Source organism: Loxodonta africana, chromosome 12 (assembly GCF_030014295.1).
Source record: "Loxodonta africana isolate mLoxAfr1 chromosome 12, mLoxAfr1.hap2, whole genome shotgun sequence".
Classification (NCBI taxonomy): Eukaryota; Metazoa; Chordata; class Mammalia; order Proboscidea; family Elephantidae; genus Loxodonta; species Loxodonta africana.
This window is the reverse complement of record NC_087353.1, coordinates 86060862-86201035: the sequence shown is the minus strand read 5'-3', so window position 1 is coordinate 86201035 and position 140174 is coordinate 86060862. Positions and strand designations below refer to the sequence as shown.

General features: G+C 47.4%; 6 protein-coding genes, 1 long non-coding RNA gene and 1 other non-coding gene across 19 annotated transcripts; 3 read left to right on the top strand and 5 right to left on the bottom strand.

Moving 5' to 3' along the window:
- The first annotated feature begins 31556 nt into the window (after positions 1-31556).
- Positions 31557-40674, top strand: ZNF629 (zinc finger protein 629). 2 transcript variants are annotated; one of them, XM_003418860.4, is made up of 3 exons: positions 31557-31753; positions 34567-34674; positions 34829-40674. In XM_003418860.4, exons 2-3 carry the CDS (start codon positions 34602-34604, stop codon positions 37360-37362), a joined length of 2607 nt encoding a protein of 868 aa, XP_003418908.1. In that variant the 5' UTR covers positions 31557-31753; positions 34567-34601; the 3' UTR covers positions 37363-40674. The 2 variants fall into 2 exon arrangements, with proteins under 2 accessions (XP_003418908.1, XP_064150911.1); XM_064294841.1 differs by lacking the exon at positions 31557-31753 and adding an exon at positions 34141-34450.
- A 3020-nt stretch (positions 40675-43694) lies between these two features.
- RNF40 (ring finger protein 40) lies at positions 43695-55904 on the bottom strand. 3 transcript variants are annotated; one of them, XM_064294839.1, is made up of 21 exons: positions 55801-55904; positions 55513-55717; positions 54954-55121; positions 54680-54821; positions 53786-53992; positions 53105-53226; positions 52836-52982; positions 52669-52743; positions 51855-51974; positions 51579-51758; positions 51252-51387; positions 50080-50201; positions 49565-49992; positions 49356-49473; positions 49067-49216; positions 48669-48881; positions 48464-48589; positions 47289-47429; positions 47093-47194; positions 46505-46634; positions 44844-44935 (listed from the first exon to the last, which is right to left on the bottom strand). In XM_064294839.1, the coding sequence occupies exons 2-20, from the start codon at positions 55642-55644 to the stop codon at positions 46542-46544; spliced, it is 2922 nt and encodes a 973-aa protein (XP_064150909.1). In that variant the 5' UTR covers positions 55645-55717; positions 55801-55904; the 3' UTR covers positions 44844-44935; positions 46505-46541. The 3 variants fall into 3 exon arrangements, with proteins under 3 accessions (XP_003418906.1, XP_064150908.1, XP_064150909.1); XM_003418858.4 differs by lacking the exon at positions 46505-46634 and having other exon boundaries at positions 43695-44935; positions 55801-55903; XM_064294838.1 differs by lacking the exon at positions 46505-46634 and having other exon boundaries at positions 43695-44935; positions 55839-55855.
- Positions 55905-56036: 132 nt separating this feature from the next.
- PHKG2 (phosphorylase kinase catalytic subunit gamma 2) lies at positions 56037-71353 on the bottom strand. Of its 2 annotated transcripts, XM_064294893.1 has the most exons (10): positions 71222-71353; positions 70780-70892; positions 65209-65384; positions 64877-64931; positions 63379-63444; positions 63130-63293; positions 61166-61256; positions 60906-61059; positions 60708-60833; positions 56037-60610 (listed from the first exon to the last, which is right to left on the bottom strand). In XM_064294893.1, the coding sequence occupies exons 2-10, from the start codon at positions 70872-70874 to the stop codon at positions 60317-60319; spliced, it is 1221 nt and encodes a 406-aa protein (XP_064150963.1). In that variant the 5' UTR covers positions 70875-70892; positions 71222-71353; the 3' UTR covers positions 56037-60316. The 2 variants fall into 2 exon arrangements, with proteins under 2 accessions (XP_064150963.1, XP_064150964.1); XM_064294894.1 differs by lacking the exons at positions 64877-64931; positions 65209-65384.
- CFAP119 (cilia and flagella associated protein 119) lies at positions 56414-59995 on the top strand. 4 transcript variants are annotated; one of them, XM_010598528.3, is made up of 9 exons: positions 56414-56617; positions 56885-56916; positions 57480-57545; positions 57703-57872; positions 58437-58507; positions 58730-58846; positions 58934-58994; positions 59068-59157; positions 59769-59995. In XM_010598528.3, exons 1-9 carry the CDS (start codon positions 56414-56416, stop codon positions 59945-59947), a joined length of 990 nt encoding a protein of 329 aa, XP_010596830.2. In that variant the 3' UTR covers positions 59948-59995. The 4 variants fall into 4 exon arrangements, with proteins under 4 accessions (XP_010596830.2, XP_023414724.2, XP_023414725.2 ...); XM_023558956.2 differs by having other exon boundaries at positions 56762-56916; XM_023558957.2 differs by lacking the exon at positions 58730-58846 and having other exon boundaries at positions 56762-56916; positions 58847-58994.
- Positions 71354-71452: 99 nt separating the features above from the next.
- TMEM265 (transmembrane protein 265) lies at positions 71453-79606 on the bottom strand. Of its 2 annotated transcripts, XM_010598525.3 has the most exons (3): positions 79079-79606; positions 77797-77967; positions 71453-76393 (listed from the first exon to the last, which is right to left on the bottom strand). In XM_010598525.3, the coding sequence occupies exons 2-3, from the start codon at positions 77962-77964 to the stop codon at positions 76232-76234; spliced, it is 330 nt and encodes a 109-aa protein (XP_010596827.1). In that variant the 5' UTR covers positions 77965-77967; positions 79079-79606; the 3' UTR covers positions 71453-76231. The 2 variants fall into 2 exon arrangements, with proteins under 2 accessions (XP_010596827.1, XP_010596828.1); XM_010598526.3 differs by having other exon boundaries at positions 77797-79606.
- Positions 79607-79705: 99 nt separating this feature from the next.
- On the bottom strand, positions 79706-111339 carry SRCAP (Snf2 related CREBBP activator protein). Of its 4 annotated transcripts, none has more exons than XM_010598524.3 (33): positions 111254-111339; positions 109437-109519; positions 108214-108473; positions 106016-106267; positions 103951-104136; positions 103583-103723; positions 102602-102833; positions 102212-102486; positions 101516-101609; positions 101286-101375; positions 100507-100698; positions 100089-100417; positions 99810-99987; positions 99415-99551; positions 99020-99189; positions 98687-98879; positions 96615-96751; positions 96338-96524; positions 95794-95963; positions 95180-95445; positions 94690-94977; positions 93998-94162; positions 93057-93323; positions 91249-92708; positions 87602-87867; positions 87260-87462; positions 85363-85532; positions 85023-85219; positions 84813-84927; positions 84285-84404; positions 83070-83264; positions 82835-82918; positions 79706-82727 (listed from the first exon to the last, which is right to left on the bottom strand). In XM_010598524.3, exons 3-33 carry the CDS (start codon positions 108265-108267, stop codon positions 80064-80066), a joined length of 9477 nt encoding a protein of 3158 aa, XP_010596826.2. In that variant the 5' UTR covers positions 108268-108473; positions 109437-109519; positions 111254-111339; the 3' UTR covers positions 79706-80063. The 4 variants fall into 4 exon arrangements, with proteins under 4 accessions (XP_010596826.2, XP_064150899.1, XP_064150901.1 ...); XM_064294829.1 differs by having other exon boundaries at positions 111028-111274; XM_064294831.1 differs by having other exon boundaries at positions 91249-92177; positions 111028-111273.
- LOC111753063 (small nucleolar RNA SNORA30/SNORA37 family) lies at positions 101692-101824 on the bottom strand. The gene has a single exon (XR_002787920.1). It is a non-coding gene; the product is annotated as a small nucleolar RNA SNORA30/SNORA37 family (small nucleolar RNA).
- LOC135232904 (uncharacterized) lies at positions 111336-117401 on the top strand. Its single transcript, XR_010323529.1, has 2 exons — positions 111336-112301; positions 115891-117401. It is a non-coding gene; the product is annotated as an uncharacterized LOC135232904 (long non-coding RNA).
- Positions 117402-140174: the final 22773 nt, after the last annotated feature.

Here is a 140174-nt window from a genome sequence, read left to right as displayed (position 1 = left end):
AGTATTGCCTGTGAGTTCTGTGTGGCCACTGCAACAAATTATTGAACCCAGCAATGAAGTAGAGAGTGCCATGTGTGGGAGGGACGCTGGTGTCAAAATTGGTAAAAAGGGGTGGTATGTCTGACCTCCATCTCATAGGAATCAACCTTGGGCTGTTGATACTGATAATGATTCTCCCCTTTGCAAAGTTATACAAAGAGGTCTGACAGCCCTGCCACACCATTCCTATAGTTGGTGTCAGGAGTGGGATTCATTGCAATGGCTCCAGACTGATAGAAGCATGGAACTTTGTAAGAGAAAGAATGAAGGGGTGTGGGAAGTGGAACTTTAGATTCTTAGATGGTTACTTTGGTTATTACCTGTAATGGCTGAAAGGAAAGTAAGAGAGTTAGGCTGCAGCTGAGGGGAGAAAAGTGGTATCTGGAGTGGTTTGGGGCAAATCCAGGCTGCCTAACAAGGTGATTGATAGGGCACCAGGGTCTTCTGCTTCCTCCCAGCCAGAGGCCAAAGGCCAAATGCATTTAGTGTGGAGAAAAGAAGATGAAACTGGGATATTTTAGAAAGGGTTGAGTTTATTTGAATGTACTACGGATATCAAATATTCTTACCTAGTGTTGTAAAACAGACCTTTACGTGTGACAGAAATAAATACTGGGTAGTATAGCTTACAGAGAATGTATAACTCCACCTTCAGCCAATACTTGACTTAATATGATAAAAGGGGAACTAGGATTTGCCTGAAAGAAACACAGGCTGTTGGTTTGAATGCAGTAGCCCCGTGTATAGTATGATCCCCATCCAGGAAATCTGCATTTGAAAAGACGTGCAGACCTACCCAGAACTGCTGGGAGAGCAGGAAATTTGCGTTTGAAGGAAGGATCTGCAGGGGGGGAAAAATGACTGTTTTTCTTTTTTAATTTTAAGAAAGCTGTTTGGTGTTGGATGCACTGAAGAAGGAAATGTCAGTGCCCATCAGAAGAGTCCCTTTCAGGACTGGAAATTAAAGGGAGCCGGTGAGTAGACAGCCTGCTATGCTCGCTGTAGTAACCACCTGGGTCCACTTGAGGTGTGTGGACTTCCAAGCCTACAGCTGGTACCTACTGACCTAGCCCAAAGGGGCTAGGGAAGAGCTGACCAGAACCTGACTGAATGAGGAGAAGGATGTTTCACACTGTGAGCTGGCATAGATTGCTGCAATTTGATGGCTTACTCTGGACTGAACATTGCTTATGGATGCAGATGCTCAAAGTTCCAACTGGAACAGAAGATTCTTCAGATCAAGGCACATGCTTGTCTCTTCAGAGTACTAGTTTGATAAGGATGAGCAATTTAAACATTGACTATCTAAGATGGGTGAGATAAAGGCATGAAGTGGCTGGCTTACACACTTTCATGGGTGTGTATACACTCAAAATGAGGGGAACAAGGGAGGATCTCCACTGAATAAATTCTCTTTTCCTGATGGGTGAGGAAGAGAGGGTGGGGGAAAGATGCTGATAGGATTATATGATTCATCCGTGAGTGTTGATTGTTAACAGGGTTAATTGTGATTGTAAAAACTGTAATTGTAGAAGCTGTAAATGTAAAAGAGTGGACTAAGGGGGAGGAACTGAGGGATTGGAGTACAGTGGCTGAACCTGAAGTCCCTTAAAGGTTTCACTATGCTGATACCTTGTGAGGTATCACAGAGCAAGGGAATAATCCTCTCCGGGTTAAATTTTATCAGAGGCCAGAAAGAGTGAAGTTGAGATGACTTTTGGAGAAGCTGACCAGATCAGATGGATACCAGCAGCAGGCCTGAATGGCTGGTACCTGAGTAACTTCACTCTGAGGACTCTTTGCCCTACTGAAGGACTAATTGACAATAACCTCCTAAACCCAGTAGACAGAAAGAGGGAGCTGTAACACTTGAGATGGCAAGAGATGGTGAGAAGCAGCGGCAGAGAAATGGCAGCAGCAGAGGCAGCCGAACCAGGAGACCGGCAGGAGACAGCAAGGTGCGCTCCCGGCCCACGGAGCTAGAGAGATGAGCACCTTCAGGCTGAGGCTTGCTGGTCGAGTGGGGTACACCTGGGCGTTTGTCAGTGGAGGCAGAGAGCTTTGTAACACTTACTCAGGCAGGGCAGAGGTGAGGCTGAGGGGTGAGAGGCCGAGGGCCAGAAAGAGGCCTGTCAGCAGGCGTGGCTGAGAAGAGGCTGTCCTGATGGAAGAACTGTACCTTGAGTCATTTCTGATGCTGAACTGTAACCTGTTACTTCCCTAATACACCCATAATCACGAGTGTTGTCTGTGAGTTCTGTGTGGCCATTGCAACGAATCAGCAAACCCAGCAGTGGAGAGTGCCAAGTGTGGGAGGGGTGGCTGGTGTCACAACTGGTGAAAAGGTTAGAGGGTGGAGGTATGTCTGAATTAGCCTTGGGTTGTTGATATGGATAATAATTCTTCGCCCTTGTGAAGTCAGAGGTCAGGTGCCTCTGCCACGCCATTCTTACAGACTCCCCATTTCAGAGTAAAAGCCAATCATACATATCCTGTACGATTTGCACACACTATCGTCTCTATGGAAACCCTGGTGGCCTAGTGGTTAAGTGCTACGGCTGCTAACCAAACGATCAGCAGTTCGAATCTGCCAGGCACTCCTTGGAAACTCTATGGGGGCAGTTCTACTCTGTCCTACAGGGTCGCTATGAGTCGGAATCGACTAGAAGGCACTGGGTTTGGCTTTTTTGGTATCATTTCTATAGCCTTGGTGGTAAAGTGGTTAAGCGCTAGGCTCCTAACCTAAAGGTTGGTTGTTCAAACCCACCAGCCCCTCCACAGGAGAAAGACGTGGCAGTCTGCTTCTGTAAAGATCACAGCTTTGTAAACCCTATGGGGCAGTTCTACTCTATCCTATAGGGTTGCTATGAGTTCGGAGCAATTCGACGGCAATGGGTTTGGGTTTTTTACTTTTTTACCAGTCTCTATATAGCCTCCTTTCCTACCACACTCCCCTCACTCACTGTGCTCCAGCCACACCCTTCTCCCTTCTGTTCCTCAGTAACACTAGTCAACATTCCACTTTATGGCCTTTGCTTTACCTGTTCCTCCTGCCTAGAATGCTCTTCTCCCAGATATCTGATTGGCTAGCCATCTTGCCTCCTTCAGCTCATTGTTCACATCTCACTTTCTCAAAGATGTCTACCTCGGCCACCTATTTAATGACGGAACCTGCTGTCAAGAACCTAAATGTGCAGAGAAACACCAAAAATTAAAGTAACAATATATTTATTGCGAGTGGATATGATTCAAATGAGGCAGCATCAACTGAGTATGGGGAAGGAGCTCTGAGAAGGTGGCTGTAACAACGAGTCATATAAGTCATTGTTATGTTAATTTATCAGACGATAACAGCAAAGCAGGAGCAGGGTTTCAGGGTCTGTCAGTTACAGGAACAAAATCACCATACATCCTACAACACTGCCTCTAGTCAGACCCTAGAGATCGTGCTTCCTAATTTTCCAAAAGAACCCAAAAGGTCTCCACTAAGCTGCTTACTAAGCTATTGTTTGGCCTGAAGGTGACTCCAGGGAACCAGTTCCTTCAAGGTTCAAAAGGACACCTAAGGGCGGGATCGCCTGGGTGAGTCACCCCAATTCCATGAACCCAGAAATTTGAATTCCAGGAGAATCAAAACACTTTTGTCACTGCTCCCCCTTACCTATTTTTTTTTCTTCCATAGTCTTTTACCACTCTCTAAATCACATAATTTACTGTCACTCCTTGTTAGAATATAAGCTCGAAGAAGGCAGGGATCTTTGTTTTGTTCCCTGAGTCCAATCACTTAGAACAGGCTCTTAATAAATGTTAAATGAATAAATGCCTGTAATCCTCACAAGACTGTAATAATATTAACACTACGACTGCCAGATGTAACTAACAATACTGAGGGGTGGGCCCCGGGGCCCTGCCTTCTGTTCTTGGACTTCCGCTACCCTCGCCCACACCTCAAAGAGCAGCTACGCCAATCCTTTCTCTGCCGTTCCTGGAAAGCGTGGGACCCCAAGTCCTCCACTGCACCCAACCAGAGCTAGGCCTCCCTCTCCCTGACCGTCAGGGTCACTTCAGTGAACGTTCTTGGCTCATTCAACCAACCAATGAAAACCTCCGTCCTTTTTGTCCCTTAAAGGACCCTCGCTTTCCGATTGGCTATACCAAGAGGGGCGGGCCATAGCTAATTTGCCTGGTAGGCGGTTAAACTAGGGCGGTTGCCTAGGTCACAGCACAGCTTTGGCTAGAGAACAGGAGGGGTGGGGAGCGGACGTCCCGCCCCTATCTACGGCGAGGCCTGGGATTGGCTCACCGCTCTTCGACCACGCTCCCAGCCCGGGATTCGAGCCGGGTCCGAAGCTGTAGGCTGGAAGGGCAAGGTTGAGACAGGTCCTAGAAGGACGGCTTGCACTTCCCGGCCGCGGCTCCCTCCGCGGGAAAGGACTCTAATGACCGCGACCCTTGAGCCCCTGTCCCGAGTAAGCGCCCCGGCCCAGCGCAGGGAGAGGTGCCTCTGTCTCCTAGGAACCCCTGCGACCTCAGTTTCCCCAGCCTCAGGGTTACTCGGGCTGCAGTGCGAGCCCGGAGTTCTGGGTCCACCATATTTCGAGAGAGCGCGGACCAGGGCCGGCCCCTAGTCTAAGCCTCAGTGTCCCTGCTGTTAAAGAAAATTGGACTCACCAGATGATCTCCAAAAGGCTCTCTCGTCTGACAGGCTCTAGTTCTTAGCGGGCTTCTCTGGGCCTTGCTTTCCTCAAGTGTCAATGAATAGGCATCGGGAAGCCCAGAACTGGCCCTAGTTCTGGCATTCACTTGTGGGGCTTTGGGCAAGTCCTGTTTCTGGGCTTGTTTCATTTTATAGTGAAAGGATTGGACTACATGTCCTCTATGGTCCAGTCTAGTTCTTCCTAGATATGAAATAGCCTTGATAACACATGCAGGCGTTCTTTGCAAATGTGTGATATTTTATACAAATTCGCATTGCTATGTTTTCAGCCTCCTTCACTTTCCTTACCCATAATTCTGGGAAGAAGGGAAGAGGCTAGTATGGCACGTAAAAATAAAATAGGGAGTGTGACGGATTCTTGACTCACGGCCTGCAACTCCGAAGACAATGCTGGAGAGTGGGATTATCCTCTAGAGTTCAAAACCAAAAACAAAAAAAGCCCTAAGCCTTGGAGTCAATTCCGACACATCGTGACCCTATGGGATAGAGCAGAAGGGCCCCACAGAGTTTCCAAGGCTGTAATCTTTATGGAAGCAGACTGCCACATCCTTCTCCCTGGGAGCAGTTGGTGGGCTTGAACCTCCAGCCTCTTGGTTAGCAGCTGAGAGCTTAACCACCTTACCACCAGGCCTCCCTCTTTAGTTCAACCCCTTATTTTACAGAAGAAAAAACTTGGAGAGCTAAATCACCGTGCTAATTCTAGGAAGGGACCAGGTTTCTGACTTTACTCCATGATCAGCCCCTTTACACACAATATTGGCAAATAGAAGGCATGAATATGGAAAAAACAAGGAAAGGGGTAGTCTGCAGAAATAAAGGTAGATCATTTGCAGTGCTTCCCCTTTTCATTTACTTAGGATTTCTGTCCTGCCTACATTTGGGGTGACTTACGAAGCAAAATTGGAGCAATAAAAAATAAAGCAGAAGTGAGTTAATCTCCCTCTTCTGCTTTTCCTTTCTGGTACCCACGATCCCCTGCCGAGAACTTCTCAACTTCTAACGTTCCAAACCCAACTTTCTAATCTTCAGTGATCATTCACAGGCCTCCTCCTACTCTCCCCAAAAAAGAAATTAAAGAAAAAACCCAACTAAAGTCCCAAACCGCATGCACCATTTACATGAAATGTCCAGAATAGGCAAATAGAAAGTAAATTAGTGGTTGCCTAAGACTAGGGAGAGGGAGGTTGAGAGAAAACAAGAAGTGGCTGCGAATGAGTATGGGGTTTCTGTTTGGGGTGATGAAAACATTCTAAAATAGGTTGTGGTTGATGTCTGCACAATTCTGAATATACTTATACTTAAAACGGGTGAATTGTGTAGTATGTGAATTATACCTCAGAAAGCTGTTACCAAAAAAAGAGATGTCAGAACGCAAACACACAGACAACAACAAAAGACATATGCCTTTGTTTCTTGCCTAGGTTCTATGTGTTGACATCCTTTCACCCTTGGTAGATCTGGGGTGCAGTTCTGGGCCATCTGTTAATGAAGGTGTTGTATGTCACCCCCAGGGTGGCCCAACGCCTGCTCAGACCACCACTTTACAACTCTGCCTGGTTCCATACAACTGAAGGAAGCCAGCTAGTTTTCTTGCTGACCTGCTTCAGCTGCCACCTCATTCTTGGCTACCCAGGATAGACCTGGGATGGAAAGGCAAGAATAGACATGGCAGGATAGAGGTGAGTCTTATGGGAGACTGGAGAAGTGAGAAACTTCTTGGGCAAAACTGGAAAGAAAAAAGAAGGGGGGGAATGTTAGAAAAAGAATCAACCTCAATCTTTTGCTTTATTCCTCCTGGACTACCTGAAGAAAGACAAACAGTGGTTGAATAGTTTTCCTCTAAGTCATCTTCTTTCTCGCATTCTTGGCAGGAGCATGATTTTAATACCGCAATCTAAGAATGGCATAGTGATGTCATCTAATTTCAGGAGGGGAAGAGAGAATCAACAGCCCAAGACTAGTTCCTATGTGGTGGAGGTCAAACATACCTCCACCCTCCAACCTTTTAACCAGTTCTGGCACCAGCCATCCCCCACACAGCACACTCTGCTTCTCTGCTGGGTTTGATAATTCATTGCAATGGCCACACAGAACTCACAGACCATACTCAGTTATAGGCTTTATTAGGGAAGTTAACAGGTTACAACTTGGGGTCAGATCAGGAAGTATATGGGCAGTCTCCCTCCTTCAGTGCAGGACAGCTCTCTCAGCTCTTCTCAGCCATGCAGGGCTCCCCTCTTTGCCCTCAGTCCTGCTGGGGCCTAACCTCTGCCCTGCTCAGTTAAGTGTTACAAAGCTCTTTAGGTCCTCCGATAAGTGCCCAGAGCACCCCACTCCACGTGGGAGCCTTCGGCCGGAAGATGCTCTGCTCAGTTCTCTCTCTGCATGAGTCAGCAAGTCTAGCTCCGCAGACAAGTGCCTGGAGGCACCCCACTCCAAGAGGAAGCCTCCTGCCTGAAGGTGCTCAGCTTTTTTGCTTTGTGCACCGGCACACCCACTGTAGCCACCTCTTGCTGGTCTTCCAGTTCTGCTGCTACTGTTTCTCTGCCTCTCTTACTGCCCCTTTTTGCCATCTCATGCCTTCTCCAGTGTTACAGCTCTCTCTGACTCCTGGGTCTAGGAGGTTCTTAGCTCAGGGACCCTGGGTCCAAAGGACAAACTCCACTCCTAGCTCTTCTTTCTTGGTGGTAATGAGGTCCAATCTCTGCTGTGGGGTTAGCTCTCTTTTTATGCCTAGCAGGAGGGCAAAACTGACCAATCCCCTCATTAGCGTTCTATAGAACTTATTTGCATGGTCCTACCCCAACAGGGATGCCAAGCACCTTATTTGCAAGCTGTCCAATCCCCTTGGAGGGCCACAAGCACCTTATCCGCATGTTGTTGTTATGTGCCTTTGAGTAGATTCCGACTCATAGCGACCCTATAGGATAGAGTAGAACTGCCCCATAGGGTTTCCAAGGAACAGCTGGTGGATTTGAACTGCCAATCTTTTGGTTAGCAGCTGAGCTCTTAACCACTATACCACTAGGCCTCCCTTATTTGCATAGTCCCACCCAATCATTATGTGGGAGTCACAAAGACTAGGGCTAGAGGGGCCATATAAGTAATTCACTGCACTGCACCTATTCACAGTTGGTTGTTGAACTTCTACTTCCTGTGTTTTTGACTCAAAATTTTATCTTCTCAGAGAATTCTTCCCTAGCTGTCCTCTCCAAAACTTTGACATCTTGTTGGATACCAACATTTCCTATCCCCTCTCCTGCTTTATTGCTTCTCATTAGCATTTATTGCTACCTAACATGCTACATGAAAGCCCTGGTGGCGTAGTGGCTAAGTGCTATGGCTGTTAACCAAAGGGTCAGCAGTTCAAATTCACCGGGTGCTCCTTGGAAACTCTATGGGGCAGTTCTACTCTGTCCTGTAGGGTCGTTATGAGTTGGAATCAACTCGATGGCAATGGGTTTGTTTGTTGTTGTTGTTGTTTTAACATGCTACATGGAGCCATGGTGGCGTAGTGGTCAAGAGTTTGGCTGCTAACCAAAAGGTTGGCAGTTCGAATTAACCAGCTGCTCCGGAAACCCTGTGGAGCAGTTCTACTGTACTATTGGGTCGCTATGAGTCAGGAGCAACTTGATGGCAATGAGTTTTTGTTTTTTGGCTTAACATGCTATATATTTTACTTATTTTGTTTACTATCTCTCTTCCTTAGTAGAATTTATGCTTCTTAAGGGCAGGAATTTTTATTTGTTGTTTTTCATTTTTATGCTTTGTTCACAACCATATCTACGTGCCTAGAAGGGCCCAGAGTAAGCACTTGATAAATATTTATTGAATGAATGAATGTACCATGTGCTGGGCACTTTAGTAGTAAAGAGATGAAGTCTTAAGAGTATTTTGTAAACCTGACAGATTCATGGCTAAGAGGCAAGGGAAAAGGGCCTTTTTTTTTTTCCCCCTCATGTGGACCCATCTAAAAGAATGTTGGGGCCTAAGGAGCAAGGGGTCTTCAAGCAGTGAGGGCGACAGACCCATAACTCAGAAGTTGAGTTTCTTTGATTGTAGAGACCATGGCCACGTCCCATACAGGGACAGGGAAGAGAGGATGATTGCTAGATGACTTTCTGTTGGACTACCAGACTGACCTCTGATCTGCGATTTACCCCTCTGAATCAGTTTAACTTTTACAAAATTATGTAACATTTTTAAGCTTCAACTCCCTCTTCTGTAAAACAGGATGATAATACCTTCATATTTGGAAGGGTTCAATACAATATGAAAGCATCTGGTACATCGTAGATGTTCAGTAATTGTTGCTTTCCCTCTTTGCCCTTTCTTTGGAAAACTGTTTCTCCCTCTTGTGACTTCCTCCCATGAACCCAGGCTTGTTACTCAGATTTCAAGGTTACATTGTCTGTCAGTTTGATAGAAAAACAGGACGTTTTCTTTGGGACTTTTTAAGGGTTTATTGGCTCTGGTGGTATATATTTTAATTCCCTAGATAGGAAGTTAAAGAAAGATGCTACAGAGTTGGGGGCTGGCATTTGCCTTAGGTTTACTGTTTGGCACATAACCCAGAACCTGAAAAAACTGACAGCTGAGTCTCACGGCCCACTGATCACACCTCTTCAGCCTCAGATGTTTCCAAGGAACACAGTGGCCATGAGTAGGGTCCCTGCAACCATCCCGCATGGATTTGCAATCCTGGCTCTCCCTGTTACTCTGCGGCCCTGGGTGAGTTACTTGGGCACAGGCACCTCAGCCTTCTTCTCTGCAAAGTGGAGATAAAGTACTGGGGATGGAGGCTAGGAGGCCACAGGTATGAAGTACTTAGTGCTGGGTTCAGAGAGCACCTCAGTGCACGTAACCATTGTTATTCTAGAGCTTGGAATTCAGAATCAGAATCGGGTTGGGTCTCCGCTCACAAGGCAGAGCAGACACAGCTAGATCCTAGATGTAGCTTCTGCTGAATCCTGAGCAGAGGATCCCAGTCAAGGGGTCGGTGAAGTGCCCCCAGCTTTCAGCACTGAGTAAGGCCTCTGTTCTCTGGGACTGCCTCTCCATTCCCCTGCACTAAGGCTTGGGGGATGCTGCTTCCAGCCATGGGACTGGACGGACACTCCATTTCTATTCAGTATCTGGGAAGCCTTCTTAGGCATATATTTCCTCAGACATTACCCAGTGTCTGTTATGTGCCAGGCACTGTGCTAGTTGCTAGAACAGTGCCCAAAAACCTTGTAACCTAACTAGGGAGGAAAGGCATGTGTGTGACTGCCATTTACTCAGTTGAATTATTTATTGATCACCTGCCATGTGCAAAACATTGTGCAAGACAGTGCTTTTAGGCACAGCCCTAGAAATCCAGAGAGGGAGAGATAGTGGTGGGTTGGTCATCCCAACCTAACTCAGTGCCTGGCCTCCAGAACAATGAGATGGATAGATGGTTGGTTGGATGGATGGCTGATGGTGGAAGGCTTCACAGAGCAGAACTGGCTGCATAATATTTACTTAGTGTAAAAGATAGGGCAAAGATTTGGTGCTGAGGTTCATTTGAAAGGCTGTGAGATAATCAATTTAGCTGTATGCGAGGGTACCTGTAGGGCATGAGTGGAAAACTCACATTGCTATGGGGTCCAGGAAAGAAAAGTAAATAAGATGGCTGGTGCTTAGTTTTTCTCATTTGCCTTTACACACACATCCCTTTGCTCTTCCATCTGTGCATTTTTTATCAGGTCATAAAAAAAAAAAAAGGTCATAGGTACCAAAAACCTGTTTCTCTAGATGTTTAGTGAAACACATCTTACCACTCAAGCACATCAGCTGCTCCTCAGGCTGAGAGACAGGGATGTACTTGGGAGTGGTGGGGACTATGGTGAACTGGGGGGGCACAAACCATCTAAAGAGCGCAGCTACTCCCCAGGTCAAACCAATTGTCACATACAAGAACATACGTCGAGGGTTCCCAGCTCTAGCGATTATTTCAAAAGAAACTGGAAATCTGGTTTTTTTCTTTTTTAATGAAATCTCTGTTTTTAAATAAATATCCACTCGAGTTTAAAAAAAAAAAAAAAAACTGCCAGCCAAATGTATTGCCAGTCACCCAACGAGTTTTGTCCTGAGCTTACAGGCAGCAAGTAACCACTAAAAGCATATTCCGAACAGCAGATGGCTTGATGCAAGGGTTTGGGGACTCTTGTGCTAGATTGGCATATGAAATAAGGTGGGGGGCAGATTACTGCAATAACACAGGTTTGCGACAATGAGGCTGAAAGATGGCAGCAGTGGGACTGGAAAGGACGGGTGGATGACAGAGATGAAGACAAAAAGGCTTGTAGGGACAAGATAAGGCAAAGGGAGAGAAGGGTCAGCAAAAAAGATAACTGAGGTTCCACCTTGACTGCAAATGAACCATTTCTCTTACCAGAAAGAGAAGAGGCAGCCAAAAACAAAAGCCAGTTTGGTTTTAAGCTTGCTAAGTTTAGATAATTGGCCTAGTGAACTACAACAAACGGCCAAGAGCGGAAGAGTCTTAACACCTTGGCCCAGTCCTGGCTCCGCTCCTTGCCAGCTGAGTGACCTTAGACAAGTCGGTTTAAAACGGACTTCATAAACAAGTCGCCTCTGAATGAGGGATGATACCACCTGTTCACCGGGCGGTCGTGGGGATGAACGAGGAAGGGGCGCACCGGAGGAGGCGAGGGTGGAGGAATGAATGAGTGATTTCTTACCCGGGCTCTCGGATGCCTCGAGGTCTGTCTCGGGAGGAACCGGCAGAGGGCGCTCTAACTGGGACTAGGCTGCCGCTCCCGGCAGGAAAACACAAAGCCACATGGGGCCACCCTACGGCCTCGGGGGCTCCCCAGAGACCAACAAACCGCCCACTAGGGCAGGAGAAGACAACAAATTACCTGTCGTCCAAAGTTCTCAGAGACACCCCCTTCTCCTCGCACTGCCCTCAGCGCGCCCCTTAATCTGCGCGGGCCCTGGCCCCTCCGGGGTCTGATCTGCCTGCCCTCTCCAGCTCATATTGCTTCCTTTCCGTAACTCAGGGGACAGGGGTGCCTTTCGAGGGCACCCCTTCCCCTCCGTTCGTCCCCTGCACAGTACTCCTTGAAGGGAGGGCCCCAGGCCACAAGCCTGAGACCTGTGAGCGGAACGGAGAACGCTAGTCGGAATCCCGAGTCCCAGACACAGGCAGGAAGTGCATTTTTCCTCCCGCCCACCAAGAACGGCCTCTCTAGGAGCCAAGGGTTCTGGCGTCTCAGTGGGAATAACCCCTTCGGTTCCAGCATATTAATTAAGTCTAGTGGAGTGGTTCGCCTTCCTGAGAATCAGGGCAGAGTTGCCTTCCGTGTTTATTCTGGGAAACTTTCTAGTGCCAATATCAAGAGCGGCAGAGCCTCATTGCCTGGATTTATGTTATGGCTCTGCCACTTGCTTGCTGTGCAACCTCGTGCAAGTTATTTAACCTCTCTGAACTTCTGGGCTTTTTTGTTTTGTTTTCTTTTTCTTTTCTATTGAGGTGCAATTCACATAACATAAAATTAACCATTAAGCATTTTAAAGTGAACAATTCAATGGCACTGATGCGTTCACAATGTTGTACAACCATCACCCCTGTCTGGTTCCAAGACATTGACATCATGCTCCAAAAGGAAACCTGTACCGGTAGCCTCTGTTTTCTTATCTGTCAATCATATTTACCTCCAGGGTTCTAAAGGTTTAATAAACCAATACATTATTACTATCATTTTTACTGCTACTTTAAAAAAAAAAAAAAAGATGGTTGGTGGAGGGTGAGTTTGGTGAAATAATAAGGAACACGACAGAAATGACAATAAGTAAGCCCCAGTCTCCTTAATTCATTTACCTTTCTTTCCTGGACCCCACAGCAATGTGAGTTTTCCACTTACATACCTTATCTCTAGGACCTTAGGGCAATTCTAACCGGTTGCCTTGAGTCATGCTGACCCCATGTGTGGCAGAGTAGAACTGTGCTCCATAGTGTTTTCAGTGACTGATGTTTTGGAAGTAGATTGCCAGGTCTTTTTTCTGAGGTGCCTCTGGATGGAGTTGAATCTCCAACCTTTCAGTTAGCAGATAAGCGTGTCAACCATTTGTACCACCCAGGGCAATTCTACAAGGGTGCTATTCCTATTTAATGGACGTAGAAACTGCAGGTAGTAAATGCATGTATATCAGAGTCTGGATTTGAACTCAAGGTCACCTGATCCCAGGGTGTGTCATTTTTCTCTCCTCCACACTGCATCTGCATTTTGGAAACTTTTTCTGGGGACTCCAAACTAAAGGATCAAAATCCATGGTTCTGTCATAGGAATAAATGTCTAGATAGTCTAGGGCTAAGGAGCTGTGCAAAATCACCTAATCTGTACAATTTATACAAACTAATTTATTAATGGGTAACACTGTGAAGAACGGGAAGTGCAGAACACTTAATTGTGCTCATGTGGAAACTGCACATAGACCAGGAGGCAGTCGTTCGAACAGAGCAAAGGAATGCAGCATGGTTTAAAATCAAGAAAGATGTGCATCAGGGTTCCATCCTTTCACCATACTTATTCAATCTGTATGCTGAGCAAAGAATCCAAGACGCTGGACCATATGAAGAAGAAAGTGGCATCAGGATTGGTGGAAGATTCATTAACAACCTGCAATATGCAAATGACACAACCTCCCTGGCTGAAAGCAAAGAGGATTTGAAGCACTTACTGATGAAGATCAGAATACAGCCTTCAGTATGGATTACACCTCAACATGAAGAAAACAAAAATCCTCACAACTGGACCAATAAGCAACATCATAATAAATGGAAAAAAGATTGACTAACGTCAAGGATTTCACAATCAACACCCATGGAAGCAGCAGTCAGGAAATCAAATGACCTATTGCATTGGGCAAATCTGCTACAAAATACTTCTTTAAAGTGTTAAAAAGCAAAAATGTCACTTTGAGGACTGAGATGTGCCTGACCCAAGCCATAACATTTTCAATGGCCTCATATACATGCGAAAGCTGAACAATGAATAAGGAAGACAGAAGACAAATTGATGTCTTTGAATTATGCTGTTGGTGAAGAACATTGAATATACCAAGGACTGTCAGAAGAATGAACGAGTCTGTCTTGGAAGAAATACAACCACAGTGCTCCTTGGAAGCGAGGAGGGTGAGACTTCGTCATGTACTTTGGACATGTTTTCAGGAGGGACCAGTCCCTGGAGAAGGACATCATGCTTGGTAAAGTAGAGGGTCAGAAAAAAAAGGAAGACCTTCAACGAGATGGACTGACACGGTGGCTGCAACAATGGGCTCAACATAACAACAATTGTGAGGATGGCGCAGGACCAGGCAGTGATTTTTTTCTGTTGTACATAGGGTCGCTATGAGTCAGCACCAACTCGAGGGCACCGAACAACAACAGTTTATTTATAATTTATAAAATCAGTAATGAATACAGCCAGCACTAGAATGGACCCATGTCCAGAATAGACCTATCCTTGCTTTAAAAATGATCTTGGGACCTTAAAAAGAAGCAAGTTGCAGACATCCAAAGAAAGGCGCTGAATACATGTTTTAAGGATACAATAAAATTAGGTTGTTATATGCAAGAATGATTGCCTACCAGCCCAACATATCACACAAGCCCCTGAAAATCTTGGAGCAGATATTTCAGAATGGTTATTTCTTCCTGGTTCCAGTACTCAGGATCCTTCTGGGCAGTTTCCATGTGGCTCCAACATTTAATAGTAAAGGTCCTTAGTTAGGGCTTGCAGTGACCTGGAGAACAGAATCAGGTTGCTCTTTCCTTCCTTTCATTTCCTGCAAGTCTTGAACCCTTAAGGTTTAGGAATTAGTCATTGAAGAGCAAAGCAAAACCAAACCCGTTGCCGTCAATTCTGACTCATAGTGACCCTACAGGACAGAGCAGAACTCCCCCGTAGAGTTTCCAAGAAGCACCTGATGGATTCAAACTGCCAACCTTTTGGTTAGCAGTCGTAGCACTCAACCACTACGCCACCAGGGTTTCCTCACTGAAGAGAGCAAGCCCAAAAGGTTGAGTGGGTATGGAAGCTGTGAGTGAAGGGGTGGAGGGAGTGATGGAAGATAAGGCACCGGAGTTGGTAAGCATGGACTTTCATACCTCCATGTCCTTGGCCATCCTGTTCCCTCTGCCTGGTTTAATCTTTAAAAGGGCAGGTGTCACCTTGTCATTCCTGTACCCTAACACTGAGAACAGTGTGGGGTTTCCCAGGATCACTCTGTAAGTGAGTCGTTTAGTCGGGGCTGAATCGCAGCACGCTTGCCTCTTTGCCAAGTGCTCCATGTGGCATTAGATTCTTTCTGCCACACACAGCCAGGGCAGTGACTATCCCACGGTAAACGAACACATAAAACTAATTCCAACTCATGGTGACCCAAAAGAACAGAGTAGAACTGCCCCATAGGGTTTCCAAGGCTATAATCTTTAGCAGACTGCCACATCCTTCTCCAGCAGCTGGTGGGTTTGACTTGCCAACCTTTCAGTTAGCTGCCGAGGCTTAACCACTGCGCCACCAGGGCTCCTTACATAATGTATAACCATTGCCCTCCAGTCAATTCTAACTCACAGCGACCCTATAATTGATACAAGGGTATAAAGAGGCGTATGTGTGTCCCTGGGTTCAAAAACCATTCACACTTCCTCCAGCAAGAAAAATCATACCCATAGAATACAGGGTATGTTTCCTAGTAAGGTTTCTTTTACTTTTTTCTTTTTCACTTCTGCGGGAAGAAAACTCACGTGGCTAAAAAAATTTCAAACAGTATAAAAAGATATACGTGAAAAGCTAGCCTCCCTCCTGCCTCTGCCCCGTCCTATTCTATTCCCCACTCCTAAGGTGACCACTGTTACCAGTTTCTAGTGTACCTTTCCAGAGAGAACGTGTCATATGCAATACACTGCAGCTATTGCTTTGCTCCTTGTTTTTTTTCACATGGAGTCATTTGGAGAATGTTCCATGGTAGTCTATACACATCTGTTTCATTTATTTTCATAGCTGCAAGACTATTCCATTATAAGAATATGCCATAATTTATTTAATCAGCTCCTCTCTTGATGATCATTTAGGTTACTTTCAGTCTTTTGCTCTAAAAACAACGTTTCAATGAATATCATTGAGTCTGTGGAACCTAGAAATGGAATTGTTAGGTCAAAGTGTGTGGGTATTTTAAACTTTTATCAGTGTAGCCAAATTGCCCTCCAAAAAGGCAGTTCAAATGTATTCTCTTATTGAGAATGTTTGAGAGTGCCTGCTTCCCCACCTAATAAAGAATCGAATTATTTGAATCTGATAACCTCTTCGGTTAAAAAAAAAAAAAAAAGATAGTTCATGACGGTTTTTATTTCCTTTGTGAGGTTTGTTTTATGACAAACACTGGCAAGAGGAAATTGAAACCTAACCTAGGAAGTATGAGATTTTAAGAAAGTATGGTGCTGCTTTGAATTAACTCCTTTTTCCTGACCTGTGTAATAAGAAAATTTGCCAGTGAGAACTCCACCCACCTGCCTCCCTGGAGAAGAGATGCCAAAAGACTGGAGATGGAGAAACAAAGTCCCAATAATCAAAAAAGGGGAAAGAGATCAATGCCACAAACCAAAGGCCAAGAAGTTTGATGTTGAGCCCAGTTGGAACCTAAAGCAGATCATCAAACAGGTGATTTGTGAGTAAGATTCATGGTGTAAGGAAGAGTAAGAGCCTTATGTTGACAGGAGTGCGGTAAATCCCAGCTCTTAAATCCCAGGGTTATGACAACAACTAAAATTACTCATATTAAATGTTTGGCACAAAAGACACTAGTTTTGGTGAGAGAAGGAAGAGGGTAAAATCCAAACCCTCTAGGATTACAGGCCCTAGATCTCTGGGGAAAAGGGAAGGAGGCCTGACAGATGATGCAGTGATAGACCAGTCTGAAGCTAGCACAGCTTGACTAGTAAAAGGCAGGGTTGTTCCAGACCTACTAGTCAGCTCTCAAGGGTGAAAAAAGAAAGAAAAACAGCAGCAACAACAACAACAAAAAACAAACCTCCAAACACTAAACAAAACTATCTTCTTACCCATTAGGTATTTCTAGGGCCACCATATTGCATTCTCTGTGAATGGCCTCCTGGAGTTGGGCAAGGAGATACTGTGTATCTATTTACCAACCACATAAAACAAAAAAAAACAAGTCTGGTAAGGTCCCGTCAATTCTGACTCATAGTGACCCTATAGGACAGAGTTGAACTGCCCCATACGGTTTCCAAAGAGCAGCTGGTGAATTCAAACTGCTGACCTTTTGGTTAGCAGCCATAGCTCTTAATCACTACGCCACTAGGTTTTCCACCAACCACATAGAATCTAAGATACATGTTTTAGCTAGTTTTTCTTAGATTTCACCAGTGCTTAAAATTTCACATTCTGTGGATCCCTTAAGGTTCCTGGGTGGCACGAACAGTTTGTGCTTGGTTACCAACCTAAAAGTTGGTGGTTCAAACCCACTCAATGGCACCACAGAAGAAAGATCTGGCAATCTACTTCCGTAAAGATTATGGCCAAGGAAACCCTATAGGGCAGTTCTACTCTATATCACATGGGGTTGCCATGAGTCAAAATTGGCTCAGTGGCAACGAGTTTCGTTTGGTGTTTTTGGTCTATTGAGATTTGTTTATGGCTGGAATGTGTGGTTGGTAACAGTAGTTTTAAAAGCACGACTGGCTAAACTCAGTGCAGCCATATTCTGTATCAGAGATCACTGGGGCTTTATTTGCACATCTGTTGGTGTGTTGAGCTGGATCCAGAACTAGGGGATGGGGTTGAAAATGTGACCCTCTACATCACAAAATGTCATCCTGATGAAGACTCACAGAACTTTCTCCCAAGTCTCATATGAATTATATAATCACTCTTTGCTTGGGTCTCTAGAAAGCTCAGCGAATCTGCAACCCATTTTTAGGAGTTGTATAAAACTGAACTTCATGCCATGTGTTTGGTGCACCGACCTTGGCTTCATGTTATTATTTCCCCTCCTTATTTTCCCTTTTTCACATTATTTCTTTTTCTTGTTAATAACACTAATTCACTACAACAGCTACTAACAGTAATAATGGCCAACTTTCAGTGGCTGTCGGTCTTACTAGCTGCCAGACACCTGTTGTGTAATATGTAGCTCTATAAATGCCTCAAGTTCTTTTTGAAACCAAGCAAGGTATAAATAAAGAAACACGCACAGCTGCAAAACTCCCTTATTCCTTTATGGGACCCACTTAAAGGTATCTTTTTAACACTCTAAACCAAAAAAAAAAAAAAAAAAAAACCCATTGCAGTGGAGTTGATTCTGACTCATAGGGACCCTACAGGACAGAGTAGAACTGCCCCATAGGATTTCTAAGGAGCAGATGGTGGATTCGAACTGCCAACCTCTTGGTTAGCAGCTGAGCTCTTAACCACTGTGTCACCAGGTCTCCTCTTACCATTCTAAGCATTATATATTAGAGAAAGGGTGCATAGCTTCATAGTTCTCTTTATGAAACTGCAGAGCAAAACAGAAACTTTTTAGCAGTCAGAAGCCATTAGTCTAGTGAAAATAACCTTACCAAACACCACCCTTAATGTCCCAACAAGGGAAGTTGGTGATCCACAAAGAATCACAGTATCAGACAACCACATGTCCTTTACAAAATAATAACAAGAGTAAGAATTGACAATGACCAGTGTACTGTTCTAAGAATTTTCATCCGTTAAATCCTCATATGCACCCTACAAGATAGGGACTCTTTCTGTGGTTATATAATGTTACTAGGCTCAGAGGCCAAGGGAATTCTTTAGATCTAGTTTATATGGATTTTAGCAAGGCCTGTAATAAAATCTGTCCTTGAATCCTTTGGACAAGACGGAGGGATGTGAGCTGAACATTCTCATTTAAAGTCACAACTGCTTAACCAACTGTGTGCCACCAAAGCCAGAGAAACGCCCACAGATTTGACCCAATATTTCTACTTATAGGACTGTATTTTAAGAAAAAAGCCAAAATTTGGGAGACATACGTTCTCCAAGATGTTCATCAAAGTTTTGTTTATAACAGAAAAAAAAAAAAATGGAGGCAGTGTAAATATTCGACAAGAGGGAAACAGCTCATCAAAATACAGTGTATATGGAAGGAATTATATATAACCATTAAAATTACGGCTGTGAAAGCAATGAAGCATCAACAACTTAGAGTTATCTAAAAATTAAAAGGTTAAAAAACACAGGAAGGAAATACAGCAAAATGCAGTGAAAACGAATGATTCAATCTTTTTATCCGTATTTTCTTTAATAAAGTTGTATTACTTTCCTGGTGTCAAAAGGGGCCCTGCTGGTGCAGTGGTTAAGAACCAAAAAGTTGGCATCCGAATCCACCAGCTGCTCCTTGGAACCCCTAGGGGGCATTTCTATTCTGTCCTGTAGGGTCCCTATGAGTCGGAATTGACTCAGTGGCAATGGGTTAGTGCCAAAAAAAATGCATTTAAGCCAAAGATGAAAGATGGTGCTAACTGATGGGAGAAACAGGAGGATGGATGAGCACACCTCATTTAATCTTCCCGCTTTCCTGAGTGTTATCCCCATTTTACAGACGTGAGAATGGAGATTCACAGAGGGTCCGGGAATTTGAACAATGTCTGGTACAGCTGGTATGTGGTAGAAATGAGAATTGAGTTCTGACTGGCTTTCAAGTTTTTACCCTTTTTACTACTTATAGCGACCCTATAGGACTGAGTAGAACTGCCCCCTAGGGTTTCCAAGGGGCAGCTGATGGATTTGAACTGCCGACTTTTTTGTTAGCAGCCAAGCTATTTAACCTCTATACCACCAGGGCTCCCTTTTTACTACTAGGTTTCCCAGAATATGGAAGACAGCAGCCAACCCACGGTGCTTTTGGCAATTTATAGAAAGGTGTCCCCTCAGGACAGACAAATTACAGAAAGATCCCCCCTTACGGCAGAGCATCTAGTTTTGGCTTTTGGATTAAGCCTGGGCTGAAATGCAGCCCATATCCACCCCTATGCCCAGAACTCTGCCAGCACCCACACAGAGGGCATAGGTATTGCCCAGGTGATAATCTCAGCTGGTTTCTGCCAGCATTCTGAGACAACACTGTGAGAAAGGTGGTCCTTCTGGTTTTTCTCTCAATTTCCCTCTCTCTCTCTCACACACACACACAAAGCCCCTTAGACCCAGGGCCTTGGTTAGGGAAGAATACCTAGGTAACATTTAACATTTTTTTAATTTTTTTTTTATTGTGGTAAAACTCACGTAACAACATTTTCCATTTAACCTTTTTAAAGTGTACAGTTCAGTGGCATTTAGTACATTCAAAATTTTGTGCAACCATCACCAGAACCTTTTCATTACCCCCAAAGTAAACCCCATACCCATTAAGCAATCACTTAGTCTTTGGTCCTTCCCCCAAGTCTCTGGCCACCACTAATCCGCTTTCTGTCTGTATGGATTTGCCTATTCTGGATATTTCATATAAATGGAACCTTACAATACGTGGACTTTTGTGTCTTCTCTCATTTAGCATAATGTTTTCAAGATTCATCCATGTTATAGTATATATCAGTATTCCATTCCTTTTTACGGCAGAGTAATATTCCATTATACGGATAGATCACATTTTGTTTATCCACTCATCTGTTGGTGGACATTTGGATTGTTTCCTCCTTTGACTATCGTGAACAGTACCGCTATGAACATTCACGTACAAGTGTTTGTTTGAACATCTTTTTTCAATTCTCTAAGGTATATACCCAGGAGTAGCATTGTTGGGTTATAGATAATTCTGTTTAACTTTTTGAGAAGCCACCCAACTGTTTTGACAGTGCTTGCACCATTTTACATTACCACCAGCAATGTATTAAGTTCTAATCTTTCCACATACTCACCAACACTTGTTATTGTCCATTATTTTTTTTATTCTAGCTAGCCTGTTGTTGTTCGTTGCTGTAGAGTTGGTGCCGACCCATAACGATCCTATGCATAACAGAATGAAACACTGCCTGGTCCTGGGCTTTCCTCACAATCATTGCTATGTTTGAGCCCATTGTTGCAGCCACTGTGTCAATTGAGAGTCTTCCTTTTTTTGCTGACCCTCTACTTTACCAAGCATGATGTCCTTCTCCAGGGACTGGTCCCTCCTGATAACATGTCCAAAGTATGTGAGATGCACTCTCACCATCCTTGCTTCTAAGGAGCACTCTGGTTGTACTTCTTCCAAGACAGACTTGTTCATTCTTCTGGCAGTCCGTGGTATATTCAGTATTCTTCACCAACACCATAATTCAAAGACATCAATTTTTCTTTGGTCTTCCTTATTCATTGTCCAGCTTTCACATGCATATGAGGCGATTGACAATACTATGGTTGGGTTAGGTGCACCTTAGTCCTCAAAGTGACATCTTTGCTTTTTAATACGTTAAAGAGGTATTTTGCAGAAGATTTGCCCAATGTAATATGCTGTTTGATTTCTTGACAGCTGCTTCCATGGGCATTGATTGTGCATCAAAGTAGAATGAAATCCTTGACAACTTTTTTTCTCTGTTTTTCATGATGTTGCTTATTGGTCCAGTTGTGAGGATTTTTGTTTAGATTTAGGTGTAATTCATACTGAGGTCTTTGATCTTCATCAGTGTTTCAAGTCCTCTTCACTTTCAGCAAGCAAGGTAGTATCATCTGCGTATTACAAGTTGTTAATGAGTCTCCCTCCAATCCTGTTGCTGTGTTCTTCTTCATATAGTCCAGCTTCTTGGATTATTTGCTCAGAATACAGACTGGATAAGTATGGTAGAAGGATACAACCCTGACACACACCCTTCCTAATTTTAAACCATGTGGTATCAAATTGAAAAACAGCATTGTATTCTTTGTCAAAAAGAACATTTCAAGATCTATGCTGAAACACAACACTGTCAGTGATAGGATAATATCCATATGCCTACAAAGAAGACCGGTTAATATGACTAGTATTCAAATTTATGCATCAACTACTAATGCTAAAGATGAAGAAATTAACAATTTTTACCAACTTCTGCAGTCTGAAATTGATCAAACAAGATGCATTGATAATTACTGGTGATTGGAATTCAAAAGCTGGAAACAAAGAAGAATCAGTAATTGGAAAATGTGGCTTTGGTGACAGAAACGTTGGGGAGATCACATGACAATTTTGCAAGACCAAAAATCTACTCACTGTAAAAACCTAGATACCACAGTAGGTGTGAAGTGGCATCTCATTGAGGTTTTGATCGCCTTTCTCTGATGACTGATGATATTTTTTGTGGACTTATTGGACATTTATACATCTTCTTTGGAGAAATGTCTATTCATTTCCTTTGACCATTTTTTAAACTGGATTGATTGGCTTTTTGTTGCTGAGTGGTAAGAATTCTTTAAATGTTCTGGACATTAGACCCTTATCAGATATATGCTTTTCAAATATTTTCTTTCATTCTGTGTATTGTCTTTTCATTTTCTTGATAGTATTCTTTGATGCAGAGAAGTTTTTAATATTGATGAAGTTCAATTCATTTTGTTCTTTTGTTACCTGTATTTTTGGTGTCTTATCTAAGACTATCGCCAAATCCAAGGTCATGAAGATTTACCTCTATGTTTTCTTCTAAAGTTTTATAGTTTCAGCTCTTATATTTATGTCTTTGACCTATTTTGAGTTAATTTTTACCTGTGGTGTGAAGAGTCCAACTTTATTCTTTTGCATTGTATTTGTTTGTATACATAATTTATGACAAGAAATATTCTATTTATCATACTGATGTTGAGTTTTCTCCTCAGGTATGTTTCTTTCAGTTAAGAAGTATGAATCAAATTGAAGAAAAATACCAAGTAAATAACAGAACAGTGGGAAACCAGATGTGGCAAAGATGGTGAGTAAAATTACATAAAGTGTAAAGCCTTGCATTATATTATGCCTCCTACAAGTAGACCATGACAAAGGTGACGGCAGTTGTCTAGAAGACACTGTATTCAGAGAAGGCTTTGTGGAAGAGGTGGGATTTAGCTAGATTTTGAATAAGGGAAGTCCCAAATCTAGAGAGAGAAGATCCAAGATGCCAAGATCCCGAGATCTCACAGTTGCTCTGTGACCTGGAATATGTTCTGGCCGTTTGAAGCCCTGTTTTCTCATGAGTAAGAAGAGGATGATAATACTTGCTTCTCAGATGTATCAAGAGAACCAAATGCCTTAATGTACGTGAAAGCACTTTGCAAGTTGTAAAACGCTTAATCAACGTGTTATTATCAGGGCCTAGACTTAAGTGGGTATCATTTGAACAGGCCCCAGAAGGAAAGGCAAGATCTGCCTAAGTAGAAAGAAAAATGAGAAGCATTCTAGAGGAGGTGGAGGGTGGTACAGCTTAGCTGAAGGTCCAGAAGCAGGACCATCCTTACTGTACGGAGTGGGAGGAGTATGTGAGGGTGGAATGTTTGGCTCCATGTGAAAGTGGGGTTTACCTAGGTCAGCATTGCGCAGGAAGGCAGAAAAGCTGATTTCGGATGGGATCAGATCCTCCAGGAGTTTGGACTTCACTGTTTTATAAATAAGGAGTCCTGGTGCTGCAGTGGTTAATCGCCCAGCTGCTAACTGAAAGGTTGGTGGTTCAAACCCACCGGCCGCTCAGAGGGAGAAAGATATGGCAGTCTGCTTCCGTAAAGATTACAGCTTTGGAAACCCTATGGAGAAGTTCTACTCTGTCTCACAGGGTCTCTATGAGTCAGAATCAACTCCACAGCAACGGGTTTTGTTTGTTTTATAGGTACAATTCTAGGTTCCTTGGGGTATGCCAATGGTGGAATTAGGCTTCAAGTGCTTTGACAGCTTACTGATTTTTGAAAAAGTTTTATTTTATTTTTTTAATTGTGCTTTAGATGAAGTTTTACAGAGCAAATTAGTTTCTTATTAAGCAATTAACACACATGTTTTGTGACATATTTTGTGACATGTCAATACTCTCCTCTTATCGAACTTGGGTTCCCTGTTACCAGCTTTCCTGTCCCCTCCTGCCTTCTTGTCCTTGCCCCTGGGCTGCTGTGCCCATTTGGTCTCATTTTGTTTTATGGGGCTGTCTAATCCTTGGCTGAAGGGTAAACCTCAGGAGTGACTTCAGAACTGTGTTAAAAGGGTGTTCGGGGGCCATACTCCTGGAGTTTCTCCAGTCTCTGTCAGATCAGTAAGTCTGGTCTTTACTATTATTATTCTTTTGTGAGTTAGAATTTTGTTCCATGTTTTTCTCCAGCTTTGCCTGAGACCCTCTATTGTGATCCCTGTCAGAGCAGTCAGTGGTGGTAGCTGGGCACCATCTGGTCACACTGGACTTAGTCTGGTGGAGGCTGTGGTGGTTGTGATCCATTGGTCCTTTGAACTAATCTTTCCCTTGTGTCTTTGATTTTCTTCATTCTCCCTTGCTCTACATGGGTTGAGACCAGTGGAGTATCTTAGATGGCCACTCACAAGCTTTTAAGACCCCAGATGCTACTCACCGAAGTAGGATGTAGAACGTCTTCTTTATAAATTATGTTATGCCAATTGAGCTAGATGTTCCCCAAGACCATGGTCCCCACAGGCCCGATCCCAGTAATTTGGTCCCTCAGGGAGTTCAGATGTGTATATGGAGCTTCCCTGACCTTGCCTTGGTCAAGTTGTGCTGGCTTCCCCAGTATTGTGTTCTATCTTACCCTTCACCAAAGTTACCACTTATCTACTGTCTATTTAGTGTTTTTTCCTCCCCACCCTTCCCCTCCCTCGTAACCATCCGTTTTAAAAGTGTTTTAACTGTATTTGACAATATTATATCATCTTCCTTCGGTATCCAACCTCCTTTCCCATTCTTTGGCTGCAGTGGAGTATTTGTTCCCAGGGTGACTGGGGACTCTCCCTATGCTCATGTGTCACATGTGGACAGGAAATCAGTCATATTTGTCTTAGTGTGACTTGGATCAGGACAAATGTGAAAAGGAAATCAACATGTATTAATTTTGCAACCTCTATCCCCAAGCTTATACCTCAAATATTTACTGTAAAAAAAAAAGTTTTAATTGGAAATCGTCAACAGAATAAAAGGTTACATAGACCCTCAGTCCTCCTCCCCAGAAATAGTGACTATTCCCAGGTGCTATGTATCCTCCCCAAAATAGTCATGGAATACACAAAAACTATTCATAGGTTCATAGAGTCTGATGGATGGAGAACATCTGATCTGACCTGGTCATTATGCAAATGAGGAAACTCAGGCCCAGAAAGATTAGTGAGCAACTAGCGTTATTTCAGAAGACATCTTAAGGCAAATATTTGATTACAAAATGGTATACATATTTTAAAACCATCAACAACAACCACCCAATTATGTATGGTTTTATATAGCTTGAAATTATTCTGATTTTTATAAAAAATGTAAAAGTTCTGTGATTTCCAAAAATTAAAAAAATAATAAAATCTTCATTGATAACGAGTAGTCCATGGAGGTGTCCTGAAGGTGAGCACAGTGGTGATTCTTGGAAGATCCATGGGCCACCAGATGGTTGGGGAGTAGCGAAGGGCCTGGAGGCAGTAGGACCAGTTAGAAAGTCACTGCGGTGGTTCAGGAGAACTCAAGGGCTACAATAGCATTGGCAGGGGGGATAGAAGAGACAGGTAGACTCAGCAGGGGCATCCCAAATAAGGTTGCCATAGGCCTGAGGACCCACTGGCTAAAGAAGTGCAGAGGAGAGCACTCCCCAGGCCTTGGGGAGCAGGATGACAAGGTATGTATCCTATAGAGAAACGGAGCTGCTACATCTGGGTGGCCACCAAGTAGAAAGGTCTGTTAGGCAGATGGAGAGAAAGAACAAGGTCTCAGGGAAAGAGGCAGGGCTGCGCAGCTGACACGAAAGGGTTTTGGAAGCATCTACATGGCGTAGCTTTATTGTTTTTATTGTGGTGAAAATATACATACCAAAATATTCCCCAATACAACAACTTCTGCATTTAAAATTCAGTGACATTGATTACATTTTTCATATTATGCCACCACTACGCTATCCTTTTCCAAAATATTCCACCACTATTAACATAAACTCAATGTCCCCCAAACAAAAACCTTCCCTTTTTCCCTCCCTTCCACCCCTAGTAACCACTAATAATTTTTGGTTTTTGGATATTTGCTTATTTCACGTAAGTAAGATCACACAGTGTTTGTCTTTTTGCGACTGACTTATTTCACTCAGCATGTTTTCAAGACTCATCCGTCTTGTGGCATGCATCAAAATTTCATTTTTCTTTATGGCTCAGTAGTATTCCATTGTGTATAGACAGCACATTTTGTTTATCCATTCATCTGTTGATGGACATCTAGGTGGTTTTCACCTTTTGGGTGTTGTGAAAATGAGTATTGGTGTACAGGTTTCTGTTTGCGCTCCTGCCTTTGCTTCTTCTGCATGTATACCTAGGACTGGGATTGCTGGGTGTCTTAGTTATCTAGCGCTGCCATAACAGAAATACCACAAGTGGATGGCTTTCACAAACAGAAATTTATTTTCTCACAGTTTAGGACGATTGAAGTCTGAATTCAGGGCGCCTGCTCTAGAAGAAGGCTTTCTCTGTCGGCCCTAGAGGAAGGTCCTTGTCTCTTCTGAGCTTCTGATCCTGGGCAATCTTCATGTGCTTGGCAACTCTCTTTCCCCATCTCTCCCTGCTAGCTTTCATTTAATCTCTTTTATATCTCAAAAGAGATTGACTCAAGATACACCATACACTAATCCTGCCTCATTAATACAACAAAGACAACCCATTCCCAAATAGGATTGTAACCACAGGCATAGGGGTTAGGACTTACAAAACATATTTCGGGGGGACACAATTCAATCCATAATGCTGGGCCATATGGTAGCTCTATGTTCAACTTTTTGAGAAACTGACGAACTGTTTTCCACAGTGGCTGCACCATTTTACTTTCCCACCAGCAATGGATGAGGGCTCCAGTTTCTCAACAACCTTGTCAACATCTGTTGTTTTCCATTTTTCAATCATTGCAATTCTAATTGAGGTGAAGCGATATCTCCTTGTGGTTTTGATTTGCATCTCCCTAAGGGCTAATGGTACTGAACATCTTTTCATCTGCTTGTTGGCCATTTGAATATCCTGCCTGGTAAACTCTCTGTTCATGTCCTTTGCTCATTTTTTGATTGGGTCTTTTTGCTTTTTGTTGTTAAGAGTAGACAATTTTTTTAAATTGTACTTTAAGTGAAAGTTTACAGTTCAAGTTAGTTTCCCATACAAAAATTTATACACATGTTGTTATGTGACCCTAGTTGCTCTCCTTATAATGTGACAGCCCACTCCTCCTTTCCACCCTGGATTTCCCATGTCCATTCAACCAGCTCCTGTCCTTTTTGCCTTCTCATCTTGTCTTCAAACAAGAGCTGCCCATTTAGTCTCATGTATCTACTTGAGCTTAGAAGCACTCTCTTCATGAGTATCATTTTATGTCTTATAGTCCAGTCTAATCTTTTGTCTGAAGAGTTGGCTTCTGGAATGGTTTCAGTTCTGGGCTAACAGAGAGTCTGGGGGCCATGTCTTCTGGAGTCCCTCCAGTCCCAGCCAGACCATTAAGTCTGGTCTTTTTACTAGAATTTGTGTTCTGCACCCCACTTTTCTCCTGCTCTGTCAGGGACACTCTGTTGTGTTCCCTGTCAGGGCCCTCATTGGTGGTAGTCAGGCACCATCTAGTTCTTATGGTCTCAGGCTGATGGAGTCTCTGGTTTATGTGGCCCTTTCTGTCTTTTGGGCTCCTATTTTCCTTGTGTCTTTGGTGTTCTTCATTCTCCTTTGCTCCAGGTGTATTGGGGCAACAGTAGACGATTTTTGAGGAAGAGAATTTAAGGGAAGGACTTAGGCCTGGGCCTTAAAATGTAAGGTTAGGAGGTACCAGGAGGATAGGACTTGATGTGGGAAGCTTTAAGGTGCCCCTATATGTTCTAAGAAGCCTCACTGGCACAGAGGTTAAGTGATACAGCTGCTAACCAAAAGGTTGGCAGTTCAAATCCTGCAGCCACTCCTTAGAATATCTATGGGGCAGTTCTACTCTGTCCTCTAAGGTCGTTATGGGTTGGAATCAACCCAACCGCAACAGGTATAGGCTCTAGAGCAGAGGGGTGAATGATCCCGGAATCCCAGCCTCTCAGAAGTGGCAGGGACCTCCCAGGCCTTTGACCTAACTCTTATCCCACATTCAAGGACCACATTCCTGAAAAGCAGCCCCCAACACACCCTGTGGGTCAGTGCACATGTCCAGGGAAGGTGCCCATGCTTTCCTGGTGGCAGCCTCTCCTGCCTGTGTTTGAATAGCCGTTATGGGGAGAAGGCACTTCTGGCAATGCGTGGGATTGGCCTCTGCAGGCCTGGCATTCTTGGCCTTAGAGGTCTGCCTTCTAGATCTTCCCCTCAATGACAGCTCAGCAGAGGGGTAGAGTATATGACCATGGGCCTCCAAGTTAAACAGAGTAAACATTCCCTGTATTGTGGCGTAGTGGTTAAGTGCTACGGCTGCTAAACAAAAGGTCAGGCCGTTGGAATCCACCAGGTGCTCCTTGGAAACTCTATGGGGCAGTTCTCTGTCCTATAGGGTTGCTCTGAGTCGGACCCAACTCAACAGCAACAGGTTTGGATTTTCTTGTTGTTGTCGTTGTCTCGAGACATGGTTTTGAGATTCCTTGCTCTCCTGGCCACCAGCCTAAAGGCTTTGAACTCTGATGAGGAAGACAAAGACAGACCTAGTTAGAGTTAGCTTTTCTGGGAAAAGAAACAGATTCTTGCGTGACTTGTGTTATCTCATTTAACCCTCCTGTCCCCCTTTCCAAGGAAAAGAAAGCCAAATTTCCAAAAGGCGAAGTCAGTGAGGACTGGAGCAGGGTTTGGACCTAGGTCTTCCTCAGGACCTCAATGCTATGGCGGAGACCTGGCCTCAGGGCACAAGGGCTATAGTGAGGAGCCATGTGAGACGCTGGTGAGCTGTGACCAGAAAGAGTATGGCAATGGGTTGTCCATGAAATGCATCAGTGGGGAGCCATCCTCATCCTTCCAGAGGTTCCTTCCTTCATGGCTGCCATGCCAGCTGATTGTAGGACATCAAATTGTTGCCTACAGTCAGAGTGCCCATTGCCCCCCTGAGGGCAGGGCACCCAGACTGTTCCTGGAGGATGGTTCTGCCCAAATGGAAGTGCCCTGCCCTTCCCACCTCCCATCTCTCCTAGAGCAAACTGAGGGAGACGATGGCAGCCCTCGTGGTTAGGAGCCATGACGGTTTTGGAGCCAGCTGTCTGGGTTTGAATCCAGCTCTGTCTTTTACAAGCTGTGTACAAGTGACTTACCCTCTCTATCTTTGGGATAATAATAATATTGGTGTCATGAGTTGTTGTGAACGCTCAAGGAGTTAATATGTACAAACAGTGCCTGGAACATAGTAAGTGCTCAATAAATATAACTATGTCAGAAGACACCATCCTAATGTTTATTACCCTGAACCTAGGGGACACAGACTAAGGGGGGCAGGAGCAATACCTACAGTTATATAGGTCTGTCAGCCTCAGAGTTGAGGACACAGTAGGAGCGAGGCTGTGACAAGCTGGAAAGCCAATGGCTCTTTAAAGAAAGAAAACTGCTGCCTAGCCATAGCCAGTTGTCTGCCATGTGAAAATTTGGGTCCTGTTGCCAAGATATTTGAATCTTTACAGGAAACAGGAAATTAAAATTTTTATGTGAAATGTATTGACATTTAAATGTGGCGATTAATTCTGTTAAAAAAAAAACAAAAAGAAAACTAAATTCTATGAACCTCCAGAGCACAGCTTTCCTGTAGAGCCACCGCCTAGGGTCAGGCCCAGGGCAGGCATCCATTGAGTTTGGAGGACAGGAGAGAGTGATGAGGGCTTAGGACATCCCCACATCTCTGATCACCACCCATTTTCTTCTCACGTGTCTCTCAGTGACAGTGCCTGGGGGCATCTGTGGATAAATGTGGCTGCACAGCTGAAGCCCAGCTGTTGAGCTTCTGCCCAACTCAGTCTAGCCCCATTGGTCCAGCCCAGGAACTGACCTGGGGATAGATGGAAGAGGCAGAAGGACCTCTTCATCCCACTTACTCGGTGAATACTAACTGAGCACCTATACATGTCAATCACTGTTCTAGACACTGGAGATACCAAAAACCAAACCAAACCCAGTGCCATCGAGTCGATTCCAACTCGTAGCGACCCTATGCTGGAGGTACAGCAGTGAGTAAAACAGAGGAAGTCCCTACTGCAGTGGAGCTGACATTAGCGCATGTGGAATGGGTGAGTGTGTGTGTGTGTGTGTGTTGGGGGGGGTGAGTGTGTGTGTGCTGGAGGCCAGCGGTGGAGAGAGAGAGAGTGGAGAAAGACAGTAAACATTCTTCCAATGGTGAGAAACATCAAGATAAGGGGACGAGGCGGGGCAAAGGCCCTGAAGTGACAGTGAGGGGTTGAAGGTGATGGTAGCAAGGGACAAGATGGAGATGTGCTTGGATGAGACTGTGGGTGAAGGGAGACAGTGCTGGGGAGCAAACAGAGGCAGGGCCCAGTAGGGCGCTCTTCTACACTCACCATTCTCACCAAACTCTCTGGACGCTTTGCAGGCCCAGAGGAGCTTCATCCTCTTCAGCAATTTCTGACCCTCTCAGAATGAGTTGTTCCTCCCCTAGCTCCCTGAGATCTCTGGACAGATAGCCTTTTTCATATTCTCCTGTGATTCCTTTGTGTCTGTAACACACACACACATACAATATTAAACTTCTTGAGGGTAGAGAGCCTGGTTCTTGTTCAATTCTGAGGCCCATGTTCAGCACAGTGCCTGGGGAATAATAAACTTCAGTAAACAAATGTGTTTAATTTAAATAATAATGTGGCTTAAGCACTTTATCTCACTTCTCATGCCTCAGGTTTCCCACCAGTAAAATGGGGATAATCCATAGTTCCACCTCACCGAATTGTGAAGAGGAAATGAGATCACATCTATAAAAACTAAGAGCCCAGATAACCTGGGCCTCAGGAGGATCCTAGCGTTCCAGATATCTTAAAGGTTTCCTCTGGGTGCCACCTGAGCTACTAGGAAAAGTTCTCGCCCTCCTTGGCCAGGGTAACCCACCGGCTTTCCTCCTGCCACCTCGGGCTTCAGTTTCTGAGAGGAGCTGATGGGGCTCACACTTTCCAGCTTCCCGGTGGGCTGGAGCCCAGAAAACAAATCCCCTCCTGGCTGCATTTGTCGCTTCAGCCCAAACCCTGGCTGTGATGATTTATTATTCCATTTAAGCCATTTTTAGTCTGTAGCATGTTCCTTCTCCAGGTTCACCCGGCCAGTCCCAGCTCCCATCCCCGAAGCGAGGCATCTGAGCCCTATCCTAGGGTCTGAGTCCCAACAAAGGCTGGCCCCAGGGGACCAGCAGCCGCCAAATCTGAGATCCGGCTTTTCTTTCTTTTTTTTTTTTTTCGGGGCGTGGCTGGCAGAGCCCCTGCTAGGTGAAGAGCAGCCAGAAATCCAGAGACCCTCCGTGGCATCTGGAGTCCCCCGAAATGGGGGCTGGCCCATGTCGCCTGCTCCTCCTTGAGACGCGGAGAGGACGTTGTTTCAGCCACCTCCCTGCTCCCCCACCTCCCCTTTTTTCCCAGGCTGTGGGAGACAAAGGGTTAAATCCCATAGAGCTGATGCTCTGACTCCAGGCTAGAGGGGCCCGGGAAGCTGGGGTCACTTCCTGCTCTGTCCCAGTCACCCTGAACTGGTCCCCGGGTTCTCAGCCTGGGATCACCCCTTGAGAAAGACCCCAGAGTCCTCAGCATCTAGCCCGCCCCCCGAGGCAGGGCATTTAAGGGGTTAAGTCCCCTGGGGCTGGATTCTGCCTTCCGGCTTTTCCCAGACCCCAGAGCCGTGAGTTGGGGACGCCTGGGTTCCCGGGGGGTGGCCTGGAGGGCCCGGGACGGCCGCCGGGGAACAATGGGGCCCAGGCGGCGGGGGCCAGGCGCCTGCCCCTGAGCCTCCTTTCCCCCGCCCCTCGTCCGCCCCGGGGTAGGGGTGGGGGCCTGGGGCAGGGGGCCCGCGAAGGGCTGGAGGATTCTGGGAAGAGCGTGAGGGTCTGGCTGTGGGGGAGGGGGAGGGCGTGAGCATTCTGGGAAGAGGGAATTCGGCCTGGCTGGCAGGGCCGGGGGCTGGGACGCTGCGAGGTGCGGCTCTGGAAGGAGTCAGGCGCTGGCGGGAGAGATCCTGGGTGCCATGGGGGGCGAGGAGAGGGGGGAGGATGTGCAGACTCTGGATTGAAAGCTGGAAACAGGGTCGCTGGGACCAGCTGGGGCAGAAGTCCAGGGTCCGGCCTGGTGCAGGCGGCAAGGAGGGTCAGGGGCCAGGGTGGCTGCATACTCGCTGCCTCCATGTCAGGGTGACCCTGGGCCGCTCCCCGCACCTCATCGTGAGGCAGTCTCGTCCCTCCGTCTCCCCTCCTGACACAGAGGGGCCCGTGCTGAGGCTGGTCTACTAGGTGTACTGGCAGCCAGGCCCTGGGTTGGCTCTAAGCACTTCTTGCCTCCTTTTTTCTCACTTTCACACTCCATGACTGCTTTGCCATTAACCCTTTCCTTTCTACTTTGAATTGCTGAGCTTGAATTTCTCCAAAGTACATAAGCTCTTAACCTGGCCTCAGCAAACACCCTCCTCAGAACAGCCAGGCAGCCCCAAGTTTGGCGGAGGTTCCTGCTTCCACAACCCCAAAGACAACTTACAGATAGGGAAGGATTCTCATAGCCTAAGTAGCTGCAGAGATGAAAAAATTAATTTACTTCCTAAAAATCTAACTCCTATCACTCCTGCTATTCGGCAGGGCCCAGCTGGTTCCTCCTTCACCTTGTTTACCTCCCCACTTGCCACCTCACCACCACAGCTGCTCTCTGAGCCTTTGCCATGTCCCCTTCTACCACTGCCCCCATATGCAGTGCCATCCCACACAGCCATCCAAAGCCCAGGCCCTCTTAAGGGTTTAAAGGTTGTGGAAAGTTCTAGCAATTAGCTCCCGTGGCCCTGTTCCCTCATCCTGGAATCTTATCAGCCTTTTTGGGATGATAGATGGCTGCGTTTTACCAGGGAGCCACTCTGACCTCCTGTTCTTTTTCTGCCATCCCCTTGCAAACAAACTGACCTTGAATGGCATTGGACCAACCATGTTTTCCAGGAGCAAAGGACGTCTTACTCTTTCATTCACTCAACAAAAATTTACTGATCACATATTAGGTGCCAGGTAGTGTCCTAGGCAGGGGATACAGCATCAACAAAACAGGAGGAAAGGAAAAGGAGGAGTTCCAGGTGGTATCTGAGAATGGGATGGATAAGGGAAGGCTTTAGTGGAGAACACTGTTTTGAGCTCATAGACACAGAGCATTAGGCCTAGTCACTGGCTCCACAGAAACCTTTTGGTCCCAGGAATTTCCCCAGCCCGTTCTCACCGCCAGCAGGCACTGTCTGAGCTGTTCTCATCACCAGCTCCTGCCAGCAGCCCACGGTTATGAGTCTCACATGACTTCCAAGGTCATCTCACTCTCTCAGAGGCAGGGGCAGGCCAGACACAGTAGCCTGCATTTCTGGTCTTGTCTGTGCCGCTTCTCAGCCTGTGACCCTGAAGAAGTCATTGTGTCTCCCTGAGCCTTGGCTTTCTAACCTGTAAAATGGACACCATTCTCCCTGGGCCTTCTTCCAGGGCTGTGGGGAGGATTGCATGAGGAAACGAAGTGTGTTACCCAGACACCTGTCCCTTCTCTTCTTTTCCACTGTCACCTCTCTGTGGTTCCTGCAGAAGCCCCCCTCCACACCCTGCTTTAAGCTCTCCCCCGCTCCACCTCTGGCCTGAGCCAGCCCACTTGGAGGGCCCCCCTCCCTTCTAGGAAATCAGCGTGGTTTCTTTTTTTAACCCTTCAAGTGCTCCAGCCAGCCTCCCTTCTCTCTGGGGCTGAGAAGGGAAAAGTTTATTAGTCCCAATTAGCAGCCCCATTAAGGAGGAAAATTAGAGTCATAATGAGGTTCCACTGATTAGCAAAATAACAGGTTTCCCGAACTTGTTTCCCAGCCTCTGGGCATTAGAGGTGTGGGGTGAGAGCCTCCCCCCACCCCCCCTCCCCCGCCACGTTGTCAGGTACCTCTGCAGCCCCCAGTCTGGGTTCAAAGGGTTATGACTGATGAGCTCTTAATTACACTCTTAAATTCATTGTGTGTGCTTTGTTGTGATTTTAAGATCTGGAGCAAGAATCAGGCCTGCGGGGTGGGGGTGGGGAGGTGGCGGGGGCAGGGGCACAGTGAGAACTCTTGCCCGGAAAAATAGGGTGATAGGAAACTGATGCTCAAATAAGGAGGAATAAGGCCTGGGAAGGAGTGGCGGGACAGCCAGACCCCCTTGGTCTCCCAGCTTCTGAGATAGTCCCTGCCTTATCTGACTGGACCAAGGCCTGTGAGGCCATTTGGTAGTGGGGGGCCCTTACCACATGGAACAGCCCCCCCCCCAACCCCCGCCTCACGCTGGTCCCAGCCAGAGAGCCCAGCCTGCAAGAGCTGGCACGGGGCCACCCGCCCAGGGCTTCTACATCTACAGTGAGTGCAGCAAAAGCTTCAAGCCGTGGTCCAAGGTTGGGGAGTGAGGCTGGGCTGGGGGAGGTAAAGAAAAGCAGGAGATAAGTTTCCATTGTGTGCTCCTGTCTCCTTCCCAGGGTCCCCGGAGCCCTCCACAGGCCTGAGCCCTGGGATGGAGCCTGAGGCAGTGCTGTGGGGCCCGGAACTGCAGGGTCCTGAGCAGAGCCCGAATGATGCTGACAAAGGTGAGGGGCACAAGGAGGGACTGAGGTCCTGACAAGACAGTGGCCCCGGTCAGGGAGGGACCTAGACTCTGGGGGAAACCCAGGGGAGGGAAGAGAAATCGGACCCCGTGTTCTGAAAGGAGATGGGGGCTGGAGACTCCCTTTCTTTCTGTAGGTGCCGAGAGTGGGAACGAAGAGGAGAGCCCTCAGCAGGAAAGTTCTGGGGAGGAGGTCATCTTGGGAGATCCAGCTCAGAGTCCAGAATTCAAGGACCCACCAGAGATGCCCCTGGAGGGGCCCTCCCTGAGTCCCTCTACCCCCCAGGACCCCCCAACCCCACCGAGTCATCCCAACCCCTTGGGTCACCAGACCTCTCTGGATCCCCCAGCCTCTGAGGTAGTTCCTGCCCAGTCTGACTGGACCAAGGCCTGTGAAGCCAGTTGGCAGTGGGGGGCCCTTACCACATGGAACAATCCCCCAGTGGTCCCGGCCAACGAGCCCAGCCTTCGAGAGCTGGTACAAGGCCGCCCATCCGGGGCTGAGAAGCCTTACATCTGCAACGAATGCGGCAAGAGCTTCAGCCAGTGGTCCAAGCTGCTGCGGCACCAGCGCATCCACACCGGCGAGCGTCCCAACACCTGCTCGGAGTGCGGCAAGAGCTTCACCCAGAGCTCCCACCTGGTGCAGCACCAGCGCACCCACACAGGCGAGAAGCCCTACAAGTGCCCCGACTGCGGCAAGTGCTTCAGCTGGAGCTCCAACCTGGTGCAGCACCAGCGCACACATACAGGTGAGAAGCCCTACAAGTGCACCGAGTGCGAAAAGGCCTTCACCCAGAGCACCAACCTCATCAAGCACCAGCGCTCCCACACAGGCGAGAAGCCATACAAGTGTGGAGAGTGCCGGCGGGCTTTCTACCGCAGCTCGGATCTCATTCAGCACCAGGCTACCCACACGGGCGAGAAGCCCTATAAGTGCCCTGAGTGCGGCAAGCGCTTCGGCCAGAACCACAACCTCCTCAAGCACCAGAAGATCCACGCTGGTGAGAAGCCGTATCGCTGCACCGAGTGTGGCAAAAGCTTCATCCAGAGCTCCGAGCTGACACAGCACCAGCGCACACACACTGGTGAGAAGCCCTATGAGTGCCTCGAATGTGGCAAGAGCTTCGGCCACAGCTCAACCCTCATCAAGCACCAGCGGACTCACCTCCGTGAGGACCCCTTCAAGTGTCCTGTGTGTGGCAAGACCTTCACCCTGAGTGCCACGCTGCTGCGGCACCAGCGCACACACACGGGCGAGCGGCCATACAAGTGCCCCGAGTGCGGTAAGAGCTTCAGCGTCAGCTCCAACCTCATTAACCACCAACGGATCCACCGCGGTGAGCGGCCCTACATCTGTGCAGACTGTGGCAAAAGCTTCATCATGAGCTCCACCCTCATCCGCCACCAGCGCATCCACACTGGCGAGAAGCCCTACAAGTGCTCCGACTGCGGCAAGAGCTTCATCCGGAGCTCCCACCTCATCCAGCACCGACGCACCCACACAGGCGAGAAGCCCTACAAGTGCCCCGAGTGCGGCAAGAGCTTCAGCCAGAGTTCCAACCTTATCACCCACGTGCGCACCCACATGGATGAGAACCTCTTTGTCTGCTCCGACTGCGGGAAGGCCTTCCTGGAGGCCCACGAGCTGGAGCAGCATCGGGTGATCCATGAGAGGGGGAAGACCCCAGCCCGGAGAGCTCAGGGTGACTCCCTGCTGGGGTTTGGGGACCCTGCCCTGCTGACCCCACCGCCTGGAGCCAAACCCCACAAGTGTCTGGTGTGTGGCAAGGGCTTCAATGATGAGGGCATCTTCATGCAACATCAGAGGATCCACATTGGCGAGAACCCCTACAAGAATTCGGATGGCCTCATTGCACACCCGGCCCCCAGACCGCCTCAGTTCCGACCCCCGAGGCTGCCTTTTGGAGGGAATTCCTATGCAGGTGCGGCAGAGGGCCGAGCCGACCCCCCGGGACAGCCCTTTAAAATGCCCGACGGGCAGGAGAGTTTCAGCCAGAGGCTGGGGCTGCTCTCATCCAAGTCCTACATTTGTTCCCACTGTGGAGAGAGCTTCCTGGATCGCTCTGTCCTCCTCCAACATCAGCTCACCCACGGCAACGAAAAGCCCTTTCTCTTTCCCGATTATAGGATTGGACTTGGGGAAGGGGCAGGGCCCAGTCCCTTCCTAAGTGGAAAGCCCTTTAAATGTCCGGAATGCAAAAAAAGCTTTGGCCTCAGCTCTGAGCTGCTGCAGCACCAGAAAGTCCATGCAGGTGGGAAACCCCAGAAAAGTTCCGAGCTGGGGAAGACCTCTTCTGTTCTCCTGGAGCACCTCAAGAGCCCCTTGGGGGCCAGACCCTACAGCTGCTCAGATTGTGGCGCCTCCTTCCTCGATCGCCTGGCCCTCGTTAGGCACCAGGAGATCCACACCCAAGAAAAGTCCCCCAGACCTGAGGACCCACTTCCAGAGCCAGCCACCCTGTCCACAAGTCGGGAAGGTGACGGGGAAGTCCCCACCCCCACAGAAAGTAGCAATCACGGAGAAGGGGGAAACCCCAAAACCCTCTTGGAAGAAAAACCCTATTTGTGCCCTGAGTGTGGAGATGGCTTCGCAGAAGTTGCAGCCCTCCTCCTCCATAGGAGCTGCCACCCAGGCGTCTCCCTCTGAAGTGAGTCTGGAGACCAGGGGGCCTCTCTCTACTGAGAGGAACACGGGCTCCCCAAAGGAATTATGCAGAGAAAGGAAGAAAAGCTGGTTAGATTGTAAAGAAAGTGGAGGATAAAGAACCCTGGGTAAAAATAATCCTTTTACATGAGTGATGAAAAACCCTATAAAATTGTTGGGGGGTACCACTTATAAGGCAGTATAAAAAAAACTGTTGGGTTAGAAACCCTATAAATATGTAGGAAAAAAGAAAAGTCCTTTAAGTCTGTAGCAGAAAAATCCTATAAACCATAGTGGATAAAAGCCCTATTAATTGTAGGAAAAGGTCCAACATGTCTCTAGACAACCCTATAAAACTGTATCAAAATCCTTGTGAAACTATAGGGTCGGGGAAATGCAGGGAATACAATAGCATTGACTTGGGAGGAGTGGCCCTCAGAAGGTATAGGAAAACCTTCCATAAACTTGTTCCACAGTGTTCTCTCCCACTGGAGTAGGGGAGGGAGCCTCTCTCCTGGCAGCCTTGGATAATTACCCCGAGGAAAATGCTCAGCTGGGGAGTAGCATGGAAATCGGGTGGAACGGGAAGAGGAGGAGAACAGAAATGGGAAAGATAGCCAAGTGAGCAGAAGAGGAGAAATGACAGAGGAACTAATTGCACTGGGGCTCCTTGGGGTAAGAGGCCAATCTTGGAAGAATTATGTGTGTTAGGCAAAGAGACCCATAGAATTCCTTATCAAGAAGAGCCCAAACATGGGGGGAAAAAAAGTCTGGCAAGCCTTTTTAAGGGCTGATGTTTGGGGTTCACAGAAATTTCAGTGTTAGAATACTGGGAATCCACCACAAAAATCAGGGGAAAGAGTTGGGAGGATTTCTGTTAGATTGCTTTGAGGGAAGGAAACCAAGGTGGAGAAACTGTTGAAATGAAACCCAGCTAACTCCAGGCTGCCCAGTCCTCCCTGCTTCTGGGAGCTTCTGCAGGTACAAGCGGATCCTAGCTCTGGCCACCAAGACTTGCCCCAATCCAGGCATGACTACCCCATCTCCCAGCCCAGCTGGGGTTTCTACTCCATAGAAGAGGCATCCTGGAACAGGGGGCCCCTCTTTCCACATTCTCAGGTCTCACTGTCAGGGGGTTTTCCTGAAATCTAACTGCCGCCAGTCTTGCTGCGGTGGCAGTCCATCTCCTCACATTCTGTCCTCAGTGGAGAAGGAGCACTGCTGCTAGTTGACCTCCAAAGAATAAAGCCCTTTAGAGACTCAAGGCCTGTGTGTAGTCAAGTCCTCTCTAGGCCTCTCCTCTTCAAGTCAGTCACAGCCGTGGTGGATTCTCTGTGGCAACAAGAGACAGCAAGCTGATCGAATAGAATGCTTCAATTAGCCAGCAACCTGATTTTTAAACCTCAGTCTTCCATTTGAGCTGTTAGCAAGGCAGCCTTGCAGGATGAACGGCCTGCATATAGTGGTGGGTGTCCAACACCTCATGGACTGGACCATGGGTCCCCGAAGAGTTTACAGAGGCCTGACCACCTTCCCCATCCTGGTACCTGGAGCCCTCTGAGGTTGTAATGACCCAGCCAACAGATCCCACCCACTTGGCTCCTCTCCTCCTCAGCCAGAAACCTGAGAAACAGAAGGAACGAGAAAACAGCCCACCTCCTGTTCTCACACAGTTAACACACTTTCATAAATGCAGCCAAACTCACTAACGTGACTGGGTGTGTGCGGTAGGGAAAAGAGACTCTGGCTCTGTAAAATGGTTGAAAAGAGAACTCTTGAGAGAAACATCTGTATCAAGAACGCCACCCCTTAAGCCTGGAGACCCTTAACGAAGGAGAGGACTCTTTAGTGCTGGATCTGAAAGGAAGTGCCCACTGAACCCACATGGGCAGGGTGAGGTGGCCCTTCAGGAGTTGTGTCCCCAGAGGGGGTGACCTGAATTCCTACAGAGCTGTGGAAGAGACCTCTAGTTCCACATTACCTAAAAGGTGAAAATCCTTCACCCTTCATCTCTCCTGCCTCCAAAGTAATGATCCTGAAATTTAAAAGGATCAAAATCTAGAACATTGTAGGAGAAAACTTGCAGGCTTGCTGGGGAGAGAGAAAAGGCAGGCCATGTATGATTGTGGAGGGGGGGAACCTTGTTAACATCTGCATAACGCCCCCCCACCACAACCTCACCCAAATGCCAGGTAGGAAAGCACTACTGAGAGGGAAGGAGGAGCCTGCCTCCAAGACCTCTATCAAAAGAAACTTTAACAAAGGGGTGTCCCTATAAGACTGAGGAAAAGGAGTCAAATCCTCCAAGTCTAAGCAGATTTTTTTTTTTTCCTCTAAGATGATAGCAGAGAGAAAAAAGTTGTAGAGACAAACCCCTTGTAAAACTAGAAGCAGATCCCCTCGGGAACAGGTCTGAGGAATCTGTCCCCAGAAAACAGTTCGGGGGAACAGCCTTTGGGGCTCAGAGTCCAGTCCGAGGAGAGGTGGTCTACGTAGTCATAGGCCAGCTGTAGGCCTGTCAGGACTAGGGTGTAGCATATAGTAGGATGCTCGCATGTTGTAGGGGCGGGTGAGGGCTAAGGGTCTCGGCTCCGGTACTGAACGGATGATGTGGACATGATTCATTGGGGTCTGGGGTTCCAAAGCAGGAAAAGGGCAGAGTCGAAGATCTTTGGGGTGTGGCCTGTTCTCTCTTGCCCACCCACCCCTACTTCCCTCCTTTAGCGAGGTACTTCCCTCCAGAGTGAGCTGTATCTTGTTGGGAGGGACCAAGGGAGCTGGCCAGGAGTGGTGGCCCACCAACTGAATGGCAGCATCTGGTGTCCCTCTGCCCGGCTCGGGCAGAGACACAGGGGCCACAGCACTTGCCCACCAGAACTGAGTTAAAGGCTTAGCACACCATCCCCTCTTGTCCAGCTCCATGCAGGCCCCAGACCCCTCAGAAGTGCCCAGTGGGGGTGTCCAACAAACATGGCCAAGGAGTCATTGGGGGAAAGGAAAAACTGATCTTAGTGTGAAACCTGAAACTGCTGTGGCTATGGAGGTCAGATGGGAACTCTAAAGAACTGGGCATGAATCCTGAATGGTGGGGAAACTTGAAACCATCACAACCAAGATGTGGGGTTCCATGACAACCCCCACACACTGAGGTGAGCAGCCCCAGACTCGTTTGTCCTAATAAGGGCAACCCCACTCGCCTAAGTTATCCCCCTGGAGCGAAGAGAGGCCCCACCTTTGAGTGTTGTGTGTTAATAACAGTGTTGTGTCACCGGTGGTCATGTTGATTAGTTGAAGAGAATAAAGGGAATAAGATTTCCCAGGTGTTTTCTGTCTTCTCTTTCAGCCAAGAGCAAGTTGAAGGAGCTTGCCCTCTCCCAGAACCAGGGCCAATGTGTGACCTCGAAAGTTCAGCCCAGGCCACTCTCACCCTTTACCCAGAGGCGCTAGAGTCCTCCTTTGGTGCCTCCTAATGGGAGGCTGAGGGGTTTGTGAGGTTTTAAAATCTATACCCTTGGTGGGGGTTGGGGGAAACCTGAGATGGTGGCAGAGCCAACAAGCACTTGGAGCCTGGCTTCTACACCAGCATGACGTGCTGACTGCTAGGGGGCTGCCCTGCCCAGTGACTGGCACTGGCCAACTCAGGCCCAGCTATGCAGTCCAGGGAGGCCTCTCTGGCCACAATGCCTGCACCCTCTTCAGGATGCCCCAGCGTAAAGCCTGTCCTCCCAGGATCTAGCTCTACAAGCTAGCAGCCACCTCCCCTGGTTTACTGGGTCCTGGGCATGGCCCACCTGCCTTAGCCCCTCTTCTGGACCTAGGCCTGCTAGGTTCTAAGGAAAGATGGGTGGAGACCTGGTTTATCATTTCACTCTTGGGATGGCAGTCTTTGGGGCCGCACGGTGTGGAGAGGCTGAGACTCCAAGAAGGGCAGCCACTTGCCAAAGTTCCACAGTAAGTCAGTGAGGGAAACCAGATTGGCCAGAGCTCAGGCAGACTGCATCCAAATCTCCCCTCCCCCACAACACCAGGCCTGCCCGGGCCTGCCCTGGGCTGCACACTGCCTGGGCCAGGCGGAGCCCACTTCAAACAACCCTCAGTGCCAGGCCTGCCACAGAGCTATCTCCTGGGCCTAGGATAGGTCCCAAGTGGTCGCCTGAGGTCAGCACTTCTGGCCTGCCACCTGCTTCTGTTCCTGTCTGCCAAGGGTTTCCTGCTCCAGCCAGGAAGCTATCTCCCCACCTTCCTCGCGCTTCTCTGAACAAGACCTCAAGGAATGAGGTTTGCTGTAACAGGGAGTAGCACGTGGAGGGGCTGGGGAGAACTGAGGATGTGTCAGTTGGATGTGGCCTTAGAGTGTAGGGGGCGGGACTAGAGAGAAGGTAAAGACAGCATAGTGTGTGGAGAGTCATGTTTTAGGAGCTTGGGAACTGGTAGCTACTGGGGGATCTGAAGGAGGGTGACATGATCCTATTCCCCCTCCACAGTTGGTGATTTTCTTGGTTTGGTGATCAGAGGAGAGAACTAGGCTGAAGTTGGGCCTTAGTAGCTTAACTGTAGCCATGGATAAACATACCCAAGAAGTGTGGCAGAGTGGAAAGGAGAGGGCCTAGTCTAGGAATAGAGGAAAATGACGAGGGGAGTAGGAGGAACACCAGCAAAGCATAGTGCTACAGGACCCAAGGGAAACCTTTCAAGAGGAGAGTGGCCAGTGTCAAATGCTCCACTGGTCCCTGTGGCCAGTCAGACAGTAGCCCTAGTTCTGGTGGAAACAGGCACCTTCACCAGAGGCCAACATCCGTTCTCCTCCAAGAAGTCTGCCAAGGTCAGGGTTGGTCCAGGTGGAGTTTTGGCCTGCCCATCCCAGAGGTCCAGGGTATCACAGCCACTGGATACCCTGGGCACTACTGGAGGTCGAAAGGGGTCAAATTCCTGGGTGGAGGGGCCCGAACAACCCCGAAGGCCGATCCTTGCAAAACTGGACAGGCTCCTGGTAAACTTTTTTGAGAGTACTCTGTTCCTCTTAGGGCCATCAGTGCTTGCCCCCCCCCCCCCGGCTGAAATGCAGCGATCTTTCTCTCACATTCTTGGGTGTCAGTTTGAGAAAGTAGTTTGACACAATCTATTATATTAGCACTCACACAGAATTTTTCGCTTCTTTTGATAAACTGACCATCAGGAGAAATGTTTGAGAAGACAACGTGTAGTTACTTGCATTTACTGGGAAAGGAGCCCATACGGAGGTGACGCCTGGGAAAAAGCACAGCGCTCACAGAGGACTGGCTGATCTCCGCCAGCGCCCCAGGTACAGCGCTCCTCACCGCGCACGGTCCGCTCCAGAGGGCGCAGGTGGCCGTGTCTCTGTGATGCAATATCCTGCGTTTTTCCCACCCTTGCTTCCGCCGCCCCCGGGCCACGGATACTTCCGCGGCGGCCCGATGCCGTCCCCCGCGATGGCCCGTGCCTCCGCGAGCGTGCCTTCCGCCGCCAGCCCCGCGCCTGAGGCCACCGCAGCCCGCCTTTCTGTCTCCGATCCAACCTGGTCCAGCTGCTACAGTCCCCCCGAAGCCCTGGCCACCAGGCGGGGCCCGAAAGCGGACAAGACCGCGAGTCCCCGTGAAGGCGCAACCACTGACAGGGTCGCGAGCTCCCGCGAAAGCGCAACAGCTTTTAAACCCGCGGTCGTCACTGTGGCCATGGTCCCAACTCCAGCTCCGGTACCAACCCCGGTCAACACCGGCCCCAGCGCGAGTTCCAGTACAGCCTCCGTGAAGGATCCATCCGAGGCCCAGACAGCGCACTGAACCGACGCGCCGCGCCCCGGCTCACGGCTGCCGAGGACATGGTCAAGGGCCAGCACAAACTGCAATGAAGGTGGTCACTCCCCTGAGGTGTCCTTGTCTATCAATTCGCGGGGGCGTTAGGTCCAGTGCCGCCTCTAGCCTGCACAGCCGGGCAACAGGGCGCCTTCTATCAAGGAATACCTTCTCGCCATGTGCCAATGAGGGACTACATTTCCCAGGATGCAGTTGAGGCCTCCCAGCGCCTCTCAACAAGGAGACATGCCAACGGCCAATGACTGCCGGGGGCGTAGCAAGCAGCCTCGAAGAAGCCGACCGGGACGCCAAACAAGCCGGCCTAAAACCCTTTCCCTGGAACTAATGGGTGCGCTGCCCCTCTCATACAGGCGCGGTCGGGGGTACGGGGTCTCCGATGGCCTTTAAGCCTAAGCGCAACCAGGATTTTGTAGTGGCCGGAAGCGGGGTCTCATATCCCGAAGCAGGGGCAGTGGCTGAAAGGGGGCACCACGTCAGGGCAGGAGGCCTGGCTACGCCGACTGTAGGCCAAGGGTTGGACATTTATTTATAACAATTACCAGCCTATACAACACATCTCTGTAGTGTAAGAGCTGTAGGTCCAAACAGGCCCTGGCATCTATCAGCAGCTCCACCTCACAGGCCCTTCTGGGTGCTGCCTTCCCAGCCCATGGAGTTTACGTGGGCAGGCAGCACAGGAAGCATCATGGGTACAGGTTCAATCACAGGGTGGCTGGGTGAAGCTCTTCTGCCTGGAATGACTGGAAGTTGGCCTAATGGCTGGTCTGTCCCTTCCCCTCCGGGGAAGTTCTGCCTCCACTCCAGATAAGGCCACCAGGATGAAAGCAGGGTCAGAGCTGGGGACCCAGTGGAGCTTCAGGGTACATGAGGTGGGGTAAGGGGGCTTGGGAGAGAAGTGGAAATTGGGGAGGGGCCTGTTTAGCTACAAATTGATGCTCTTGGTTGGCTGAACACCTCAAGATTGGCATGGGGGTGACTGCAGCAATCCCCGAGAAGAGTATGGTGACACCCAAGGTGGTGCCCCTTGCTCTAGCTCTTGTGGTAAGAGCTAAAGAGGCACAAGAAGCACCACAGGAGGGAAGCCCTGCCCAAGCCTGGGGGGTGGTGGGTGAAGAAATTTCAGGACTCAGTCTCACAAAAAGGGGCTAGGGGCCTAGCTCACTCCTCACTTGTGGGTGTGCAGCCAGGTGGTGAGCCTCTAGTGAGAGGTCACAGCCTGGGGAATTTCCTCCTTAAAACTAGGATGGGCCTGTAGAAACGGAGGAAGGTTAGGGCAGCCTCCCGGGAGCTCAGTTCAGAGCTCAGGACCCTCAGGCCTCTCATGGCCGACTTTCCTGAAAGGCAGGTGCCACCTAGGCTGCCCCTTTGATCTTCGGGAAAACACAGAGCTAAGCTTAGCTGATCCCACTAGCATGCACTGGCGCCCCCAAACCAACCAGGTAGGCAGGAACCGGGCCCATAGGGTCTGGAATGCAGGGTAGGGGCCAGTAGACCTGGGATGGGGAGGGGCTGGGGGCACAGCCCCCAGGGCTCGTGGGTGCTCCAAAGTCCCCTGAGTTATGGGTTCAGCTGATGTAGACACGGTGGAAGTCGTGGGCACCAAAGGCTGCGTTGCACTTGGGGCACTTCCTCTGGCGTGCCTCATAGCGGCCCCGCACGCACTCGAAGCAGAAAACGTGGAAGCACTTGGTAAGCACTGCATCCTTCTTGCGGGTGTTACAGCAGGGACAGGTCAACCGCGCCTGGGCCGGGCAAAGGCATGAGCTTGGGAACAACCCTGATGGTGCCCAGACCCTAAGGTGGTCCAGGCTGAGCCCGCCACACATTAGACTGCATCTAACCCTCCCCATAACCCTGAGAGGTGGGGGTGGGCAGTGGGGTGAGCACTGTACAAATGAGGAAACTGAGCCTCAGAGGCCAGGGTCTCAAAACTAGAAAGTGGCAGGGTCTAGATCCCAACCAGGGCAGAGCTAGCTGTCATGTGTGCCCTCTCAAAGCCAAGGGCACATGGGCCTTGCCTAGCTCTTCTACCTCTCTGTCCTTCTCTGGCGAAACTCCAATCCTGTTGACCTCTTCATCTGCACCTGCTAAGCCACATCCAGGCATGACAGTACCACTAGAAATCTGCTGTCTCCACTGTCAGCTAGACGCCCAGTGCTGCCCAGAGATCCTGCTGTGGGTCCCTGGACTCACTCCTCTCCTGTCCCAAAATCTCCTATCTGCCAACAGGAGCTCTCGCCTCTCAACTGCGGACAGGAATTCTACACTCGGCATTCCGCAACATACCTCCTCTACCCTGCTTCAAATCCCACCCCAGGCCGCCACCTCAGCAACCTCCCCAGCATCACTTCTGCCCTCTCGCTCAGGACCCTACTACCTACTAGCGTTTAACAGCCTCCAAAATCTTTCTCGTCTTGAGAAACCCTTTCCTTCCACTCCACGGCTGCCTCTGCCCCTTTAAGACCAAAGTACTTCAAAGGGTTGTCTATCAATCTTACCCCCTTCTCCTCACTCCAGTCAGTAAGAAGGCAGAAACAATCTGACCTCTACCCCAAAACCACTCCTGCCAAGACTGCCAAAGCCAAGGAGGCATCTCCCATTGCTCAGTTCCTTTACCTCCTTGGCAGCTGACTCAGCTTTACACCCTTCCCTTTAAACTCTTACCCTCTCCACTCCCTCTATATCACTCTCCTTCTTCCCAATCTACAGCCTCCTCTTCCTCTGCCCATCACTTAAGTTTTGAGGCTGCTACAGCTCCCATCTTCTTCTCAACACATCCTTAAACATCATCTACCAAAACCTGCTCCTCGCCATCTTCCTAATCCCAGTAAATGGCACTGTCATCCACCCAGCCACTCAAACCAGCCACCCAGGAGTCTTCCTTAACACCTCCTCCCCCTTCCTCACTCCATGCACCTGATCCATCCCCAAGTCTAGGCAGTTTTACCTGCTAAACAGCTCCTGAACCCATCTACTTGTCTCTAACACCAGTATCATTTTTGCCTCAACAACTGCAATAGCTAACAGATTTCTCTGCCTCTAGTCTTAACCCCTCCAACCCAAATCCAACAGCAAACCTGACCATGTCAGTCTCTTGTTTAAAACCCTGATGGCTCCACGCTGCCTAGAGAATAAGGCAGGCATCTCAGCCTGGCTTACCACACTCCTCAGGGTCTGACCCTGCCCAGCCTTTCCAGGCTTCTTCCTTACGACAAAACCTACATTCTCTCCTTCAACGATGATGTCCAGCTCTCTGTTCTCTCCACTTGGGCCCTCACATCTGCCTTTCCCTTTGCCTGGAACCCTCTTACCTCATTCCTCACAGCCAACCCTGACTCATCCTTCAGGTTAGCTTCTGGTGACACTCCTTCCAGGAAGCCTGCTGACACCCCAGGGCTGGTTTAAGGGCTTCTCCTGAGTTCCCACAGCCTTTCTCTGCCTCTGCCAGTATATCACTCATCACTTGAATGGAAGAATTATGTGGTTGCCACCACCATCTAAAAACACACTTACCTAGCACTGTACCTGGCACTAGTAGCTGTACAATCAACGCCTCATCGGTTGTCATTAACTCCACAACCTATGTTCTGCCCCAAACCTTTCTACTATCCTACTTTATCTCTATTGTTGTGTGTCACAGGGTCCACTTCAACTCATACCCACCCTACAGCACAGAGTAGAACTGCCCCGTAGGGTTTCCTAGGCTGTAATCTTTACTAGAGCAGGTTGCCAGGTTTTTGTTCCCACAGAGCTGCTCGTGGCTTTGAACCACTGACCATTATGCTACCAAGGCTCCTTCACCTTATCTCTAGGGTTCCCAAATTACCACTAGAGTTCTCACCAACCCCTCATCTCAGATTCCTGGGTTGATGGGACACAGCTCAGCCCCACAGCCCCACCTTGTACTCCTTGATCTCCTCCTGGAGGATTTCATCAGCATCTGCATAAACCTCCACCTTCCTCTGCTTCTCCAACTTGCGCCGCAGCCGTGAGATGTCCTCCTGGGTAGGAGAGAGGCTAAGTTGAGCGCAAAGGCCCTCACCCTGAACTGCCTGATCCCAGACCACCTCCATGAGCCCTCCATCCCACACACACCTGAGCCCTCTTGAGGTTGAAGCTCTCTTTCTCACGAGCAGCCCGGCTCTCCGCCAAGCAGGGCTGGATCTCTCGTAGCCGTGTCTGCACGTGCTCCAGCTGCACCTTTAGGTCCTCAGCCAGCTGGGCTGCTTCCACAGCCTGAGACAGGTGGGACAGGGAGGAGTGGAACTATTTGCCTGTGCCTGGAGAGTCAAGCCATAGTCCACCTATGTCTGCACAAAACTTTCCAGGGGTTCTTGCTCTTGGGGTCAAATCAGGTTCAGTATCTGCACCAGAGCTGGTCTTGCCTCCTGACCCCTCAGCCCTTACCTCCTTAGACTTTCCCTCTCATGCCTGATATTTTCAGTTCCTCAGCTGATGCTCTTGTTTTTGAGCCTTCACAGAGCTCTTCTTTTTGTTTCCCTCAACTACCCCAATATACAGACTTCTCCCCTGCAGGTCCCTCAGATCTCAGGTCAAATATCATCTCCTGAGAGAGACTTCCCTATTTTTCTTTCACAGCACCCTACTTCCCTTCTTAAGACTTACTGTGATCTGTAATAGCATTTTATCTGTGGAATTACTGGCTTGATATCTGTCTCTCAAGACTGGAAGTTCCACAAAGGCAGGGCCCCTCTTGTTCCCACTGCCTCCCCAGCACTCGGCACAGGACCTGGTACACAGCAGAAATGTGAAAATACTGCTTGAATGGATTGACTGGATGCGAAAAAAGCCCAGCAGGGGAAACACTATGAAAATCAATGTTAATCTTAAGCCTTCACCGTGAGCTAGGCGTTTCTTCTATTTACTTCCTTTAACGCAGCTGCGTGACAGAGACCACCACCCCCATTTTACAGCTAACCAATGCAGTGGTTAGAATGAGTCCTGGAACCAAAAACGGTGGGTTCCTCTCTTTCTTGAGCAAGTCAACTATCTCCCTGGTCTTCAGTTTCCTCACTATTTATAAAGTGAAGATAATAATATGAAAACTACCTCTGCAGGATTATTTTGAGATTGAAATGTGACCAAGCACGGGGCCTGGCACAGAGTATGTGTTAGACACACGTGAGCTGTTAACCAGCTCAGAGCTCCACCCTCAGGCCATTCCCTTCCGAGGTGTTCTGAATGGAATCAGAAAAGTGGGGACATGAGCCAGCATCCTAGGTGGCTGGTCCCCTGGGGCCCAGCCTCACCTTCCTTTTATTGAGCTCCAGGGCCTGACTACGTAGTGTCAGCTCCTTCTCCACACCCCCCAGGCTGCCCTGCAAGGCCCGCTCCTTTTCCTCTAGCTTCTGCACGGTCAGGAGCTGGGCATCCACCTGAGGACACAGGTAAGGGCTCAGTGTTAAGGAGCTCCTGCCTCTCCAGCTCCACCCCACAAGCCCAGGGCAGCCTTACCTGGGACTTGAGGCCAAGAACCTGCTCACCCAGCTCATCCTTCTCCTCCCGCAGGAGCTTGTGAATCTGGTTGGCCTTGATCCGCTCAGACATCAGCTTAAAGTTGGCATCGTCCTTTTCCCGTAGCTGCTGTAGCAGCCGCCCGTTCTGCTCCTGCATGTCTTCAAAAGCCTGACCTGTCACATCCATCTCTGACAGCAGCGCCTCCTCTTCCTGCAGCAAGTAGACAGGGACAAGATGGAGTGTGGTGGAGAGAATGGCCATGGGGAACCACAGGAATACATGGCTGAGCCAAGAACTAGAGGCCATCCAGGTGCCACAATGCTAAACGTGCCCAACAGAGGGCGTTAGGGGAATCCCAGGGTTCAGAAGCAAGTGGACCACAAAGGGAGCCACACCTGCTTTGTGGCACCCAACTTGCGCTGCAGGTGCTCTATCTGCTCCTCTGCCTGCCGAATGCGCCGCAGGGCATCCTCATCCGCAATCTTCTTGCTCTCCCTCCGATCCCTCTCCTCTAATTCCCGGATGCGGCTCCGTAGCTCATCCACCTACAGCCACCAGGAAGATGGAGCACTCTTGTCACTGCATCTCGTTGACCTGGAGCTCTCATCTGTTCGGTATGCCCCAAAGCATTACAGGACCTCTGGAGCAGCCTTTCTGCACGCCCCAGGTCCTACCTGTCCTCACCTCTGCCTTGGCCTTGCGTTCTGCTGCCATGAGCTGCACCTTATCCCGCTGCTCCTTGGGTGCTGACTTGTACATATCCAGCAGCAGCTTCATCTCCTTCTGGCTCTCCTGGGCCTTCCTAGCGGGGGTACAAGAGGAAGGCTTAGTGAGAAGGGCTGGAGACTACTTGGCAGGTGTTATAAAGACAGGAGACAAGAACAGGGCCTCACTTGAGCTCTGCTCGGAGACCCTTGAGGAGCTCTGACTCCTTCCTCTTGGCTTCTTCTACTTTGGCCTTCTCGCGGTCAACCCTTGAGAGAGCTGAGGCTGCAGATGGGGGTCCAAGGCCAGGCCCTTCCCGTTCTCGAAGCTCCCGCTTGGGCCTGCTCTCAAGTTCTCGGCCCCGTGAGGAGGGGCCCTGGGCCCCAGGGGTTAGGGCCTGGGCATCCTCCTCAGAGGAGACCAGTTCCTCCTTCCTCACTGATGAGGCAGTTATGGTGGCGCCAGGCACTGAAGTCATCTCTTTCCTGCTGTCAGGGGCACCACCAGGGCCTGGCCCACCCTCTTCTTTTCCTGGGGCTGGGGCACTGAGGCTGGAGTCCTCTGGATGGCCCAAGTTAGGGATGGAGTGGGTAGAGCCGCTGGCCTGGGCCCGAAGCTGAGAAGATAGACAGGAAACAGGGTGAGGTGAGACATGCACACTGGGGTCCAGGAAAGGGTTTTCCCAGGCAGCGCCCCTGCTCACCTTGCCAATCTCAGCCTGTACCTCCCGCAGCTTCCGCTTATAGCGCTGGGCGTCCCCCTTCAGCTGGTGGTTGTGGTTTTGGAGGCTGCTGATCAGGTGGCGCATCTCTCGGTTGATGGGCCCTGGGGGAGGGGCGTCAGGAAGTTAAGGGGTTGGGCTGGTCCCTGGGTCAGGGGTTTGCCCCCTCAGTGGGGAAGAGGCTGAGCCAGAGCCATCACTCCCACTGTGCAGCCGAGGAAAACTGAGACCTTCTATTACTATGAGCTCATCAAACTAATTCCTAAAAGGAACTTGACACTCCCTCTTCGTGTTATTTCTGCTAATGTAGATTTTTAAAAATACCTCCGGGTTTCCTTCAATGGGACAAATAAGTGTAAATACACACAAAAAAGTTAATCAACTTCCTTTAGGTTTTTAAACAAATACTACTTCAATTACTTTCCCAGGCCTTGCCACCCAAAACCTCAACCTTTCTCCCAATACTTTCTATCTTCTATTCCCTGCTTTATTTAGAAGTCCCTGGGTGGTGCGAATGGTTTGAGCACTCAACTACTTGCCAAACCCACCCATCTGGCAGTTCAAATCCACCCAGAGGCACCTCAGGAGACAGGCCTGGCAATCTGCTTCCAAAATGTCACAGCCTTTAAAACCCTATGGAGTGATTCTACTCTGCATACATGGGGTCGCCACAAGTAGGAACTGATTCAACCGCAACTAACAACTGCTTTGTTTTGCTTGATATATTTATCATTACCTAACACACGTGTTTTATCTTCTTCAGTGCCTGTCTTCTCCTACTAAAATACTACTCCTCAATGGCAAGAATTCTTTGTGTTTTGTTCACTGGCATAACCCCAAAGCTTAGGACAGAGTCTCGCTCATAGATAATGTTCAATAAATCGTTATAAAAAGAATAACTACGTGAAAAAAGAACTATAAAGCCAGAGAGCCACAGACAGGGCTGGCAGCTTGTTATGGCTACACCTGCTCCATCTGCCACCTCAGCTGACTGCCCCATGAGCCAGGGAGTGTGGTCTCTGATTTCCACAGGGAGCTGAGGCTCTAGGAGGGAAGAGGGCTTAACCTCTTGCACCTGGATAAGCAGGGCCAGCACTCCCAGGGCCCAGCACTCCCAGATAAGGCCCCACCTCCACGTTGTCCTCACCACATACCCGCCTGCTCGTTGGCTGCCAGGTTCTGTTCAAACTCGATGCGCAGCATCTCGTACTCCTTGCGTACCTGGGCCAGCGTGTCCTCCAGCTGGATAACCTCTGTGCGCAGCTTCTTCTGCAGCCCCAGCTCGTCGCTCTGCAGGTTGACCCACAAGGATCCACATGACCCCTTAGATTCCCCTGGCAAGCGCTTCCCTCCTCAGCCCCACTTCAGGCCTCGATGACTTAGGAAGAATCTATTCCTAAGGGACTCCTAACAGGCACACAGTGCCTCGAGCCCTAAGGATCTGGCCCCTACCTCCCAGTCCCCTTGTCCCAGGGCCACACCTCCATGTGCTCGATGTGTCTCAGGTGGGAGTTCTTGGTGGCCAGCAGCAGCCCCCGGGCCTCATCCAGCTGGGTCTTCACTTGGAGAGACTCATTATAGAGCAGAGAAAACTGGGCCTGCAGCATACGATATTCCCCCGTCTCTCGCACCACCTCTTCTGGAAGACTCCGTAGGGCTACCTGAGGCGGATATGACCGAAAGTGATTAGCAAGCACAATTCAGGAATCAGCCCCACCTTGCAGGCCCAGGCTGTCCCAGCCCCAACCACAGCCCACCTTGAGACGCTCATTGGTCCGCACAGCCCCCTGTAGTTCAGTCTGTAGTTTCTCCAGTTCTGCCATGCGGCTGTTGGCCAATTCCTGGTTTTCCTCCAACTCCGCATTCAGCATCTCAAACTATAAAGTGGGAGGGGCCGTGGGATGCAGGCTGCAGGCCTCCCTCACATCCCCACCATACACGCCATCCAAGCTCCCCTGTGCAGTACAGATGGAATCTGAAGCCCCCAAGAATGAAGCAGACTAAGCAATGCCCTAAAGGCTCCCATGTAAGTGGGAGAAAATGTAGTACTGTATGGTCACTCAAGGGAACCACGCTCCTAATTGATGGCTGTCCTGGAAAAACTGAGGAACCAGCTGAAGTAAAAGGAAATTGCAAGTTACCCTGATAGCACCGAGAAAACATGCAACGACCGAGACGTGAGAGTAAGGGCAGGACAAGGAATGAGATATTGATGAAATGCACCCCCTCCCCCTCAGTGAGGTCCTTCCGCAGCCACCCAGCTAAGAATGCCAATCGACTCCAACACACTTCCACTTCTTCTCTCTTTCCTCTACTTTGTTTCCCTTTGTGGCGTAACTGATATTTTTATCGTCTGTTCCCGCAACTAGAAACTAAGCTGTTTTGTTCTCCAGTACTCCTAGCACCCAGCATGGTGGCTGGCGCTTAGTGTTCAACAATTGTTTAGCGAGTAAATTAACACATGGCCTCAGGGATTTTGGCTGGACGTTTGTCCTTAACTCTGAAGGGAACATCAAGGGTGGGATTGAGAAAAGGTGATGGAAAGGGTTGGGAAGAATGACGGCCCCTCACCTTTTGCATGCTGAGTGTGATCTGGCCACCCTGGAAGCCCGAGGAGCTCCCAGACACATAGTATCCAGAGTTGAGCTGTGAAGAGAAGAGAGGCAGACAGATGGATACAAAACTAGGGACCTAAGTACCCAGCACTGGCTCCATCTGACCTAGCACCCCAGCTCCACCTGCTCCAAGGCTTCCGCCAGGTGCTTATTGAGCTTCTGCTCTCGCTTGCGCAACTTCTCTATGTCCCACTGCAGGTCCTCCACCGTTGTCTCCATCTCCAGCACCTTGGTCTCTGCCGAAGTCACTTTATCCTGGAGCTCGGAGTACTAGGAACAATGGAGGGAGCAGATGCTTGGACAAGGAACTTGGTTCCCTGAAGCTCCTCGGGTGCCCATCTAACACAAACCCTGCTCTGGTTCTAACCCACACCAAAAGCCCTTGACTCCACCTCCAATGAGATGCGGTGATGCTTCTCCTGCAGCTGGGTGGCCAAGTCCTGTAGTCGCCGGTTCTCACGGCCCAGCTCCCGAGTGCGTGCCTGAACCACCTCACTGGGGGGCTCATTGTCCCCTGGGAAGGCAGGGCATAGGTAAGAGTTAACTCCAGGGCAACAGAGCAAAGTTTTGCATTTTGGAGTCTGCTGTATGCCAAGTGTGATCCACCATCTTTTATTGCCAATTTCTCATGACAAAGCTAAGAGATTCTTATCCCCACCAGAAACGAGATAACCTGCTCAAAGAGAAGATCCATCTGCCCCGGATACCCAGGCTAGAGTGGCAGAATGAAGGCTGGCAGAAGCCCGTCAGCCTCTAAATCTTGAGTACTTGGTTCCATGCCTCGTGGATCACTAACTGCCAAAAAGGTTTGTGCAGTGCTCCAGAGAGGTCTCCAGCCAGAGGTGACCCCATCAATATCACAAACTCCTCCACCCATTTCTCCAGAGTTCAACTCCAAAAATCAAAGCTGGAGCCCCCCCTACACCCCAGTTCTTCCGCTAAGAACACAGCTGGTTTACTCCTGGGGAATTCTGGCTGCCTTTGGGCTCACAGCATTAGGGCAACTGGAGAGAGAGTGCCACAAAGGTATAGGTGGGGGTGGACAGCTCTGGGGTGGGGTACAGACAACTAACCTCGGCTGTATACTCGCTGACAGAGTTCTTCCACTTGGCGCTGCAATCGGTCTGAGGCCTCTACGACACGGGATACTGCGGCCTTGGAGAACTCCATACGGCCCTGCAGCTGCAGCTCCACCTCCTCATTGCTGCTGGCGCCCAGTGCCACCACAAAAGCCAAGGCTGGCTCACTCAGAGGGGGTCGCAGCTGCATTGGCAGAGGCTCTGAAAGGGATGGACAAACCCTCATGAGTATAACAGCAGCAGTTACGACCACCCTATACCAAGTCCCAGAATGAGTCTTTCGTACATCACAGCTCACTGAGTCAACACATCCACCACCTAGATACACTGTTACCCCTGTCTTGAAAGTGAAACAACTGAAGTTTTCAGGGAGCTAATTTCCTCAAGGCCCCAGAGTTCCCAAATCACTTTCTCAGGGAAGCCTCCTCTACTTTCCCCATCTAAATGAGGGCCACACAAACAAGCACGCACATGATTCTCTTTCAAAGATCCCTATGCTGTTCGACTATAGTTTAAGATCACCATCTACTTACGTTTTGACCTACTTAAAAGCAAATCTACCTCTCTGAACGTTAGCTCCTTTATTAGCAGGAATGATACTTTTTGCTTATCTTTGTCTCTTGCAAATCTACAGCAGTGCCAAAAACACAATCAACACTCAACACTTTAACTAAACCAGCGTCTAAACATGACTTGCAATATGAACCAAGTCAATCAGATTCCAAAGCCTATACTTTGCTACCCAAACCCGAACTCAATTGTGTTGGGGTGTGTGTGGGTGGATGGGTGGGGGGGCATGGATTAAGGGGTCTCATATCAAAACTCCCTCCTCTCCATAACCTTTCCGGACATTAACTAAGCTCCTCAGATCCTAGAGCTGTGGCCTACCCCTCGGCTCTGACGTCCCTGGCTCTGTCAGAGGGGTCCCATCATGTATCGGCCCCTCTTGGGTTCCAGGTGCCTCTGTCCCTGAAGACAGCTCCCCCTGGCTCTCATGACGACGAAGAAGGGCTTCCACAGTTTCATCCAGCTGAAGGGAGAAAGGACCAAAAATGTTATGGACCCCCAAGTGCTTCCCAGCGTAATACTCTTTCCTCGGAAAGGAGTCTGAGGATTGGTAGCTGGATAAAGGCGAGATCCAGGAAAAAAGAGGGGCAGCCACCTGGGCCCAATAGCGATTGACGATGAGGAGTGTGGCATCATCTGTGGCCTGCCGCTTCTCTAGCTTCTCAATTCTTTCTCGGAGTTCATCTTCACAAGCCTGCCGCTGCTCCAACCGCTCAGCTAGTTTCTTGTTCTTGAACTGCAGTACCTTCAGGTCCATCTCTTCCTACCAAGAGAAACAAAGAGGCCGAAGTGGGATCAGGCAGGGCCCAGACACCAAACAAAAAGTGAATCAAAGAACGAACAGTATCTCCAAACTAACTGCTAACAGGATTTAAAGAGGCTCATACGCCCAGAGAGATAGCGGCTTGATCTGTGAGACTCACGTTCTGCTTCTATCTCTGCCGTTTCTAACCCTTAAGTCTTTGACAACTCATACGTCCTCTAGGGACCTTGCCTGTAAAAGGACGGCAGACGTCGTGTTCTCGGCTCCCTTCAACAGTGTTCTGTAAAGTAGATTTGCTAAGCCTGGGGGAACTGGAAGTAAGACTCTGGGTGGTCTGGGCAGAGAACGGAGATGGGAGCCTGGCTAACTATGAGGGCTAGGACCTACGAACCGTGGAAGAGATGCCCCCAAGGCGAATAGGCTCTATGAGAGTGGTCGTGGTCTTCTCCTCGCGGCTCAGCTTCTTCTCCGGGGGCCCTGAGCCCCCATCTCCGGCGGCGCGTTTGTTGCCGGGCCCAGACATGGCCGCGGCGGCAAGGAGCAGGACGGGGCCCCACCGACGGGCGTCAGGCAGGCGGAGGCGGCACTTACTTCACCTGCAGAAGACAGAGAGCAGAAATGTGGAAGCGGCCGGTGCCCAGAGTCCCGACCTCCCCCATCCCCATGCCCGCGCACACACCTCCTGGATCCTGCCCCCGCCGGCCCCGGGGCCCTCACCGGCAGCAGCCTCAGCCTAACGCCGCCATCTTGGATTTCACCGGACGTCACCGGCCGCCTCAGCGCTCGGCGCATGCGCGGGAGGCAGGACCGGATGTGGCGAAAAGTATTTCCTGTATCTCTCGGTCTCACATGGTTCCGCCTTTTGCGTCCCGTTTGGTTTCTTCCTGAACGCCTCTTTCTCTCGGTGATTGGCCAGTAGACAGTTCCCATGGTAACTGACACCACACTCCCACCTCGCCCACTCAAGGACATAGCCTGCTCTCCTATTGGCAACTTTGGGCACAGAAGTGGGCACTTGCAACTTATTACGCATGCGCATCCCCTTGCCACGGATTGGTCAGTGCCCTTCACTTTCTACTGTCCCTCCTTCACAAGCCCCCTTAGCAACGGTCACTGTTGAGACGAGGGAAGACGCCTCCCGCGGATTGGCTGCACTGAGCCTCTCTGTGGCGCAGATTGGCTGAAGTGTCGCTACAGTGCCAGACCTTGGCAGTCGCTGCCCGAGAACCGGCTGTCCCAGACCGGAGGCGGGACAGAGGCTGAGCTGCTTCGCAGCACGGAAAAGCGACGGGATGATCCGCCAAAAGTCCAGCCAATGGCTGGGGCTGAGATTGCAGTCGGAGCTTGAACCACCCTCCGAACTGCAGCGGGAACCGGAGAAAGATTTCAGCTCAGTGCGTGAATCGGCCACGAGGATGGGAACGGGTGTGCGAACCGAGTCGGGAACAGTCGCCTCCATGGAAGTGGACGACGATCCTGGAGCCGGCTTGTTCCCGGTGAGAATGAAGCAGAGTGGTCTGCTCAGGGATATTTATAAGAGGGATCCTAGGCGGGGCGCCACTTGTCATTATGTTTAACGTAAAAGATGTTTCCCGAGCTGCCTTGGGAACAACCCCAGTTGTAAATATGCTTATATATAGCAATTAGGGCCTGCTGAAGCCCAGCCTCGCCTGCATTGCTTGTACGTGGTCCTTGATATAGAGACTCGCGAAGGACCACGGACAGCACAGCTCTGCCTTCCCCAATCCGCTTTCTCTCCGCAGCCGCCGCTGCCTAAGCCTCGGATCTGCATGTGGTGAGTGTGAAGAACCACGGGAAAAGGTTACGCTTCATCCTTGCATTATTCCTTTAGTGGCGTCTCCAACAGCCCTGTCAAGTAGCCAGGGTATCTCCATTTCGCAGAGGAGATAGAGGTGCAGTTACCCAAGGTGACTAGAAGCTAGCTTTTCTGCCTCCCCAGTCCACAGAGGGAGTGTGGGAAGGAAGGAGCCAAGGATTGAGGATGTAGTGGCCTATCAGAGCTGCTACTGTACAAATAAGGACACTGAGGCTCACAAGGGGGACTTGGCCAAGGTCATACAGCAAGGTAGTGGCCAAATAGAGACAAGACCTCGTTTACTAACCCTAGGTTTCATAAACGAAGAGGATCTTAAGAGCTCATTTAGGCCATCCCCTCATTTGGGGATGGAGAAACTGAGGTCCAGAGAGGGAAGTGACTTGCCTGAGGTTACAGAGCAAGTGAGTGAAAGGGCCAAGCCTCAAACTCAGGTCTAGTTTTCAGTCCAAACCTACAGCCATTATAACCCTTGCCACAAGACATTCCTAACAACCACCAACACCTCCTTTGTCCTATGACAGGAAGTACCTGGACATCCATTCTATGCACCGGCTGGAGAAGACCACCAATGCTGAGGAGATGAGGGAGTATGGGGCTGAGCAGGGAGGGGAAGAAGAGCTCTTGGGGAAGGCTGAGGGGGATGGGTTTGGCTGGCTCCAAAGCATGTGGTGAGTGTGAGGTGGTGAAGGGGGCTAGGCATTCCTCTGCACTCCCTCACTCACTCCTTCCTCTCCCCCTCCTAAGGGTGCTGGCTGAGCTGTTGGGGCTGAGCTGTCCTGAGGAGAACCCACGGGAGGCCATCACCTTGGACCTCTTCTCCCATGCACTCATCTTCTGCCGCCAGCAAGGGTTCTCACTGGAGCAGACATCAGCAGCTTGTGCCCTGCTCCAGGATCTCCACAAGGCCTGTGTTGGTGAGAGGGAGGAGGCTACTGGACAGTTTGAGTCCCAGGGAGAGGGAGAAGCTTGGCTGGCACAAGAGACGACAGGAAGTAGGAAGTGGGGGATTACCACCTGGAATCTCTGTCACTACCTAACAGAATTATCACACACAATTTAACCTTTGAAATCCTTTTCCCTCATCTATATAATGAGGATATAGCACTAACTTCGTGGGACTGTTCTGAAAAATAGTAAATGTAAATGCATGCACTGTGCTCAGTAAAATAACCCCTGCTTACTTTATTCCCTGACTTTTGTTTGGAATATTTAACAATATTTGAAGCTATTATATTCTTTGGTTTATTGTCCCTTCCACTAGAATATAAGCTTCATAAGGGCAGGACCTTGCCTGTTTGATGCAGTGCCTAGAACAGTATATAGTGGATACTCAGTATTTGTTGAATTAATGAAACAAGCCAGGACTTGAACCTAGATCTGTCTGCCACTAAATCTCATGCTCAGTATTAACGTTGAGTGAGTGAAATGAATTAATATCAGGGAGGGGACTCACCGTCCTATCTTGTTTTCCATCCCAGCAACCCCTTTGGGCAACGTCGAAGAATGTTACTGCTACTTCACCAGTGTACTTTTTTGCCATGGAGTCAGGGTCAGTTCCTTGGAATGGGACCCTCACCCTCCCCCAGACACAGTCCAGCCTCACCTCCTGCTCTGACAGTCATCACCCTCATCTTCTTCTAAAGACTGCAGTGGGTTCTCCCTGCTCCTAGATGCCAAGTCTTAGAGGAGAGACCAGGCCTGCAGGAGATGGTGGTGGGGGGAAGGGAGGCCTGAGGTGGGTCAGTCCTCTAATTCCTGATCATTCCCACAGCGGCCTCCCTTCAGCATCGACCTTTTTAATGAGGAACAGCTGCTGGCCCTATCAGACTATGTGATCAACACCTACTTCCGCCACTTCAAGCTCTACAAATACGTTTTCACACCACAGGTACTGGGCCATGGGCTACAAGAGGCCACCCCTCATCTCCTCTTTCCCTCAGTGCAGACAGCCTCCACTCAGCCTCCCTCCTCCCAGGTGCGGCTGGATCTGTCTTTGACTTACTTGGGGCTGCAGCCACCCAAGCTCTGGCCAGAGGGTAAGAGGAGTAAGGGAGAGGGCTGTGACTAGGGCTGGTACTGGGGCTGAAGCCTCTTCCTGCTGGCTTACAGAGAAAGAAGAAGGCGAAGAGGCAGAAGAGCAGGCAGTCACCCCGCAAGAGCAGGAACCGGAAACAGTGGCCCAGCCAGAGCAAGAGTCAAGTGAGGACCCGGAGGGATTAGGGTCCCCTGTGACTCCAGGCGGATGTAAAACAAATGGTTTTGACCGTATCAGGACTTCAGACCTTTTTTTTTTTTTTTTTTTTAAATCAAGTGCTTTTTCTCCAAAGGATTCCTTACGCAGAAGTCCAGTATGACAAACAGATATAAACACTGGGGTGTACTGGGCGGGGCAGGGGCTCCAGAGAAGATGGTTATAAAACTGGTGACAATAAGGGCTAGCACATATTTGGCAATTACTGTGTACCAGGCGGGCTCTGTTTTAAGCATTTTACATTTACTAACTCATTTAATCTTCAATCTACTCTTAATGGTGGGTGTCGTTATTATCCACATTCTACACAGAGGAAACTAAAGCATGGAGAGGTTAAATAACCTAAGGTCACACAACTACTAAACAGCAGTCAGCATGTGAACCCAGCAAGTGTGGTAAAGCAGCTCTGCCCATCTATCTCTCATAGACGGGCTGGCTGACATTTCCTGATGTATTGCCACCTGAGGAGCACCTTGGGAGTTGTTTGCCCTGCTAGGGGCAATTCCCGCAGCCCCACGCGCATCTCTCCTGACCGATCCCTCCTCCCCTGCCCCTGCAGGTCAAGTCTCCACCCTCCAAGCTTTCATCAAGACCCAGCTGAACAAGGAGCTGGGAAAGCTGCGACAGGTAGTGGAGGAGCAGCTCATGGCCAGCGAAGAAAGGCTCAACAGCAAGTTGGCCGCCTTGGAGCGGCCCTACCACCTGCCCCCGGGGAAAGGCAAGAACAAGACCAAGTGATCCCCAGCATTTTCCCCAATAAAGGCCTGAGCCAGCCCTACCCCCACATCCTGAGCACCTTCTGGGCCTCCCTGCCCAAATAACCAGATACGGGGCACCTGCTTTCCCTGGCACATAGCAGATTTTATTTCATGTGCAGTACAGGCAACAGTGGCGAGTCCAGGCATGGCATTCCAGGTGGCTCCCTTCCACCCCAGCTCTGATCTCCAAGCCCTGGCTGGCGGGGTAGGTGTACAGGGCTTGTCTTTATGATAGTAGCATGATCAGTGGTGGGCCAAGGGGCTTCAGGCTGGAGCCCAGAGGGGCTAGACTGATAAAAATCCTCCCCCTGGAGAGTCCTACTTTCTGGAATTCCTCAGGGCTGAGGTCTTAGCCCAGCACCAGCAGAGCCTCATCCTCAGGGATAACAGCTGAGTCCCCCTCCTCTTCAGGGCCTGTGATGGGAAAAGGCCCAGGGGGCCGGTGCTGGAAGAGGGCTGCCCGGTTCTGCTGCTCGCCCTTCTTCACCCAGTGGCCATACAGCCGGAAGGCGCAGTTGTCAATGAGGCGCCGCACTGGCCGCAGTGCATAAGGATCCCTCAATAGTGCGCTCTTAGTCAGGGGCCGTATGCGGTGGGTGCTTAAGGCCACTCGTCCAGCAGCCAGCACTGTCCACACTGCCACCTAGGAAAGGGGACAGTGTGAGCTCCAGCGGTGTATCCACCACAAAAGAATCACGGGGCAGAGGAAAAGGCCCAGGCCCTGACGCTCTCAGGCTTACCCGAAACCGCTGGCGGGGCGTGAGGTTCCAGGGTTGGCTGCCTTCACAGCGCTCGAAGAAAGGATGGTGTAGGGCCTGCTCAGCCGTCAGGCGCACCTCAGGGTCTACCTGCAGCAGCCTCGAGATCTAGGGGAAACCCCAGAGCTCGAGGAGCAGCTCTTGGGCCTCCCCTCTTGCCCTATCATGGCCCCAGCTCACCAGGTCTTTGACGGTGTTTGAACGGTCATCCCACTCAGGCGAACTGAACTGGTACCGGCCCTCCATGATCATGCGTAACATCAGGATCTGGCGCCGGTGCCAGAATGGTGGTGAGCCAGCCAGGAGTGTAAACAAGATCACCCCACAGGCCCAGCTGGGAAAGAGACCAGAGTCAGGCAGGACTGGGCATGTGGGTGCACTGGGGGCAAGTGTGTTGAAAGACAGTACACGTGGGCAGGCGGGGGAGACTAGAAACTCACAGGTCAACCTCCTTGCCATAGCCTGGGTGGGTTTCATCCATGGAGCATCTAAGGATCTCTGGTGCTAGATACCCTGGGGTCCCACACAGCTCTGGAGAGAGACAGCTGAGGTTGAGGAGATGCCACTGGCCCCCGCAGGGCCCTTAACACCAGATCTCTGCCGGGGCCTTCTCAACACTGCCCCAGCCACGAGCGTTCCCCATTCTGCTCCAGCTTGCCCTCTGCAGTCTCAGTACAGAACCTATCACTGCTGAACACCTCAAATACCTACCAAGGCTCCTGAGGCCTTCCTAGGATACCCTGATTTTTGCATTGGACTTCAAGGTCCTACCCAACTGTATCACTTGCTTCCTCCAACCCTTCAGCCAAGTCAACCTACAACCGCCCTTCCCCGCTCCTCAGCAACCACATTTTTATATACATATGAGGGGAAAAAAAAAAAGTCTTTTCATATTCTTTTCTGCCCAAACCTATTCCTCCTCCTATAATCTCCACTTCGGTTAGCTAAACCACCACTCAGTTCAACGGGAACAGTGGGAATATGGGAGTTCCAAAAGCACATACTGGTTAAGTCCCCTGTTTAAAACCCTTCCCTGGCTCTCCATCAATACATTAGGATCAAGTCTAGACTTCTACAGCAGAGTCCTTCACAACTTGTCCAAGCCTTTGTTTTTAGTTTCTTCTTCTGTTCGCAGGCACCAATTCCATCAGCCCTGCAATTTCCAAACTGTGTTACATGGCACACTTGCAGAAGATCTTAATAGGTTAGACTGGAGACAACTCCCTTGGGAAATGCACTCCTACACTAAGTATTTACTGAACACCTGTTTATGTACCACATTCTTGCCATGTACCACGCACCATACTAGGGACGGAAGGGAATCTGACAGATGGGTCCCTACAGAGCTCACTGTCTACCAGAAAGCAAACAAGAAATAACAATTAAGACATGTCATAGAGAAGATACGAGAACAAAATTCAGGGGACTTAGCTTGACCTGGAACTTGAAAGTGCCAAGGGAGAGGACAGAGCAGGCAGGAACAAAGATTATTCCAGAAGGGGGAAAGTATATGTGAAAGCCTAAAGGAAAAGCACAGCATCCACAAGATTTCTCTAAGTCCACAGATTAAGAGCATGGGCTCTGGAGTCAGACTGCCCATGTCTGAATCCCAGCCACATGGCCTTGGGCAAGTCACCTTACCTCTTCAAGCTCATCTATAAAATGGAGACACAAACACTATCTCATAGGGTTGTTGAGAGGATCTACAGAAATAAGCCATGTCAAGTCTTAGTGTGGTACCTAGCTCATAATAAGCACCCAGTAAATGCTAATGATTAGTAAGTTCAGTACAAAGCCACTGAAGTCATATTAAAGGTTCTGAGGAGTCCCACAGTTCAACTTTAAAGTTTCCCGTTTGCAGTAGAAATATTTCCATTATGACAAGCGTATTAACATCAGGTGAGCCTGAGTTCCAGGGCACCAGGTGGGAAATGCTGTCTGGCCATGTCAGGCTCTCACAACACTCTAGAAGCACATTATGGCCATCTCCCCTCCAGGCCTCTAAACACACTGCTGAGCCCTGGTAACCCAATTCTCTCTTTTTCTTCCCTGGACAAGCCCAGGCTCCCTCTGGGCCAGCTCTGGGGACCATTCCTCTGTCAGTGACCCAAGCTGAATCAGGTGCTCCTTATTCTTACCATCCCATTGCCATGGTCGTAGCCTGCTGTGTGCCACTGCTCACTGCTTCATTCCTCTGTCTCTACTCTCTCCAACTCACGAAGCCCACACTGAGTTATACACAAAGCTTTGCACCCAGGGACTACACGGCCAGTCTCACTGACTTCTCCCCATTTTTTGGTACCTGGGGCTCAGTACTCAGACCTAGCCAACTTCAGGCCTGGGGCACTAGGATCTCTCAACAGCCTTTCCCTCCCAAGTCTCTTAGGGCACCAGGTCTCCTCACCTCGCAGCCTCTCGCCAGGTTCCAAGTGGCAGGAAAATCCAAAATCTGAAAGTCGGATTTGCATGTTGTCATCCAAGAGAATATTCTCAGGCTTCAGGTCTCGGTGCACGATGTTGTTGGCATGGAGAAAGCTCACTGCTTCCAGCAGAGACCTCATGATGGACCTAGGGGAGGCACAATCTCCTCCTCTGTTTCTCCCCGCCCCACCCTACTCCCTGCTCACCCAAGGGCTGCAGGCTCAGCCATTACCTGGTTTCCTTTTCTGAGAGGGCCACCTTCTCTGTGAGATAGTCAAACAGCTCTCCCTTCCGCATCCTAAGGGATAGGAGGGACGTGGGAGGTACATGCACCCCACAGTGAGGGTTGAGAAGATAAGCCAGTGCCCACAGAAAATACCGTGGAAGAGGCCAGTAAGCAGATACCTCTGCAGGGAAACCAAAGGGCCTTAAGACAAAGCACTCCAAGAGAGAATTGGATGCCAGAGGCAGTTTGGCCCAGTGGCTTGGAGGCTGAAATATCTGCATTATGCCATCATGGGGCTATTTTAGCAAGAGTAAATGCCTTCTTGTGACCATAATTTACACGAGGTCCTTGTTAACAAAGAACACCAAACCAAAAAACCAAACCCATTGTCATGGAGTCATTTCTGACTCATAGCGACCCTATGGGACAGAGCAGAACTGCCCCACAGGGTTTCCAAGGAATGGTTGGTGGATTTGAACTGCCAACCTTCTGACTTAGTAGCTGTAGCCCTTAACCCCTGTGCCACCATAGCTCCGACTAAGTGCACCCAAAAAAGGCCTCTTAAAGTGAATCCATTTATGAATAATTTATAGGCCAAAAAATTTCACAGTTAATACTGGAATAAAGTTAAACAGGACTTTATTCTGAAATTTAGCTTATTTTATCCTAACCAAACCCACTGGCGTCAAGTCGATTCCGGCTTATAGTGACCCTATAGGACAGGGTAGAACTGCCCCATAGAGTTTCCAAGGAGCGCCTGGTGGATTCGAACTGCCAACCTTTTGGTTATCAGCCATAGCTCTTAACCTAAGTCTTTAAAAACTGAGGTTATAATTACAATGCTAGAACAATCCCTTAAATAAAAAACACATCAGACGTTGTTTTGGAGAGTGACATTGTTCCTAAAGTTACATGGTGGTGTAACAGACATAGCCTAATTCCTTTCTGACTTTTCCAGAGGGTCACTTCTGTAACTGTATTGAAGGCTTTGTCAATTTTTTCCAAAAGTCTCACTTAAATCTTTGCTATTCAAATCATTCTCTGTTGAAGTACCTTTGCAACTATAATATCTAACATTAAGATTCAGACTGACCAGATGAAGAACTGATGGCCAGAGACAGACACCAATATTCAATAAGGAGGGAGAGTCAAGTGGAAGGTCTATTTTATAAGTGGTCAGTTCACTGGTGGACACTCTTAAGACAACTTTTTCTTCCCTGCTAATCTTATAACCATGGAGGCCTGGGACAGTGTCTCCTTAGGTCATGAGGACCCTTTGAATTTGACTGGTCACTATTGATCTTGAACAACTTGCCTCCATCATGGTACCTAGGAAGAAAAGCTAGAGCCATGGGCTGGCAGGCAGTCCACAGTGAAGGACAAGGCCCTCGCTGGAGCAGAGGAAGGTGTGTGCAGGGTGCTCTCCAGCCCTTTGCACGGTAAGGCTGGGGCTGTGCATGGAGGTGGGGAGTGAACTCTCAGATCAGGGCAAGGAGATACTCACAGGTCAAACACCAGGAACATGAAGCTAGAAGACTCGTAGGAATCGATGAGAGTGACTGGGGAAAGAGGCAGAAAGGCAGAGAGACAGAGATGGACAGGAGCGGATATGTATTAAAGGGGCTTTTCCACCCTGAGATAGCAGTGGGCTGTTATTGGGAAGGAAGGAGAACCAAAGGAGGCAGTAGGGACCCAAAGGCTGGCCACTCTTTGAGGTGGAGCAGAGCCGGGAAGAAGGGAGCAGAGGCATGGAGGTGGTGATGGGGAAGTGGGCTGTGGGCAGGGCCAGCAGGCAGTGGGGCAGTCAGTTAACAGGAGCAGGGAATGCAGCCTCACTGATGTGGGGGTGGCCAGCGACCTGGCGCAGGATGTGCGTCTCTCGCCGCGTGGCTTCTCGCACCTCCTCCAGCTGTTCAGGACTTAGCCGCTCAGCTGTCACCTCTATGATCTTCACTGCAAACTCATTGCCAGTAGCTCGATGAACACAACGGCGGACCACTGAGCTCACTCCTCTGCCAAAGCCAGACAACAGCACAAGTCAGGGCCTCCTGCTTTCTCATTTTCACGCAGAATGGGGCCTCAGCGCCCTCACATTCACTGCACCAGGCTCCCAAGACTTATCCGGACAAGAGGCCATCCACCCAGGGGGCTCACTCTGGCCTGTAGCAGCTTCACAGTAGCCTCAGAAACCTGGAAGCCAGCAAGGTGCAACACAAAGCTCACAGGGAGAGCAGGCGGGGGACCTGGGCTCTACCCCAGGCTCTGCTACTCCTTCCTGGGTAAACCTGGGCAAGCCCTTCCTGCACTCAGCCCCCAAACCTGCCCCCTGCCCTGCACCCCACAAGGAGGAGGTAAGATGAAATGATCTAAGGCGCCCTCCAAATTTCACTCACTACCCTGATCACCTCATCCAAATTCTAAAGTTCTCCTACAGTACCTCATGTATGGGAGGCTCCAAAACAATACCAAGTGCCTGGAAGACCAAAGTTGAGAATCAGGGGACCTTAGTTTAGGCCCCAGCTATGCCACTTAATAAACTGAAAGTGACCCACTGACACAAGGGCTCTAGGTTTCAGCTTCACCAGCTCTGGAATGCAGCCGACAGTATCTTGAAGGGATACTGAAAGAAGCTATGAGGTAGAGAGATGGGAAATCCCCTTTGGCATGGTAAAGAGAAAGTGTTAGACAGGGATTCTCTTGCTCTGACTGTCACCAACTCTATACGGCCTCAGGCTAAGGCTCAAATCCCTCCAGGATCTGGCCTCAAATCACCTTTCTGATGTTGGTTCCCTCTGTTGCATTCATATACCTTTATCGCTGCACCCTCGTGGGTCTCCTTGCCCTTTCAAAACTCCCTTTGCTTGGAGTGCCTGTCACCCGTATCTCTATTAAATCAAGGATGCAAATGACTCGTTATCAGGCCAAATATAGCTTATAGAAGTGTTTGAATTTGGCCAGCACAATGTTCCTTATAAATTTGAATTCATACATCTTCTGCAGTGTAAGAACTCTCTAGCTGCCACTACACTCGCTGTTTCCCACTGTCTTACTCTCAGCTTCCTTCCCGTCCAATCACTAAGGGTATCTGAGTTTGAGGACACTGGTCTTGTTACTCACCCTTTAATGAATCTCTTTGGGAATCTGACAAAAGCTGGAGACCTCTACCATGTACAATTTCAGGGGTTCAAAATCTCCCTAAAGCCATCCAGCTAAGAATCCCCGATTTAAGGCCCAAACTAAATACTATATAATTTTCATCCCATTTGTGTCTTCTGTAGCCAGAAGAGACCACCCCCTTCTCTGAGATTTACCTTTCTCTCAAGTAATTAAGTCTTTCTACTATGTATCATGACTTATCTACCCACAGTGTGGGAAGGCCAAGACTCCAACCTAGGTCTCCAGACCCAAATTCAAATTCTTTCTGCTGATACACCTTGTTCTCTGTCCGTCCCTTAAACGTCAAATTCCCCAGGGTCTCATCCTTGGCCCTTTTCTCAGGCCCTCACTTTCCCTCTGTAATCCTGCCCACCTCTATAACTTCAACCTTTATCCCCAGATTTCCCCCCTAAGTGTCAGGTCTACATGTTTTACTGGGTTCTAGAGACATCTCACATTTGTCATGGCCCCTGAATACCTCATCTTCCTCTGAAACCAGCTCCTCTTTCCATATTCCTAATCTCAATGAATGGCACTGCCATTCAATCAGACTCCCAAGTTAGAAACTGTGATGGTTAATGTTATGTGCCAACTTAGCTAGGCTATGATTCTCAGTGGTTTGGCAGACACTATGTATAGTTAGTTCCTAACTTATGATGTATTCTAGTTACGACGAACCCCGCTTATGACTATCTGGGGTTTTTTTGGTACATCTTATCACAGGTAAACCAAAAACCAAACCAGCTGCCATCGAGTCGATTCCAACTCATAGCAACGCTGTAGCAACCCTATAGGACACAGTAGAACTGCCTCGTAGAGTTTCCAAAGAGTGTCTGGTGGATTCAAACTGCCAACCTTTTGGTTAGCAGCTGCAGCACTTAACCACTATGTCACCAGGGTTTCCTTATCATTGGTAATATGTAGTATATACTAAGTTGTAGCGCATAATTTGCTGATGTTATCATTCTCAGATGTTCCCTCACAGATGTTTACATGTAATATTTCCAACTCACAAAGACAAATAAAGATCAAATTATTAAAGATACTGACAATAAAAGCAATATAATGAAAACTAACTAAATAAATAAGGTTATTCAACTTACTTTGGAACAGAACCCTCCTAAATCAGGGACTACCTGTAACCGCCTTCTATTTTGTGATCTGAAGTGAGCAGCCAATCAGTAGACAGGGGAGTTTCCTTGGGGGTGTGGCCTGCCTCCAGTATACAAAGGGAGGTTCTGGCAAAACTCTTTTCTCCATCTTGCACTCTTCTCATTGCCTAACTTCTGGTTCTTGGAATGTAAGCATGCAGAAGTCTCTGGCCTGCTGCCTGACCTGCACGTTTTGGATTTGCCAACCTGGCAACCCCATAAGTCACCAGAGGCCTCCAGCTGCCGCATCCCTGGCCGATTTTGGGTCCATAAGCCCCTGCAACCACTTCAGTCAGTCACTTGACCTACAGATTTGGGACTTGCCAGCTCCACAACTGCATGAGCCATTTCCTTGGATTTCTCTCTCTCTCTAGGTATATATGTTTCACTTGTTTTGCTCCTCTAGAAAACCCAGGTTAAGACAGAGACTTTGACATCATTCTTGGCTTCTCCCTCTTCTTCACAATCCACCCATCCAGCTGGTCCAGTCCACTCTGCAACTCTCTCAAATCTGTTTCCTAGTGCTCCACTCCTACTGCCACTGCCTTGACTCAGGCCCTTCTCTCTCTCATCTGGGTAACAGCCTCACTGATACCTCCGCTGCCCATCTCAGCTCCTGCAACCATCTTTCAACCTGCTTCTAGAATTTGCTTCCGAAAACATAGCCCAAGTCATGTCACCTGCTGCTTAAAAACCTCCCAGCTTAAATTTTCTACCAAGTTCTAAGTGTTTCCTCATTCCTCAGCAGGACCACTAGAACAACTGTCTTTTTCATGACACTTAATATTTCCAAACTTATAGTTAACCTATGGTAGACTCAAAATTCTTGTTTTCTTTCCATGCCTCCCTATTACCTGCAAGATATAAATCCCACTTCCTTCACCTCTCATTTAAGGCTTCACCAAATGCTCTCAGTCTTTTTTCCTAATCTTTGGCTACAACCCTGCTATCCAATCTTTGTTGCAATGACTTAGAACGAGTCACCAATTTCTAGTCAGAATTTGCCAAGCTCTTGGAATGTCTCATACCTTTACATGTGAAAAAAACTGGTATTCTGAGCAAGTGAGTGATAATATACAGAAAAAAACAAGAAGGCAAGGCTACCACAGTAATCTTGGAATGAGGCGATAAGGACCCTACCCTTCTGAACTGCCTTCTCCAAAACCGGTCTTTCTCTTCCCCTTAGCAGTAGAGTCTCTGGTCCTTCCCAGTCTCAGTGCTTCCTCCCTTACCTGGCCCTAAAACCTTACAGCACCCCAGGGTTTCAGCCTGGGCCTTCTTCTCTTTTCCCAAAACTCTCTTTCCCCTGGTGACCTCTATCCAGTCCCAGGGACTTTAAATACCAACAATATCCAAATGACTCCTGCTATATTGTCTTAAGCCTTGAGTTCTCTATTTCTCTCCAGAATTCCTGATTCCAACTGCCTTAATGATATCTCCACATGGTATCTAAAAGGAGTGTGGCCAACTCTAATCATCATGCCCCTGTCTTCTTTCCTGGTGTCAGCAGTATTCAACAGAGCAGCCCATGTCAACCTTCCAGAAGCATATTTTTCTAGTAGTTTTCCTTCTGATTTGCAAATGGCATCTCCTCAGTTTCCCTTGATGGCTCTTTCATCTTTAACAGATCGCTAAATGGTGCCAGGTCATTCTCGCACATAAGCTAGAATAATCTTTTTAAAATGTAATAACAACCCACATGTACTGAGCCCTTACTACGTGCCAGGAACTATTAAGTTTGTCATATTAACTCATTCCATCCTCATAGCAACCTACAAGGTAGGTTCTATTTTTATTCTCATTTTACAATGGAGAAATTAAGGCACAGGAAGGTTAAATTCTCACAGAATAAATCAGATAACGTCACTACCATCCAATTTCGCTAAAGTAGAATTTAAATTTCTTACCATAACCTAAGGCCCTACATAATCTAACCCACATTCACCTCTCCGAGTCCATTTCCTCTGCCCTTTCTCACTCATACTACATTCTAATCGCTCTCCTTTCCTGCTTCGGAGCCTACGCCCTTGCTGTTCCTTTGGCCTGGAAAAATTTCTGCCCGAACTCATCACTGGCTCATTCTCATCCTTCAGGTCTCAGCTCAAAACTCACTCCTCAGAGAAGCCTTCCCAGGCTTCCCTATCTACAGGGATCTCCATTAATTACTCTCATTCCATCATCCTATTTATTTCATCCCTAGCACTTCCATTAATTTTTTTTTTCATGTTTACTGTCTGTCTCCACCACTAGACAGGAAGCAAGGATGGCAAGACATACTTTGGACATGTTCTTCAGTCCCTGGAGAAGGATTATCATGCTTGGTACAGTAGAGGGCCAGCAAAAAAGAGAGCAACCCTTGATGAGATGGAATGACACAGTGGCTGCAACAATGAGCTCAAGCATAACAACTGGGAGGATGGCACAGGACAGGGCAGTGTTTCGTTCTGTTATACATAGGGTCACTATGAGCCGGAAGCGACTCAACGGCACCTAACAACAAAACAACCACTAGATTGTAAACCCCACAAGGATAGCAACCTGGTGGCTCTTATATCCTTAGTGCCTAGCACAGTGCACCCAGACATAGCATGTGCTTAGGAAACCTTTCATGAATAAACATATCTGCCACTGCCTCTATAGGTGAGAACTTCTTTCTGCTCTTTGTATGCTGAACTCCTACTCGTCTTTCAAGACCCAGTCCAAATATCACGCCTCCTGGAAGCTGTACCTTGGCATTAATCCCCTGGTTCTCTGGGACCCCAAAGCACTGCACAGATCTCTAACATCGACAAATATCTTTTGTCTGCTCATGTCTCTTTCAGCCACTTCACCTGGAGTACCTCCAAGGCATAGACAACATCTTCTCCACCCCCATTGCCCACACCGACTCCATGTTTAGCTTTGCGTCTGCCACGTTTGTGGGAAATGAATGAATTTGTGAAAAAATAGGGGATGACTCAGAATAAGAATCTAGTCACCAAATGGTCCCCACTGACCCTGACCCTTTCCATTTAGAACCATCTAGCCCCTAGAAAGAAGTGTGTATTCTGGCTAAGACTCGACCTCTCTGGATGTCGGTTTTTCCCGGCCGCGGCCTTACCTGCCAATGACGTCCTTAGGATCGTACTTCTGGTAAAACTCCTTGGCAGCGGCCCAGTCCGGTAGCTCGTCCTCCGGCCCCACGTCCAACGTCATTCTGAAGGAGGTGGGGGCCTGCACGGAGGAAACCGAGGGCAGTGAGGGCAGGGAGGCCCACAAGCTCTGAGAGGACGCACATCGCGGCTCCCGGAGGCGTAGCCCTGGTGGCTGGGGAGCCAGGGTCCTGGGGGGTGGGGACGGGGTGGGGGAAGGATCGGGATGGGGAAGACCCCTCCGAAGGGTCTTGGGGGAGGAGGGTAACAGGGGAAGGGAAAGGGGCGAGAGAGGGGAAGGAAAAAGGTGTCGAGGAAGAAGGGGAAGGGGCACCAGGGCGGGCGGCTGTTGCCGCGCAGGCGCACTTTGTCAAGCGCCGGGATGGGGCGGGGGGTCTCAGGCAGGCTCACCTGTCGGGGCGTGGAGAGAGTTCGCGGTCGCCGCGAGACCGCTGAGTCGCCGGGTTCGCCTCCAGTCCCTTACCTTATCCCTCTGGAGCCGCCTGCAACGACCCCAGGCCCCGCCCCTATCCTGTCCGCCAATGGCCAAGCCGGCCGAAGACTGAGGTTCAGAAACCCTTCTGATTGGAAACTGGTAGCCCAATAGGAAGCCAAGAGTCCCGGCGCTGGCGCGGGCAAAAGAGCTTGAAGTTACCTAGGACTAAGACGCTGAGGCGGGTCTTCAGATCCAACCAATCACCGCACGCGACAGAGGGTGGAGCTTGTTGTCAAGTGGTGTTGGAGGCCCGGGTTGGGACCCGGAAGTTAGGTTTCCCTGGAAGCGTGACCTCCCGGCAGCCCAGACGCAGGGTTTTCCTGCGCCTCCTGTTGCTGGACTTGAGACGGCTCTCCCTACAGTCTCCTCCTAGCATCCCTGTCTGAATTTGGCTTTTTTCATATTGGCCCGCCTGGAGTCCTGAAAACGCTCGAACGCAGGCAGCCTAGACCCCAGCTCGGTCACTTGATGCAGGCTGGGACAAGCCACGGCCCCTCAGCCAGAACGGACCGCCTCATCCCATAGCCTCTCCGGCTCCCACTGAGTACCTCCAAAGCCCCAGCGTTCCCCACCTGGGGTGACACAGCTTCCCAAGCTTCCACCACTCCTTCCCAAAAGCCTTTGGGTGTTATCACATTGTGTTCTAAGCCCACCAGGTTGTGAACTTCCGCCAAGAGCGACTTAATAAGCCTTCTCAGTGCACATAGCTCAGCCCTGGCATTCACTTAGTCATTCAACAAATATTTGTTCAACATCGAGGCGCTAGGCACTGGGCTAACAATACAAACAAGTCCCTACCCTTGTGGAGGTTATGTTCCAGCGAATGAGGCTTAGAATGAATACATTTAGTCTCCAGACAGCTAAGAAATGTCACTTTGGGATCACAAACCATGCAAGGGGAGAAAAACGAATCCAAGTAACTTAACAGAATACTTGGACTTTATACCATAAATCTAAAGACAAAAGTACTGCAAAGAAATCTCGAGCTTTTAGTAGGTTTGTTGTTGGTAGTAAAATGGGGTAATCATTCTGAAAATGAGCAAGTTAATAAACATATTGATGTAGTTGGGAGCCAGGGTTTTTGCTATATGCATATGGAATTTAAGAATTTGGGGTTGGGGAAAGGACAGGAAGAATCCTAGAATGTTGGGTTGAAATTGGAAGTATGATTAAAAAATGGGTTAAAATAGATAAAATTAGATTATTTTCTAGCTCTGACCTCTGGAAGTTCCTAACCCATTGCCCTTGAGTTGATTCCAACTCATAGTGACCCTATAGGACAGAGTAGAACTACCCCCATAAGATTTCCAAGGCTGTAATCTTTACAGAAGCCGACTGCCACATCTTTGTCCCATGGAGCTGTTAGTGGGTTCAAACTGTGACCTTCTGGTTAGCAGCCAAGTGTTTTAACCACTGCACCACCAGGAGCATTAACATCCCATTAAAATGAGCACACCTAAGGTCCAGATATTGATTTTTAAAATAACTGTAACAGCCCTCACTAAGAGGAACCAAGACTTCTTGGGAGAGTGGCCAGTTCCCAGACCAGTGCAGGGAAAGTACAAGATGAACATGGAACAGTTTGTGCCAAAAAGGTAGGAAGTACTCAGAATGATTAGGACTTATCACTTATCAAAAGAACACAGTCACCAGGTTGAAGGGGTTTCCAGTGATCAAATCAGGGACAAAATGAATAACAAGACTGAGAGAGCCCTGAAGGAGCCTTCTGATGTGCTGGAAATGTTCTGTTCACCTGGGAACAATCATATATAAACACTCATCAAGCTGCACACTTAAGATCTATGCACTTTAATGTAAATACTACCTCAACAAAAAAAATTGAGGATAATGACAGTAACAGATACGACAAATTGAATTAAAAACAATCTGAGTCCACGCTGACAGTGAACACTGTAATAAAGAGGGGAGAAAAGTATTTTCTTGATAGCAGAATGCCAACTAAAAAATGTAGAAGGAATGATGAAGTTAGAACAACAACATTTTTCAGGACTCGGTAATAAATGATTTGGGCAAAATTAACGGGCACTAAAATCATTGGTGGAAATGTGCTGGGGAGCACGGTATTTACACAGATTAACTTTTTTATACAGATTATTTTTAAAGACAGACACTGCCTCAACCAAGTTGTCAATGTTACCACCACCAATAACAGAACCAACATCACGTGCCTCCTGATGAGATGTACTGACGACACGCCATTTATGTAGTATTTCTGCCAAAAATGCCTCAGACTCTAAGTTGAGTGACATTCTACAACTAGTGATCTCACTTCAAAAATGTCACACAGAGCAAGAGAGCTGAGTGCCTTCAGGCAGGAGGCTTCCTGTGGAATGGGGTGCCTCCTGGCATTTGGTGGAGCTAGGCTCCTAACCTGTGCGTTCAGGCCGAGGCTTACCAGCAGGGTGAAGTGCCTCTGGGCACTTATTGGTGGAGCCAAAGAGCTTTGTAACACTTGCCCAAGCATGGCAGCAGCCAGGCCCGAAGGGCCAAAGACCAGAGAGAGGCCTGCCTGGGGGCATGGCTGAGAAGAAGCTATCATCATTGAAGAACTGTATCCTGAGTTGTTCCTGAGCCTCAATTGTAACCTATTACTTCCCTAATAAGCCCCATAATTGTGAATACTGTCTATGAGTTCTGTGTGGCCACTGCAATGAATTATCGAACATAGCAGAGAAGTAGAAAGTCCGGTGGGATGGATGGACAGTGTCAGAATTGGTAAAAAGGTTGGAGAGAGGTTTGTCTAACTTCTGCCTCATAGGAATCAGCCTTGGGCTACTGATGCTGATTCTCCCCCATCGTGAAGTCAGAGGAGGTCAGACACCCCCATGCCATTCTTACAATCATGAAGTATTTAGGGATGTAGGGCCTGCAAACTACCCTTAAATAGTTCAGCATTAACAATATGCATATATATAAAGACATAAAGCAAATGTGGAAAAATGTTAAAAATTATAAATCTTGGTGAAGGGTATACAGACGTTCATTGTACTAATCTTTCATAGTTCTGTAGGATTGAAACATTGTCAAAATTAACTAGAGTCTGGGGGAATGGAATATTCTCTTCTAGTAAACTGACACTCCTAATTAATCAAGCATTAGCTTAACTTTTTTTTCCCATTTGTCTTTTAAATGCGTTACCTTTCTTTCCTCATTTAGGGACTAGTAGAGTGAATACAACCAAATCTTTTCTAAAGAGCAGTGGATCTCAAACAATGGTGCTAGAATCAGTAAGGTTAAAGAATCCTGATGTCCTCACAGTACCTCACACCTATTAAATTATAACCTCTGGAGTATTTTTTAAAGCTCCCCAGATGATTCTACTGTGAAGCCAAGGTTGAGAACCACTGCCCTATATATGGCTTCTACCCATCGTCATAATCCTAACCTCTGGGACCACCAATGGATTCGTGTCACTCTTCCTTCCTAGAGCCCTTCAGAACACTGAAGACCACCATCGTGTGTCTCTTCTTTCCCTCTAATCTTCTCTCTTCAGTATGCAACATCTCTAAGTCCTTTAGGTGCTCTGCTGGTCTCTGAATTGTGGTGAGGTAACCCAAAAATTCCATTTCCAAGGCATATGTACACCAAGAAATATTACCAGAATGTCCACAGCTACATGAATCATAGTATCTCCAAATTGGAAACACCACAAAAGTTTAGCAACAGAAAATGGATAAACTGTGATATAGTCATATAATAAAATATTATACAGCAATAAAAACTACAGCTACATAGACTATCTCACAAACATAACGTTAAGTAAAAGAAGCCAGACATAAAAAGAATATAGTTCCATTTATATAAAGTTCAAATACAGGCAAAATTAAACTACATTGTTAGCAGTCAGCATGGTACTTCCTGTGGGAAGAAAGGAAGGGGTGGTGACTGGCAGATTCATGAAGAACTTTGGAGTGCTGGCGGTGCTCGATTTCTTGACTGAATGGTGGTTATTCAGCTATTTGCTTTGTGTTAATGTACTGAGCTGTACATTTGTTTTAGGTACTTTTCTGTATGTGTGACACACTGCACAATTGAAAAAAAAAAGGTTAAAGATTATTGAGGCCCAAGGTATCCGATGTAAAAATTCATTGAAATCTATATAAATACATATACCGTGGTTGCTGCTGTTACCCAACCCTTTTACTTTTCTCTCAACTCTGGGACCAAAATGTCTAGGTTTAATCACTGCATTGCCACTTACTAGCTGTATGACCTTGGGCAAATCTGTGCCTCAGTCTTCTCAGCTATAAAATGAGAACAATTTTAACTACTATTGTGTTATCATGAGGACTGAAGGAGTTAAGAAATATAAAGTGCTTAGAACACACCTAAAACATAGCAAATACTCAATAAAGAGTAGCTGCTGCTACTACTCATCCTCCCTGGCCTCAGGGCCTCTGTTGAAATGTGAAGGAGAAGCTAGGGTCTTTCCAAGAAAGGAAACTTGCAGAAAAAGAGCTCCTGGATGATGAGATCCAGGCTCTGCCCTCAGTCAGAGGTCTAGCCAGACTCTCACCAAGGGCCCAGGGGAAAGCAGGGGAAGAGCAATTAGACAAGAGCATTTCAGCACTAAAAAAGGTTTTTATTACAAAACAAAATTATAATAAAATCAGGCCTGGTCTCCAACTCTACTTCTCAGCGAAGGCCCTTCGGATGGGGTGGGGGAATATGGGGTAGTGGGTGCTGAAAGAACAGAGCAGGCTAACCTCCTCTCATCAGTCTCAACTGCTGCCCTCCTCCTACACAGGGCTAGAAGAGCATTTCTCAAAGCTTCTCTTCTCAAAGGATGGGAGAGACACCATCCTTCCAGCCAGACAAGGGCCACTGCTGGCACTGGACCCCAGCAATGCCGCATTCCAGGATCCAGGAAGTCTCAGCTGACCTTCAGCAGAGGCTACCCAGGGTCACTCAGCTTGGGCGATGGCGTAGGAGAGCAGCCACAGCAGCAGGGGGCCTAGAACAAGGACTGTGAGCCAGACGGCAAAGCTGGCCAGGATGAGCCTTCGGGCCCGGGCCCCCCAGTGCACTGCCTCCTCGGACCGGCCTGCCTTATGCCGCTCTTCTGCCTGTGGAGGCAGGTTCTTGATTAGATTCTCTCCCTGCTTCTGTCCCAAAGCGCCCACCCCCCCACTCCAGTCCACTCCCCCACCCCTACTGTGGCTCAAAATCTCACACCCAATCAGTCTCCCTTTCCAGCTTCTGTCTCTCATGCCTCATCTGCAAGATAAGGTATTCACACTTCTGCCCTGCCTACTCCTCAGGCTGACCAAGGTTAGCTCCCAAGATTAGTTATGGGAAAGCATTTTTTCAATCCTTGTACTCCCCATCCTTTTCTACCCAACCCAGTAAGCTTGGAGTATTTCACACATACTCAGTCAAACAACATCCCATTCTAATACCCCAAAGGGTCCCATCTCTTTCATCATTAATGATTTTGCCCTAATGAAACCCAGAAATCCTTATGATTATAGAAACAGAGTTATAAACTCTATAAACAAGTTATATGAAAAAAAAAAACCCGTTGTCGCCGAGTCGCTTCCGACTCATAGCGACCCTAAAGGACAGAGTAGAACTGCCCCATAGAGTTTCTGAGGAGCGCGTGGTGGATTTGAACTGCTGACCTTTAGGTTAGCAGCCATAGCACTTAACCACTATGCCACCAGGGTTTCCATAAACAGTTATAGGGTTGCCATAATGAGCTGGGAAAATTCCAGCATGATCAGCATGATATGTAAGTCAGAAAAGATACATGTGCGGTTTCTGTTAGGTTTTTTGAGATGCCGAAGTCCTCTCAAGGACCCCATAACTACTTCCAGTCTCCTAGTGATTGCTCTCATCACTGCTCAGCTGTCTCCAGTCTTGCCCCTCCAATTCACCCTCCATGTAGGCCTTGAATGGATCTTTCTGAGACACAAATCTGATCATGTCACTCTCACCTGTATGGTTCCCCAGTACTTTCCAGATAAAGGCCAAATTCCTAAGCACAACATTCCACACCCTGCAGAATCTGGGCCCTCTGGCTTTATCTCGCACTATCCCCTCACCTCCTTAGTCCAGGAATGCTGAATAGTTCAGTCCCTTTACCTGGAATGCCCTTTCACCCTTATTCACTCATCCTTTAAGATTATTTTCCTGTCACCTCCCCATGATGCCTTCCTTGATTCCTACCCCACCATATTCACATTATAATCACATACACATAGCCTCCCTGGCTCCCAGAGTACTCTGGGTTTCCCTCTGTCATGGCATTGATGAGTTGCGTTCTGTTTATTTTATCCATTTTACTGCCATCTCTTTCATTAGACTATGAACCTTTTGACGGCATGAACTGTGTCTTCTTATTTCTGGCACTCAGCCCAGAGCCAAGCATTGACAAGTTTATTAACTTTAACAAATGCAGATAGATCAGATATAGGAAACCACTGCCTTACACTCACCCACCTGCTTCCACTGGAATCACACTTCTCACCTTGATGGCAAACACAAGGGCCATGACTCCCAGGCAAGAACAACCACAGATAATGCTAGTAGCTGCCAAGTAGCGGAGGCGGAGCCAGCAACAGTGGATGGGGGATGGAGGATGAGCAGCCTCCGTGTTGCTCACCAAGATCTCCATTGCCTTCTCCTCGTCCTCCATGACCTGTGGACAACAGTCAAGGTACCTGTAAGCCCCAAACTGAGCCCTTCGTCTGGCTTGCTCAGTCAGACTCCACCCCTCTCACAGCAGTCTGTCCTCATGGCCTAGCCCAACTTCCAGGAATCCTGCCTTACTGGGGGATTCCTCTAGTGACTCATACACCAGGAGAGGAAATGTGTGGCTACAATCTTTTTTTCCTCAATTTAAGATTCCCTCAAGTCTTTGAAGGCAAGCCGGTTTGAGAATAGCATTATCTGTTACTTACTGATAAGCAGAGAGAAGCACTGACAGGTGCACACTGAGAATCAGGAAACACAGAATTCTAAATGCTGCCAGGAACCTGAGACCATCAAAGCCAGTGATTTCACCTTGAATTTCAAAGGGTCTTAGGGTTCCCGGAAGTTCCTCAGAGGTTGCCCCTGAGTATTAAGGATGATCAGAGAGCAGGACCCTAGGTCCTCCACCCCACTTCAAGTAGAACAGCCATTTCATATGAAAACGCAGTTCGGGGGTGGGGTAAGGAAAGGTTAAAAATTACCTATGGCATAGATAGGTAGTTTTTACCTTTCCTTACCCCACCCCCGAACTGAGTTTTCACAAGAAATACATAAATATATACATACATACATACACAGTTGAGGAAACTGAACACCAGAAAGACCTTACTTTCCCAGTTGGGACCACTTTTGATATGTGACTCCCTCCACCTTCTTTCCATTTTAACCCAGGCCACCATCATAATTAGATAAAACACTCCCAAATGATCTCATCACCTAAACAGAAACCTGCATGACGCCTTATGCCATTTCCCATCTCCCTACTCCTCAGGTCCTCTGAGCTCTGGCATCAAACCACCTTTCCACCCTCATTTCCAACCATTCCCCTACACCCTAGACAAAGAGACACCATGTGTAGCTCCCTAAACATGGGTGACAATGGATCAAGGAGTCAGAGACAAGAAAAGACCAAAAAATAATGTGGGGCACAAAGGTGCAAGGGAATGGGTGTGAGGAACTCAAAATGAGGTAAACAGATACACTCAGCCAGTGGAGAACACAAGAAGGTCCAGGGAGTTGAGGTCAGAAGAAATGTAAAAAGGAACAGGGGCTCTTACCTGGCTACACGCCTCGAGGGACTGTAAGTTTCGGCTCCTGCCTCAGGTTTGATTTGGCTTGGGTGGAGAACGAGCTGACTCAGGACTCCAAGCCAAGCCCAGGGGTGGGGTTGAGTGGCCACCCCACCACCTGAGGAGCCCCAGGAGCTGGGAAGGGGGTGTGGCTGACTCAAACCAGTTTGGCTGGATGGAAAGCAGGGGAGGGTTAAGGGATGGGGCAACTGGAGGTGGGATGCCTGCCTTCATGGAAAGAGTACAAGGAAGCACCTGAGCAAGGATAAAAGGGAAGTCTGAGGCATCAGAGCTCAAAGGGAAAGTCCAAGAGCCAATGGGATTGAACTGAAGGAAAGGTGTAAGAATCCAAGTGACTTAAAATCTCAACCCTTAGGGAAAGGCACCCTACCAGGAGGTCAAATCTGCCAATCTTCCTTCTTCTTGAGTGGAGATTTTCCCCTCAAAGGTGTATATAATCCGAGTTAGAGATCAGGCACTGGGGTTTTGGCAAGAGTAAGAGGGAAGAAAAAAAAACGATGCCCAAGTTCCCATCCAACCCTCCACCAGACCAGAAAATCAGAAGCCTCCTTACGCGGATGCTCATACAGAAACTAAGTTTATTATTTTTTCTTCTTTAAAAAAAAAAAAAAAAAAAAAACCTCATTGTAGAGAAGCCCCTCCCCCTTCCCCTAAGGGTGGGAGGCTAGGAAAGATAGCTGGAAAATCAAGTACAAGGGGGTGGGGACAGAGACTATCTTGCCACCCTTAACACTGCCCAACCATGTGGGGTGGAAGGGAAGAGGGGGTGAAGAGCCGTATTTCCATGACAACCAGTTGCCTACCCCCTACTTTGGTGGAAAGAAGGGAGAAGGCCCTTAAGTCTCCCTGGAGGCTTTCCCCCTCAAGACTTCAAGTAGTGGTTAACAGAGTCAGGCCTGGTTGTGGGGGAAGAGGGGCCATGGTGGGAAGCCTAGGTGGAGGGGCATCCCACTCACGTCTTGGCCTTGCGGCCTCTGTGACTAATGGTAGGGCCAGCCAGGTGGGGAGGGGCACTGCTGCGCAAGATGCGCTGGTCCCCTTGGTTGGTCCCACCAAGCCGGCGGGGGCCAGGCTTGCGGCGTGGGGTCCCATCCTCTTCCTCCTCCTCACCTGAGGCTTCAGCCTCAGACTCCTCCACAGAATCCTCAGGCCCCAGGGGGCTCAGGGGCTGAGGACGGCCTCGCTTTGCCTGCCCAGGACCCCCACCAACTGGAGCCCCTGCCCGTTTGCGAGGCACCTTCTCAGTCTCTAGCGGGGGGACTAGAGACCCTGGACGCAGCCGGGTCGAGCGCAGTTTTGGGGCTAACGAGACCACAGGAGGAGTCAATTCCAACCCGCCTGGCCCACTCTCCACTAAATCCAGGTCATCCTGAATTACAGCCACCACCATGGACCCTTCACTCTTTCGTCCCCGCATTCCCTCTGCTTCAAGTCGCAGACGGGCCAGGCGGGTGAGGGGGCGGCCTCCATCTTCATCAGAAGAACTGCCTTCACTGTCCCCCTGGCCCTGGAGTTGCTGCTGCCTTCCTAGTCCACAGCTCTCAAGAACAGAAGAGCTGTCACGGTCCAAGACAGGGAGCTGACTGGGCCGAGGTGATGGCGGATTCTTGGGAGGTCGGCCTCGCTTGCGCTTGGGTGGGGACGTTGAAATGGTGACGGTGGTGACAGTGTTGGTGACAGTAGCGGGACAGGCTAGGAGTGGTGGGAAGGATGGCAAGGGTGGTGGTAATGGGAGTGGCTGTGTCCGGCTCTCTAAGTTGCCATCCCCTGGTGAAGAAATGGTCCCAGGGATGGGCAAATCTCGTGCCTTAGGAGGCCTCCCACGCCTTCTTTTCTCCACAGGTGACAAGATGATGGGCTCGGGTTTGTGAATTGACTGGGGTCCAAGAGGGTGGGGCCCAGGAATAAGCTGGGGTCCTACAACAGGTTCTGCAACAATGAGGGTCTTCGCCCCAGGGACTGGGTCAGCCCCATTGGTTTTTCCCTTAGAGGTGGATGAGGGTATTTCATCCACCCCTTGCCCAGAATCTGCCGGAGACCTGTTTTTTTTGGGGGGCCTCCCTCTCCGGCGCTTCACAGCAGGTGGGGTAATGGCAAGCAGCTCCCTTTCTCCATTCTCTGGGCTGCCTCCACCAGTCACCCCCAACTCAATGCGACGACGAGCTATGAAGGGTTGCTGGGTTTGGGTGGGCAGCGTGGATGGCGGAGAAGCTTCGCAGGGCCCACTGGTGGGAGGTGAAGATTCCTGCCCTGACGTGCTGCACGTGGATGGGCTCCCCAGGCTCGCACCCGTCTCAGAAACCACAGGTGCCGGGGTGCTGGCAGTTCCCCGTTGCTGTCGCCGTCGCCTCACCAGCTCCTTCTCCTCTACCACAGTTACTAGCCGTCCTGGCAGCTTGCGAAGCACTTTGGGGCCTGGAGGCTGCCCTGGACAACCAGCACCCTGACCCCGAATTTCTACATCAGCACTGGTGCGACGGCGAGGTGGCCGGGCAGGTGAAGGACCCTCAGGGGAGGAGGTGGCTGAGGATGAGGTTGATGGGGCTGTGACCTCTGCTGTAACAAGTTCCTGCAGCTTCTCTGGGCTGGAGGTTGGGGTCTGGGCCTCTACCAGCTCTTCAGAGTTCCTGACAGCCTCCAGTGGCTCCTGAAGTGGCTCATCAGATGCTGCTGAGGGTGGGAGCTCCACTCCATTGCTCTCACTCAGACACACAGGTACCTCCTCCCCATCAGGCAGCACTGTGAGAACTGTCCCCTGGGCAGGTTCTTGCACCTCCTGTTCTTGACCATTGAGGATGCTGCCAGACTCCAGGGTTAGGCTAGGTGCAGGAGGAGTGAGAGAAAGGTTCTTCTCTGACATGGGCAGGACCTCAGCAGCAACTGGCAACAGATCCTTGGGGGACACAAGAGCGAGCGGGGAAGCCTCAGAACTGGCCATGCCAGTGAGCTCCAGGGACTCAGGAGATGCCAACGCTTGTGCACACAACTCTGCCTCAGGCCCCAAACCCAAGGGGAGGTTGGTGCCTGGGGGGGAAATAGGCACAGAAGATGGACCAAGCAGAAGAGGGGAGGAAGGAGTTAAAAGAGGGGTATGGGCTGGTGGGGGTGTATGAGCTGGTGAGGGGGTACAGGCAGGAGGAGGAGTGCAGGCAGGAGAACAACAAGAGGGAGGAATCTGGGAAGGAGGAAGAGGTGGAGGAGGAGGCAAGATATGGACAGGAAGAATGGTTACTGGATTTGGGGACGAAATGGGGACTGGGGTGGGGACTGGGATAGCAGGAGCTGGAGTGGGTCGAGGCCTAGGTGCCAGCCGGGGAGTTCGCTCCCTAGCAGGGCTGCTGCGGGGGGGTGTGGAGGTACTGTGGGTATGTTGGGTAGGTGTGACGGGAGTGTGGTTTGCCCCTTGAGTCTCAGCCCGGGCTCCACGAAGACGCTCACTGACTCGGGTTCCCGGCCTCTCAGGAGCCTTGATCTTCTTACTGCGCCGGTGGCTGCCTCCACCTGTCCCACAGGAAGCCTCATCCCCAGCCCCTGGCCCCTCCTCCTCCTCTTGGGGTAGGCGGAACACCTCTTCCTTGGCTTGGTCCAGGTCCTTGCGGGCAGCTTCCACTTGCTCCTGCCAACAAAAGAGCCCAGGGGATGGTTAGAGGGTGGCAAATAGAGTGGGAGTGGGTAGAAATCAGCAGCCTCCCACTTTCAGCTCCACCCCCTAGAGATACTCACTTCCGCCTGTTTGAGTTCCTCACGGCTCACTTCCTCCAGCGAGGCTTCCAGGAATTTCATGGCATAGCGCTCAATGGGAGTCAGCTGCAGGGAAGAGTAGTAGTGATGGACAAACGGAACTGCTACCCAGGGCTCATCACCTTTGCTTGTTATTACCAAAAAGGAGGAGGGTCGGAGAGCCCGTGGAAGGGAGTTGTAAAGGGTGAGGTTGAAAACTTGCAGCTTCAACACTGACCTGTTCTACAAGGGCAGCAATTTCCTGCTCAGCCCGGGACATCTCCTCATCCTCAGCCCCAGGCCGACTGGCCTCTTCTCCCTCGCCAGCAGGAAACCCATCATTTTCATTGAATTCCGCAAGCTCGGCCACCTGTTCAGCTTTGGCCTGAGTGGCCGCACGGATATCTTCTTCATCCTCTGCCCGACACAACGCCTACAAGGGTGTGGGAAAGAAAAAACCATCATACCTGCCTGAAAGAACTTTACCATCCTGGGATTTGATTCTGGCAAAAATTTGAGGCCAAGTTTACACCAAACCAGATTTGCAACAGAACTCCGCAACGCCCTCGTGGGTCCTCAGAGTTACCAAAGCAACTCTGTGGTTCACGTTAAGGATGGAATGGACTTGACCAGGACTCCCACTAGGGACAAGAGGGTTGTTCTAGAGACCTCTAGCTCTACTTCCTTTCCTTGGAGTTAGCTTTAGATCTCTGAAAAAATCAGTCACAAAAAATTCTGAATACCAAAAACCCTAAAATTCTTTTTTGTATTGACATACTTCACGACAAGTCTCTCCAACAAATGAACCACATTCGATCTTTCCCTTGAGATGAATACCCAGAGTTCACACTCAAGTCACTGAGGGATGCGGACCAGAATGTGCCCAGCCATGACGAGAAAGCACTTGGTAGGGAAAAACGTCTCTATGATGCTTTACACATCTGGGGAGCTTTGGAAGAAAGCCGCTCAGACCCCATCACAGAACATTAGGATTTAGCTGATTTTGAGATGGCGCCCAAAAATCTATTTTGAAAAGCTTTTTTAGTGATTCTATTATGCATCAATACTTAGAAAACAGTGTTTTACACTGTGTACAAAGTACTTCTTCTATGCATTATACCATTTAATCCTGACAATTACTTTCCTCTCATTAGCATTTCAGAATACTGGAAAACGAGGCTCAAAGGAATAAAAAGACTTGACTTAATGGACACAATTACTAAGATCCAGATATACTGTTGGAATTAAAACCTAGAACTTAAATCCAAATCCTGTCTTCTTTCTACTAAATCATGTGGACCAATGAGCAATCTACTTAAACTATCAAAGGCTGACCATCATCTGGTAAGCAGCAGAAATAGTTATCTCCCCTGGATAAGGTCAACAGATTTATGAGAAACAAGATACGCTGCAAACATTTGCTCTACTTTAGGAACTGCCCACTCTTTTTCACCTGCTCCAGGATATGGGTCTGCTTGTTAGCCACAGCCTCTTCCTCCTCTTCAGGGGCAGAGGGTATGGATGAGTTAGATGGCTCCTCCAGGGGCATATCAAACAGCTCTCGGATGGTCTGCTATTGGTAAGGACAGAGGAAAAAGAGTCAGAACCAAAGGCCCTATATCCAGAGCCATGAGGCCGATAGCTCTTGGAAGTACCAGAGTTGCCAACGGTTGGAGAGAGCTGGTCCATGGAGGCCTAGGCAGCTCCTCTTTAATAAGCAGAAGGAATGCCTACAGGTATAGCAGTTCTCTATTGCCCAGGCTAAAAGATCTTAGTAAAACAAAACCAAACCGACTCACAGCAACCCTACAGGACAGAGCAGAACTGCTCCATAGGATTTCCAAGGCTGTAATCTTTACAGAAGCAGAGTGCCGTATCTTTCACCCACAGTGCAGCTGGTGGGTTTGAACCACTGACCTTTGGGTTACCAGCCAAGAGCTTAACCACTGTGTCAACAGGGCTTCTTAAAAGATCCTAGTACCTGTTTAAAATAGGCTGTGGTGAAGTTGCCTCCCTCAATGGCCATATCTCCCAACATTCTCTTCTGATTTGCCTTTTTAAGGATGTTCTCCTCCACTGTCCGTTCACTGATAAGCCTAGGGAGTGATGAAGATCATGCATAAACAGTCAAATATATCAATGAAACCACATCAGCAATGGGGAAGTAAGGTGAGGGGAGACTAGGCAATACCTATAGATGTGGACATCTCGGGTCTGGCCAATTCGGTGACAGCGATCCTGGGCCTGAGCATCCATGGTGGGATTCCAGTCACTGTCATAAAAGACAACAGTGTCTGCTCCTGTCAGGTTTACGCCCACACCTCCACTCCGAGTTGAAAGGATGAAGCAGAATATGCGTTTGTCTGCATTGAATCGTTCCATCAAGGCCTACAGGGAAAGGAAAAACAGTAGTACTGGGAGGCATACCCCAGAAACAGACCCAAGACTTAGTGGGCCCTTTTTGGGGGCTTGAGGCCTGGGAAAAGAAGACAGAAGTTGGGGTGAGTAAGGGCTGCAGATGCCTGGGTTACCTGTCTCTGCTCAACTCGAGTAGACCCATCCAGACGTAAGTAGAGGTGGCCATGGTAAGTAAGGAACTGCTCTAGTACATCCAGCATTCGGGTCATCTGAGTGAAAATGAGCACCCGGTGGCCCTCTGCCTTGAGCTGCCTCAGCAGCACTGCCAACGTTTGCAACTTTCCTGAAGAGATATGAAAGGGTACAGGGAGCTAGAATAGAAGACTATGAGTAAAAGGCAATCAAGGCTTTGAGCCAGGGTTTCAGTTAGTCCAGGGGATCAAAAATACTGAACTCTATACAATCTCTTCCCTTAAGGGTTCCCCTCTTCAGTGTGCTCTCAGAGGGGAAAAAAGGAATCCTCAACAACATATGAGCAAGCGATCTTTATGTGCTACAACAGTCACACTAGCAGAAACACAGAAAAATCACAACAGAGTTCAAGAGCTCTGTGGCCATGGCTGACAGACAGGGATTTAAGGTCACAGATCAGAACCAGAGAGTCAGATGGGATCTCAAGAGGCTATCCAGCTCACGCTTGCATAGAAGTAACTTCTACAACATTTCTGATAGGTTGGTTTTAACACCTTTGACAAAAACTTTCAGTATTTTACCAGACAGCTCATCCTCTACTTTGAACAGTTTTCAATAAGATCTTTTTAAAGTAAAATATTTATTCAACACGTATGAATAAAAATTCTCCTAATTTTCTATGATGCAGCGGTTAAGAGCTACACCAAGACACAGCTGCTAACTAAAAGGTCAGCAGTTGGAATCGACCAGCTGCTCCTTGGAAACCCTACGCGGCATAGTTCTACTCTGTTCTATAGGGTTGCTATGAGTCGGAATTGACTCGACAGCAACAGGCTTTGTTTGGGTTTTGGTTAAAACACTTATGAAATCTCTAAACATGTTACTAAAGAAATGTCTGGGCAAGGCTGTGGCAGAAACTATTCACTACTGTCCAACAGCCATTCTTGGTTAACAGAACCTGGTTAACTTTACGGGCAGCTGGCAGAGATCCCTTGATTATATCGGCAGGCAGGCCCCAACCAAGCCCCAGAAGATAAATCATGATCGGTCTAAACAAAGTTTGTTTCTCTTTGCCGTCATGAGTCAGAATCGACTCAACGGCGACAGGTTTGGTTTGGTTTGGTTTTGGTCTGTCAGTGACTGCTCTAGGGATGGGCATACGGCCCAGTATGAGCCAATGAATCGTGAAGCAAAGTCTAAGGGAGGGTATTCTTTTCCAGAAAAAAAAAAAACTTGCTAGGATTGTAAGGATTATTGTCTCAACCTCTTGCTTCCTGCTTGGAGCACTGCTGTGCTCCCTGCTAGTCATCTTGAGATCATGATGAAATAAACATTAGATAAAAAGATCAAAGCTAAGAATGACAGGCAGAATAGAGAGAAAAGTCCTTGGTTTTTTGAAGACAATTGAACTACTAAACCAGTCCTGCACTTACTAAGAATTCCTCATTAACAACAAATGTTCTTGTGGTTTAAGTCAGCGACAGTTGGTTTTTATTTTTTACTTGCAGCTAAATGCATTCTCATCAATACAAAAACCCTTGCTTTTCCCCCAATTATCCTGTTTGCTCTGTAGTCTTAAATCACCACACACCTTTCCTCATATATCTGAAAACTCTATGCTATACTGTCTTGGTCATCATTGTAGCCCAAATGATTAGCAAAATATAATAGACGTTTATAAAATATTCACTGAATGAATGAGTTAGCAGCACACATTTTCAAGTTTCACTGAAGTCAAACCCACGAATGCCAAGAATCCATCATACGGCCACTTCTCCATCTTACCCATAAGCATAATCTACAAAACCACCTACCGCTTTACCGAAATTCACAGAGACCCTCTGATATCACAGTCTTACTACTGGCCACCGAACTCACCGCAATCATACTGGATGAGCCTCAAGTCAGGGAACTGGGTGCGCATGTTGCACACAATACGGTGTAAAGGACGAGCCCGTGGCCAGAGCTCACAAGCCAGTTGCTCCTGGAAGGCTGCCTGACGTGGGGCCAGCCAAGGGGGTGGATGGCAGGCATGCAGGGAAGGGGCAGGTGCCTCCACAGGAGGCATGACAAAGATGAACCTGTGAAAAGAAGGTGGCAACAGCATAAAAGATGGGACTCTGAAGGGTTCCCAAAACTAACACTTTCACCAGTCCTAACCCACTACACCCACTGTGAGGCCCCCAGACCCACTTCCCATTAGCACTTAGCCCTGCCAACCTCTCAATGATTTCTGACAGCTGGTCTAGTCGTTGCTGGGGAAACAGTACAGCCCTGCGGGCAGCCTCGGTAAAAGTCCAAAAGGTGGGGTGGTTGGGGCCAGGAGCATGAGGACCGATGGGGCTGGCAACAGGTTGGGGCAGGGTACAGAAATCCAGGACTTCAGTCCCATACACGGGTGCCAGGGCCCCATGAGCCTCGCTAAGTTGGAAAATCCGTTCCAGACGTTCAGATCGCTGTCGCTTCCTCTTTTCCTCCAGAGAATCCTAGGGATGAGAAAAAAACAAAGAGAAAGCAATCAGTGCCCTCAAAATCCACATCAAAGCTTTACAGAAAACCTGACAATTCTTCTCAGATGGAAAAAAAATTTTTTTTATGAGACCCATAAAATTCAAAAATACGATATGCTTTTTTAAGTTTTTCAAGTTGTCAAGAATGAGCAATTCCTTTCAGCACGTTAAAATTAAATCTGCAATCCAACAAGCTTATAAAGTGAATGATCTGCAGGCACTTTCCTATGCGACACTTAGCTTTTGAACATCTAAGTTAATTTATCTTGTTGGGGTGGGTCCAAAACAATTATTGGAACCCTTCTCCAACGGGCTGAACAGGAGACAAAGGAGCTAATCAAATTACGGCAGGTTTCTGCCAAGGTCCAGGCAGGGGTGGGAACAGGAACGGCTAAACAGCCATACAAGTTTCATCACCCCAAGAAAGAAAAGGAGAAGTGCCCTGGCAGCCAGGACACCTGTATGACTTTGACCCAATTGCTTCCCAGCTCTGTACTTCCAGTTTCAATCTGTAAAACCACTTGACTCCCCTTTGTAGCACTTATCACACTTGTAGTTTTATATTAGTTTCAACCCACTACACTGTAAGCTCTACATAATCTGAACTGTATCTGATTTTGCTCGTTATAATCACCCAGTATCTAGCTTAGTACCTGACACAACATCAGTTCTCAGTAAATATTCATTAATAGAATGAACTAATAATGAAGGAGACAACCCGGAAAGGGTCCTGAAAAAGGAGTGTCCCAAATCTCCCTTCCTGACTGCTACCTTAAGCATGATCTCTTGGCTCCTGGTGCTCCAAGTGAGGAAGGGATGTCCTAGCAAAGGGAAAAACCAATACAAGCTAGTTCTAAAAAATAGTGGTAAGGGAGAAAATATTTCCAAATCATATATCTGAAAAAAGACTTGTACCTAGAACTCTTACAACTCAACAATAAAAAGACAACTCAATTTAAAAATGGACAAAGGATGTAAAGAGACATTTCTCCAAAGAAAATACATAAATGGCCAAACGGCACATAAAAGAATGCTCAACTCAACATCACTGGGCATTAGGAAAATGCAAATCAAAGCCACAGTAAGATACCATTTCACACCCACTGGATGGCTATACATGGAGAAAATGGAACACTCACACCTTGCTGATGTGAATATAAAATGGTATAGTCACTTTGCAGTACAGTTTGGCAATTCCTCAAACACTTAGACATATAGCTACTATACAACCCAGCAATTCCCTCCTCGGTATATTCCAAGAGAAACTGAAAACATATTTCCAGACAAAAATTATTCGTAATAGCAGCACTATCTGTAATAGCCAACAAGTAGAAACAAAACAAATGTCCCTATCAATTGATGAATGAATAAATAAAATGTGGTAGAACCATACAATGGAATACTATCTGGCCTTAAAAAGGGGTGAAATGTTAAGACACGAATGGACTCCGAAAATATTATTAGTTGCCACTGAGTTAATGGTGACCCCAAGTTTACTGCTAAGTGAAAAACCAGTCACAAAAGACCACATCATACATGATACTCTTTAACGTCTGAATAGGCAAATCTATACAAAACGGAAGTAGACTGGTGGTTGCCCATGGGTGGGGTAAGATAGGGGTAGAGGGAATGAGTGCTGATGAATACAAGGTTTCTTCTTGGGGTGATGAAATGTTCTAAAATTAGTTAGTGGTAATGACTGCAGAGAGGGCAGTGGCAGCTCAGTAGTAAAATCCTCGCCTTCTATGAAGGAAACCAAGGCCCAACTCCCAGCAAATGCACCTCATGCGCTGCCACGATTTATCAGCGCAGACTTTCATTCTGTTAGGACGCTGAGCAGTTTTCAGAGAAACTTCCAGACTAACATGGATGAGGACGAAAGGCCTGGCACAGAAAGAAAGGCCTGGCAATCTTTTCAAAAATCAGGTAATGAAAACCCTGTGAATCGCAATGGTCCCATCCTGTTGTACACAGGCTCGCCCTGAGCTGGGGCTAACCCGCCAGAAGCCAACAACAGTGACTGCACAACTCTGTGAATATACTAAAAGCCATGGGGTTACGTACCTTTAAATACATAAAACGTGTAGTGTGTAAGTTATATCTTGATGAAGCTATTTACGTACCTTTAAATACATAAAACGTGTAGTGTGTAAGTTATATCTTGATGAAGCTATTTAGATAAAAAAATGATGACAAGAAGCTGCCACCTCCCTGCAGATCAATCAAAATTCAGCATTGACCATGGTTTTCTACCCCTGGGTTAGGACCCGGGCTGCTATCTGTCTACTCTCAACAAACCAGGACCAGCCTGGCAGCATCAGAAAAGGAAAGGAAAAAGGTGGGGGAAGCAAATAGAAAGCAGCTCTGATAAAAGAGTGAGAAAAAGAGAAGAAAAAGCCTAGAGATATTCACTGGTACTTTTCTTCTTGTTAGTTCTGGGATTATTTGCACCAATCTAAGCTGCAAGTTTAATTTAACCGAATACATATGGGAACAATACATAAGATAAGACAAAAAAACGTTACCAGCTCACAAAGAGAGAGAACAGAGTTCCTTGTTTTGCCCACTTCTCACCAGTGAAAAACTAAAAGAAACAGCTGTCAGAAATTTATGATCTTTAGGGAATTATCCTGTGGTGGAGGAGTCCTGGTGGCGCTTAAGTGTTCAGCTGCTAAGCAAAAGGTCGGCAATTTGAACCCACCAGCCACTCCATGAGACAAAGACATGGCAGTCTGTCTCCATAAAGATCACAGCCTTGGAAACCCTGTGGGGCAGTTCTATTCTGTCCTATATGGTCACTATGAGTTGGAATCAACTTGATGGCAATGGGTTTTTTTTTGGTGGGGGGGCGGTTTTATTTCATGGTGTGTCATCCTTCCTTTGGAAAGAATACGCAATGAAAAAGTACTCCCACATAAGGACCGTCTCTTGTGGGGAACAGGAAAAAGCAATGGAGTCAATAAAGCTGTGTTCTCACTGTGTAACATTAACTATCATTTGACAGGCAATTGCATGTCAATGCTAACTCAAAAGAGCAAGCAAGAACCAAAGAGACCCATGGTAACAAGAAGGCCTTGAACGCATCAGTGATAAACAGTCTGAAAAGCACATCAGGTCCTGAATAACCCCTCTGAGAAAAGTAGAACATGGGTTGTTACTCCCTTTTTACAGACACGGGTACAGGCCTAGCGAAAAAAAGGGACTTGCCCAGTATCATTCAAGTACTTGGTCTACAACACTTTGACGGCTTTGAAATTTGCCAGAACAGTGACATTATCCTGTTCCATCCGCTCTAACCTACCCATACTGCAACAGAACAACTTCCTGTTCCCTCTCCTTTGAGGTAGTAAAACTTACCAGATAGAAAGGGGAACGAGGTGGTGGTGGGGGCTGGCGTCGAGGCCGAGGGCCAGTGAACGAGGTAGCAGTGGAGGGTGGGCTGGGGGGGCCAGAGCGCAACGTCAGTGTCTCAGGCTCATCCTTTGGAACAGGCAGCCGGGATACCATGGTGACAGGAAACGGAGCAGAGCCAGATGTCGAAGCCACAAGGGAAGATGGCTGGGAAGTTGGGGCCTGTGTTGAGGCTGCAGCTGGGCCCAGGGTAGGCACAGGAACTTGGGTAGGGCTCAAGGCCAGTGTTTGCACTGATGCTGGGGCCAGGAGTGAAGCAGATGACGACGCTGGAGCCAAAGTCAGTGTGTGAGCTGGGGACAAGCCCACTGGAGAAGCTGGAGCCAAAGTGGGTGCTGCAGCTAGAGACAGCGTCTGAGTTGGACCCAGTGGTGGCCCTGGTGCCAAAGAGAGTGTCTGTGCTGGAGCTGGTACAAGGGATGATGCTGGAGTCAATGACAATGTCTGAGCTGGAAAGGCCCCCTGAGGGTTTCCTGTTCCCAAAGAGTGTGTCTGAGATGGAGACGAGCCGCTAAGAGTGGATGCTAAAGCTGGGGCTAGGGCCAGTGTCTGTGTAGAAGCCAGGCTTGGAAGAGGTGGTGGAACTGGGGCTGATACCATAGTCTGAGCTGACGACGAAGCCAACACAGGAGTTGGGGCTGGCACCAGTGAAGAAGTTGAGACTAAAGGGGTTCCTGGAGTAGATGATGGAGCCAGGACTGGAACTGGAGTCTGTGATGAAGCCAGGACTGGAAGAGGAGCCAGAGAAGGAGCTGGAGAAGGAGCCAAGATTGCTGTCTGTGGAGCCGCCATGGGAGCCAGAGAGGTGGCCAGGGTCTGAGATGTAGAAGGTGCTGGAGCCAGAAGGGAAGCCTGAGCTGGAGCTGGGTTTGGCGCTGCCGGAAAAGGATTGGCCAGAGCTGAAGCTGGCACCAGGACGGGTGAGCATGCTGGGGCCACAGTTGAGTTCAACCCTGGAACATGTGAAGAGGTGGGAGCCAACAACAGAGGGTGACCAGGTGCCTGAGATGGGGACAGGGACGGAGCTGTGGCCAAACCTAGAGTCAAGGCTGATGCTGATGGGGAAGCCCCAGCTGGAGCCAAAGAGGGGGATCCGGGAACCGCTGAGACAACAGGTGCCAGCGTTGGAGTCACAGTGGTCAACAGAGCCGGGCCCGAAGCTGAAGCCGGTAAGGAGGCTGAGATGGGAATGGTAAGCGGAGCTGAGGCTGAGGCAGGAAGTGTGGTAGAGACAGAGATGGGGAGTGAAGACGAGACTGGGGCTGGGACCGGGACCGTAGAGGACACAGGACTAGCAAGTGGAGAGGAGTTGGGAACTGGCATTGGAGAAGAAGCTGGCCCAGGGAGTGAGGACGGCACAGGAAGAGGAGAAGAGATGGTCAAGGGAGCAGCTCCGGGTGCTGAAGCTGTGGAGACAGAGGGTGAGTTAGGCCAAGAATTCTTCCTCTGCTCTGCTACCCTGTCCCACCCTTTCCCCCACCCCCAAGCTTCACCTGTTTCCCATACAACCTTCAGTTCCACACCACGAGGTCAAAGCTGCAAGAAGCCTGAAAACTCAACATTTCCTCTCCCTCCAACGTTCCAATAAATAAATCTCGGATTTAAGCCAGGGCCTGGGCAGCCCAGTTCTGGGACCTACTGCAAATCAAGGCAGTATGTCGATAATGAATGGATCTGCTGTGACTGAGAAACCCTCAGGGCTACCCCATCTCCATTTCTGACAAAAATTTCTGGCCTCAGCCACCTGGACTCACCAGTGACTTCAGGCGAAGGGCTGTGGACCAGCTTGAGAAGGGGCCTCACCAGAGTGGGCGTGGATATAGGGGCCCGGGAAGTACCCAGAGCAGGTGTGGGTAGCCGGCCAGGGGTTAATGTGGGACGTGGAGTCAACACAGCTGGAAGCCCAGAGCTGGGAGGCCGGGGCGCTGGGGCCAATGGAGGAACAGGAGTCAGTCCATCCCGAGGGGCCTGTCTCACTACAATCTTCACCACGCCTGTATTATTCACCATGGTTGGTGGCACTGCAAGAGAAAGCTACATTGAGAGAAAGGTAGAAAACATACAACAGGCCCAAAGGATGGAAAAAGTCCAGGGGCAGGAGAGGGTGGCAGACAGACATCAGTGATATCAGCAGGGGGAAGCAACACTGAAGGAAGGCTGGACAAACAATAGCCAGGGCATGCCTAGAAGGACCAAGGCCAGCAAAGGGCTAAGTAAGTAGGAAGGCCAAGAGCCTCACCCTGGTTAGCAGCAAGCGGAAGGCTGAGACCAGTGGGGGCAGGGGTGGTGCTGGGGGTCGAAGAAGGCAGCACAGAGACAGGGGAAGGGCCAGGGGTTGGTGCCACGGCCTGGATGAGGGCCACGTGGGCAGGCTGGCTGATGAGGTGGTGCTGCCCCCCTGCTGACACCAGGTGCACCACATTCCCTGGGTTAAGGGAAAAGAGAAAGAAAGAGAGAAGCAGCTATCAGCCAGGGAATGGGAGAGGCAAAGGCAAGAGAAAAGGGAATGAACAGAAAGGGGACCACTATCTCTAGAATGACCTCTTCCTTCTCTTTATCAAAAGGCCCCCTCCAACCACCCAGCCCAAGCTGGTGAAGGAAACGTAAAGGCTGACATCTAAAAACGAAGTGCCACAAAAACAAACGAACAGAGAAGAGGAGGAAAAAGGCAGGACAGGGGGTGGGTTTTACCTACTTTGCAGCGGGCGGGGCTGCCCCACAGCAAGCTGGCGCACCTGGGCACCAGTCAAAGTCAGCTTGTTGCCCTGGATTTGGAAGGTCAGAGGTTTGCTTCCCCCTGTGCTAGCCACTGGACGTTGTGCCAGTGAGGCCAACTGTCCGATGCTGACCACTTCACCTGCTATAAACAGAGAAGGGGTTTATTGTGCACAGGGCGCACTCTGCTCAACACTGCTTCCTAGGTCTTCATAAAGTACACACCTGCCTCTCCCCTAGAACCTCCAGTCTCTCCAGCCCTTCTGCTGCACAATTTACCATGTCCCAACAAATGCAGCCTCCATCTACACAGCCTTTGAGCTTTTGACACACTACTACTTCCAATCCTATTTGCCTGCTTGGCAATCTTGACATCCTCTAATGGCCATCCACCAGGCTGATCTAATTACTGCACCCTTCTCATACCCCAAATAATGTGCTACTGCTATACTTAACACCACCTTACTCATCTAATGCCATCTCCTCCACTAGATTGGAAACTCCCTAAGAGCTCCTGCTTGATTACAAATTACTAATGCCTGGCAAAATATCTGTTAGCTGCCTAGAATTTGATAGTCCGATGTTCCTAAGCTTTTATTCTCCAGCTCCTTGGCATATAAGCCTTCCTTCCTCCCATCCCTAGTTTCTTATCAGAGAGATGTGGGGACTTACACGGCAGGCGAGCCTGCATATCAGGAGTCAAGATGAGGCGCTGTGGCGCAGGAGTTGGAGCTGGCACTGCTGTGGTAGTGGCAGTGGCTGTGGTGGCAGAAGTGGTGGTGGCAGCAGCAGGAGGAAAGGTGTAGCCCGGTGGCACTGTGAGGGGCTTCAACAGACTGGAGGAGCCTGGGGGTGGGGCTGGGCTGAGGCGAACTGGAGCAGGCGGAGCTGGCTTTAAGGATAGGGTTGGTGTGGGAGGCCGTGAGGTTCCACCCAGGACTCCCAAGGGAGATGGCAACACTGTAGACACAAAGCAAATGCCTGTCAGATGCACCCTGCCTAGAGCCTTTCTGGTCCCAGAAGACTCCATCCTCCCTTCTGCCCATCAACCACCACCCGTGTCCCCCGTTCAGGTCCTCAAACCCTCTCATTTCATTACCTCTTCCTCAACCTGAACAACTTTCCTGAACTACCCCAGCATCCTAGCTCCCTTGCAACTCACCCTGGGGGAGGGGACCACTGTTTGGCTGCAGCGGGGGCAACAGAAGAGGGCCAGGGGGCCGGGATGCTGGAATAAGCGGGGACCCAGTGGTTGAGGCCGACACCATCAGTGGCGCTGGCAGCACCGGGGGGGTTGAGCCAGGGGTGAGCTGGGCTGAGAGCTCAGGGCCTGAAGGGGGTCGGACTGGGACAGGGCCCAGGGGCGTCCGTGGGCTGTTCACCACCACCACTGTCCGGCCTTCTTGCTTGGGCACTGGCTGCAGCATCCTATGAGAAAAAACCAAAGGTGTAGGGAGGGAGAAAGAAGAGCCAGTAGTAAAAGAAGAAAAAACAGAAAGAAATTATAAGAGCAAAAGGAAAAAGAGAAGAAATCAAAGACATCCAGAAAGCACCAAGCAGAGGGAGAGGGAAAAAAAAATCAGTGACAAACCCAGTGGCCCCTCCCAGGACCCTCTTCTAGGTATTCTCCCCACTAGTCCCTCTACAGTACTTTGCACCTGCTCCACGTACACAATCTAGCCTAGCCTCTGGCTCTGTCCTTTCCACCTCAATCCCCTCCAGCCAGCTATAACCGTTTTTCCTAAATCCCCATTCCTTATTCCTCAGCCCTGGTACCTGTTGACCTTCATTTTGACTGGCTTGGGCCGGGGTGGGGGGTCTGGAGCAGTAGCCACCTCTAGAAGTACCCGGCGGGAGAGTCGGTGTCGGGGCAGAAAGGTGTCAGCCTCGTATCGAGAGACGCGACCCTCCAGGCCAATAAGGTCAAACAGACCCATATCTATCCGCTGCCATAAGAAGGAACATAAACGCATGGGATCAAAGGCAGTCAAAAAGAGGAAAGGAGTAGGAAAAATAAAATAATATTTGTGAAACATCTATTAACAAGCCAGGTACAGGCCTCGGCACTTCCAAAAATATTAACTCAATTCTCACAAGTGTACTGCAGAAACAGGCTTTATAACCCTTGTTTCGAAAGGCAAAGAAACCTGGGTCAGAGATTAATAATTACCTTGCCCAAAGCCAGGTGGCAAGAAAAGGATGAAGTTAGGGGAATAGTGTTGAGGGTCTGAGATGAGCGAAAGAAAAACGACGTAAAAGATCAATATCTGGCCTAAAAAAAGAGACATTAGGGCTGATAACCTTCAAGGCAACTACTTACCTGGAGAGGGTGGACATCAGTGGCCTGCAGCACCAGAGAGGCGGTGCTGAAGCAGATGCCTGGGGTAATGAAAGGGGAGGTGACAGGCCGAGGGTCAAACAAGTTTGGATGATTGCAGACTTTCCGAAGTTGCATCAAAATGTTGATGACACTCATGAAATGGCCTGTAGCTAGTGTCTCCTTGGTTCTAGAGAGAGAGGAAAAATAAATGAGTCATTCTGGCAGTCACCTCCACTCTAATCTAGGATCCCAGAGTCCACCCTTAGCCCTCCCTTACGTAGTCTGTGCCATGAAGTCATCGTAGAGACAGCGTTGGCGCTTAGAAAGCCGGCAACGGATAACATGCTCATACTTTTTGGGCATCTGCTTCTCAACATCCACCTTAACTCGGCGTAGCAAAAAGGGCCGCAAAACCTAAAAGCAAATAAGCAGGAGGCTGTGAGAGGAGAACTTAGCTGGGTCTCAGCATGATGACTGGCTGAGTGCTGGCTTAGCCCATCAGCAAACACTCATGAGCTATGCAGCATGCCAGCTACCAACCACATAAAGATGAGTCAGGAGCATGTACTGAGGGAGAGACAGCACAACCCAAGAAGTGATACATGAAAGCAGCATTGAGAACAGAACAACTAACTCTGCAGGACAGGTGACTCAAACTACATTTCAAAGAATGACAGTAAGTTTACAAGCTCATGAACGTGAATCCAGTAGGGATGCCGAGAACAAAAATTGTGGCATGACACAAACAACAAAGAATAGAAAACAAAGATCAAATCTGAACTCTCAGGAGGTAAAATCTGATAGGTTATAGTCACTAAGTTGAACGGAAAAAAGTGCAGAAAGGGGTGAAAACGAAGGAAGGATAGTTCAGGAAGAGTCCCTGGTTTCTAGCTGGGTTTACCAAAATGACAGCATGACTGATCAAAATGGGGTAACCGCTTAGGAAGGCCAGAAATGTTAAGCCTTAGGACACAGTGAGCTCAAGGGGAACTTTTCATCAAAGATAGCAAGTCAGAAATTCAAAATATGGGTTGTGTGGTCTAGAAAATCAAGGGATTAAAAGTACAGATCAGAGTCATTATCACAGAAAGCAGCCCTTAGGAACGGGTAGCACGATCAGACATGTAAACAGCAAATATATCCAAAAAAAAAAAAAATCAAAATTCTAACGCATGTTGTCATTTAAAAGCTGAGCAAACGAGAAACAGCCAGAGAAGACCACAGAGGAAGAAAACTGAGGAGTAGGACAGAACATGCACGCACGCGCATGCACAAGCACACCAAAAAATTTATGGTGACGAAACCAAAGTACAGAGGAATCCAAGCTGGGGCTGATCAGCAGTATTATTCCCCTAAGAGAGGTTCAGGACAGATCTACCATCGTTAAGGAAAACAAGTTAAGTGAAGACTAAGTTGAGGTCGTTTAATCTGGAAACGAGTTAGTCACTGGAATACTGCAGCTTGATGACAAGGTGAGTTCAGCCAAGCGCTGACTTCCCTCTCCCCAAGGACTTTCTGGATATTGTCCTTAGTTCTCTGGCATCCCAACACTCTGGACACTATCTATATGGGATCAAATCGAAAACACAACTGAAAAAATTAGATAAGAAACTTGAGAGGTGAGTTTATGTTGAAACAGCTCAGGAAAACGAGAATGGTTTCATAACTTGAAAAATGTGATTGATGTCGCTAACCTGAACATGCAGACACTGTTGTATTTGTGTAAGTTCTTCTCTGTATATTCTCAACAAAAATAAAAGAAAGTACCCTGCACGTAAACTAGAGACTATGATCAGCTTTAGACCAGAACAACTAGATGGTGCCCCGCAACAACCGATGACTACCCTAAGAGCAAACACAGCAGAGAAGAGAACCCCTGAGGGAGCAGAGCAGTGGGATGCAGACCCCAAATTCTCATATAAAGACCAGACTTAATGGCCTGACTGAGACTAGAAGTACTCCGGTGGTCATGGCCCCCAGACTTTGTTAGCCCAGGACAGGAACCATCCCCAAAGCCAACTCTTCAGACAGGGATTGGACTGGACAACAGGATAGAATAAGATACTGGTGAAGAATGAGCTTCTTGGATCAAGTAGACACTTGAGACATCTCCTATCTGGAGGGGATATGAGAGGGCAGAGGGGCTTAGAAGCTGGCGGAATGGACACGACGAGTGTGTGTGGAGGGAAGGAGTGGGCTGTCTCATTAGGGGGAGAGCAATTAGGAGTATATGCGCGGTTTATATAAATTTTTGTATGAGAGACTGACTTGATTTGTAAACTTCCACTTAAACCACAATAAAAGATCTTTTTTTAAAAAGTACTCTTGACAAATTATTTCAGGCCCTACCTTGTGCAGGCGTTTGACTAGCCCTTCATTATACTCTTGGCTGCCCTCAATCATGCCAGTTAAAGGGTTAGAGAACCACTCCTTGAACTCTCGATGAGACTGGAAGACATGAGGCATCAAAAAGTGCATCAAGGACCATAGTTCCATGAGGCTGTTCTGCAAGGGAGTCCCTGTCAGGAGCAGGCGCCTCTGGCTGCAAAAAGATAGCAGAAAATTAGAGAAAAGATGGTAAGCAAGGTCCCAAGCTTCCTGGCATCCTTGATATGCTCAACCCAGGCAGCCCACCCTTCAGGCCAAGTCAATCCTCCCACAGATTCGCATCTCCATCTCCACCTGTTGAAATTGAGCAGTGACTGCCAGCGCTGTGACTTGAAGTTCTTGATGTTCTGAGCCTCATCCAGAATAAGATAGCGCCAGTTCTTGCGGCGGAAGGCCTGGTGGTCCTGCAGCACCAGCTTGTAAGACGTGATACACACGTGGAAGGCATTGGGCTTGGTCCAGCCCTGAGAGAACAAACAGAAAGTAACAGATAGTGGGGTGAAAATAAAACAAAGAGGGCAAAGGGAAATGTGCCGAAGTCCTTAAGGGACAGAAATCAGGTTAGGAGAAAAGAGAAAGTCCCCGGAAAAGAATGAAGCAATAGAAAGGAGGAGGAAAGGGATTCACCTTGGGGCCTAAGAAGACAAGGAGAGATTAATGGGGGAAAGTAACCACATGGATGATCAAACCTGCCGCTTGAGCTTCCTCTCTTTCTGGGCTCCATAATAAGTGAGGATTTTAAAGCTGGGGCACCATCGTTTCAGCTCCATTTCCCAGTTCAACATCACACTGGTGGGGACGATGATCAAATGGGGTCCCCAGTTACCTGTTTAGCAAAAGAACGAGAAATGGTAAGGGAACATAAACTTTGTGGTTCTGGCTCCTCAAGTATAACCCTGACCACCCTGTCCTTCTAATGGCCCTAAGAATCCCAGCACCTGTGTTGGCCTCTCTATACAATTACCGACCAGAGTTAGTGAGGCTACTAGGATAGCAGGAAGAGAGTGAGTAGTTCACCATCCTGCAGCTGCAGGATAACAGAGATGGCTAAGGGGGCTCATGAGAAAAGGTCCTGCTAAGCTACCTTTCTCACAGGCCAAGTGGGCAAGCAGGGAGATGGTCTGGATCGTCTTGCCCAGTCCCATCTCATCAGCCAGAATGCCATTAAGCTTCTTCTCATACATAGTAACCAGCCAGTCCAGTCCAATGTGTTGGTATTCCCGGAGCTGGCCCCGCAGCAGCAGGGGGATAGGCGTCTTCACCTAGTAGGAAGGAAAAGAGATGTCAATGGAACCGAGGCATCTGCCATTGCAAGACGGGAAAGTCAAGATATAAGAAAGCAGAAGCTAGGGCCTGAGAATACCTGGGTAGTGGCCAAGGTGTAACCCTTGGGCTGGAGACTTTCAGCAGCTGCAGCAATGTCAGTAATTTCTTTCTTAGGGCCTAGAGTGGTGGTGGGTCCTGGGGTAGGAGGACCACTGCCCCCATCTGCCTCATTCTGTTCTTCATCTCGGGCCAGCAGGTACTCCACCCCGAAGTCATCATCTTCTTCCTCTTCCTCATCTGCTTGGCTCTGTGATTGGGCCTCCTCAGAATCCTCAGACTCTGATTCCTCTGATTCTGAACTCACAGTTGTTTCTTCCTCCTCTGAGTGCTCATCTTCCTCATCCTCGCTCTGCTCCTCAGCAGAGTCTAAAGCACAAGACCAAGGTTTACAGCTCACCATACCTCTTCCTCCAATGTCTGCCCTCCCTGGCTCCTGCTCATGACCATGTATTCACCTGACTGACTGCTACTATTCTCTTGAGGCGCCTCTTCAGCTTCTGTGCCTTCCTCTGGTTCACAGTCAGAGGTGTTAGGCTCAACCTCCTCTTCTTCCTCTTCCTCTTCACTGCTCCCAGAACCGGCGGCTGAGGTATCAGAGGCATACGCCCCTGCATACAGCTGCAGTAGCTCCTCCATAGATAGCTCCCCTGGAGAAATAAAATGTAAGCTTCAGTTGCTTCAAGGGCAAAGGGGAAACAAACACTGGAGCCCTGGTGGCACAGCAGTTAAGCGCTGGGCCAAAAGATGGCAGTTCGAATCCACCAGCCACTCCTTGGAAACCCTATGGAGCAGTCCTACTCTGACTTACAGGGCTGCTATGAGTCAAAATCCACTCAACGGCATTAGGTTTGGCTTTTTCTCGTCTGCAGACACTGAATTAGATCCAGGTCTGAGAGGAGGCAAAAGAGCACCAACTACCAAAGCTGAGCCCCACAACCTGGGCTAGATCTGGGGAAGGTGCTGCCTATCCCTGGGAAGAACATTATCAACCTAGTGAACCTCTTTTTTAAAGTTCAGGTCAAATATTGCCAAAACCCTTTGACAACGAGCTCCCTCATTTTGTTCAAACTCCCATCATAACCACTCATCACATTCTACTTATAATTATCCACTCATAAATCTGTCTTTGTTTTTAGATGGAGAGCATCATTCATCTCTCTATTCTTAGCACTCTGCACAAGGTAGACACCAAGACACCAAGTGGATGCTCAGTAAAATGTCTGATGAATGTCACCTTCTCGAGCCAACTCGCTCAGCTCCATGGCATGATCCACTTCCCCTTCCAACTGCTCCTCAGCTGCTATGGTGTCCTCTTCATCCTCCGCTAGAGAAGAGAATGAAGCCGGATTAGTAGGGACAGAGGCACAGAACACAGTCCAAGTAGAGAAGGTGAAACAGCCTGGGAGGTAAGGTCCAAACAATTCAAGGAGTCAGGAGCAACAGGACGAAGCGAACAGGCCTGACCTTCATCTTCATTGGCAGTAAACTCTTCATCATCTTCATCCGGATGCCAAGGCTGTTTGTTGCGCTGGGTGACTGATGAGGGTGGGGGCTTCCCCTATATGGCAAAGGATGGAAAGGGAAAGGGCCTAAGGTTAGAGCAGCAGGGAACTGGCACAACTCTGAATAAGATGTCAGAAAACTGTCTCTTTCGTTAGCAACAGCTGCCACTGGCATAGTGCCAGGGCAAGGATGCAACCAAGGGTTTTCTCTCAGCACCAGCTACCAAATCCTGGCCCCACAGCCTAGGGGAGGACCTGTGAAAAGTGCTGGATAATAAAACATCCCCATGCACTCAGACATATAGATAAACACAGAGCTTATGCCTAGGAGCGACTTCAAGGTTACCACCCCAGCTCCCAAACTGCAAGCTAGTAAGGAAGCATTACTGCCATTTCACAAAAGTGCCAAGAATCAGAGAAATCACACACTTATTTGAACAGTAGAGCGTACTGCATTCTTCCATACAGCACCAGAAACTGCCTATCTTGGACTACAGCTTGCCGCAAACTCAGATTCTTCCCTACCTATCCCCAAATCAGAGTCCAACTTCCTTAATCAGAGAAGGCTTCTGAAAACCATTAACCAAACAGAAACCAGACGCTGAACTTCTCCCACTGTTCCCACTATGAGCCCTCCCTCTGCCCCTTCTGCCTATACCTTCAAAACCTGAGAGGGCTCTTCTTCACCACCTTCTTCAGGCTCATCTCGGGTATCACTATCATGAGATGAGGGGGTCTGTGAGGGACTGGAAGGCCCTCCTAGCAGCTGAGGGGGCAGGGAACGGAGCAGCTCTTCCAGTGGCAATTCTCCCTCACGTCGAAGCAGCTCAATCTCACGCCTCTGGGTCTCTGCGTCATTGCCTTCCTGTTGTTCTTCAACCTCAATTGTCTCTTCATCATCCTCTTCCTCCTCTTGGGGTTGGAAGTCCCCATCTATAGCAGGAGAACAAGGTCACAAAGTCCACGGGGCCCTGCAAGCCACAGGGTGGGTTTTCAGCTCTGGAAAGGGTATACAGAAAAGAGTAACAGGGACAAAGAGGATACACACCTTCGTCATCCAGCCGAGAAGCAGGCGGTGGTGGGCTGGAGGCAGCCGAGCCAGTGTGGGAAGAGCCAAGGCAAGGGGAGGAGCCAGCTTTGCTGGAGGCTAGCGGTTGGTTGAGGCTCTGCGACAGAAGGTCCGAATACTTTTCAGTTTGCCCTACGATGAAGTCTAAGTGCAGATCCAGAGCTTTTTTGCGCTTCTCTTCAAGCCGAGACTGCTGCTTGAATTGCACCACCTGCCACAAGCATAAAAGGGTCCAAGATAAACACTTACTTACGTACTTTGATCAAACATTTAGAGGCTATTTCATGAAAGGCCCTTCAAGAGAAAAGAGCTAAATAACCTTAACATGCTCTCAATCTAACACGGTATTTCTCAGGAAAGCACAAAAGGGACACAGGGAGAAGAGAACCAGTTGACTCTCAAGCAGCCAGGAAACATTCGCAAATGTACCTGGAGCCAGGCTTTAATAACGAGGTATTCCCTAAGTGGAGAAGAGGAGAGAGGCACACGCAGCAGCGGAAAGAACACATGTAAACGGTTTGAGATACACGGAAGAAAGGCGTGTACGGGGTGGAAGGGAGAAGGAAAAGAAAGCACCGAAAATGTACTCAGCAGCCAAGTAACACTTGAAGAAATTATTACAACTTAATACTTGGGCAACGGGAACTTTGATGGCATAAAAACAAATAAACGACACAAGATACCAGTTTTAGAAGATATACTGAATGCCTTGCAAAGGACAGATGGCCTACAGGAGACCAAGGAGTCCTGTCAGTAATCCCTAAAGGCAGGGCTCATGTTTTTCTACTGTATTTCTTTTTCCTTCACAGTACCTAATGCTAGAAGGATCCAATATACAACAGAAATACCATTACAGTTGCTTCAAATTATAGTATTCGCTCTCTCAAGAAGTTCTGGTCATTCCTGCCACCCACAAACCTAACCCAAGGCCATTTCCCTTTCCCAACCCCTGCTGCCTACCTTCTCCACGTTGCTCCAGAACTGCCTGACGTCCTTGGCCATGGCGGAGGCAATCCGGCGCAGCTTGGCTTGCTCCTCCCTCCGGGCCCGCTCTTCTTTCTGTCGCTGCTCCTCGTGGTGCCGGATCACCATGCGCACTACCTATGGGAAGGAGTATCCAAAGCAAAAACATTCAAAGGCCCGAACTCCTCTGAGCCAAGGGCAAAGAAAAGAATCAAAATCAAGAAACCTGGGAAGTCAGAACTCGCCTCTTTAAGCCTATGGGGATCAGTAAGCACCCTACACAGCTCCGTTTCCTTCCAAACAACCCACCCATCGAGGAAGGCAAACCTGAAGGGGAAATGGAAAGTATCTAGTTGACGACATACCTTACGGGCTACACCCCGTTTCCAACGACGCTCCTGAGCAAAGTCTGCAGAGAGCCACTGCATTTCCTCACACAGATAGTCCCAGTGGCCTTTGGGGCGGGGGGGTTCTGGCACTTTAGGCAGCCTCTTCAGCGACCAGAAACCCTCTTTCCGGAGCTCAGCAATCCGAGTCTCAATCTCAGCCTCCTAATGGGGGAGGGCTAGGTTGATGAAGAGTTCGTGGACACAAACTTCACTTCACAGCTGAATTACTGAGCAATGACCATGGGTAGGCACTGAATGTTTCATACTTATGATCTGTTCACCCCCATACCAATCCCACAAGTAGTAGTATACTCTTTTCAGATAAGGAAAAAAAAAAATCAAGGATAGTTAAGTGACTTGCCCAAGATCACAACGGTTAAGAGAGTGATAAAAGCTGGGAACGAAAAATAGGTCTAATGACTCCAGATACCCAATTTCATGTTCTTTCCATTATCTCACACAATTGGCATGCCCCATGGATACAGTCGAAATGCTGGAATACACATCTCAAGGAGAGCATCCCAGAGTAGATCCATTTCCTTCTTGACTCTGGATACAAGGGATCTTCGTTACTGTAGAATTCTACTGACCCAGACTATATTCATGCTACATCAAGCACTGAATCATGCTACAAGCATAATCCTATTTCTGTTTAAAGAAATGCTATTTTTACTGCAACGCATTTTTATGTGAAAGATACTTAACTAATACGCAAAGACACTAATAGTTAGATATAACAAAAAAAACACAAGTATCTTGCCAGTTTCTATTTTGATTATGAAGGGCCCTGATAGCACAGTGGTTAAGAGCTCGGCTGCTAACCCAAAGGCTGGCGGTTCGAATCCACCAGCCGCTCCTTAGAAATCCTATGGGGCAGTTCTACTTTGTCCTATGGGGTTACTATGAGTCAGAATCGCTTGACAGCAACGGGTTCTTTGACTTATAAGAGTCTCTGGGTGGTGTAAACAGTTAAGCGCTCAACTACTAGCTGAAAGGCTGGCAGTTCAAACCCACTCAGAGACACCCTGGAAGACAGGCCAGGCAAATCTGCTTCTGATCACAGCCTTGAAAGCCCTTTGGAGTAGTTCTACTCTGCACACATGGGGTCACTGTGAGCCAGAACCAACTTGAAAGCAACTAATAACAACAACAAACTTTGACTACATTACTTTCATAATGAGAAAACAACGGATTTGAGATTTTTTAACAGAGGAGACGTAAAAACTCTAAGCCTCTAAAGTTTCCTCATTATTCCTGGCTTCTTCCGAAAAAGATAAGAGAAAGTGACGACCAGAGGCGAGAGAGGGAACTAAACGGACCAACAGTGAAGGAAACGTCAAGAAAAATATGGATATTAAACCAGCTGCTCTCAAACTTGAATGTTCATCAGAATCATATGCAGGGCTTGTTAAAACAGACTGTTCGGCCCCATCTCCAGAGTTGCTAAATGGGTAGGTGGGAGACGAGTACCAAAAACATGCATTTCTAGCAAGTTCCCAACTGATGCTCAGGCTGCCAGTCCAAGGACCATACGTTCCCAAGAGTTCTTAAAAAAAACCAAACCCAGTGCCGTCGAGTCGAATCCGACTCATAGCGACCCTATGGGACAAAGTAGAACTGCCCCATAGAGTTTCCAAGGAGCGCCTGGGGGATTTGAACTGCCGACCCTTTGGTTAGCAGCTGTAGCACTTAACCACTACGCCACCAGGGTTTCCACCCAGGAGTTACGTAAGCGTAAAAGAGGCACGATACAAACGAGAAACAGAAACCAGTAAATCTTAAGAGCCTCAGTTTACAGAATTTTCAAAGCTGTTACCTCATTTAACGTAAAACTCACAACAGCCCACAGACTATTACACCACCCCTGATCAACAGAACAGAAAAACGAGACTCAAAGTTCAAGTAAATTTCTCAAGATCATACAAGTTAAAGCAAAGACTATGCTCTAAATCCATGACAAAAAACAGAACTCAATGTAAAATACCCGTGGGAAACGGGGAGTTCAGGGAAAGTTCCCAACATAGGCCCCCTCAAAACGTACATGCTTGGCCTGCTCTGCGATTTCGGCATGGCTCTTCTCCCACTTTGGGCCCTTGTTAACCAGGTCAGCAGCTTGCGGTAAGCTGAGCCCCTCCAGTGATACTGTGGCACCATCTGGGGGGCCTGGAGGTCCATCCAGAGAAGAATCTTGAGCTAGGTGCTGGGGAGAGAGGCCACCTGCCCCACTAGAGGCTGGGGAACTGGATGAGGCAGGGGACACAGGATTGCTGCCTGTCATGCCGTCCGACACCATCTAGAAAAGGAGAAAATGAATGCTTAGCACTGTATCTGGAGTTTTTAGTACATAACTTAATCTTATGTTCATGAGAAAAAATTCTGGAGTAATGTATCAATCCCGTTTTTTACAAACACAGACATTTAGGGTAAAAAGTTTTAACCAAGTGTTCAAGATGGTAAAGCCAAAATTTTAACGAATGCTTGAGATACAAGAGACGTCCTAAAATTTCCAGTTTCCCAAACTAAGAATGCTACTATAATGCATCAACTGCTCCTAACCCACCTGGAGGAAAGGAAAATGAAAAACATTGAAGACGTAAAGAAAAGAGACAGAAAGGGCCAAGTAAACCAGACACTCCATCAGCCTGAAACCGGAAGAACTAGATGGTGCCTGGCTACCACCAATGACTGCCCTGACAGGGAATCCAACAGAGAGTTCCTGACAGAGTGGGATAAAGTGGGGTGCAGAACTCAAATTCTAGTAAAAAGACCAGGCTTGATGGTCTGACTGAGACTGGAGGGACCCTAGAGGACATGGCCCACGGACTCTGTTAGCCGAGCGCTAAAACCATTCCTGAAACCAACTTTTCAGAGATTATACTGCACCATAAGACATAAAACGAAACTGGTGAAGTATGTGCTTCTTGGTTCAAGTACACACATGAGACTAAATGGGCAGCTCCTGTCTGGAGGCAAGATGAGAAAGCAGAAGGTGAACAGGAGCTAGCTGAATGGACATGGGAAATACGGGGCGGAGAGGAGGAGTGTGCTGTCACGTTGTAGGGAGAGCAGCTAGGCTCACATAACAATATGTGCTGAAGTTTTTCTGTTAGAAACTGACTTCAATTGTAAACTTTCCTTTAAGACACAATAAAAAAAGAACACTACCGTAGCCTGTGATTTCGCATTTTAATATTCCTTTCAAAGCCTCAATGACTTCTCTCACTTAAACAGTTCCCTCATCTTCACAGCAAGTATAACAGATTCACCTATGCAGTAAATTTGAGCTATGACCAAATTCAAGAGTCCCTGGGTGGTACAAACGGTTAACACGCTCAGCTGTTAACTGTAAGGCTGAAGGTTAGAGTCCACCGAGAGGCGCCTTGGAAGACAGGTCTGATCTACTTCTGAAAAAGCACCCGCTAAAAATCTTACGGCGCACAGTTCCACTTTGACACACATAGGGTTGCCATGAATCAAAATCAACTCAAAGACAACCGGTTTTTACCACCAAACTCAACAGGCCACTAAAAACCAATACCACCTAGACCCCTTCACTTTCATCATCAATCTTTGTAGTTTCCTTTACACGAGACAGGGAAAGTCCCTGTTCTTAAACACCCACACCTCACTTTACAAAGTACTGCATACACAGAAAAAAATAGAAAACAAAGTCACACTAACACATAAACACTGACGAGACTTAGAAAATCTGCACCGGCATCACAGTGCACCTCTCAAATTTTTACCTCAGCTAAGTGACAAAAGCCCCTATGTCACAAAATTTCACTGCTCAGAAAGATTATATCAAGTTCATAAGCTTGTATACAACCCTGGTCTGTCCAGTTCCAAAAGCAATGCTTTTTACCTACTCACACACTTCTTTGATACGAAAAAATAACAAACACTACACACCGTTCATAAATAACTCCAAAAACAATAACATTACTCTCAAAGAGCATAGTCTTAGAATCATGCTGCCCCCACCTCTATTTCTGATCTGGCCTAATTCAACTTTTTTCAAGTAACCGGGCTTCCACACTCTTAAACACCAACATCACGCTAACATCCAACAGGCTTGACATACTACATCCCAGCCCACCTGAGCACAAAAGATTCTCCAGATTAAGCTACCCAGGTAACTAGAGTCATGGAAATGTGGCTAGGACCTGTTCCATTTCTTCTGCCTCAGAGCCAACAGTCCAAAAAGGAGGAGAGAAGGACCCCTCTCCATTTGCAAACCTGTGTCTGCAGGATTGGGAGCTGAGGGTGAGCAGGGGAGGGGCTGCTCTGCATGGTCCCACTCTCAGGCCCCTCGTTGGATGCCTGAAGAATGACTGGGTCGTCACCACTGCTGCTGGCCGAGGGGCTGGCGTCCGGCTGCAGGGCATGCTGGGAGCTGGCCTCATTCTGGGCCACCGGCCACCGGGACCCGTCTTCCAGGGCCCGGGGCCCACCAGGGCGTCCCAGCCTCCGCTCAGGTTCACCGGCCTCTGGAGCACCTAAGGTAGGGTAAAAAAGGTAAAAATGGGATTAAAGGAGATTAAAAAATAAATCTAAAAGAAGCCAGAGCTACACAAACACCATTAAAACTAAAGACAAAAACAGTAACCACAGTTTACGTTTTTTGAGCATTTACTACGTGTCAGATGCTTTATCAAGTACTTACTTGATACATTCTGTAATCCTCACAGCTACCTTATGAGACAGGTTTTCATGCCATTGCAAGTGGTTAGTTTCTGTTACATGCTAGCCACTCCTTGGAAGAAAAAAGCTGGAAATCTGCTCCTATAAAGATTACAGCCTAGGAAATCCTATGGGGCAGTTCTACTCTGCTCTATAGGTTCACTATGAGTCAGGACTGACTCGACTACACACAACGGTAACATGCTTAGCCGTGAATATAGAGTCATACAGAAAAGATTTCTGTGCTAAATGGAGCTTATGTCCTAATGTTACCTCTATTTTGCAAACGAAAAAATCAGAAGTTACAAAAATTGAATAACTTGCATAAGGTCACACAGTAGAAGTGGTGGAAGCAGGGCTTAAACTCAGGTAGTTTGATGCCAAAACCTGTCACTCTCCTTGGTAGAGCCAGGGTGACCAGATTTTCCTCTATGTACAGCCTCAGTTCTGCTGTTACCCTAACCCGAACCACTGCCATCAAGTCTATTCTGACTCAGAGCAACCCTATGAGGTTTCCAAGGCTGTAAATTTCTACAGAAGCAGACTGTTGCTGGTGGTTTCGAACTGCTAACCTTTTGGTTAGCAGTCACTTTAACCGCTGTACCACCGGGGCTCACTGTTGCCCTACTGTCAACTAATTCTCCACAGGGAAATTACACACAAATATTCCCTTAGTTCTCCAGAGCAAGAATCCAAAAGTACTGACCTATAATCTCTCTCATTATCTCAACCATTTCTTCCATTTGCATCAGCACACAAAGAGGTAACTGAATTCTCACCTGTGTGAGCTGAGACCACACCCCCCGTGAAGGTCTGAACTTCCACGGTGCCGCCGTACTGAGGGGAATCAGGGGAATCACACCTGAAACAACCAGAAGAAGAGGAGGATAGTCATGAGGTACTATTTCACATTTGCCAACATTCATCAAAGCCCATTCTTTGTTCCAGGTTTTCCAGGCTTTTATATATACCTTTTTTTTTTTTAGATCAGCTCGAAGACTGCAAAGAGAGCTACAGTAGTAGGAAAAGCTAACATTCAGAGAAATAAAAGCAAATCGTGTTTTGTGAAAACACAATCCTTCGAAAAGTTAAGATTCTAGCTGTGGGGAGGAAACAGGGAAAAAGTGTAGCAAAAAAGTTTAAGGGTCAAAAGCTCCAACTACCGACTAGTGAGCAAATAAGGAAAAAAAACAAAAAAACCTGCCCCATCCAGAAGTTCAAAAAAGTGCTGAATGCAGGGCAGCCTGTTCTCCTTCCCAGTGAAAGCTGGGTCAGGAATAAGAGTGGCATTGCCAGGAAAAGTACATAAATATGGCAACAAGGGAATCCACTTTTCCTCAGGACAGGGCCGTGTGAATCCTGTACCTGCTCCATGAGACACCTCTCCAATCACAAGAACTACGGCAGCAGACATTACCGTAGTCAGATGTGCGCAAGGCCGCAAAGCCAAGAGCCATGCACCGGAAGCGGGGAGCGTTAACCCACACAAGGCCCGGAAGTGTTTCCCCAGTGTTTAAGGAAATTCCTTAGCCAGGTGCCGCCTTTGATTCACTGCCTCCTCCACAAGATTCCCAGGACTCCAGCTAACCAGAGCCCAAGAAACTTCAAGTCATGACCTTAGTCTTCATGCCTGTCTTCCAATCCCTCCCAAGCCGGGTGACCCGGCGTGACCCCTGACCTCTGCCCTAGGTTGCCGCTAGCCCTAAGACAGCCCGCCCCCTCCTAGGCTCCCACCCCACCCTTCAAGCGCGCCAGACGGGGGGAGGGGCCCGCGCGTGCGCGCCTGGAGGCGGAGCGAGCCGGCAGCGCGCAAGACCAGAGGGCTCCCGCCAGAACCCAAACCCACGCACACAAGGGTCGCAGGGCAGGGAAGCAGCTCATCCCAGCTTGTCTGGATCCTTCCCCCCCCCCACAACCACACCGCAAAAGGCTGAGGAAAATGAGGGTTCGTGCCGCCAGGTCCTGGTCCTCTGACTGGATATGGTGGGCGCGCGCCCCCGACTCGCCCCACGCCCCCCTGCCTCTTCCCGCACGCCCCTGGGGCGGGAGGGCTGGGTTGGTGGGCGGGCAGGAGCGCACCTGGGTCCGTCCTCTCAGGGCTCGCTCGCTGGCTCGGGTACGCGTGCGCAGAAGGGCGGGAGGGGAGAGGAGACACGCCGGGGCCCAGCGACGGCCAGTCTGGCTCTGCTCAGTCTGTCTATGGGCGCGCGCCGACAGCCTTGCGGACCGGCCCCGGGGCCCCGGCCTTAGGTGCGCGCGCAGCACCCCGGGAAGGTGGGAGGGGAGGCGGTGGCGGAAAGATGCGCGCGCAGTCACCCGTCAGGGGAGGGGAACTGTGGGGCGTCCGCCATCTTGTCTCCCTCTCCTTACCTGCGTCCTCGGGGGCGTGCACACCACCCCCCCTCCCGACAAGGAGGGGGGAGGGCCCCCTCTTGGCCGCTGCTTTCGCGGCCTTTAAATTCCCCTGGGGACCGCGGTTACTGCCACCGCCTTGCCGCCACCGTCTCCTCTCACAACACAGAGATGCGGGCAGTGGGTGGGGAAAAGAGGAGACGCTACTCCCAGCGAACCGCCGCCGCCGCTCCCGAGGCCTCACCAAAATGGCCGCCGCCGTCTCGGCCGCCACCGCCACCACCACCGCCACAGCTCTGTATCGCTACCGCCGGCGCGGCCCGTCCTCTCGCGAGACACAGCAGCGGTAGGGGGGTGACGGAAGGAGGCTCGCGTGCTAGAGCTGGGCACCGCCCGAAGCGCAGGGCTGGCTGGGAGATGTAGTCGGCCCAGAGGCTCCGCTCTTGTCCCACGGCAGAGTGTCTTTACTCTCTGCCACACGAGCTACCTCTGGAGCTGCATTGCGGCTGCCGTGTCGGGCCAGTTCTTTGTTTTATAGATCACCCAGCGAGCTGAAGCGATTTGTCAGGTACTTTCAGCAAGTTAGCAGTAGAGCCTGGACCTCCTGAATTCCTGGGTAGCCCACATTTAATAGAGGTGCGTCGCTTTAAGCGAGGGTGGTGTATCGCTAGGTTCCCAAGCACCTATGCCAACGGTTCGCAAACTTTCTAGGTTAAGCACCCCATTGAAAATCTCACCCAGAATAGAAAATAGTAACTGCTACATTATACTGTGGTTAAACGTTTGGCTGCTAACGAAAAGGTCAGCAGTTCGAATCCACGAGCTGCTTCTTGGAAACCCTATGGGGCAGTTCTGCTCTGTCTTATAGGTTTGCTATGAGTCGGAATAGACTCGACGGCAAGGGGGTTACATTATACTGAGTGCTACTTTATGCATTGATAATCTCTTAATTCTAACGATGCCCCATTTCTGAGATTGAGGCTCAGAGGCTAACTAAGGTGACAGAGTCCAAAACCAAGACTAATACCCAAGCAACCTAAACCACACTACCTCTCCCAAGGAAGGGCATACGCTCTCCCAAAATTTTGCCACCTAAAGTCCATCCAAGGAGCCCAGGTTAGGAAGCCCAGATAAAGCTTTCATTCAGTTCCTCCCCTTCTTCCATCCAGTTTAGCTCTTCCCTGCCCTACTGAGTTGATCATGCTGTGTCTTGTGTGATTAATTTGAAGTTCTATTTTTCTTACAGCAAAGACCAGGGATTGAAAACTCGAAAGCTTAAAAGGGCCAGAAAGGTAATGTAAACAAAGTGAAAAGAGGCCAGTGAGGATTGTGAGGAAGAGAACACATGATCTGTCCAAAAGGAATGGCCACTGTTCAATGATAGCCAGTGGTCATTTGAAATGTAGACCATAATACTATAGATATGTATATACATATATAGATTATGTTGTTGTTGTTAGTTGCCTTTGATTCAATTCTGATCCATGTGTTACAGAGTAGAACTGCTCCATAGGGTTTTCTTGGCTGTAATCTTAACGAAAGTAAATGCTGAGGCCTTTTCTTCCGTGGTACTGCTGAGTGGATTCAAAATCACCTAGGGACCGTACGTGTATAGATACAGATACGGTTATCACGTGCTGTCCAGTGAATTTCAACTCATGGTGACCCCCATATGACAGAGTAGAACCGCTCCATAGGATTTTCTTGGCTGTAATCTTTGCAGAAGCAGATCTCTAGGTCTTTCTCCTACAGAGCCACTGGGTGGGTTCAAACTGCTAATCTTTCTGTTAGCAGCTGAGCCCTTAGCTGTTTGAGCCACCAGGGCCCTTTATAGATATGTATGATAACATGTATAGATACAAAATCGATGGGTCATATTTCAGCCCACAGGCTGCCAATTTGTTAACTCTGGCCTATGCTGGGACCTCAAGGCACATAGAAGCATCCAGGAAGGATTGGTGAATCGGATAAGTGAATGAATGCGCATCTGTTCAGGCCCAGTTCTAAGTCTTCTTTTCCAGGCCGAGCTTACATATTTCTGAGACACACCCCTTCCCCCCCCATAGACCCACACTGAACTCCTAGGAGATCTCATACTTCTTGGCCTTTCCGTATAGCTTTTCTTTTTTTCAACCATTCTTCCTTCAAAACTCAGCTCAAGGACCACAACCTCCAGGAGGAAGTTGTCCCATAGCCCCCTGGGCTTCTTACAGCACCAGTTGCATTGCATCTTGTTTCATGGTCTCCTCCTCCCCTCCAAAAAAAATTATCAACCCTTTAGAGCAGAGACACGGTTTATACAACACATATCCACTACACGTTTCTCAGAATATTTAGGAAATTGACTAGTGCGAGCTACCTGTAACACTGTATTAAAAACAAAACTAACTGGTACTGATCCATGAGCTTAAACTCAAAATAAATCCAAAATCTGACGTGTTTCCCTATCACCATAATTCAAGCCACCATCGTCTCTTGCTTGGATTGATCCTGACTCTACTTTGCACTTCCACTCCTCCTATTTGCCTTTAACCCATTCTTCACCCACCAACAGGAGTGACTCTTTCTCATGTAAATCCGATCATGTCACTCTTCCACTTAAAACCCCCAAATGGCTTCTTAGTCCACTTAAATGAAAACCCAAATTATGCATCATGATATAAAATCACCTCAGGGTAGACATTGTGTTAAACTTAAGAAGCCAGACACAAGAGTATATACTATATGACTGCATTTATATAAAGTTGAAGAGCAAGTAAAATTAATTGTTGGTGATAAAAATCAAAACACTAATGACTGGCGGAGGGGGATTCTAACTGAAAAGGGGCATGAAAGAATCTTCTGGAATTCTAAAAATGTTCTCTATCAGAGATTGGTAAACTACAGCCTGCGGGCCAAGTCCTATCTGCCACCTATTTTTGTACAGCCCAAAAGCTAAGAATGGTTTTTACATTTTCAAAGGGTTGAGAAAAAAAATGAAGAATAATATCTTGTAATATGTGAAAATAGTATGCAATTCAAGTTCCATAACTAAAGTTTTATTGGAACACAGCTATGTCCATTCATTACATATTGTCTGTGGCTGTTTTTATGCAACAAGGACAGAATTCAGTAGTTGCAACAGAGACCATATGGCCCATAAATCCTAAAATATTTTCTCTCTGGCCCTTTACAGAAAAAGTTTATCAATCCTTGCAGCTCAATGAATTACTTAATATGGCCCTTCTAGCCGTAGTCTTTGTGACTTACACACAATGATTGAGTGGAACTGTGCAAATAAGGAGCCTTGGTGGTGTACTGGTTAAGAGCTTGACTGCTAACGAAAAGGTCAGCAGTTCAAATCCATGAGCTGCTCCTTGGAAACCTATGGGACAGTTCTACTCTATCCTATAGGGTCACTGTGAGTAGGAACTGACTCCATGGCACTTAATGACAACAACATGCAAATAAGGTGTATGGAATCCTAATGGAGGGATTGGTCAGTTTTGCTATCCTGTTAGGCTTAAAATAAGCCATCCCAGAGGTGGGAGGAGAGGATCTCACCACCACCAAGAAAGAAGAGCCAGGAGTGGAGTGCATCCTCTGGACCCAGCATTCTTGCACTGAGAAGTTTCTGGAACCAGGAGACAAGAGAACTCCAGCACCAAAAATGCTGAGAAGTGGCAGCAGAGGAATGGCGATAGCAGAGGCAGGAGACGTCGTAGTGGGCGTCCTGGCCCATGGAGCTAGAGCTGAGCACCTTCAGGCAGAGGCTTACTGGCAGGGTGGGAGGGAGGTGCCTCTGGGGACTCATCAACAGAGCTAAAAGAGCTTTGTAGAGCTTTGTAACTCTTGTTCTAGCAGAGCAGAGGCCAGGCCAAGGGACTGAGGGCCAGAGAGACACCTGCCAGTGGGGATGGCTGAGAAGAGGCTGTCCTGATCAAAGAACTGTATCCTGAGCATTTCTGAGCCTGAATTGTAACCTGTTACCTCACTAATGGAGCCCTGGTGGCACAGTGGTTAAGAGCTTAGCTTCGAACCAAAAGGTTGGCAGTTCGAATCCCCCAGCCACTACTTGAAAACTCTGTGGGGCAGTTCTGCTCTGCCCTATATGGTCACTATGAGTAGGAATCGACTCGATGGCAATAGATTTGGTTTTGGTTTTTTGGTACATTCCTAATAAACCCCATAATTGTGAGTATTGTCTGTGAGTTCTGTGTGGCCACTGTAATGAACTATTGAACTCAGCAGAGAAGTAGAGAGTGCCATGTGGAGGGATGGTTGGTGTTAAAATCTAAAAAGTTTGGAGGGTGGAAGTACGTCTGACCTCTTCCTCATAAGAATTGGCCTTGGGCTGTTGATCTTGACTTTTCTTCCTCCTTGTGAAGTTAGAAAAGGAGGTCAGACGCCCTGCGACACCATTCTTACAACCCCTGTTCTATGACTGGATCTGGATAAGGTCACATCTATGAGTATAAACAGATGTAAAAATTCACTGAGCTCTCTACTTAAAATTTTTACACTTAACACATCTCCGTGTATGTATTTTATACTTCAGTTGATAATAATCCCAAAGAGATTCCACTTTACACCCACTAGGATGGCTTTTGAAGCCTTGGTGGCCTAGCGGTTAAGAGATATGACTGCTAACCAAAATGTTGGCAGTTTGAATCCACCAGGCGCTCCTTGGAAACCCTGACTTGATGGCAATAGGTTTGGTTTTAAAAGGAAACTCTGGTGGAGTAATGGTTAAATGCTATGGCTGCTAACCAAAAGGTTGGCAGTTCAAATCTACCAGGTGCTCCTTGGAAACTCTATGAGGCAGTTCTGTGTTCTATATGGTCGCTATGAGTCGGAATGGACTCAATGGCAATGGGGATTTTTTTTTGTTTTTTGGTTTAGGCTGGCTGTTGGAATCCCTGGATGGTGCAAATGATTACTGTGCTTAAATGCTATGCTAACTAGAAGGTTGGAAGTTTGAATCTGCTCAGAGGCACCTTAGAAGAAAGCCCTGGCAATCTACTTCTGAAAAATTAGCCATTGAAAGCCTGTGGAGGGACATCCCAGGTAACTGGTCGGATACCGTTTTTAGTCCTTCCATTTTACCTCCAAGTTCGTTGCATAGTGCCTGGGTCTTAAAAGTTTGCAAGCAGCCATCCAAGGCGCAACAATTGATCTCTATTCACCTGGAGCAGCAGAGGAAGGAGAGTCAGGACTAGGAGGAGGAAAGGGAATACATACCTAATTGCCTCTATGAACAAATGTCTCCTTTGCCATGAGACCAGAAGAACTGGATGGTGCCCGGCTACCATTACTGAATATTTTGATTAAAGATATTATAAAAGAATCCTGATCCAGAGAGGGTAAAATGTGGAATGGAATTTAAAAGACTCATGGACTCCAGACTTTCTGAAGCTGTGGAGGTAATCATTAACTCTAAACCACAAATATCCCCTGAAGTCTTCTTTAAACCAAACAATAAATTAGCTTAATTAGTAAATAATGTTTGCCCTTCAGTAATGCCTGAGGTCTTAAAAGCTTGCAAGCAGCTATCCAAGGTAAAACAGTTGGTCTCTATTTGCCTGAAGCAACAGAGGAAGAGGAGAGTCAGGAATACGTGGAGGAAATGAATGCGTGACTAATTGCCTCCATGAACAACTGCCTCTTCTGCCATGAGACCGGAAGAACTAGATGGTGTATAGCTACTATCACCAAACATTTTGGTCAAAGATTTTGTAGCAGACTCTTGATCAAAAGGGGAGAAATGCAGAGCAGAACTTAAAATTCTCATGGAATCCAGCCTTTCTGGAGCCATGGAGGCTGGATGAACCACCAAAACTATTGCCCTTTAAACCCTAAACCAAAAATATCCAAACAGTAGTTTAGCTGAGCTACTAAGGTCTCCCTTGAGCATTATGTTCTTTTAAGAACTATCTATATGGGATCAAGTCGACTACAACAACTTGAAAGATTAGATAGAAACCCTAGGGGACGGTGAGTTTATGTTAATGAGGGAGGAACAACTCAGAAAAAGAGAGTGAGAATGATTGCACAGCTGAAAGAATGTAAGCAATGTCCATAAGTTGTACATATAGAAAGTTGTTAAATTGGGGTGTGTTTTGCTGTGTATAGTTTTAACAATAGTAAAAAATGAAAGAAAAGCCTATGAAGCACAGTTCTACTCTGATACGCATGGGGTTGCCATGAATCAGAGTTGACAACTTTTTTTTTAATTATGTATTTTTTTTTAATGAAGGAATGTGGAGGAATTGGAACGCTTGTACATTGCTGGAGGGAATGTTAAATGGTGTAGCCACTGTGGAAAACAGTTCGGTGGTTCTTCAAAAAGTTAAACATAGAATTACGATAAACCAAGAAAAAAAAAAAAAAAAGATCCAGCAAACCCACTCTGAGGTATATACTCAAAAGAATTGAAAGCAGGGACTCAAACACACACTTGGTATACGTACGAATGTTCATAACTGCACTATTCACAACAGCCAAAAGGGGGAGTGTCTTAGGATGGGACAGAGAGAGAGAGAGAGAGAGATTTATGTCAAGGAAATGACTCACACAGTTGTAGAGCCTGGAAAGTCCCAAGTACGTGGGTCAGACTGGAGGCTTCTCCTGACTCATATAGCTGCAGGGCTGATGAACCCAATATCAGCAGGTAAGACAGCAGGCTGCTGGCTCTCAAGCTGCGGAGGCTGACGAATCCCAAGATTGGCAGGTAAGCTGCTAGCTCAAGTGCCAAGAACCAGAGGTCAGATGGCAGGAGAGATAGATGCCAGGTGCAGGATCCGGAGTGAGCAAAAGCCCGTGAGCTTTGCCAGAAAGTCCACATATATTGGATGCACGCCACACCCCCAAAGAAATTTCCTTTCAACTGATTGGCTGTTCCTATCAGATCTCATCATGGAACTGATTACATTCTATCAGATCTCATTATGGAGGTGATTACATCATTACATAGCTGCCAACCTAGATAACTGCCAAACCACTGAGATTCATGCCCAACCAAGTTGACACACAACCTTAACCATCACAGGGAGACAACCCAATATCCATCAACAGATGAATGGGTAAACAGAATGTATCCATACAATGGAATAATTATTCAGCCATGAAACAGGAATGAAATTCTGATGCATGCTATGACATGGATGGACTTGAAAACATTATGCTGGGTGAAATAAGCTGGACACAAAAGGACAAATACTGTATGATTCTACTTAAATGAAATATCTAGAATAGGCAAATTCAGAGACAGGAGGTATTTACAGGTTACCAGGCACTGCGGAGAGAGGGAAATGAGGAATTGTTGCTTAATGGATACAAACTTTCTGTATGGATTGATGAAAAAGTTTTAGACAGTGGTGATGTTGGCGCCACTTTGCAAATGTGATCAACGTAAACTAATGTAGGTTATTAATGTAAATTAATGCCACTGAATTGTACACTTAAAAATGGTTAAAACAGCAGTTTTTGTGTTATACATATTTTACAATAAAATTTTAAAAAAATAATAGTAACCCTACAGTATATGATCCCTGTCTTTTTTTTTTTCACTTCTTCTACCCCTTGTTCCCTGTGCTATAGCCACCATGTCCTCCTTTCTATTCTCCAAACTGTCCATCGAGTTTATTTCTGTATCTAGAGTCTTCATCTTTGTTTATTCCTTCTGTCTGAAATTGTTTTCTCATGGCTGGATCCTCCTTTTCACAAGATTTCAGCTCAAACATTGCCTCCTCAGAGAGTTCCCTGACGTTAATTAGCTCTCTCCCTGCACGTCACTCCCTATCACATGTTTTCTTCACAGCACTTAGCTGAAACTATCTTAGTGATTCTTTGTGTGTTTGTTTATTGTCTGCTCCCCTAACCACTAAAAGGTAAGCTCCTTGAGGGCAGGGACATTATCACATGGTTCTCCTGATAATTGTTTTGAATAAATAAAATTTTTTTCAGACAACCCTGTGAAGAAGGGATTATTGGTCCCATTTTACAAACGAAGTTCTAGTTGAACAAAAGTGAATGTTACCTATCTTTTTACTCTCCTCCCATCACCCTCAGAGGGGAGGAGGCCAGGCCAGAGTCTGAATGAGTCGCACCTAGCCTTATGCTACTACTTCCTTGCTATGCAACCTTGAGCAATTCACTTCACCTCTCTGAGCCTCAGTTTCCTCATCTGTAAAGTGGGGATAGAGTTGCTGATATAAAATTGCATTGACGGTCTTAAAGAACCATCTAAACACGGATGTATTTGGGACCAATATTTCAGGTTCTCAGATTCATGATCTTTAGGTCAAATTCAGCCTTCAGATGTCCTCTGCATGGTGTGTTAATGTTGGGAAATTTTTTTTTAGGCAGGAGAATGAAGTTTCTAACTTGCCACAGGTTCCACCGCTTCTAATTATCTTGCACTGGGTGACTTCCCACATTTATTTTGTCCGTCTGACTCCTGAAGACAGTTGAATTTCTGACTGCTCGTTCATACACATGAATGACAGTGAGTGTTCTCTCCTGACCTGCATTTCCTCTGCATGCTGCAGGTTCGGCCCTATGCTGGGTACAATGGGAAAGAAGAAGGAAGATGAAGCAGTCCCTTCTCTTAAGAATTTAGTCTCATTTGGGGGATAAGGTGTGAGCTTGGTAGAAATCATTGTAGAATGCTTTGATGCCTTGGAAGAGGGGTGGTCAAGGAACTCACCAAGGATCAGGTCAAATCCAGTAGGCCATTAGGGAGGGCTCCCTAGAGAAGGGGTCATTCGAGCCTAGATTCACCAAATTTAAGCACTCCAGGAGGATGGCACAGCCTGAACAAGGCTGAGGGGACTGTGAAAAGCTTGCCTTCTTTGTGAGGGAGCAGGCTGAGCCACAGTTGAAGAGGTCACCTCTCTAGGAGGGCTGGTGACCAAATGCCCAGTATGCCAGTCTAGGTAGTAGGACATTAGTTCGGAGGTGTCAGGGAGCTACTGAGAGTTGTGCAGGGAATTGGCATGGTCTGGGCTCCACTTTACAAAAGGTGACCCAACAGTATGCATGGAATGGTTGTAAAAGGAGAAAGGTTACAGAGCAATCACCCAGGTGTAATGGGGACCACTGCCCAGGAGGTGGCGGTGGAGAAGGGAGGAGAGACACTGAAAAAGAATGAGCAGAATTTGACAGGCAGTTGATGGCTAGTCATAATGATCCTTTAAACACCAGTTCCCCTTGGCTTCTGTGAGGCCAGACTTCCTCAGTCTTCTCTACCTTCTACCTCCTTAGCCACCCCTTCTCATGGACCCCTCCATTAAATGTTGGGGTTCCTCAGGATTCTCCCCTCAACTGCCCTCTCTTGTGCAACATGTTCTCCTGGGCAAAAGCAGACACCCTGAAGCTGATGAAGCTTACGTTTCAGAACCCTCCCCTTGCGCGGACCACGATGATTGCTGGAAGTTGACGGGGGCTATCGAACCATCTAGGTCAGGTGGGAAAGCCAGGATTCAACCAGAAAGCATTTGCATGTGAGTGTTTCTGGTAATTTGCCTAAAGGCACTGATCTCTTACAAAAAAAAAAAAAAAAACCCTAAATGATCTCTTCATCTAGTGCCAGTAATTTGTTATGATTTTGTTGTGCATTCCAACTACTCTTTCTCTCTCTTATTTTTTTCCAGCTTCCATATCTTAAGCCAAAGACTCCCAAGGACTATCCCCAGCTTGGAACTTGTGTTCCTTTCTAACTCTTGAATGCCTCTTTCCCCAGGAGGTGCTCCTCCTGGGCACCTTGGACTGATATACCCAAAACTGAACTTATGATCTGAGACCCAAAACCTGCTCCTCTTGCCCTCTGCTCTGAGAAGTTGGCACCACTATCCACTCAGTTGCTCAAACTGGAAACATAGGCATCACCTTCCCTCTCCCCTGTGCACTACGAACAGTCACCAAGTCTCGTCTATTACATCCTACATAGTTCTCCGTTCTATCCATTTCTCTCCAGTCCCATACCCAATCCTTAACATAAGCTCAACACCTTCTACCCCCTTGACAATTTATATTTAATGACAGCACCAAGAGCCAGTTTGTTGGAACTTTATAACCCCACCACTACACACACTACTGCCAACAGCCTCCCAGTTCCATTCTTTAATATGGACGATTAAAGTTTTCTCAGTCTTACATATAGTGCTACACAAATGAAGCCTCCAGCACTCTTCCAACCTGATAGCTGTCCCTAACCCCCTCACAAGTAAAAATTCTAGAGTCTTGGCAGCCTGCACCAGCCTCCTAATTGGTCTTCCTGCAGCTGGTCTTGCTCCCAAATACCAGTTTTTGTGGGAAGAGACAGAAAACAAACATATGAGAGCATAATATGGGGACTGTTGTTAGTTGTTAGGTGCCAACAGGTCAGATCCGACACATAGCAAGCCTGGGTACAACAAAACGAAACACTGTCTGGTCCTGAGACATAATTGTTGTTATGCTTGAGCCCATTGTTGCAGCCACCGTCTCAATCCAAATCATTGAGGGGTTGATAAGGGCTAAAAACACGATAAAGCAGGTGGAAGAGGGCAGAGATGAGGGTCAGGGGAGACTTTAGACAAGGTGGTCTCTGGTGAGGTGGCAGGAGCTTTCTCCCCAGAGCAGCCAGGGAGGGCTTTTCTAACCACAAATCTGATAGTCCCTCCGCTACTTCAACTCCTTTCATGGCTTCTGTGAAACTCCTCTCTGAGGCCCACAAGGCCCATCAAGGTGAGCCCCTGCCAAATTCTCCAGCCTCTTCTCTCCCAGCCCTCTATGCTCCAGCTACCCTGGTCTTCCCATTGGTGTCTCTTCATTGGGTTTCTCTACTCTGGGCTTTCCCACACATGGTTCCTGTAAAAACAGTGTGGTGGGGACATCTGACCTCCTTATCTAACTTCACGAGGGGAAGGAGAGAGATTCATTGTCAGCTTCAACAGCCCAAGACTGATTCCTATGAGGTGGAAGTCAGATATACCTCCTCTCTCCAGCTTGTTTTTTTTTTTTTTTTTTAACCAATTCTGACACCAGCCGTCCCTCCCATGGCACTCTCTACTTCTCTGCTGGGTTTGATAATTTGTTGTGATGGTCCCATAGAACTCACAGACCATACTGACAGTTATGGGGTTTATTAGGAAAGTAACAGTTTACAATTCGGGATCAGGGAAGACTCAGGATATGATCTTTGATCAGGACAGCAGCTTCTCAGCCATGCCCACAGGCAGGCCTTTCTCCCTGGCCTTCAGCTGCCCAGCCACTCGGCCTAGCCTCTGCCCTGCTCCAGCCAAGTGTTACAAATCTCATTCGCTCTGCCAATAACCCTCAGCCCGAAGGCATTCAGCTCTGTGGGTCCCCCAGCCTACCTCCACTGACAAGTGTCCAGAGGCATCCCACTCTACCAGGAAGCCTCCCACCCAAAGGTGCTCAGCTCTCTGACTCCATGGGTTGGCATACCCACTGTAGCTGCCTGGCTCCATGGGCTGGGAAGCCCACCATGCCATCTTGTGCTGATCTCCTGGCTCTGCTGCTGCTTGTTCTCTGTTGCACTTGCTGCTGCTTCTCCATGTCTTACACTCTCTCCAGTGTTACAGCTTTCTGTCTGCTGGGTCTAGGAGGTTCTCATTGCAGGGACCCCAAGTCCAGAGGAACTGCTCCACTCCTAGCTCTTCTTCTTGGTGATAGTGGGTCCTCCACTCTCTGCTCACTTCTCTCTCCCTTTATCTTTTGTAAGATAAAAGATTTGACTCAAGTAAGGGTGTGACTTGAATAAGGGTGGTAAGGACGATGACTGGGGTAAGAGTGGTGGCTTGAGTCACACCCTCTAGTAAGGCAGTGACTCAAGATACATCCCACCCTAATCCTGCCTTATTGACATAATGGACAGCTCACTCCCAAACGGGTCCATAACTACAGGCTTAAAGGCTAGGATTTACATCGGATCACAAAATGGAAGATGGTTATATCATTATATAACTGCCAAACCACTGAAAATAATAGCCCAGACAAGTTGACACTTGACCATCGTAGGTTCCGTACACCTTATTTGCATTAGAAGCAAACTGTCCAATCCCCTTGGTGGGCCACAAGCACCTTTTTTTTTTGCATAGTGCCACCCAATCATTGTGTGGGAGTCACAAAGACTATGGCTAGAAGGATCATATTAAGTAATTCTTGGCACTGTAGTTCCCTCTCCCTTTTTTGCGTCCATGTCTATACCCATGCTCTGAGGGAGTGTCAGGCACACAGTAAGTATCAATAGATAGTTGATGTCTCTGCATGCACACATGATAACAATGACCCATATGTGTTAAATTCATTTGAAAATTATAATTTTTGCACTAAGCACCAGCCTGTGGTTTTGCACATATTAACCCATTTAATTCTCACAATAACCCTATTAAGTAGATTATCGTCCCGATTTTACATGGTGAAAGGGATAGTTAAGTAACTTGTCCCAAGTTACACAGCTGAAAAGTGGCAGAGAAGGGACCCGAACCCAGGCCGACTGACTCTGGCCTTTGTGCCCTTAACTGCGTGTTATATAGCCTGCAGGGGCAGAGATTAGAAGGCGATTGCTGTAGTCCAGGTGAGAGAGGTGATAGGGACTGAAACCTTTAAGTAGAACAGGAATCTGGGCATAGGGTTGCCAGATTCAGCAACTAACTCTTCCTGGGACCTCGAGAAGGAGCCTCCAGAAGGCAACTGTAGGGTGGCTGAAGTCCCAGGAGGAGGCGAGGATGAGGAGTTGCTAGTATTCCCCTTGAGGAGGATGGGGAACTTCTTAGAGCACAGCCATGCACTGAGCCATCATAGGGTGAACTCAGTACATCTTAACTAAACACACAAAGCAAAACCTCCTCAACCCTCAAAGAAGGAATCTAAAATTATGACACCCGGTTCCAGGACGGGTGTGGGAAGACAGGACTCACATGCTTCTAGGAGGAGTGTAAATGTGCACAATCATTTTTTCTTTTTTTTGGTTGAGAATATACACAGCAAAACATACGCCAATTGAATTGTTTCTACGTGGACAATGCAGTGACACTGATTATATTCTTTGGGGTGTATAACCGTTCTTACTCTCCTTTTCTGAATTGTTCCTCCCTCCCCCGTTAACGTAAGTTTTTCCCCCCCGTTAACATAAGCTCACTACCCCCTAAGGTTCCTATCTAAACTTTCAAGTTACTGTTGTCGCTTTGATTCCATATAGATAGTTCTTAAAAGAGCATAATGCTGAAGGCAGACATTTTTTACTGTTGTCGTTGTTAGGTGCCATTGAGTCGGTTCCGACTCGTAGCAACCCTAAGTACAACAGAATGAAATGCTGCCCGTCCTGCTTCATCCTCACAATCAGTGTTAACCTTGAGCCCATTGTTGCAGCCACTGTGTCAGTCTATCTGGCTGAGGGCGTTTCTCTTTTGCTGACCCTTTACCAAGCATGATGTCGTTCTCCAGGGAATGGTTCCTCCTGATATCGTGTCCAAAGTATATATTTTTTACTAGTTAAACTAAACTATTGTTTCGTTTTAAAAAGACTTCAGGATATTTTTGGTTTAAGTTTTAACGATTATCTCAGGGCAATAGTTTCAGGGGTTCATCCAGCCCCTTGTCTCCAGGAAGTCTGGAGCACATGAGAAGTTGATATTCTGTTCTTCATTTCCCCCCCTTTTGATCAGGATTCTTCTACAGAATCTTTGATCAAAATGTTCAGTAGTGGTAGCTGGACACCATCCAGTTCTTCTGGGCTCATGGCAAAGGAGGCAGATGTTCATGGAGGCAATTAGCCACACATTCCATATCTTCCTCCTATTCCTGACTCTCTTTCTTCCTCTGTTGCTCCAGGCAAATAGAGACCTATTGTGCCTTGGATGGCCACTTGCAAGCTTTTAAGACTCCAGGCATTACGAAAGGAACTAAGAGGCAGAACAGAAGCACTAAACTTATTATTAGGCGGATTAACTGGGATGTCCCATGAAATCATGACCCTAAACCTCCAAACCAGTGAACAAATCCCATGAGGTTTTTGGTTGTACATAAGCACCCTCAGCAGCTACTCTCTCTCTCTCTTTTTTTTTTTTTTTTTTGTAAATATATCTATCACACAACTTTTGCCAGTTCAACTTTTTACAGGTGTACAACTTATCATCAGCAATTACAGTAATCGACTGTGCAACTCTACCCTTAATCAACGTGATTTTTCCATCCCTGTTAATCCTGCCTTTCCCCCTCCCTCCTGCCCCTAGTGACCACCAATAAACTTTGGTCTTTATACATTTGTCTTTTCTTGTCTTTTTATATGAGTGTCATTGCATAATATTTGCCCTTTTTGTGACTGACCTATTTCACTCATCATAATGTCTTCAAGCTTCATCCATATTGTGGGATGTATCAAGACTTTGTTTCTTCTACTGGCTGAGTAGTATTCCGTTGTATGTATTTACCACATTTTGTTTATACATTCATCTATTGGTGGACATTTTGGTTGTTTCCACCTTTTGGCTGTTGTGAATAGTGCTACAAGGAACATTGGTGTACAAGTCTCTGTATGAGTCTCTGCTTCCAAGTTTTTTGGGTATATATATAAAAAAAATTTATATAGGAGTGAAATTTTTGGGTCATATGGTAGTTCTATTTTTAGTTTTTTGAGAAAGCCACCATACTGTTTTCCACAACGGTTGTTCCATTTTGCATTCCCACCAGCAATGGATAAGGGTTTCAATTTCCCCACATCCTCACCAACATTTGTTATTTTCTGGGTTTTTTGTAGTTGTTCTTGTTGTTCTTATCTTAGCCATCCTAGTAGGATTGAAATAGTACCTCCTTGCGGTTTTGATTTGCATCTCCCTGATGGCTAATGATGTTGAGCATCTTTTCACATGTTTGGCGGCCATTTGAATGTCCTTTTTGGTGAAATGTCTGTTTGAGTCCTTTGCCCGTTTTACGATTGAGTTACTCGTCTTTCTGTTGCTGCATAATCTTTTTTATTCAGATTTTTAAAGACTGCTTCTTAAAAAGAAAAAAAAAAGTTTTTAAATGGATATACATTGCCCCAGAAATTTCACTTTTAGGAGTTTATCCTAAGGAATGAATCAGATGATTGAGCAAATATGCATGTAGAAAGATGTTCATCACAGCATTGTCTATAAAAGCAAAAACACTGCACATGACATAAAGATCTGACCAAAGGAAAATGGACAAAAAATATGATGAAGTAGTTGGGAGACAAGGAAACTCAAATGGCCAATACTTAAATTGAAAAGACGCTCATTCTCATGAGTAATGAAGAAAATGCAGAAATGACATAACCAGTTCACAGAGCAAAGAGGACTTCGCCTCTATCTATAAAGTTGCATTATTTTATTTAAGAATTCTGTACCTTTTCAATGCACTTTAGTGCCCGGATTATGGTTCCTAAAAGGAATTAGGGTTGGTTGCAGAAGAGGGTGAATCCATGTCTAGGGCTAGAAGGTACGAGGTAAGCTTGGAAAATCTTGAGCCAGGAAGCAAGGAAGCTTTCAAAGGTTAATGAAGTCTTGTCGGTAGGACACAGGAACATTTCAAAGAAGCTCCCACTAGCTAATAGGAAAAACCATTTAAGCCTCAAAAAGGAAATACTGGCTGAGGTCAACTGACATACAATAAATAGGAGAAGCCTTAATCCATGAAATGATTCGAAAAAAAGTGACCAGAAAGTATCGATTACTCAAATAGGTGAATAGAATAACATACATTTTATTTTGTTGAGTCTTGTTAGTAACAAACAAAAATCCAAAGCAAAAAACAAAACGATGTGAATGCTTATTAATTCTAGCAGTGTGCTACACAGGTGTTTGGTATACTTTCCTTGTTTTGTAAACTTATAAGCAACTAAAAAAATGTTTCTAGGGTACTGGCAGTGCTCTATTTCTTAAACTAGGAAGATGCAACACATGTTTGCTTTATAATTACTCTTAAAAGGGTATAAATATTTTACACATTCTTCTAGTGTGTGATGTATTCTTCAGTTAAAAAGTTTTAAAACACTGCAACAGCAAGGGATTGCCTGAATAAATTATGGTACAACAGTATAATGCTATAATGTGCAATCGTGAAAATGTACTGATATGAAACATTGAAAACAGGTACAGGTGTTTTTGTAGGACTCTAGTTTACAAAAGTCGGTAGAGTAAACATAAGCAGGGAGAGAAATCTGAAAGAATGTTCATCAGCATGTTGGCCGGGGTTCTCTCTAGATAGTAGGAATTAGGAATAATTTCTACTACTTGCCTGAATTTTTAAAAATTTGACCATATAAATGTATCTTTAATATAAAAGCAGTATATACTCCAAAAATCCAAAGCACTTCAAGCCAATCTCCCAGATGTAACTCCTCTGGCTAGATTTGTCAGGTATCCCCCCAGATTGTTTTTCAGTCCTTTATACACACACACACTTGCTTTCTATTTTTTCTTTTGTAACAAAAACGAGATGATAGGGTCCATATTGTTCTATAACTTGGCATTTTTCATTTAGCAACGTAGTCACAGAGGTATTTTCTTTGTGAATAACGCTTTTATAATCAAGAAAAAAAGTACAGTTTTTTCCATTTTTGAAAACAAACGATACTGCAGAGATATATTATTGGCATGGTAAAATGTGATAATAAGACTATAAAAACATGTAGAAGACGGTTCCATTTTGTAAAAATAAATATATCTGAAAATATATATATGTATAAACAAGTTGTTAAAAGCAGACAAAAAGACTGGAATAATACACCTCAGACTGTTAAATGTTGAGCCTGAGAAGGCAAATTTTACATTTTTTTGGTTTATATTCTTATATTTTTTAAAAACTTTTTGCCGTGAGCATCATGGCTTCATTTTAAATTAGAGATTTTTAAGACAGGTTTTTTAATTACAGGGGTAATAAGTGCTTGGTCTTTGTAAAAAAATAAAATGTCATATTATGAAGTATACACTAAAAAGTGTATCTTCCCCTCACCTCAGTCCCACTCCTCATGTCAGAAGCAACCAGTCCTAACAGTTGCTTTTATCGCCTCTCAGAAAATTTCCATGAATATGCGTCTTTTATTCCTAGGAATGATATCATACTATATATATTGTTCCGCATCTTGCTTTTTTTCACTTAATATATATGTATATAACATCTTTCCTGGTCATTGCATATAGATTTTTCTCACATATTTAAATAAAATAGCTGCCCAATATTCGGTTGTGTGGCTGTGCTATGATTATAGCTAACTTTGTACCCTGCTCTGATGAGCAATCTTGTATGCTTATATCTTGAGTTGTGCAAGTAAATCTGTAAGGTAAATTTCTAAAGTGTAAGACAATTGCTAGGTCAAAGAGTCTGTGCATTTAAGATTTGCATGCCCCAAGCCCATTGCCATCGAGTCAATTTCCACTTACAGCAGTCCTACAGGACAAGGTAGAACTGCCCCTTAGGGTTTCCAAGACTGTAATCCTTACGGAAGCAGACTGCCACATCTTTCTCTGGTGAAGTGAGTTGCTGGTGGATTCGAACCACCCACCTTTCTGTTAGTAGCTGAGCGCTTAACTACTGCACCATCAGGGATCCTTCAAGATTTCCATACACATTGCTAATTAGTGCTTTCCAGAGAGGCTGGGACAATTAGCAAACTCTTAAAATGTCTGCTGTAAAACATGAACGTACTAGTAAACATCCAATGGATACTTGTCAGAGTAAAAGCTTTGCTTTTATTTTATTATCTTGACATTTAAACTTTGGTTGAAAAGATATTCTATGCACAAGGTAAAAAAATAAAATCCCAACAATACACAAAGGTATACACTAAAAAGAAAGTCTCCCTTCCATCCATGTCCTCCTACCCCATACAGCCCCCAGATACCCTATGAAAAGCTAACATAGGTTTCATGTATATAATTCTGTGAATATCAAATTTTATATGTATGGATAATGGATATTCCCCCCTTTTCTTTTTATGCAAACAGTAGCATATCATAAAAAAAAACACACTCTTTATTAATTTTTTCATAAATTGGGTACAAAAAATTGGATTTATTATATAATCTTTAATTCATGGCAGATTGTTCCTGTTGTGTTCATGGCTCTCTTTTTTTAATTTGCTTTTTTGGTTTGTTTTCTTTTTATTTATTTATTTATTTACTTGTTAACAGTACAATAACACTGGCAATAATTCAAATCTTCCCATGGACGCTATCTCTATCCTATTCAAGCCCTTCTCCCCACCCGAACAGAAGACCACTATCTTGAACTTTGTGTTCATTATTTCCTTGTCTTTAATTTTGTAGTCTCTATAATGATGAAACAATGTATCGTTTAGTTTGTCATTTCAGAATGTTATAAAAAAGGTATCATGATGTATGCAGTCTTCAGGTGCAGTGCAGTGAATTACTTAATGTGCCCCTTCTAGCCATAGTCCTTGTGACTCCCAAACAATGATTGAGTGGGACCATGCAAATAAGGTGCATGGGACTCTAACGAGGTATAGCGGTTGGTGTCGTGTGTTGGCTTGGCTAGGCCATGATTCCCAGTATTGTGTGGTTGTCCTCCATTTTGTGATCGGATGTAATTATCCTCTATTTTATATGTTGTAAATCCTAACCTCTATATGTTAATGAGCAGGATTAGAGTGGGGTTTATCTTGAGTCACGGCCTTGCAGGAGGGCATGACTCAAGTCCCACCCTTACTCAAGTCATGCCCTTTCCTGGGGTGTGGCTTCCATCCAATGTATATATATGCGTGCACTGGTGGGGATCTCTCTCTCTGCATCTGGATCCTGTGTCCAGCTTGTCATTGTCTGACTTCTGGTTCTTGGGACTCGAGCCAGTGGTCTGCCACCCGGCCTGCCGATCCTGGCATTTGCCAACTTCTGCACGCAGCCTTGTGAGCCAGCAGCCTGCCATCTGGCCTGCCGATTTGGGTTTCTTGGCCCCTGTGGTCATGTGAGTCAGGAGAAGCCTACGCCTGACCCACAGATTTGGGACTTGCCAGCCTTCACAACTGCGTGAGCCATTTCCTTGTTATGGTTCGTGAGTTCTGTGAGTCGTTGCAGCAAATTACGGAACCCGAAGACGGCGGGGAGAGTACTGAGGGGAGGAGGAGGAGTTGATGCTAGAGATTATGGAGTGGTACAGCAATTTGGAAAAGCTGGACATTTGGGATACCTTTAAGCTCTGCCTCATAGGAACCAGCTTTGTGCTGATCCTTATAAAAGAAATGACTCATTTATCAGGCATTTTCATTCTTTTTCTCTACTCAATATTGTATTAATAAAAATCATCCATTTTGTATATGTGACTGTGGTTCATTCAAATTTTGCTCCTATATAGTATTTTATTTTGTGAAGATACACTGATTTATTTATCCCTTTTCCTGTTGAAGGTAGCTATGTCATTATCAACTCAACACAACAGGGATTTTTTTTTTTTTAACAGCACTACAAGGAGCCCTGGTGGCGAAGTGGTTAAGCACTCGACTGCTAATCAGAGGGTCGATGGATCGAACTCACTAGCTGCTCCACAGGAGAAAGATGTGGCAGCCTGCTTCTGTACAGATTTACAGCTTTGAAAGCCCTATGGAGCAGTTCTACTCTGTTCTATAGGGTCTCTATGTGTTGGAACCAACTCAACAGCACCTAACAACAACATTGGGTAATCCGAGTCAATTCCAACTCATAGCGATCCTATGTAAAACAGAATGAAACACTGCCTGGTCCTGCGCCATCTTCGAAATCATTGGTATGTTTGAGCCCGTTGTTGCAGCCACTGCATCAATCCGTCTTCTTGAGGGTCTTCCCTCTTTTTCACTAACCCTCTACTTTACCGAGCATGATGTCCTTCTCCAGGGACTGGTCCCTCCTGATAATATGTCCAGAGCATGTCTCGCCATCCTTTCTTCTATGGAGCATTCTGGCTGTACGTCTTCCAAGACAGACTTGTTTGTTCTTCCGTCAGTCCATGGTATATTCAATATTCTTCGCCAACACCAAAATTCAAAGACATCAATTCTTCTTCAATATTCCTTATTCATTGTCCAGCTTTCACATGCATATGAGGTGATTGGAAATACCATGGCTTTGGTCAGGTGCACCTTAGTCCTCAAAGTGACAGCAATGGGTTCTTTTTTGTTGTTGTCATTACTAACACTACACTGTCTTCATCAGTATAGCTTTATAACAATTCTGGTAGAGCAACTATCCTCTCTTTGTATTTCTTCAGCGTCTTCCTGGTCTTAGCCCTTTGCTCCTCTCTATACTTTTAATTAGTTTGTCAAGTTTCATGAAAAACACTGTTGTGATTTTTATTAGTATTGTGTTGTCTTTTACAGATCAATTTGGAGTGAAGGGTAAACTTTGCAATATTAGTCTTCTTATCCATGAACATGCTATTCTCCATTTACCTATTAATAATACATCTTAAAGATTATTCCAGATCTGCAAGTCGGGATCAACCACATTTTTTTAATTGTACTTTAGATGAAGGTTTACAGAACTAGTTTCTCAATAAACAGTACACATATTGTTTTATGACATTGGTTAACAACCCCATAGCCTGTCAACACTCTCCCTTCTCAACGCTGGGCTCCCTATTACCAGCTTTCCTGTCCCCTCTTGCCTTCTAGTCCTTGCCCCAAGACCGGTGTGCCCTTTTAGTCTCATTTTGTTTTATGGGCCTGTCCAATTTTTGGCTGAAGGGTGAACCTCAGGAGTGACTTCATTACTGAGTTGAAAGGGTGAGAGACTGACTTAATTTGTAAACTTTCACTTAAAGCACAATAAAAATAAAATAAAAGAACACTTAAAAAAAATTCAGGGGCCATACTCTCAGGGTTTCTCCAGTCTCTGTCAGGCCAGCAAGTCTGGTCTTTTTTAATCAGAATTTTGTTCTACATTTTTCTCTGGCTCTGTCCAGGACCCTCTATTGTGATCCCTGTCAGAGCAGTCAGTGGTGGTAGCCAGGCACCATCTAATTGTACTGGACTCAGTCTGGTAGAGGCTGTGGTAGATGTGGTCCATTAGTCCTTTGGACTAATATTTCCCTTGCGTCTTTAGTTTTCTTCATTCTTCCTTGCTCCAGAGGGGGTGAGATCAGTGAAGTATCCTAGATGGCCACTCACAGGCTTTTAAGACTCCAGACACTACTCACCAAAGTAAAATATAGAACATTTTCTTTATAAACTATGTTATGCCAATTGAGCTAGATGTTCCGAGACCACGGTCCCCACAGCCCTCAGCCCGGCAATTCGGTCCCTTGGGGAGTTTGGATGTGTCTCTGGAGTTTCCATGACCTTGCCTTGTACAAGTTTGTGCTGGCTTCCCCAATATTGTGTACTGTCTTACCCATCACCAAAGTTACCACTTAGCTATTGCCTACTTAGTGTTTTTCCATCCACCCTCCCTGTTTCTTTTTGTGTGTAAACCTTTTCATGAATTTTCACAGTAGTGGTCTCATACAATATTTGTCCTTTTGTAATTGACTTATTTCACTCAGCATAATGTCCTCCAGGTTCATCCATGTTATGAGATGCTTCACAGATTCATCGTTGTTTTCTATTATTGTGTAATGCTCCTTTGTGTGTCTGTACCTCAGTTTGTTTATCCATTCATCTGCTTATGGGCATCTAGGTTGTTTCCATCTTTCAGCTGTTATGAACAACACTGCAGTGAACATGGGTGTGCATATGTCTATTCATGTGACGACTCTTATTTCCCTAGGATATATTCCTAGGAGAGGGATTGCTGCATCATATGGTATTTCTATTTACAGCTTTCTAAGGAAGCTCCATATCGTTTTCCAAAATGGTTGTATCATTTTGCATTCCCAGCAGCAGTGCATAAGAGTTCTGGATCTACCTGCAGCCTCTCCAACATTTGTTATTTCCTGCTTTTTTGATTCGTACCAGTAATGCTGGAGTGAGATGGTATCTCATTGTGGTTTTGATTTGCATTTCTCTAATGGCTAGTGATCGAGAGAGCATTTCCTCATGTGTCTGTTGGCCGTCAACCACATTTTTTAAAAGTCTGCACTAATCCGTTGTAAAATGATTTATTTAACCAATTCCCCCATTTTGAACATTTCCGTTATTTCCATTCTTTGTTGTTGTTAGTTGCCGTCGAGTTGATTTCAACTCATGGTGACCTCAAGTGCGCAGAGTAGAACTGCACCATATGATTTTCAAGGCTGTGACCTTGCAGAAGTAGATCGCCAAGCCTGTCTTCCAAGGCTTTTCCAAGGCTAGTAGTGGAGCGCTTGTGGATACTCTTGTAGTAAATATCCTCACATATATGAAAAATTGTATTTTTTTAAAGAAAGCGTCTCTTTATTGGTTGCTCAACTAGCTTCTTATGCATCCAGCACAAATTCCTTATTCCTCAGGAGACTGGTTCTCTGCTTCCAGTGTTGGCATTCAGGATCTAGAGGAATCTACAATCCCTTGTCCTTTCATAGGAGTGGGGTGGGAGGTTTGGAGTGAAATAAACTGATTTCCATATGCAAGAAATACTACTCCATTTCTAATAACTGTCAAGATTTCATACACATTTTACCAACTCCTCCCACCAGTCAGGAGGTTAGCATCATTACCCCTCTTTTATCCCTGCTTTTCACTGGAAACTCTATGGGGCAGTTCTACTCTGTCCTATAGGGTCGCTATGGGTCAGAATCAACTCGAGGGCAATGGGTTTCGTTTTTTGGTTTTCGGTCACCTAAGACAGAGAGTAATATGCCCCAGTTCACACACTGTTTTAGAAACTGAGGCTGAATTCTGATCTGGGACTGTCCCAGCAGGCCTTGGGAAACATTTATTAACGAACAGAGCTGCTTGTGAGTGTATCTTAAAGACTTGTTAACTGATTTCTCAAAGTTCTAAGCGTTTCTGTCATACACATCAAAGTCCTCATTGTTTTGTTAATGAAAGGTCAACATTCATTTGCATCACTGAAGGCCTGCCCTCCTCATTCAGGGCAGGGCTTTGGAGGGCAGAATCCGGTATTAGAGGCAGAGTTAGAGACCAGAAGGCCTGGCCTCTTTTGTTCATTCGATCTGGGTCCCTAAGTTAGGGTCTGACACCTAGTCCATAAGTGTTAGTGGTTATTATTACTCAGAACATTTACATAATAATCACCCTAATGGCTGCTGTTTGCTGAACAACTACCACAATTCCAAGCTTTCTTTCCTGTGCTGTGAGGTCTATGGCCTCGTCCCTTTTTGGTTAACCCTCAGGCTCAGAGACAAGCCTAAAGCCACAAAGCAAACAGCTAGCAAAACTGGATCAAAACCCATGATTGTCCAACCTTAAACTATGCCCATTTTGAGCATGTCTATCTGGTCCTCAAATCTTTTCACCAAGTTTGGATGAGTTGGGAAGACTTTTTTGTTTTTGGGTGCCCGTGTACTCAAGTACATAATGGAGCTAGCCATACCAGTCTTGCCTGTCTCGCTGGATAATTGTGAGCATTCTATTCTTACTAATAAATAACCAACCCAAGCAAGTCAGTGCTAGAGGTAGACTAATACTAGTCATAATTATTCCCATTTATGGAACACCAAAAATCCTCACAACAACTAACTCCATTGAGATGGGTTTTATTATTATCCCCATTTTTCCAGAAGAGGAAACTAAGGCTCAAAGAGATGAAGTCATTTGTTTAAAAGTCACTCATTCCAGAGCTGCCTAGCTCAAGCTCCATTGCCCGCTCTGGATTTGATGGGTCCTAGCGCAGTGGTGCCACAGTGGTTAAGAGCTTGTTTGCTAACTAAAAGTCAGAATCAACTCCAGGGAAATGGGTTTGGTTTTTTGGTTTTAGCGCGATGGTTAGGTGCTCGGCTGCTAACGAAAGGTTGGTGGTTCAAACTTACCAACTGCTCCACTGAAGAAAGATGTGGCAGTCTGTTTCCATGAAGATTACAGCTTTTAAAACCCTATGGGGCAGTTTTACTCTGTGCTATGAGTTGGAATTGACTCGATGGCACTGGGTTTGGTTTTTGGTTTGATAGGGTCGCTATGAGTCGGAATCAACTCCACCGCCAAGGGTTAGAGAAGAGGCAGGCTGAGGTGGGGGAGGGCCGGAGGAAGGGGAGAGAGGACATGCTCTAAAGCCCAGGCTGTGAGCCTGACAAATGCCTGGCACTAGACAGCATTAAACAAAACCCCTCACACTCTGTCCTTCACTCAGCAGCCAGCCAAAACCTCACTGGCCTCCTGGCTGATCCTCTACAACATTCACACCTCAGGGGTTTTGCACCGTTCCTCCCTCTGCTTAAAGCATTCCTCTCTCAAACTTTTAATTTTTTGTTTGCTTGATTAAACTTATGCTTTTATTTTAAAACTTATACCTATGGAAAAATTTTAAGTAGGGAAGGTAGAACATTATCAGTACAAGAGAAACCCTCCCACTCTCTACTCTCTAAAAGTTCCTCCGAGGAGATTCCCAATAGTCTTCCAGAAATATTCTGTGTGCTTGTATATATGTGCTTTTCATACAAGTGGCAATAAGCTATATGTATATTTCTGCACCTTAATTTCTTTTAACACTACCTCTTAAGGAACTTTCCGTATCTTCCACATCTGTAAACGCAGACACACCTCATTCTTTTTAACAGCTCCATGGTGTTTATCCATCGATGGCTGTACCAGTTTATTTAACCAGATCCTTGTGGAGAGACATTTGGGTTGTTTCCAGTCTTTGTGCTATGAAAGACTGGAAACAAAGACAGGGCATTTGAGAATATTCTTTTTTTTAATTATTATTGAGATGGAGGCCTGGTGGCATAGTGATTAAGAGCTCAGTTGCTAACCAAAAGGTCGGCAGTTCAAACCCACCAGCTGCTCCTTGAAAACCCTATGGGGCAGTTCTACTCTGTTAGAACAGGTCGCTATGAGTTGGAACTGACTCAACAGCCACTAACAATACCACCACCAGTTATTCAGATGTCATTCGCATTTTGTAAAAGTCATCCTTTTAAAGTGTACAATTCAGTGGTTGTTAGTATATCCACAAAGCTGTACAACCATCACCACCATGTAATTCTAAGAATATTCTTTTTTTAAATAACATTTTATCATGTTTTTTTAGGTGAAGGTTTACACAGCAATTTAGGTTCCCATTCAACAATTTCTGCACAAGGTATTCAGTGACATTGGTTACATTCTTTGCAGTGCATGGACATTCCCATTATTTCCACTCTGGTTGTTCCATTTCCGCTCATCTAGTTTCCCTGTCCCCTTACATTCTCATCTTTTTTTTTTTTTTTTTTAAGTAATTGTTGACCGATCGGTCTCTCTAGGAACATTCTCGAACACATACTTTTAAGGCCTTGTGTGACTGTATCAGCAGTAGGCACTTCTAGAGGTGGAGTTGCTGGGCTTTGGGGAGATGATCCCTTCAGATGGAAATAAAGAATGGGATTTATTCATCAAAAGTCCTGACCCAAGAGGCACAGGGTCACCACGTGACCCACAGCCACACTGAGCACATGCCCATGGCAATGACTACCCAGTCCCTCAGAGAATATTGGATCCATCTGGATTTTCACAAGTGGGATTTGTTGAAAGCAGGTCAGGTCCCTAAATATTCTGGTGAGAACAGACTAATAATGGTACAAAATGCCCCAGTCATGTGTGTATTGTAATATTTCAATTCACAGACTGTCTTGCTGCATGGTCTTTTTAAAACTTAAATCAGGTAATATGTCAGTCCTCTGTCCCAAAACTCTTTAAAAAAAAAAAAAAAGTACAGCCAACATAAATAAATCCTTCAATGGCTAGCATCTCACTCACAGTAGAAACCAAAGTCCTACATGATCTGGTCCCCCTTACCTCTCAGACTTCACCTCCCACCCCACTCACATTTGCTCACTCTACTCCGGCCAGCACTGAGCTCCTGGCTGATCCTCCAGCTCATCGGGCACATTCCCACATCAGGGACTTTGCACTACTGGTTTCTCTTCCTGAGCCATTCCTGGCCCAGATGATTGCGTGATTCTTCTCCTCACTTCAGAGCCCTGGTGGTGCAGTGGTTAAGAGCTCAGATGCTAACCAAAAGGTCGGCAATTCAAATCCACCAATCACTCCTTGGAAACCCTATGGGGCAGTTCTACTCTGCCCTCTAGAGTCGCTATGAGTTGACGGCTAGAGGTTTGGTTTTTGGTATATCCCCATACCCTATTTTTCCTACGTAACAGTTATTGCCAATGGACATACATTTGTTTACTGTCTCCCTGCTGTAAAATTTAATCTCCCAGAGAAAAAAAACCTTTGTCTGTTTTATTCACTGCCATGTTGCTAAAACAGAGTCTGATATACAGTAGTTGAGCAACAAATGTTTGTTGATGGGATAAAGGAATGAGTAGCTTTCATCAGGGGCTCTCATGGCACAAAAAAGGTTAAAAACAATCCAACGGGGACAAAAAATGGGCAGAGGACCTGAAGAGACAGTTCACAGAAAAAGAAAACAAATGGTTTTTAAGCGTGTGAAAAGATGTTCACTTTCACTCGTAATAAAAAATAACGCAAAGTAGAGCTTCTGTGAGTCAACGTTTTTCACCTATCAGATTGACAAAGATCAAAAAGCTTATTAATTCTCCGTGTTAGGAAGGGTGTGAGGAAACACACTGTTGGTGAGAGTGAAAATTGGTGCAAGGTTTGTGGAGGGTAATTTGGGAACATTTGTCTAAATTTAAAAAGTACGGACTTTTTGGCTCAGGATTTCCGTACCTAGCAGTACATCTTGCCGATACACATGTGTACAAAATGTGGGTATTCACTGGGGCACCTCTTGTTCTAGTAAAAGACTGGAAAAGGGGGCAAATGGCCATTGATGGCTGTCTTAGTTACCTAGTGCTGCTATAACAGAAATACCACAAGTGGATGGCTTTAGCGAACAGAAATTTGTTTTCTCACAGTTTAGGAGGCTAGAAGTCCAAATTCCAGGCACGGACTCTAGAGGAAGGTTTTCTCTTTCTGTTGGCTGTGGAGGAAGGTCCTTGTTCCGTGGTTCCTTGGTAACCTTCATGTGGCTTAGTGTCGTCTATCTTCCCTCATCTCTGCTTCCCCTCTTCCTTGCTTAATCTGCTCTTTTTAATCTCAAAACAGATTGCGCAAGACACACCTTATGCTGATGCTGCCTCATGAACATAACAAAGAAAACCCATTCCCAAATGGGATTTTAACCATCAAAACCCAAACCAAACCCACCGCCATCGAGTCCATTCTGACTCATAGCAACCCTATGGTGACCCTACCACAGGCATTAAGAAACAAAACGAAACAAAAAAACCGTTGTCCTCCAGTCGATTCCAACTCATAGAGACCCTATACGACAGAGTAGAGCTGCCCCATAGGGTTTCCAAGGAGAGGCGTGTGGATTTGAACTGCCGACCTTTCGGTTAGCTGCCGAGCTCTTAACCACTGCACCACCACGTCTCCACCACATATTTTTGGGGGACACAATTCAATCCATAACAATGGGATTGATTAAACATATTGTGATACCGTCTGACAATAGAATACCATGCAGAGACTAAAAAGAAGGCAGATCTCTATTGTGCTGAAATGAAATAATCCCCAAAGGATTGTTACTTGGAGGGGGGCCAGGGGAGGAAAGAGTATACAGAACAGTATGCACTGTGTGTAAACATTTGTATAAAAGAAGAAAAAAGGTATAGTTCAGAGGAATAAACAAGAAATTGATTGGTGTCTCTGGGAAGAGGAAATGTGAAGCAAAGAAGGGGTGGTCAGGGAAGGAAGACTTTTTACTCTCTGCCTTTTTCACTCAAGCATCCACCAGGCCCCTGCTATGAACTGTTTTTATGTTCACTGTTCTAGCTGTTGCTTTTAACGTTTAAAAGCAGATCATATATGTACGAGATAAGATTCCAAAGATAAAAAGGATAAACAGTAAAGTTTTAGTGGCCTCTTCGAAATAACCCACAATGATGGGGGCATGTCAGAAGGAAACAGGTGCCAGTTGAAAGAACTCCCAGTGGCCAAAGCTGGAACAATTTGTGCAAAAAAATATAGGATTATAGCCCAAAGTATAAAATAAATATTCGTGAGTCCATATGTATATATAAATAAATGATTAATAAAAAAATAGGGAAGAGACGAATTTCCCCAGCAGAAGAATTCCAAATAATTTATGTAGATACCCTGCATTCAAGGAGATGTAGCAAATTCCAGACTCCTTAAGTGTGAGCTGTGCATTGTGACTTCCTTTGAAAGAGACTAGTCTGAAAAAGGGGGAAAATAGTAACTGTGCAGTGGGGAAACCTGACAAATACAACTTCAGCCAGGTGGTCAAGGTCAACATCAACAGTGGTAAGTAATTTTGACCACATATACCCTTGACATGATATGATGAAAATGGCATTTTACCTCTGTGGTCTTCCTCACAAAACCCGTGACGGTAGTCAAATCTGAGAAAAACAACATGCAAATCCCAATTAAGGAACATTCTACAAAATGCTTGACCGGTATGCCTCAAAACTGTCAAGGTCATCAAAACTAAGAGAAGTCCAAGAAACTGTCACAGTCGAGAAGAGCCTAAAGAAACATGACAACTAAATATATGTGGTATCCTTGATGGGATTCCGGAACAGGAAAATGGTTATTAGGTAAAAACTAAGGAAATCTGAATAAAGTATAGACTTTAGTTAATAATACTGTATGAATACTGGTTTACCGGTTGTAACAAACATACCACAGTAATGTAAGATGTTAATAATAGGGAAAACTGAGTGTGGGGTGTATGGGAACTGTCTATACTATTTTTGCAATTTTTCTTAGATCTAAAACTGTTCTAAAAAAATAAAATTAACCCCCTCCCATAAAAAAAAAAAAAGTCTCCCTTCCTAGTCTGATTCCATGTCATATGACTTCTCTGAACCTCCATTTACTCATCTTGAAATAGGGGCATTATTTCTCATCTTTTTGGTTACAGTTAATAACAAGTCAATACTCTGTCACTGAATGTTCACTGTGTACCAAGTTCTATCCTAAGGGCCTTTGACATTTATCATCCCATGTAATCATCACCATGAACCTGTGGGCTGGGATTTTCATTCCCCTTATTTTCCAGAAACAGGCTGCATGCAATTAAGCCAAGATCCCATCTGCTAAATGGTGGAGGTTGGATTCAACGGGTGGAGGCCTGGTCTGTCTGATGCCCAAGTCTCTTTACCCC

Bases quoted from the DNA above. Each gene is read 5' to 3' on its own strand.
- ZNF629 (XM_064294841.1), top strand. From the start codon at position 34,345: ATGGAACAGCCCCCCCCCCAACCCCCGCCTCACGCTGGTCCCAGCCAG. The intron at 34,451-34,566 runs GTGAGTGCAGCA...TCTCCTTCCCAG, and splicing joins CCAGGGCTTCTACATCTACA to GGTCCCCGGAGCCCTCCACA. The intron at 34,675-34,828 runs GTGAGGGGCACA...TTCTTTCTGTAG, and splicing joins CCCGAATGATGCTGACAAAG to GTGCCGAGAGTGGGAACGAA.
- RNF40 (XM_003418858.4), bottom strand. From the start codon at position 55,644: ATGTCTGGGCCCGGCAACAAACGCGCCGCCGGAGATGGGGGCTCAGGG. The intron at 51,975-52,668 runs GTGAGGGGCCGT...CCCACTTTATAG, and splicing joins TCACACTCAGCATGCAAAAG to TTTGAGATGCTGAATGCGGA. The intron at 49,217-49,355 runs GTGAGGACAGGT...TGGTGGCTGTAG, and splicing joins AACGCAAGGCCAAGGCAGAG to GTGGATGAGCTACGGAGCCG.
- CFAP119 (XM_023558956.2), top strand. From the start codon at position 56,414: ATGATCCGCCAAAAGTCCAGCCAATGGCTGGGGCTGAGATTGCAGTCG. The intron at 57,546-57,702 runs GTATGGGGCTGA...CCCCCTCCTAAG, and splicing joins AATGCTGAGGAGATGAGGGA to GGTGCTGGCTGAGCTGTTGG. The intron at 57,873-58,436 runs GTGAGAGGGAGG...TTTCCATCCCAG, and splicing joins TCTCCACAAGGCCTGTGTTG to CAACCCCTTTGGGCAACGTC.
- PHKG2 (XM_064294893.1), bottom strand. From the start codon at position 70,874: ATGACGTTGGACGTGGGGCCGGAGGACGAGCTACCGGACTGGGCCGCT. The intron at 61,060-61,165 runs GTGAGTTTCTAG...TCTCTTTCCCAG, and splicing joins TATGGCAAGGAGGTTGACCT to CTGGGCCTGTGGGGTGATCT. The intron at 60,834-60,905 runs GTGAGCTGGGGC...GGTTTCCCCTAG, and splicing joins CAAACACCGTCAAAGACCTG to ATCTCGAGGCTGCTGCAGGT.
- TMEM265 (XM_010598526.3), bottom strand. From the start codon at position 77,964: ATGGAGGACGAGGAGAAGGCAATGGAGATCTTGGTGAGCAACACGGAG. The intron at 76,394-77,796 runs GTGAGAAGTGTG...CTGCCTCCACAG, and splicing joins CCCTTGTGTTTGCCATCAAG to GCAGAAGAGCGGCATAAGGC.
- SRCAP (XM_010598524.3), bottom strand. From the start codon at position 108,267: ATGCAGAGCAGCCCCTCCCCTGCTCACCCTCAGCTCCCAATCCTGCAG. The intron at 100,418-100,506 runs GTGAATACATGG...CTTGTGCTTTAG, and splicing joins GAATAGTAGCAGTCAGTCAG to ACTCTGCTGAGGAGCAGAGC. The intron at 82,919-83,069 runs GTCAGTGTTGAA...TCTTCCCTGCAG, and splicing joins TTGCTGCCCTTGTAGAACAG to CTGACTCCCATTGAGCGCTA.